This window comes from Callorhinus ursinus, unplaced genomic scaffold, assembly GCF_003265705.2.
Source record: "Callorhinus ursinus isolate GAN/ISIS: 27379988/994484 unplaced genomic scaffold, GSC_fseal_2.0 scaffold25, whole genome shotgun sequence".
Classification (NCBI taxonomy): domain Eukaryota; kingdom Metazoa; phylum Chordata; class Mammalia; order Carnivora; family Otariidae; genus Callorhinus; species Callorhinus ursinus.
In genome coordinates, this window is record NW_027397087.1 from 29,877,289 (window position 1) to 29,999,184 (window position 121,896).

The 121,896-nt window shown below is 48.6% G+C and overlaps 3 protein-coding genes, 2 long non-coding RNA genes and 1 pseudogene across 20 annotated transcripts in view; 4 read left to right on the forward strand and 2 right to left on the reverse strand.

The window, feature by feature from the left end:
* The window catches only part of PLEKHO2 (pleckstrin homology domain containing O2), a 22,639-nt gene extending 2,740 nt beyond the window's left edge, over positions 1-19,899 (forward strand). Inside the window, exons 2-7 of one of the 5 annotated variants that reach the window (XM_073877176.1) lie at positions 2,201-2,447; positions 3,535-3,684; positions 7,983-8,099; positions 12,866-12,947; positions 14,455-14,553; positions 16,904-19,899. In XM_073877176.1, the coding sequence (XP_073733277.1) occupies positions 8,023-8,099; positions 12,866-12,947; positions 14,455-14,553; positions 16,904-17,917 (1,272 nt within the window). In that variant the 5' untranslated portion in view covers positions 2,201-2,447; positions 3,535-3,684; positions 7,983-8,022 and the 3' untranslated portion in view covers positions 17,918-19,899. The other 4 variants (XM_025884094.2, XM_073877177.1, XM_073877175.1 and 1 more) reach the window with 4 other exon arrangements.
* A 21,969-nt stretch (positions 19,900-41,868) lies between these two features.
* Positions 41,869-57,924, forward strand: LOC112833112 (uncharacterized). Of its 2 annotated transcripts, none has more exons than XR_012373664.1 (4): positions 41,869-42,081; positions 47,829-50,688; positions 53,618-53,856; positions 57,636-57,924. It is a non-coding gene; the product is annotated as an uncharacterized lncRNA (long non-coding RNA). The 2 variants fall into 2 exon arrangements; XR_012373663.1 differs by having other exon boundaries at positions 47,832-50,688.
* On the reverse strand, positions 47,153-50,296 carry LOC141370009 (uncharacterized). The gene is made up of 2 exons (XR_012373665.1): positions 50,161-50,296; positions 47,153-48,028 (listed from the first exon to the last, which is right to left on the reverse strand). It is a non-coding gene; the product is annotated as an uncharacterized lncRNA (long non-coding RNA).
* Positions 57,925-61,002: 3,078 nt separating the features above from the next.
* Positions 61,003-97,753, forward strand: ANKDD1A (ankyrin repeat and death domain containing 1A). The gene is made up of 15 exons (XM_073877193.1): positions 61,003-61,140; positions 64,515-64,618; positions 66,072-66,170; positions 69,139-69,237; positions 72,623-72,727; positions 73,446-73,544; positions 78,018-78,116; positions 78,504-78,602; positions 80,696-80,794; positions 87,534-87,632; positions 88,681-88,779; positions 89,782-89,877; positions 92,758-92,962; positions 95,647-95,778; positions 96,723-97,753. Exons 1-15 carry the CDS (start codon positions 61,107-61,109, stop codon positions 96,782-96,784), a joined length of 1,530 nt encoding a protein of 509 aa, XP_073733294.1. The 5' UTR covers positions 61,003-61,106; the 3' UTR covers positions 96,785-97,753.
* Positions 83,000-84,498, forward strand: LOC112832861 (perilipin-2 pseudogene; annotated as a pseudogene).
* Positions 97,754-101,297: 3,544 nt separating the features above from the next.
* On the reverse strand, positions 101,298-120,777 carry SPG21 (SPG21 abhydrolase domain containing, maspardin). Of its 11 annotated transcripts, none has more exons than XR_012373662.1 (10): positions 116,799-116,885; positions 114,514-114,649; positions 114,054-114,215; positions 110,729-110,809; positions 109,256-109,401; positions 106,333-106,441; positions 105,436-105,543; positions 103,054-103,194; positions 101,846-102,019; positions 101,298-101,689 (listed from the first exon to the last, which is right to left on the reverse strand). XR_012373662.1 is itself a non-coding variant. In XM_073877185.1 (10 exons), the coding sequence occupies exons 3-10, from the start codon at positions 116,859-116,861 to the stop codon at positions 101,903-101,905; spliced, it is 927 nt and encodes a 308-aa protein (XP_073733286.1). In that variant the 5' UTR covers positions 116,862-116,885; positions 119,638-119,869; positions 120,521-120,776; the 3' UTR covers positions 101,298-101,902. The 11 variants fall into 11 exon arrangements, 10 of the variants coding, with proteins under 10 accessions (XP_073733286.1, XP_073733287.1, XP_073733285.1 ...); XM_073877185.1 differs by lacking the exon at positions 114,514-114,649 and adding exons at positions 119,638-119,869; positions 120,521-120,776 and having other exon boundaries at positions 101,298-102,019; XM_073877186.1 differs by lacking the exons at positions 114,514-114,649; positions 116,799-116,885 and adding exons at positions 117,154-117,225; positions 119,638-119,869; positions 120,521-120,776 and having other exon boundaries at positions 101,298-102,019.
* Positions 120,778-121,896: the final 1,119 nt, after the last annotated feature.

Genomic DNA, 121,896 nt, shown 5'->3' on the forward strand with positions numbered 1-121,896 from the left:
AGAAGAGTCTGGTCAGCATATCATTGTGTTTAGTCCAAGGGCAAAGGTGATAAGCTCTCTGTGATGTAGGGTGCCATCAAGGTTTCTTCTGCTCGTCTCTGTCTATCATGGCCTGTGTTGTGGCTTTCCACCTGTTCCCTTCTGTGCACAGGGTTAGGATGACCTGGCATCTTTTTTTTTTCTTGAATGACCCAGAGATTCCCCCCACCTCAGGCAAAGGGGAGTCAGGCTGGTGCTCAGGGATGCCTCAGGAGCTGCTCACAGTGGGCAGGGAAGGGTCTGAGTGAGGATGGGTGGGAAGAGAGAGGGCGAAACAGGAAGAACAGTGGTCAGCTGGTCAATAAGAGGAGAGGAGGCCGAGAAACTGGGCTGAGCAAGACAAAACCTCCCCTGTGAGCCCTGCCAAGGGGAGGGGCCACTTACTAAAACTTACTGGGGCATAGCCAGGCCCCTTGGTAGGAGTGTCTGAGGCGCAGGGAATGGGGCAGAATGGAGGGTGGTAGGCAAGCAGGACTCTGGCCTCCAGCCAGGCCTCCCTTTTGGGAGGCTGTTGCTGAGGCTGATTCCTGACAAGAAGACCCTTCCCTGGGCTTTGGTTCATGCCCCCTCCAGCCCCTCCATTGTCACTCCCCCCATCCCCAAAGTAACTTCTCTCCTCAATTCCATCCTGTTGCCACCCATCCCTGAAGGCCCTGGACTTGCTTCTTTAGCTCGCTCAGTCATGGTGTTCACTGGGCACTGTTCTCTCTGCTACACCCCGACAGGACAGCGGTTAAGGCACAAGCTCCCAGTCTTGCCCCTCGGGAGCTTCCAGCTGACAGGAAGTTTTCACATATCAGATAGTGGGTGAGGCAGGCAGGGGAGGTCACAAAGGGAGAGAGGTTAGAAAGGGGTGTGCGATCCCATGGGGTGGTGCGTGGGCCGCTGAAAAGCAGGAGGCAAGCTTGGAGCTCTGCAGTGGGAGACGGGGCAGCAGCTTCACGTTCTGCAGTCCCTACTGCTTTGAGAGAGACCGAGAGTCTGCAGGCCTAGGAGGTGGCCAACAGCACTGTAGTTGCTGATGGAGGGGTGTGAAGTGTGGGATGGGGTTTCCCATCTCTCACTTCTCTTCTGGCCCCGGGCCCAGGCCAGCCTGTAGGGCTCACTGAGGGGGATGAGGCCCCTGCTGGTCATGTGGCTAATGGGGGCTGAACACAGGGTCTCAGGTGCTGGGGGTGGTGCATGATCGGATGTGAAAGGGTTGAAGGGTGCTGAAGTCCCCTCTTTCCCTGGTCAGGGTGGCTCATAACTGGCCCATAGGCAAGTCTCCCACTTCCTCATTCCTCCGTCCAGGAAGACCCTTTGGGACCGTCTCACTCCCCCATTCTTCCTGCCTTCTACAAGTTAGGGAGAGGTGATGAGGGGCACCCCACATTCCTGGAGCTTCTGGGGGTACTGAAGCCCAGCAGCTAAGCCCAGAAAGGCCTTCTCCTAAATTCTGAACCAGGCCGGGGGCAAGGGTCCCTGAGAGCCAGAGGGAATGCCAGTGACAACAACAATGACAATGATAGCTACCAATTCCTAAGTTTAGGGTATTCTAGGCACTGCTTTATATGCCGTATCTTTATTCAACATTTATTGAGCACCTCCTGTATGCCAGATGCTGTCTAGGCCCTGGGGATATTGCAGTAAACAAAGCAAAAATCCTTGCCCCCATGGAGTTAAAATCCTTGCAACCTCTGGTATATCTCCATTTCTTAGATGAAGAAACTAAGGCTTAGAGAGATTAGAGTGGCTTGCCTCCGGTCTGTGTGACTTGGGCTTCAAAGCGGACTCTCAACCACAAGAGTGTGCAGTTCAGAGGGGCGGGGCCGCCAGGCTGGGGCTCCCCTGCCAGGATAGAGAGCAAGGAGGCAGTGCCCTGCCCAGCCCCTGACAGCTCACCACACTTTGCCCAGGCTTGTTCTTCCAAAGGCAGCTGTGGCCACAGGGTATCCCTGGGGAGAGGCGTGCTCCTTTTAACTGGGGCCCCTTTTTTGAACTTTATGTAAATTATAAAGTAGTCAAAATTAGTCGGTGCAATTTCCTTCTAGCATCCTCCAGATTTGACATGCTCTTGACCTCCCCTCTTCTACCCTCCCCTTCACTCTCACTGCTGTGGGCACCAGTCACTGAAGCAAAGTGGTTAGCAAATTGGTGTATTTTTATTTTCCTTTCACAGATATCTCTTGAGCATCCATTATGTGTAAAGGAACAGTGCTAGGTGCTGGGGACCAGAGGTAAATACGACCCCATCTGATAGGCATGTACCGACGACAGCCAGCTACCTAAGCAGATAATCGAGGCCACGAGATGTCAGCGGCTGTCCTAGAGGCTCCAGGGTGGCTGCCCATGTCCGAGAAGAGGACTCAAGTTTACCTCTTGTACCAGCCTGTGGTTGAAGGCAGAATCCTTGGAGCCCTTACCAGGTGGATGGCCACCCCCAAGCCCTGGCCTGTGGCGGTGCTAAGAGCAGAGGACCTCCTGCTTTGGGGCAGGAAACGGGCTGCAGAATGGGTTCTCTTGAAGGGCAGGGGTGGAGAGGCAGATGACCACCACCTGCCTGCTTCCTCCCATCCTTCTGCTCCTGCCTGAATGTCCTCTCCCCTGGGATGCCTTCCTGGGCCACCCAGACCTCAGCCAGGTCCCCCACTGTCCTCTCTCACTCCCCTCTTCTTCCCGCCCCCTTCACTGTTCCCTTCATAGTGTTTCATGCCTATTAATGTATTTGTGTCTGGTGTTTGTTCGGCTCCTCCTTCCCTGCATTGCCGGCTCTGTGAGGACAGAGATGCATTATTTTTATTCTTCCTTGCTTACTCTAGCACCCGTGACATTGTAGGTAGTCAGTGTAGCGTTTGTTGACTGGTTGAATGAATCCATGAGAGGCAGAGTGGTGATGCTGGAAGAACATGGGGTCAGGGACCTGGTTTGAATTCTGGGTTTGTCCCTTCTACTGTGTGACTCTGGCAAGTCATCTCCTCTCTGAGCTTCAGTTTGCCTGTACCCTGTGGATAACGATGCTACCACCTCAGAGAGTAGTAAAATGCGTTAAGTGGGATGATGTGTGTAAAACATAATTTGGTGGCTCAGTATTGAGGGGCCTATTATTATTATTGTTGCTATTATTGTTGTTGCTACTGCTATTCCTGATCTTTTTTTTTTTTAAGATTTTATTTATTTGAGAGAGGGAGCACGCATAAGCAGGGGGAGGGGCAGAGGGAGAGAGAGAAGCAGGCTCCCCACTGAGCAGGGAGCCCGACGCAGGGCTCGATCCCAGGACCCTGAGATCATGACCTGAGCCGAGGGCAGACGCTTAACCAACTGAGCCACCCAGTCACCCCTATTCCTGTTCTTTCTGACATTGGATTAAGGATATCTGCCTTGGGGGTTGTGGGGAAGCTCATGTGGGATGATATGAAGAGGTACCCAATAGAGGGACACATCCCTCATGCAGCCATTGGACAGTGTGGCCCCATGGCAGCAGCCCTCATGGCATGTCCTGGTGCTATCTTACAGGGTGTGAAGGAAGGGGGCGAGAAGCTTCGGGGAGCACGGAGGGCAGACAAGGCTGGCTGGATCAAGAAGAGCAGTGGTGGCCTCCTGGGGCTTTGGAAAGACCGGTATCTGCTTCTCTGCCAGGCCCAGCTGCTGGTCTACGAGAACGAGGTAAAGACGCACCTGGCCCTGTGGTTGGGGGTGCTGGGGGAGGAGGCAAAGGGATGGCAGCCCAGGCCAGCGGGAGGATCCCAGAACTGGCGCAGGAACACCTGCTCCACTCTTGACATGCTGTGTATCTGGATTTGGTTTGAGACCTGACTCCTTGGGCGAGTGCCTGATCTTCTCTGGGTCTTCGTGGTGTGGGGATGATACCTCTAGGTGCAAGTCTAGGACTCCTGGATGAGGGGCTCTTTGAAGTGTATGTGCACAGGGACGTGTGTGTCTCCTCAGTGTATACCTATACTGTAACTCCTTGTCATTAGGCTAGATGCCCTATCAGTGAATGTTCCAGAAAGCTAAAGCTTGTTCCATTCAGCAATGGGAATAGAAATATTTTGTGCTCATGCTTGTTTGGGGTTTTCCATATCTCTTGTATGAGGCTCGTTAGTAGTCCCATGAGAGTGTCATCGTGTCCCAAGAGGAAGATACTGAGGCCCTAGGGAGCCAATGACTGGTCGGCATCTCAGTGAATGGAGGAGTTGGGACCCAGACCAAATCCAGAGCTCTTTCTACCCATAGATTCTGGCAAGTAAACTCTCAAACTTATTTTTGGTGGAAATCCACTAAAATATGTTGAATATTCTCTACCTTCTTCAACAGAAGGCGTTGGGACTAAAAGTGAGTCTTTCCTTGGTGGCTCTGAGTCACCTCTTATCAGACTCTTCTATCCTGCCAGACTGTACTCTTCAGCTTTCCTTTTTGCTTTAACGTCAAGCGCCAGTTGCCACTTCTGCCGCCCGCGTGCCTCTCATAATCCTCGCAGCTGCCCACTTCAGGCTTGCGCCCCTTTTCATTTCAGCAGGCTAGGAACTTGGACAACCGAGGATGTTAAAATTGTGTGTTAAGTAAGAGCTGATAAAGCTCTGGGGGAAGATCTGAGGAGAAAAGGTGGCTTTTACTTGTAGCTGCCGTTTGTGTTCTGGGCTTGAGGCCACCAGAAGGCCCGTCCGTGGAAAATGGGCTCTCACTGCGTGCCTTTGACAGACGGAATACATGGGGCAGAGCTGGCCTGGAGGCAGAAGCAGAGGGATCCTGCCTGTTCCCCACCATCCTTTCTCAGCATCCCTCAGGTTATCTTGGCAAATTCCTAACTGTCCCAGGCCAAGAAAGGTTGGGCAACCAGATCTAACTGTTTAGAGGAACTGCCTTTGTGAAGCACCTTGCCTTTCTTGTCCGAGTCCCCAGGCTCATGGAGTTGGGGTGTCAGAGAAGAAGCTGGAGGGGAAGACAAGGGAATGAAATATGCAGACAGCCCCCCAGATGTTCCTTACTGCTGCTGTCACCAAATTAGGATGTGCTGTAGGGCAGCAGGGGGATATTTTTATAAATAAAGGCAGTTGTCACAGCTTTCTTTGGTCCCAGCTGCCATAGGAGTTGAATGACAAGCCCCCAAGCTGTCAGCCTGTCAGGCACTGCCAGACTTGTCCTGGGCGCTCTCTCCACATCTGGCCACAACTGGGAAGCAGGAAGGATTTCACATCCCATAAACATGAAACATCTAAATCAGGCTTTTAAAAAAAGTCACTATGAAAAACCTCCATGCAGTTTCAAGAACTTCGCACTTGGGGGGTAGGGAAGGTTGGCCCAGGAGCAGGAATTGAGAAATGCTTATGGGTTCAATTCCTCTTTCTGATGTCAGGAACTAGGCGAGTGCAAATGGCTCTTGGCTGTTTCTTTGCTGTCAGTGAGGCTGACATTCAAAAAATGCTGCCCCCACCCAGTGCCTGCTGGTTTATCCATTTTTTCTGAGCTGCAGAAGGGCCAGATGATTCAGCGTTTCGGGTGGAGAGGAGACCCAGGTCAGGCAACCCTGGGGAGAGCAGGGTGGTGGGGATGGACTGACTTTTTATTCCCAGACAGAGGAGAGTGTGTTTGGGCCAGTAGTTGTCCAGTTGAGGGAGGCCTGCGCACATGGGGCAGGTGAGCTGCTCTCTCTGGGACCAGGCATCCTTCCCCAGGCAGCTTCCTTTCTCTGGTTGCAGGTAGGAGGGGACCTTCTGGAGTCTCACCCTGGGTCAGGCATTCAGTCCAGCAAACTAGTCCTACGTGTGTCCCTCTTGAGGGCTGCCTTTTGGTAGGGCGCTGTAGGGGGAACCAGACACGCAGCACAGGGTAGAGAGAGAGGCCCAGCAGGGAGTCAGGACTGTTCTTCCCCGTGGCAGGGTGCCCTTAGCACCTTGTACAGTGCGTGTGCCTGGCAGGTGCTCTGTGGATGGGGGACCTCAGAGGAGCGAGAAAGCACCAAGGCTCAGGCTTGGGGGTGTGGCAGGGGAGCTTTTTGGAGCAGGTGGGCCTTACTAGCCCTTGTGTGGAGTGGAGGAACTTGGAAAGATTGGAGACTAGGGGTTGGAGAGAGATGCTTGGAAGCAAAAATTGGAAAAGACATTTTAACTGAACCTGGATGGGAAAGATCAGGCCACCCTTGCCATCTTTCCCCTGAAGGCCCAAACAGAGCAGGTCAGTGGTTACTGCCCTTCGCTATACAGTCATCTCCTTTGAAAAATACAGACGCCTGGGCTCCATCCCCCGGAGGTCCTGATGAAACTGGTCTGAGATGTTGCCTGGGCATTGGGGTTTTTAAAACTCCCAGGTGCTATCATGGCTGAGAAGCTCTGGTGGTAGAGCAGAGGTTTTCAAACTTTTGCATACATCAGAATCAACTGAAGTGCTTGTTAATCGTCAAACTGTTAGGCCCATTCCCCTACGGTTATGATTCAGTGGGGATGGGATCTGAGAACTTGCATTTCTAACGAGTTCTCAGGTGATGTTGCTGCTGCTGGCCCAGGTACCACACTTGGAGGACCACTGAGACAGAGTGTGACCTGTTGCTAAGGCATTGATCACCAAGCCTCTGACTGTGGCTGAAAGGAGTGTGGTGTGCTAGAAAGAGCTCTGGCCTAGGAGGCAGGAAGTGGCTTTGCATTTGGCCCTGCCCCTTACATTTGTGTCTGTGCCCCTTGGGCAGATCAGTTCGCCTCCAGGCCTCATTCTCTTCCTGTATGCTGTGAGGCAAATACTGGGGCTCTAAGCTTGATTCAGGATGATTTAGAGGCTCAGGAGAATCAGAGAAGCAAAAGTGCTTGCTAAGTGTCAAGGGTTCTTAACATATGCGGATTATCATGGAGGGAAATCAGGGCATTTCCTCTGCAAACATTGAATCACTGCCTCTCAGATATTCCACCAAAAACTGCAGAGCACCTAGGCGGTCCCTGGTGGGGGCTCTTGCTGGCTCTCTGAGTGAGGTCTAAGAGCAAGCATGTCCTTAACTTGTTGGCCAGCCTCTAGGGCAGCTCTCCCCTCCAACACCCACCCCCAGGCCTTGCTTTTTCGACCCTGGATGCTCAAGGGTGAGAATGCAGCACACTGAGAAGTTGTTCCAGCTGGGTCTCCCCTGGAAGAGGAAGGAATTGACCACTCCTGAGTGGGGAGCTTGTCCCAGGCAGCTTGCTGGAAAGGCACCTGGTGGGTAGAGCCCACATGGAGAAAATAATCCAGTGCCAGGGCTGGTGGGCAGGAAGGCAGCCCAGCCAGTGTCCAGGGGTGGCCTAGAAAAGGCTGGCCTCTGTCTTCTTAGTGACGAGGCCTCAGGGTAGCAGGTTGGTGGGGGGATTGCTTTCGAAGGAACTCTTGCCCTCTCCATTGTGCAGGCCATGGAAAGTGGCCTTTCCACCTAGCCAGGGGTCAGCGGAGGAAGATGCCAAGTGGGGAAGTCAGTTCAGGATCATTGTGGTAAAGGTAGGGCATGCAGCCCAAATGTGCCTAGTTCACACTTCCCTCTGTGGCTCTGCCTGGAAAACCTTTTCTTTTCTTTTTCTTTTTTTTCCTCATTTTGTGACATCCTGCTCCCTCTTCTAGACTACCTCTTCCACAAATCTCTGAGCAGGCTCTGGGCCTGCATGGACCCTCAGGTACCCTTTCCTAAGTCTCTCCAGCTTCCACTGTTTCCTCCTTTGGCCTTAGGCATTTGAGTCGGCCCTGCTACCCACCTCTGGGCTGGGTGCCCCATTTCTCATGTGGATGCTGAGCCTTGAAGGCATCCTTCCTTCCAGTCAGCATGGACTGAACACTATCTACTTGCTGGGGTCCGAATACCACATCTTGGTGATTGATTGGCAGCCCAAGGATGCCTTCTGACCGAGTGATGCCCTCAGTGACTGAGATCAGGGTCTGAGGTGGGACCTGGGTGTTTGAGGATCTGGATGTGTCTGGCTCTCACCAATTCATGTCCCCTCTATCTCCCTCCCCAGGACGAGCAGAAGTGTGTAGAGATAGTGGAGCTGGGCAGCTATGAGAAGTGCCAGGACCTTCGTGCCCTCCTCAAGCGGAAACACCGATTTATCCTACAGCGATCCCCAGGGAACAAGGTAGGGCTATGCCCACTGCTGCCTGACCTCCCTCCGGACCTGGGTTGGTTTGGGAACATCACCCCTGGAAGGCTCTCAAAGGCAGGCTGGGCCCCTGGATACAGCCTCTGGAGGGTCTCTGGCGTGTGGCTGAGGCTCAGACCCAGGGGCTGCCACAGGTTGGACCTTTTACTCATTTTGGCCTGGAGTCTCCCCAGCCCCTGGTTGATGCATTTAAGGCTCTGCTGAGAGGTCTGGTCCCCTCCCCGCTTCCAGGCTCCTGGGGCCTCCTTCCCAGGCTGTAGTTAGAGGTGGGGCCCTTGGCCTGCCCCCACACCCTGGACACATGAGGCACAGGGCTGAGACAGAAAAGCTGGGAATGAGGCCTCCCGCTCACCAGGCCTGCAGTACCCTGATGTTGTCTGGGGCGGAGGAGAGGCTGTGACCTCCACTTCATCTCAGGCCTTTGTGGGTGGGCCACCCCTCCTGCCTCCATCCTGGACTCAGTGCTCAGAGACCTGCAGCCCCCTACCTTTCCTCCCTTTGCACTTTCCCTTTCTTGGCTGAAGCTGGAGAAGGCCTCTTGCCCGGGAGGTTCTTCCCCTGGGACACGCTGCGTGTGCAGATGGATGTTTGCTGTTTACACCACATTTCTCTGGTGGGTGTTGATGCATGGTATAGTTTCACAGATGTCAGGAGGGAGTTCAGATTTGAGGCTGGCGTGTACAGCACCTCTCCAGCTCGCGCCCTTCTGCAGCTGGGCCACGCCTCACCCCAACCCCTGCACGTCATGCGGAGCCTCTCAGAGTGAGGCTGAGTCACAGAGGCTGGGGGTTGGGGAGCATCTGGTCTAGGCCTGCTGGAGGCCATTCTGTTCTCCCCCAGCTTTAAGGGCCAGGAGCCTAAATCCTCTGATCCCCAGGGCTCTGGGCTCTGGAGGAGGCTGTGATGTGTAACTCACTGACCCTTTGTCCAACTCTGCAGTGGGTGGGGCACGGAGGCAACTGTGGAACTCCGGGAATTGAGGGATGAGTCCAGGTTTATGGTGCTGTGACAGTTCATGCGGCCGGACCCAGGTTTCACTTGACATCTGCTGCTTAGGGCTCTTAGGAAGAGGAGAGCCATATTTTGGTCTTTCAGTCCCGTCAGCCCCCTCCCTGTTCTGGAGACCTACTTTTCTCTCTGAGCAGTCATTGTCGTGTGTGTGTGAATGAGTGACATGCAGAGCACATTGTGTGTGGAGGTCTGGCACATGTGTGTGTGTACCTCTTTATATGCAGGTGAGTGTTCACTTGACCCATGGGTCTGTCTGGGGCTTTGTGTGTCTCCGAGCGAGCTTATGTGGATGTGGGGGGATAGGGCCATGCTTCTCTGTCCTCTGCCAGTGCTGTTCTGTGGGCCTTTCCCTAGCTCTGACAATCAGCTGATGGTGTGCTTAGGCGGGTCGGGCCCAGCTCAGGGTGGGCCATCACCTTCAGAGAGGCCTGTTTGTGCAGCTGCATTCTTAGCTGCTTTGGCCAACACCCTCTCTTCCATCCCCCAGTCCGGCCAAGAGTTCAGGTTGGCTCTGGGTGACTCTGGGAACAGGATGGTAAGTCGGGGAGATGGGGCTACGGAGCAAGTATTGGGGGCTGCAGGATGGTGGGAGGACAGCACATCCGGTTCCACTCCCCCTGACTCTCACCACCTGAGGAACTCATACAGAGAGCGGGGCTCTCCGGAAGTCAGATAGTGAGCTGCCCGGAGCACCATGTCCCTCTCGTCCTCTCACCCTCCTTTCCTATCGCCCCGGGTGTTCCCCATCCTCAGTGAGGCCGCCAGCCGGCCAGGAGGTCACATGACCCTGGCTGTCTGGTCCCGAGGCCGCCTCCCCCCCCCCCCCCCCCCGCTCTAATCAAATAAACAAAGACTCCAGTGTCTTGCATGTCCCTCTCCCCCTGCCTCCCATCCCCACGCCCTTGCCATGAGGTCACAGGCGGACACTGCCAGGAAGCAGGGTGGCCTAGCTGGGCCTTGCTGCCCTGCTGGTCGCGGCCAGCTTGGCCCGTTCCTCTTTCCTGCTGCCTCTCTCCCCCTCCCACTTTTTTCCTCCCTGCCATTTTGTTCTCCCTGCTTTCCCAGGTCATGTGGGCCTATTCTGTGGCCAGGCCTGGTAGCTGTGAAACTCCTAGCAGTGCCTGTGCCCCTGGGGCTTCTTGGAAGGGCTCGAGAGGGATCTGTGCGGCCTGTGGCTCTTCAGGACACAGGGCCAGGAGTGGGGCAAGAGGAACAACTTCTTGGTATTCCACTTGTCCCCATTCTGGTCCCCCTTGCAGGATGCCTGGCTCATTCAGCCAGGATAACAAGGCTGCTTAGAGTGCGACTGGGTCCCATTTAACCATGTATTTGCTCTCCCAGGGGATCCCTTTGGCTAGTATGTAGGTCTTCCTGAGGCCTTCTCCCTCACAGGGAGCAGAAGAGAACGGAGGTTGACCCCCTTCCAACCCCCGAGCCTGCCTCAGGCGGGCTGGCCTGTGGGGAAGGACTGTAGCTTGGGTTGGGCACAGTGGTTCTGATCTTGTCCCATTGAGGCCCTGAGTAGTGAACAGGCCTGTGCATTGTGGACTGGTGGGACTCGAACTCTTTTAGCTTGACTCCCAGGCCAGTGCTCTTTCTCTGCCCTGCTCTTGCTCATCTGCGGCTGAGTTCAAGTATATGCCTCTGCAGCTCCCCGGCATGCTAAATCCTGCACTAAGCAGGGGCCCCGCCACCTCGGGGACTGCGAGAGGGAGCAGCAGCTGGGTTCCAAGGGGCTGGACCTGGGCCGCCTTTCTGGCAGCCCCTATCACAGGGTTGGGTGGGCCCTTGCAGAGCCTGGATGTAGCGGCTGTCCCTCCCTGAGCCCCCTGCAGCCCTGATGGCTGGGCTAAGAGGCAGTTGCCAAGGTGCCCTGGGGTTTCTGACTTAACTGCAGATCTGCTGCCAGGATTGAATTTACCCTGGTCATGCAAATGAGCATTTGGCTGTGCCTGGCATGGGGAGGTGGGTGGGACCCAGGGCTCTGTATGAGGAGAAGGAGGCGGCAGCCAGGAGGAAGTTATATAACGAGGATGCTGCAGGGGCCAGGCGGACTGTGGTGTTACATAACGTAGAGGGTGGCAGGAGGGAAGGCGCTAACACCAGGGTGGGGGATGGGCAGGCTGGCGACCCGCCCGCCCAAGAACTGGGGCATCTTGAGGTCAGAGTGGGCAGTGGCCCAAAATGGGGCAAGGGAAGGAACTGTGGGCCGGTTCATTCATTTATTGGCTCATTCATTCAGTAACTGTGTACTGAATACCTACTGTGTGCGGGGCCCTGGCTTTAGTCATGTTTAATTCCCTCAGCATTGCTTTGGGGTAGGCATGATCCCTTTATCCAGATGAGGAAACTGGTACTATTTTGTCAGAAGGAAGGCAGTGGTGATAATTCCTGTTACTGAGCACTCACTCTGTGCCCAGCTCCAGATTCAACACTTTAGATACATATTTGATCTACACAGCTCCGTGAGGCAGGCTGTGGCGGTCTTGACCTTTTACAGATGAGGGAACTGAGACTCAAGGTCAGCCAGCTGTAAGAGGTGTTCTGTCCAATTTAGAGGCCCTACTGCTATGATATCCACTGTGCAAAATGGCCCCTCAGTTTGTGTGGCCTTGCTACTTCTACCATTTCCTGTCTGACCTTGGAGCCTGACAGGGAGGGGTGTCTCTAAGCTGCCCTCTAATTCTTTTTTTTTTTTTTCAAGATTTAAATTTTTATTTTTACGTAATCTCTACACCCAACGTGGGGCTCAGACTCACAACCCTGAGGGACACCTGGGTGGCTCAGTAGGATAAGCGTCTGCCTTCGGCTCAGGTCATGATCCCAGTGTCCTGGGATCGAGTCCTGCATCGGGCTCCCTGCTCTGCAGGGAGCCTGCCTCCCCCTCTGCATGCCACTCCCCCTGCTTGTGTGCGCTCACTCTCTGTCTCTCTCTCTGACAAATAAATAAAATCTTAAAAACAAACAAACAAAAAAACACCTCACAGCCCTGAGATCAAGAGTCTTATGCTCCACCCACTGAGCCAGCCAGGGGCCCCTCTCTGATTCTCATGTATGAGCTGGGAGCTCCTGCCTGAGATGAGAGGGACCCCTGGGGTGGGGTGGGCTGTAGAATCAGGAGTCTTGGGATTACTTTAGGTCACCTTGGCCAAGTCCCATCCCATCTGTGAGCCTGTTTCCTCATCTGTACGATGAGGGGGTTGGAATTGACTCCCAGGGCCCTTTCTCATGTATGGTCTATGATTCAGGGCCAGAAAGGGGACCCTAGGACTTTTTCACTTGGCCAGCGCTGAGTGGGGGCCCCTGGGGAGCTGCATGTGGCCCTAGTTCCAGGGGGTCTTCACCGATGGACAGCTGTCACACCTGTCACCTCTGTCACTGTACTCAGCCTGGTGTGGATGTATACTGGGATAACTCCTACTTTATGGAGAAAACAGGCAGCTGGTCTGGGGAAGCCAAATGGAGTAAGACCAGATCTTGGCTCTTACCACAGGGCAAGGTGGATTCTAATCCAGATCTCTGGCCGCATCATGCTGAGAGCCAGCCCCTTCTCTGCTGGATCTTTCTCCTCCCCTCCCCCGAAGCCCTGTGTCAGATCTGTTGTGGGGGTCATTTCAGTTTGCTCCCAGCCAGCTGTGCCAGGGCAGACTTTGGGATTTGGGATGGGAAGCTTCCTTAAGACCCCAAATGTGAATTCTGTTAAACATCCACCCTATCCATGTCCCCTGCAGGTCAGCGACATCAAGTTTCAAGCAACCAGTGGAGAGGAGAAGGAATCCTGGATCAAAGCCCTCAATGAAGGGATCAACCGAGGCAAGAACAAGGCTTTCGATGAGGTGCGATGCAGTCCTGTGAATGGATCTGTGTCCCCTTTCCCACCATGTGTGATCTCAGAGAGGATCCCCTGCCCCACCTCAGACAATCCCTTGATTATGTCACTGCTACAAACACTGGGACATCTACTATTGTTAGTAATATTCACAGCAACCCTCAGAGTAGGTGGTAGTGTATCCATTTTAAGGATGAAGAAACTGAGGTGTCAGTAAATTAATTTGTTTTGAATTAAAAAGTGAGTAAGTGATAGAGTAGAATTTAACTAGTGGCAGCCATGCAGCCTTTCCAACCCAGCCTCAGCTGAAAACAGCCGGTGGGCCCAGGCGAGAGAGGTCTGGGGGTGCCGAGCTAAGAGCTTTCAATCGAGTCCAGGCCAGGCTGGCTCTGGCCTTGGGCCTCCCCATCTGTCGGCAATGACCAGCCGGCCCCCTGTACTATATAGTATGATCTGTGGCAACAATGGCTGTGATCAGGCTTGCAGTAGGCAGGGTATCCCATGGGCCCAGATCTCCTAGGGAGGATTTATCTTTGACATCATGGATTCATAGCTATTTGGGTTAAAATGGACCTGGGGGCCACCTAAACTGACCCCTTGGATTGCAGAAGACTAAGACCTGAGGGAAGGAATCTTCCCAAGTAAGTCCCTCTTAACACCCAGGTCTCTTGACTCACAGCCGTGTCTGCTATGTCATGTTTTATGAGACTTGCGTTATGCTCAGCCCTTTACTAGCTGGAGAAAATATCCCCATTTCATGGGTGAGGGGTGATGGGACATATCAGGGGTGTTGGAGGCCACAGAAATGTGGGCTGCTGTCAGCCCACAGTCTTGGTGGAGCAGTCAGGAACAGGGACTGTTGAACCTCGCCCCTGCCCCCATCGAGGGTGGGTCTGACCTTGAGCCTGACCTGAGGGTTAAAGAGTCTTAGCTACATTCCCCATCAAGGACAGGCTGCACTGTGGTTCAGAGTCTTATTTACTTTGGCTTCCCAGGTACTCCATCTTTCCTTACCATCAGAGAGGATATGCTCTCCTCTAGACACCCTGGCCCAAAGGGGCAGAGGCCCTGCTCTTTTTTCTTTTCCAAGGGATCTAGGAGAGTGACTGGGGCCATCTTCTGGAAGCCAGGCACCAGGGGATCATGGGCTGCCTTCTCCCTGCTCCCCTAGCTAAGCATAACAGCAGCCTCAGGGCTGCTTGTATATATTTGCAGTAGACTGAAGGGTGAGGGCTGATAGCCCATATCCAGGCAGGAAAACTGAGGCAGAGAGGGAGAGCCTCTGACTGCCGAGAGATGACAAAGGCAGTGTAGGGACAGGAAGAAAAGCAGAAGTCCAGACACAGGGAGATGCCTCAAAGAGAGGGCCAGTGGTAGGGCCCTGCCCCTTTACAGGGAAGATGTAGGTATAGACCCTGCCTTTGAGTCGGGTTAATGCCTGGGCGTTTCTTCCTCTCCCTGGTGGGCACTGACCTTGTTCCTTCTTCCCAGGTGAAAGTGGACAAGAGCTGTGCCCTGGAGCATGTGACACGGGACCGGGTGCGTGGGGGCCAGCGGCGCCGGCCACCTACAAGAGTACACCTGAAGGAGGTAAGACTTTGCCCCCGGCTTAGACAGGTAGGAGGTCATTTGAGCCTGGGATCCCAGCTCCTTAGGGTGGCAGCCAAGCTTGGGGCCATCTTTTTCCTGAGGACTCTTGGAGTTGGGGCTTCCTGAGTGGTATGCAGCGTGTCTGTGTGTGGAAGCTTATGTGTTATATGTGCTCGTTGGCGGGGGGGGGTGGTGGTGGTGGTGATATGCCTGCTTTGCTTGTTGAGTCTGCACACTGGCCTTATCCAGAGTTGGTACCTGAGGGAAACTGAGACCCTGGGGCTAGTCCCTGCCTCTCAGAGCTCAGCTTCCACCTAGAGAAAAGACCTGTCCGCAGACTGCTCCAAGCAGAGTTGTGTCTAACTTCTGTACAGAGGAGGGCTCTGAGAGGCCAGGCAGGAGAGACCGTGGAGGGCCCACTGGCATTTGAACCAACCCTTGAAGGATGGGAAGGGTTTCAGTTGGCAGACTTGATGTGAGGGAGGCCCTGGCCGAGGGAATGATTTGAGCTGAGGCAGGAGAGTTTGGAGTGTACCAAGTCCCTTTGATGGGGAGATGAGTCTAGGAAGGTTGGTTGATGGGAGGAAATTGTGGAGGCCTTGATTGTTGGAGCTGGTAACAGTGCGTGGGAGGGTGTGTTCCAGAGGTCAGTTGAGGCCCAGGGTACGGTGGGTTGGGTTAAGGGAGGGAAAGGCAAGGAGCTAAGAAGAGGGAGGAGGTGGGCCCTCCAGGCTCCAGGAGGGGATGAAAAGCGAGAGCCCAACGGGAGAGCCATCTGGGCTTGCCCCTGAATATGGTGCTAGGGGAAGCCTTCCAGCCAGAGGGGAGGGTGGTGCAGAGGTAGACCCAAGCCTGCCAACTGGGTGAATGGAGGCCCTGGGGACAGGGAATTTGGAAGAAGTTACGGGCAGGGTGAGGAGTAAGGGAGGAGCCCTTTTTCAGACCAGTGTTGCTGATGGGGGTGGATGTTGGGGGGGAAAGATTTTGGAGGCTAGGAAAGAATCTTAGCAAATGCTACATTTGGGGTGTGGGGGCCGGGCAGTAGAGAGCCAAGGAAGAGGAAGCCAGAGAGGCAAATGGCACATCTGGAGAGAGAGAAGGGCACAGGATGTGGGGGTTATCAGCCAGGTTGGCAGCCACAAGTCACAAAGGCAGGACTGGGGAAAGGGGCAGGTGGTGACATTTACTGCATAAATTTTCTCAGAGAAGGAGTTGGCTTAGGTTTGTCAAGGGGTACAGAGCTGGGGTCGCCAGAGGGAAGGGGACCATGGTAGGGAAGAGAGAGAAGAGAAGGGGCCAGGGTCATTGGAGAGTTTGTTTTTTGAAATGAGACAGCCTGTTCATGCCTGTCAGCTGAGGGAATAAAGCCTACAGAAGGAAAGACTGACGTAGCCAGAGAGAAAGGGAATGCTTGAGGGGAGGGTTAGGTGTTGGGGGAGGGCTGGCCTTGGAGGGAGAGACCCTCTGAGAAGAATTCAGGGAGGGACTCATGTCCCAGTGACTGAGTGAGCGTATGCGTTGGCCAGATACCTGTGTGCATGGTAAAAGGGAGTGGGGGTCCCAGCCAATACCCCTACCATGAGGGACCTTGGGAGAGGCCTCCTGCCCAGCCCTGCTCCAGGGCCTCTGAGGCTCCCTGGGAGGGTCTCCATCACTATGGGGCTGCTGGGTATTCCTGTGGGTCCCTAGGGCCAGGTGGGGGGGCAGCTGCCTACTTGGTGCAGCTGTCCTCCTCTGGCGGTCAGCTGTGGTCTGGGGCCACATCTGATGGCATGAGGAGAGGAGGCACTGGCTGCTGAGCAGCTGGGCAGGCAAAGGCCACAGAGATCTGGGCTGGAGGGCTGGGTGTGAGGCTGGCACATCAGACAGCAGTCTCCAAGGAGGGGAAGCAGAAGTGAGTGGGCTCGAGACAACTTGGGAGACCATGCTTGAGTCCTGGTCTCATTGCCCCCCTGAGTGGGTGGTTGGCACAGATGGGATCCTCCCAAGGCCAGACAGCCAGAAAGGGGTCGGAAACAGGGCTGGAACCATGTCCTCTGCTGCCCAGGCCAGCATAGGTGCCACTAAAAAGCAGTCTCTTTCACAGGCTGGGGGGCACCAAGAGGACTAGGCTCTGACTTCCTGGCCTGTGATTCCAAAACAGGGAGTTCTGTGGGAGTAAGGGAGAGGAGAGGATTCATCAGAGTATCACTTTAGCTTCTAATCACGTGGCCTTGGAAGCCAGGGCAGAGAGTGGAGGGCTGGGGGCCTGGACAACCTGGATGGGAAGGCTTGAGTACCCTTATGGGTGGGCACATCTGACCCAAATGCCAGTCATCCAAGATGATGCCCATATACTGTCCCCTACCAGGTAGCCAACGCAGCTTCTGATGGGCTTTCGCGCCTCGACCTCGAAGTTCCAGATAGTGGGCCACCGGTGTTTGCCCCCAGCAATGATGTCAGTGCAACCCAGCCCCGGGAGACACTCAAGCCCCCTATGCCTCCTACCAAGCCTTCCCCAGCGCCTGAGACGACCAGCCTTGGTGACAGCGTGGAGACCTCTGCCGGGGAGGGAGCCCCAGCACCTATCTCAGCAAGGTCTGAGTCCCACCCTGGGAGCCAAGAGGACTCAGAGACTCCAGTACAGGAGGACAGTGGCTCTGAGCAGCCCTCCAACAGGGTCCTGCCTGACAAACTGAAAGTGAGCTGGGAGAACGCCAACCCCAAGGATCCCCCTGACTTTGAGAGTACAGAACTCCAGGTGCCCCGCTCTGAGACTCCTGAGGCTCTGCCCAAGGAGGGTGGGAAGCCCCCTACACCCCCACCCAAGATCTTATCAGAGAAACTGAGAGCCTCCATGAGTGGGATGGGGGCTTCTGGGCCAGCCCAGAGTCATGAGACCTCTGAGATCTCTGCCCCAGATCCAGCAGAGATCTCAGTGAATGGCATGGATGACAGTCCCGAGCCCATCCAGCCACCCCAGGCCTCGGGCATCTCAGAAACTCCCCCAGAGGATGCAACAACATCCACAGCACTGCCCCCCTGGGACCTGCCATCTCATTTCCATCCCCGCTGCTCCTCCCTGGGGGACCTGCTTGGGGAAGGCCCCCGGCGTCCACGGCAGCCTGGAGAACGGCTGTATCGGGCCCAGCTGGAGGTGAAGGTGGCCTCAGAACAGACGGAGAAACTGTTGAACAAGGTGCTGGACAGTGAGCCGGCCCCCGTAAGTGCTGAGACACTGCTCAGTCAGGCTGTGGAGCAGCTGAGGCAGGCCACCCAAGTCCTACAGGAAATCAGAGGTCTGGAAGAGCTGAGCCAGGAATCACCTGGGCTACAGGAGAAGCGGAAGGAGCTGGTGACCCTCTACAGGAGAAGTGCACCCTAGGGCCTGCCGGGCCAGGGCACTGTCCCTCCTAGCCCGCCCAGTCCATCATTGCCCAATCCTGCCAAGAAACATGCTTCTGCTCAGGCTGCAGAAGGGCCATCAGGCATGTTGAGGGTATGGCCAGGACCTGCAGAGATTCCTGGCATCCTTTCTGCCCTGCCCTGGCCAGTGGGGCCAGGTGCCATCCAGGGCCACTATTTGGCTATCTGGCCCAGGCTCTGGGTTCTGGACTTGGGCTGGGAGCACACACTTGGTTGCTTGCATGGTTATTCCGAACTGCCCCAGGGCTTTAGCACGGCACTTGGGGTTTCTGGGGGTGACATCATCTCTGCTTCCCACCCCCAGTAGTTTACATTCCTGACTTCTGAATAGAGCACAGCTGAGCCCCCTGCCCCTGCAGCTCCCACGTCCAGATGTTCCCGGGCAGAGAGCCTTATGGCAGAGGCAGCTCCGAGCCATAACCAACCCTCCCCACCCACCTACTGCAAGTAGCTGCCAAGGCCTTGGGTCTAAGCTCTAGATTGTTCCCTTAGCTGAGTGAGACCTGGAATCCAGCTAGGGCCTGTGCAGGCAGGTGGGAGGCAGCTGTGTGAGAAAGCCATTGGACGTGTGGCTCCTCTCTGGGCCTGTTTCCTATTCGGCAGGCCTTCCCCTCTGGTGAGCTGTGATTGGAGGACTCCAGGTTGGAGGAGGAACGCAAAGGGTCTCCTAGTCTAGTCTCTACCCCTGGACCAGCCTGTGTCCAGCCTTGCACATTTCCTGTAGGGGTGAGCCCGAGAATGGCTCTGATATCAACATCAGAAAATCCTGTATATACTTCATTATAAATCAACCTTCAGAAGAGAAGCCACCTCAACTTCTGTGCCTCCCCAGATGGGATTTATATCTGGGTCTCTGGTTCCTCCTCAACCCAAACAAATCCAATATCCCAATCATTTGTTTGAATGCCAGTGGGGGTATGTTGGGCCTGAAATAACTTCCCTTTTCCTTGTTCCCCCCCACCCCCCCACCCCACTGGCTCAGGCCCCAGAGGGAATGCTCCTCTGAACTTCCTCGTGGAAGGGGCATTTTCTTCTGTCCCTTTCCTGGTCCATGCTTGCAGCCTGGGCCTCTCCCTCTCCGTCCCCTCCCCCTCCCCCAATCCCCCCACAGTTGTCCCTGGCTCTGGGAACACATCCAGTCTCCGTCTAGGTGCAGAGCCCCCTGAGGGCCACAGCCACTCTCCCTGGGGTCTGCAGGAGTGGGAGCAGCTTCTGGCAGGTCTGCTCGGGGTTTCTGCATGTGCACTTTTATTTACTGAACGAGGAGAAAGGGTCACAGCTGCGTGCCCTGGCCTTTCTGTCCACTGCCCCATCACCAGTCGTGCCCACTCAGGTCAATGTCTTCTTTACTTCTACTTTATTCTTGAGGGTAGTGGCCAGGGATCAAGAGGGGCAGATGTCTACTCTGCAGCCTGTCCCGGGCAGGGTGGAGGTGAACAGCAATGTCCTGACTCATGAGCCCCCACTGGCCTCCTCAAACTACACTCCGTGGACAAAACTCAGTTCCCGTGCCACAGTCTGCCTGTCCGTCTGCCTTCAGTGTGAGAGCAAGGTCGTCATCGGGTGCCCACGTCATATGGCCGCCTGCAGTTCTCTCTTGGGGAACAGCTTTCCCCCACCAGCAGCCTGGGCTGGCTGGGGCTTTAGCCAAGTCACCTGTTTCCAGGGACTAGAGCCTCAGTTTCCTCCTCTGATAAATGACCAGATTGAGCAAGTAGCTCTGGGGCCATCTCAGTGACCTAATGCCATTGGTCCCTCTGGGGTCCCCATGCCATGGTGGCCTGGGCCCCAAGGGAGAAAAGCTAGCTTCAACGGGAGGGGTAGAAGGATGGGGAATATGCAGGGGATGCCTTGCCTGCCTCCTTGAGGAGGATGGCATTCCATGTCTTCTGTCATGAAGCGCCTTTCTTGAAGTTTGGCAATAAATCCCTTTTTATGGAACTTGTCTGCCGCAAGCCTGTTTGTTGGTGTGGGGACGAGCCACAGGGCTGGCCTCAAGGAAGCAGAGGGTAGGCCGTCGTTGGTCAGTGGCATCACTGGTCCTTCAAGCTTCATTCTAGGGCTCCCCTCCCATAGGCTGGGCCCCATCTTTGCTAAACTCAGCTAGGTCCTCCAGTTTTACCCCCTCCCCACCCCCGCCTACATTGTTTCTACAGGCTGGGAGCTAAGTGTCATAAGGAACAACACTTTTCAATTTTTAGAGACGATTTGGAAATGATTTCAAACAAAATTTGCAAGAATAAGAACAGTACAAAGAATACCCATGTGTTCTTTATCAGATTGACCCATTGGTTTATCTTCTGAGTGCTGTCTTTAACAAATGTAATTTTTTTCTGAATCATTGAGGAATTCGTTTTCATGGTCCCTTATCCCTAAATACTTCACTGAGCATTTCCTAAGAGTAAGTATATTCTTTCATATAACCATAATACAGTTGTCAACTTCAGAAAATTTAACACTGGTATACTTATTATTGCTCTTACTCCAGTTTTGTTATTTGACCCAATAATCTCATATTTTTCCTTCAGTGTAGGCTTAAATATTACATGTCTCTCTAGTCTCCTTTAATCTGAAATGTTTCCACAGCTTTTATCTGTCATGATGTGGATACATTTGAAGAATACAGCCCTTCCTCCCCCTGCCCCCTTTTAAAAAGATTTATTTTAGAGAAAGAAGGAGAGAGAGAGAATCTCAAGCAGACTCCCCACTGAGCACAGAGCCCAACGTGGGGCTCGATCCCACTACCCCAAGATCATGACCCGAGCCAAAAATAAGAGTCGGGCACTCAACCAACTGATCCACCCAGGCACCCCCACCCTTTTTAATAGAACATTCCTCACTTGGGGTTTGTCACTGTGAGGTTTCCTCATAATTAGATTGAGGTTATGGATTCTCAGCCAGAAAACTGCATAGGTGATAGTAGGTCCTCAGGGCATCACATCCGGAGACATATGACCTTCATTCATCCCTCATTGGTGATGTCAGTTTTGACCTCCTGGTCAAGGTGTCTGATTTTTCTATTGTATAGTTATGATTTTTTTCTCTTGCAACTATAAACTGGGAGATATTTTAAGACTGCACAAATATGTTGCACCTCATCAAAATTTCCCTGTAGATTTAGTATTTATTGATGATTCTGGCCTGAACAGATGTTTCCTATGATGGCTCAAAATTATTCCAGCTGTTACTTTAACCTCAGAGCCTGTCCTGGTTGAGGGTGAGCCTGGGCCCTGCCCACCGCACCCCTAATATATCTCAGCAGGATCTCAGGGCTTCGCTGAGTGCCCTTTGGAAGCCCCTGGGCCAGTGTACAGAGATCCAATTCAAACTGCCTAGGTTCAAGTCTCATTGAGAGACCTTGGTGAGTCTTAGCCTCTAATTTACTCACCAGTGAAAAGGAGATTACAATGCCCCTACCCCTGATGTGAAAAAGTACTGCTGGGCTCCCCAACGGCTGATTCCCTTCCTCCTGTGAGGGCTGCTGGACAGGGCTGGTGGCCAACATAACAGGAAGCACCTGACCAGGGCCTTTTGCCTGGCAATGACCTGCCTGAATTCCCCTGCCACTGGCCTCTGTGTCACAGCCATACCGAGTGAGTGGCCTATAGAGCTGGGGGATCCTAGGTAAATCACTTCACCTTCACAGGTCCCTTATCTCTGAGAAGGAACCAAGGTGGGGGAGAGGAACTCCTTTATTGGTAAGGGTGTCCCCCGACCCTGGCCCAAGAATTAGGTCCCCTCTGGAAGGCCACCTTGGAGAGGGCAGCTGCAGGGAAGGTCTTAGTAGCCAGCCACAGGGCTGAGGAAGGATATGGTGAGAATCTTCCCTCTGGTCTTGGGGGCTCGGGGCCTGTGTGGAGAAGAGGAAGCTTTTTTTTTTTTTTTTTTTTTTTTTTTTACTACTGGCCGCAGTATCTCAAAGGCCTGAAGTGCTGTGGGTAGTTACGATTCACAGTTTTACAAGCCACAAGGTGGCCACATTCTGACAAGACCCAGGATGGAGGAGGAGGGATTGTTGGGGGGATGGGTAGCATCTGGATTGCCTCTCCCTCTGCCCCCACCTGAGCCTAGACCCTGGACCCTGGAAACTCTCTGTGTCTTTCTGGAGCTATTGTGTTTTGTCTGAACTCCAAGTCCTGTCTTCCTGTCTTCCAACCTTTACTCTCATATCCCTGACACAAGACATGTCAGAAATAGGAGACTTGGCTGTCAGTAAAGGCCACATACACTCACTTAAGTGGAGGTTATGAGGAGGGTCTGCAGGGGAGGTGGGAGGAGATGGTAGAGAGATGATGGTGAACATTCCTCCCTGTTGTCATAATTTTATTAAAGGCACAAAAGTCCTGGAGGAAGTAGCAGGGTATAAGTAGAAAAAACCATGACTTTAGATTTGGGGGCAGACACATCCAGATTCAAGCCCCAGCCATGAATAAGTACCTTAGGCAAACTGCCTCAGTTTTTCCTGTCTATAAAATAGGCTAATTCTTCCTTCTTCACAGGGTTGCTGTGGAACATTTAGCCCATGGCCTGCCTCATAGACAATGATTAATAAACCCCAATGGCCTGGCCTCACAGGACACATCCTATTTGGTAGGTCTACATTGACCTCCCATTCTCACCACAGTGGCCTCATGAGGAAGATGTATTTATGTTCACTCCATTTACAGGTTAGTAAACTGAAGTTTAAAACAACTTGCCCAGGAGACCACAAGTTAGTGCCAGGACCTGGGATTTGATCCCCTGGGGTCCTGGCCTGGGGCCACCATGGGCTTCCTGCTTTTTCTCTGGAGAGTCTGACTTCAGATGGATGCTGAGCCCAGGGAACCTCTGGCCGACCTGAGGCTTGGGGCATCCCCACCTTTGCTGGTGCCTGGAGGATACCCCAGGCTGGCCAGGCTCTCCACCAGCCAGCCATGGCCCAAGTGAGAGGCTCAGGAGGCCCTTCCCTTATAAGGACAACAACTCAGCTGTGATGAAACTTTTCTGCCTCCCAGCTGGGTGGGTGGAGGAAGGGAAATGACAGGCTCCAACAGCTACAGCTGAGCTTGAGCCTCCGCAGGAACTCGCCCACAGCCTCCCCTCTCCCCTTCCTGTGTTGCGCTGTGAGGGGCTTTCCAGAGGGTCCCACTGGCTGGAGGGGGGAGGCCACAGCCAGTGGCCCAGGGAAGCAAAGACGTGCAAACTGAGGCCAAGGGAGGGGACAGCACCCTTGAAAGCCCAACAGGACCAGTCTTCAGACTGGTCAATGCTATCTTAGGTCCTGGGAAAGGGGGCTGGAGGAGGCTCTTGGGCAAGTCTCTCTCTCCCCTTGGCCCCCTCAGATCAAGTCATAAAGGGGAGGGGGCTGGTCTGCTTGCAGCACAGCATAACCCTATTCCCTTCTTCTCATCGTTGTGTCCTTAGGGTACTGTCCTCCCCAACAAAAATCACCAGCCAACTATCCACCTGAGACGCTAACCATGGAATCACAGGATATCAGGACTGACAAGGATCTTGAGACCATCTAGTCTGTCCCACTGATTTTAGAGAGGAGGAAGTAACAGCTCAGTGGGAGGACCTGAACTTGCCTGTCGGTTGTGTTAAAATATGTGTGTGTGTGTACACATATATATGTATATGTGTGTATATCACATATTTAAATTGGGAGGAGGGGCTTTCCCTTGGCTTCCTATTAAAAGTTTCTTTTTTAAGAAATCCCAACATGTTAGCTGAATAAAAGGACAGAGGACTTGTTCTACACCCAGGTGTGGTTAGCTGTGGGGATTGGTGCTTCCCTAGAGACCACATCTGGGGTTGGCAGGGGGTGAAGCCCTAGGCCAATGGAGAACCAAGTAGGGCAGCTGGCGAATCGGTCTCTGACACTGCTGTGCACGATTAGTGTGACCTGAAGCAGCTGCTCAGTCTCTCTGAATCTCAGTCTCATCTCTCCCAGCAGGGTGATTTTGAGGATAAAACTAGACAATTTATATAAAGCATCCAGCTCAGGGCCTGGCACATAGTAGGGGCTTAGTAAATGGGTAAGAGTATTGTGTGTTGGGCACCTAGTTTAGATTAGGTGCTATGGATTCCAAGAAAATGGGATCCTTCCCCAGGTTGCTCGCTGCCAGTCAGGGGAGACAGACAGACGGACAGCCCCCCTCGGTGAGCATAGTGGGATAACCTTTGTTAGATGGGCACGTTCTGCGGCAGCACAGAACAGAGCTCAACTGGCTTCTCTTGCTGAGGGAATCAGACAAGGCCTCATGGAGGAGGTGACTTTTGTCTGCACCTTGAAGGAAGAGTAATACCAAACAGAGGAATTGGGGAGGGCATTTGAGACAGGTGGACAGAAGGAAGACAGACTTTGCTAAAGCAAATTCTTTGTGTAGTATCCTGTAGGAGGAGGTGCTGAGGGAGGCGGGGAGGCCTGGGAGGTGGGCGGGGGGCAGAAGGCAGAAGGTTGTGATGTTCACTCAGAAAGCTTGGACTTTGTCCTAGAGACCAAGGGGATCATGGGTGGGTTTTAAAGAGGGCAGACATAGGCTGTGGGGTGGAGACTGGAGGCAGGGAGACCAGTTAGGAGGTGGCAATGGACAAGGTGTAGAGGGGTGAGGGCTTGAGCTGGGACCGTGCCACGGAAAGTAGAGTAGAGGAGTAGAATCTTTCTAGGAGGTAGAATGGGGGGTTTGGGGTCTCGTGGATGTGGGAAGCCTGGAGTGGGAGGGAGGGAAATCGATGACTTACAGGGTGTTGGGCTATGGAGGCACCCTTTCCTGAGATGGGGAGCCCTGGGGGGGAAAGACAGATTGGGGAGAGGATGGCAACTGTGTGAGAGGTCCAGTGAACGACCAGAACTGAGCTGGAGCAAATCTGAAGATCATGGGCATCTAGACAGTGGGTGACCGGAGCCGCAAGTATGGCAGAGTTATATCTTAGATGTTGTAGGATTAGATTTGAGTGTGACTGACAAGAGGCCATGGTGTCAGGAGAGTTCATCAGAGGCCAAAATCTGGGTCCCGGGGGAGTTAGGCCAAGATAACAGCGACACTAGTTTTCTCTCATGTGAGTCAAATCCAGCAGTAGAGTCCATCCCTATTACAGCAGCTCCAAGGTCACTTAGGACCGCCTCCTCTCTTACTGTTCTGCCATCTTATCACTTGGCTCCTACTTCATGATTTCCAAGCAGCTCAGCTCCTGTCGCATCACTTGTACTCTAACTGCTGGGAAAGGGAGATGGGGTCATAAGGACACACACCTTCCTTTCAGAGACACTTCCTGGAAGTTGCATTTCTGCCGACCTCTCATTGGCCAGATTCTAGTCAAATGGCCACACTAGCTGCAAGGATGATCTTTCAGTTTCTTGGTCATTCTTCCTGGTGACTGTGTGCCAACTGGAAATCAGAAGTCCTATTACCAAAGAAAAAGGAAAGAATGGATCTCTAGGGCAGCGTTTCTCAATGGGGGGTCATGTTGCCCTCCAGGGGACATTTGGCAACATCTGGAGGTATTTTTGTCACAGTTAGGAGGGTGGAGGCCAGGGATGCTGCTAAACGTTCCATAATGCATAGGACAACCTCCACAACATTTGGCCCAAGATGTCAGTGGTGCTGAGTTTGAGAAGCCCTAGCCTACAGAGACAATTTCTAGTCTCATTGCTGTAACCAGGACAGTATGAAGAGTGAGGGGACAAGTCACTTGTGGCCACGCAAGACACCTGTCCTGGGCAGGCCACAATATTAGGGGAGTTCAGCAGCTCAGACCTAGGCTCCGGGGGTTTGTTTGGTTTTTTTGGAGGGGGCGGGTTTGTTATATTTGCCCCAGCTTGGAGGGGCTCCTGCCCTCACAGAAAAGCAAAGAAGCTTTGTTTGTTTTGTTTGTGCCTCTTTGTTTCATTCATTTCTTTATATTGGGCTCAGAAGTGCAGAGGGAACTCTGAGGGGAGCGGCTTATTTAACATATGGGCATTTCTTTGCCCACCAGCCACCGACTTCGCTGCTAGTGGGGGAAAAAGCTCCATAGTCTGGCCCCCCCGTGGCCAGACTCTAGTTCAGTCCCTTATTTGTAGTGTGATACAGTTAGACCCTTCTCCCAGCCTCCTGGCCACAAGCCAGGGCTGGGTGGTCAAGGAGAGGCCCCTGGTCCTGAATCTGCAGAGATGCCAGGGCGGCTTTTCTGGCTTTGCCCATAGCGCTGGGCTGGGCATTTCTGTGCTTCTTCCCTCCCAGGCTGCCTTCCAACCAAGTCAGCGTTTCTGGGCCCCTCCCACCTTTATTTCCTTCCCGGCCTGTGGCCTTGGTTCTGAAGGGAAGCAGACCTGCCCCAGCTGGGGCCAATGCCAGGCCATGCTGAGCCTGAGGCCTGCGGGTCCCCAAGGTCCCTGGGACATGGTACGGCCAAGAGAATACCTATCAGTGGGATGGTGGTGGGGGGAGAGTGTGAGCAGCTCTGTCTCTGGGGAGGGCTAGGGGAAAGAATAGCCCCCAAGCCAGTCTGAACTGTTGGGGTCCTTACTGCGGGCGAGCAAAGGTCTCCCCCAGGCCAAATAACACCCTACTCTTATCTGGCTATAAAAGCCTCCCTGAAAGGAACTGGTCTGAGAATGGCCCACTGGACCTGGGCTAGGGTCAATCCCTACAGTGGGTCTGGGAGGCAGGGTCTCCACGAGCTCAGGAAGGGTTAAGCTCCCACCTTCCAACCTGCTTCTGGAGGCCCAGAGGGACTCTGGAGGTTTTCAGCATTTTCAAATATCTGAGTTCTTCAACGGGACTGGTGATGGATTCTATTGGTGGCACAGACCTTCTGCCCCGTGACCTCTGACAAGTTGCCTGACCCCTCAGCTCCTCAGTTTCCTCATTTGTTCAGTGGGGAGAATAATGCCCAGCTGAGAGTTGTGAGGATTCATCCAGATAGTGCCTGGCCCACGGGGGGCACTCAGGAAATAGTAGCTGCTCCCCTCATCATTGTGTCATCACACTGTCTCTCAGGAGAGCCTCGCTTCTCCTCATCAGAAAGTCCTTCCCGGAGCTGCCACTCTAATTCTCAGCATGCAGAGTCTGCAGTGGGAGCCACCTCAGGAACCTGCATTTTACAGATGAAGGGACCAGGGAAGAGACTTGCCCAAGGTCACACAGGAGGGTCAACCAGCTGGAATCCATGAGCAACCTTCTTCTCCCGCTCTCCCAGGGCTCTCCCGCCGCTCAGGAAATGGGCCCAGTCTTTTCATGTTCACCCTTGTTGGCAAGAGCCCCAAAAGGCTGTTTTCCTTCTGTCCAGTTCAGCGTTGATGGCTGCAATCAGGAAATGGGGTGATGGGATGTCCTTCCCTACGTCCTCCCGGTGGGGGGCGGCGACCTCACAGGGCTGGGCTTCCTGAGATACAGCTGTGGCAGCAGCTGAAGGAGCTAGCATCATCTTTAGCAATCAGTTTTACAAAGTCAAATACTGAGAATGGGGTGAGAACGGAGGAGAGATGGGGCAGATGTAAGGAAGCGAACTTTTTTTTTCCCCCGGCAGACAATGAATAGAGTTGTTCTAAGCTGGATACATCAAGAAACAGAGACATTAAACATACTATCTGCAGTCAGGGAGAGAAGTCACAAAAAGTAAAAATCACTACTACAGTGGTACCTCTGGACAGTAGTTCTGGAGGTGGGAGAATTTAACTTTTGATACTTTTCACACCATTTGAATTGTTATCGTTCAGTATTATTATTTGCCATATGTGTATGTACACCAATTAATAAAATAGTTCATGCCGAGCTCAGGCAGGGGCTACTTCGGCAAAGATGCAGTGTGACTTTTTTTGTCTCTAGACTCCTTGGATGTGAGTCCCTCGGGAAGTCCTTGGTCGGGCTAAGATGGAATTCTGTGTCAGTCAGACTTCAGCTGGGTCCTCCCTCCTGGCCCCCTGAAAATCAGTTAAGATTGGCTCCAGGAAAAGAAAAAGAAAAAGAAAAAGACTGGCTCTAAGCCTGTTCCACCTAGAAAATTCAGTTATCCTTAGAAAAAGAAAAAGCTCCTAACTCACACCACATACTCTAGATTGGAGTGATGGATCAAGAACTGCAAAGGTAAACATGAAAACCTTTAGAAAAAATAATGGTATCTTTCTGATATTTTGCTTTGTTACAGTGAAGAACTTCTCATCAAAAGACATCTTGAATAAAGTGAAAAGACAAACTGGGAGAAGAGAAATTATTTTATATAACCAAAGGATTAGTATTAAGAATATATAGGAAGAGGGGCACCTGGGTGGCTCAGTCGTTAAGCATCTGCCTTTGGCTCAGGTCATGATCTCAGGGTCCTGAGATCGAGCCCCGCATCAGGCTCCCTGCTCCACAGGAAGCCTGCTTCGCCCTCTCCCACTCCCCCTGCTTGTGTTCCCTCTCTCGCTGTCTCTGTCTCTGTCGAATAAATAAATAAAATCTTTAAATATATATATATATACGTATATATATATATAGGAAGGGACACCTGGGGGCTCAGTCAGTTAAACCTCTGGCTCTTGATTTAGGCTCAGGTCATGATCTCAAGGTTGTGGGATCGAGTCCTGTGTCGGAATCCCTGCTCAGCTGGGAGTCTGCTTGGGATTCTCTCTCTCTCCCTCTCCCTCTACCCCTCCTCCTGCTTGCACACACTCTCTCTCTAAATAAATCAATAAATCTTAAAAAAAAAGAATATATAGGGAAAAATAGAGAACTCCTAAAAATCAGGTAAACAAAAAGATAAACAATACAAGAGAAAAATGAACAGAAGATATGAATAGGCATTTGACTGAAGGGAAAATATATATGGCTAATAAACATATGAAGGCATACCCAACCCCATTAGCATTCAGAGAAATGCAAACAAGCACCATAATGAATACCATTTTACATCCACTGGGCTGGCAAAAGTTTCAAAGTTTGACAGTAGAGAGGTAGAAGGGGATGTGGACCATAACATCTCTTAGGCAGTTATTGGGGATATAAATTGGTACAACCCCCTCAGAAAACAAATTTGACATTTCTTATCAAGCTGAATAGACATCTACCCAGCAGTAGATTGAATTATTATTCCCATTTTACAGAAGAGAAAACTCAAGCACAGAATGGTTAAGTGAGCTGCCCAAGGGTATAGCTAGCCAGCAGCAGAGCTGGGGTTTGAATCAGACTGGCCCCAAAGGAGGAGAAAGGGCACTGATGGAACAGTCCCAGACACTGGGGCAACTGCTGGCTAGGCCTAAGGTTTTCTGTGACTCCAGAGGGAGAACGCTAAATGAAATCTCTGAAAACAACACCAATGTAGACATGCGATCCTGGCCTCACAGGGAGGAAGGGGCCTTCCTGGGCATCTGGCCCTGTTGCAGTGTGAGTTCTGGAATAGTCATCACAGGTGCACTGCCCTCCCTGCCTCCATGAGGCCTGTGTGCACAGTGAATGCAAGTATAGGATGAAAAAGCACTGCTCTCTCGCTCATAGGAATCAGCCCACAGGGAGACAGACACGTTGGAGGCCCAGACAAGAGCTGTGCTGCAGGGGGCTGGGGGGGGGGTACATTGAGGCTGTGAACACTGGGAGCCTGGGCAGGTGGGCACATTCCCTTGTAACCCAACTGTCTTGTGAACCCATGAATGCTCAGATAATTCTGCTGACTTGGGGATTATCACAGGCCTTGTACAGACAGGAAATGTAGGCCCAGAGATGACCAAAGGCACACAGTTTGGGTGTGGTTTAGCAGGGTCTGGGATCCAGGCCTTCTGAGGGCTAAACCCCTGCAAGATTCCCTAGCAGGTCACACTCCAGGCCCCCAAGCCAACAAACGGTTTGAAAACGCCTTCCTGTGAGCCACACGGGCTCTGCACCTCCTCAGCTTTCCTCCTCAGAAACAGATGTTTTATCCTTCCATCGCCTCTCCCCTCAACAATGGTTGAGACAAACTGGGTGAATCACATCTAAAGCAGAAGCAAGTCTGTATCAACCCAACACCTACTTAGTCCATTTCCTGTCTTGGGTTGGGGGGTAGTGGTCGTTCCATGGGAGTTTTCAAACTCCTACCCATATTCCAGACCAGACTCTGCCTACAAGGGCCTGTGTTGAGATATGATTTCAGGGCAAGGTAGCAACGTGGGGCAGGGCCCTCTGATTAGGTGGATCTCTCCACGAAACACCACCACTAAGCCATTCCTTTGTGTCATTTCTCCAGAAAGACCCTGCTGATGGAACTTGTCAGCCATGAGTCCTGTATTATAGCTGTGAAAGTGCTTTACAGTTTATAAAGTGATTTCACATCTAAAAATGTTTTTGATTCTCATTAACAGCTATGAATTTACACATGGGCAACCATTTAAACTTGTCCATGGAGGAGATGAGGACACTGGATGAGACTCAGAGAGGCAGGGGGCTTTGTAGCTAATCAGTACCAATACTTCAATACGGATCTTTGATTTCAAATTCCATGTACCTCACATAACTGGGAGTTGTCCCGGAGAGCAGAGGCTGACACAAAACAACTGTTTTTTTGTTTTTTTTGTTTTTTTTTTTTTGGTCATTTGAACAGGTGGGTTTTGACTAGAAAGCAGAAAGGAAAGGATGAGGGGGAAATATTCTGGAGCAGGGGGAAGACGGTGGCAGACCTGGGCCACACACGGGCACAAGTTCCCCAGGGCACTGACAATTTGGGCAGGGGGAAGGGTGGCCTGGCAGGGGGTAGGAGGAGTGGGGGATGAGCTCTGGGGAGTCAGAGCCTGTGTCCTGGCTGGGCCACTTCCTGAGGCCCGAGGGGCTGGAGTGGGCATTTCCTCTAGGCTTCTGTTTGTTTCCCGGGCCCTGCAGGCCTCGCAGCTCACCGCCGATGTCTGTGGCCTGATTCCCAGCCAAGTGTCTTGTGAGCCTGTCAGTGCTGACCTAGTCACGCTGGCTCGTGACTGTGCCCCTCCTGCACACGAATGAGTCAAGAGGGGAAACAGGCGCCTAAGGGCTTCCGGGGGATTCCCATGATGCAGGCGGCTCTGGGCCCTGGCTGCAGAAGGCCTTGAGGGGCCTCAGAGTGCGTGGGAGGCCGGAGCTTCCCCAGGGTTGAAAGCCGGTCAAAATAACCCCAGACCTAACTTGGTTCCTCTCCTGCTGAGTGGCATCAGCGTGAGCAGGGGCACAAAAGTCATTCAGGTGGGGGAAGGCCTGGCTCAGGGCTGAGCCGTCTGCAGGCATGTGGGGCACAGTGCCTCCATGTAGTCCTGGGAGCTCCACCTTCTGGGTGAGCAGAGGCTCTACTTTCTCCGGAAGAATGCTGAACAGAGTAACCACAGCAGAAGCCCCAGGAGACCCTCCTTTACTGAGACCTACTACTTGCCAGGCACTTTATTTGTAAATTCAATCAGGTTTTAAAAACTACGTTAGATACAATTACATATACATGCTATAAAATACAAGACAGAAAAAATAAAATAAAAGATAGAACTAGACCAGGAATTCTTAATCTGAGGTCTGTGGGATCCCCAAAGATCTAAGAATAGAATTCAGGGAATCTAAATATTTGGAAGAGAAAAAAAATACATCTTTATTTTCACTGACCTCTACCTGAATTTTTTCTCTATGGTGATGTGGCAACAAACCACAGCCATGTAGGCAGGACCTGTGATGGTGTCACTGATAGAATTACAGATATCTCAAAATATGGTTTACGTTCATCACTATTTCAAAATTACTGTAGTTATTAGACCTATTGCTAGATCTTGATATTTCATGCCTCAATTAGGAAACACTATTTCTACATCAAAAATATTTTATTTTTTATAAACACATTTTAATTTAGTTGGTTTCCTTTATAAGCCTATGTTATTTTATTGTGTACATTTAACATTATTCTGAGATGGGGTCTATAGGCTTCACCAGATGACAAAGGGGGCTCTGGCACATACACAAAGGTTAGGAGCCCCTGACCTAGGCTGACCCTGCAATATTTGGGAGACACTTCCATTTAAAAAATGGATCCTGGGGGCGCCTGGGTGGCTCAGTCGGTTAAGCATCTGCCTTCGGCTGGGGTCATGATCCCGGGGTCCTTGGATGGAGCCCCGAGTCAGGCTCTCTTCTCAGCGGGGAGCCTGCTTCTCCCTCTTCCTCTGTCCCTCCCCCCCAGCTTGTGCTCTCTCACTCTCTCAAATAAGTAAATAAATAAAATATTAAAAAAAAATAAAAAGTGGATCCTGATTTTTTTTAAAGACTATTTTCCAGTTACATTAGAAAGTTGAATGCCGATCTGGTTATTTTACTTAATCAAGTGAAATTCAACTCCCCACCATCACTGGACAGTGAGCAATCCATGGCTCTCCAGTTGAACGCTTCTAACAGTCCATTAGCAGAAACATCTTCCCTCCCAAAACAGGCTCTTACGCTGTTTAACTTAACTGAAACAGCCCTGAGGCTTCTACACGTTCTTCTCCCTCTCCATGTACACGCACCATAATTAGACAACGTCCTGAGAGGAATGGTTAAGGAACTGGAGGTCTGTTGGCTAGAGGATACGCTACGAGTGAGAGAGCTGTGCGGGAGAGGACATAAGATGGCTGTCTTGCTCTCACAAAGGGTGCCCCTTACATGCCTGCAGGCAGCTCTGGAAGCCTAGCAAAGGCGCGAGGTCTGCAATCGGGATGGCCCAAATGCCCGGATAGTCTCTGCTCTCTCCTTACAACCCATTTATCCCCTCCATCACCCCCCCTCTCCGGGCCCTGGTTCCTCCTGCTGACTCCTCTCCCTCCTATTCAAAACGTGCTCTGGGAGACAGGTCCTGAGAGAGAGGGGCTGGTGGTGTGGATGGAATGGCAGACCCAAAAGAGGGGAGGGTCGTAGTGTTGTCCAGGGACTGTAGGACCCATTGTCCCCCTTCCCTGGGTCTCGGTTTCCTCAGCTGTAAAATGGGCATCCTATCTGCCCTTGTTGACATGGACTAAATGAGATGTTGAGGGAGAAAACGTTTATGGTGCTAAGGCCACAATGGTCATCAACTCACACTAAGGCAGAGGACAGAGATAAAGCTTCAAGGATGGCTTTTCCCAGTGGGTGGGCTTTGGATTTAAGTTGGAGATCAAGTCTAAGTTGAAAAACTGACTTCTTTTCCAGTGGTGAGCTCTCCCTTCACAGGGATGAGGGAATCAGCACAGGTTCAGAATCAGATTGAATCCTGGCTCTTCCTTGCCCTTTGTTTGGCCTTGGGCAAGACAGCTCCCTTGTCTGAGACTCAGTTTATCATCTGGGGATAATAACAGGATCTACCCTCACTGTTGTTGTGAAGATTCAGTAAAATCCCATGTGAAGAACACTCAGCCCAGAGCTTTGTGGGGGAAACACCCTAGAAATGTTTATTGACGAATATGATCATCCAGTATTCCAATCCTGAGTGAATAGGCTACGAGTGATGAAGGCAGGCTGGGCAGACCCAAGAGTGAGAATGGCAAGGGGCTGAAGGAAAATGGAGCTCTTCCCCAGGCCCCCCTAACAGGGCTTCCTCCTGACCGGGAAGATGCTGCCCTGCTGCCCCGGAGGTTCTTGTGTGTCAGCCTTGGAGTGAGCATATTTGACCTCCTTGATGACCTGCCCCTGTGGGACTGACCCCAGACTTCAGGGTCAGCCAGGCAGGCCGTCTCTGGGTTTGGCATCCTCCCTCAGTCCCCTGAGCCCCGGAGGCTGGCCAGCTGTCAGGCCTGATGTTCAGCTGTATGGAAGTGACTCCCTTGGCCAGGCCCAGGAGGGAGCGCCCAGGGAGGGAGTTACCTCTTGAGAGAGGCCCAGGGTTTCCCTCTTGCCTGGATGGCTCCTCAGACAGTAAGCAAGGCTGAAACTGATACAGACAAGGGAGAGTAGGAACCGGGACCCAAAATGAGGACCTAAAACTGAGGGAGGAAGGGGCACCCACACAGGGCAGGCCACGTGGAGACCTTCAGTCTCTCTTCAGAGCTGACTCCAGGTATCCCGTGGCTGCATCTCATACTTCTTCCTGTCTGCCTCCTTCCCCAGAAGTTTGGACCATCCCCACCCCCATCTCACATCTCCCTGGGACTGGCGCTACTCAGGATGAACTGGGCCGTCCACACACACCTGAGCCCAGGGCTGCATGGCCCCAAGGACTGGACAGGGTGCCACACTTAGGGGTCACTCAGGTATTTGCCAATGAGGGTGGCCAGGCAGAGACCCATATTCACTGCCTCTGACCAGGGGCTTTCAAGCACTGTTTCTAAAGCTCCAGCCATTCATGCATCATTTACCAGATTTTTGTTACCTAAACTATTTTCCATTTAATATTTTTCTTTCTTTTTTTTTTTTTAAAGATTTTATTTGTTTATTTGACAGAGAGACACAGCGAGAGAGGGAACACAAGCAGGTGGAGTGGGAGAGGGAGAAGCAGGCTTCCTGAGGAGCAGGGAGCCCGACGCAGGGCTCGATCCCAGGACCCCGAGATCATGAACTGAGCTGAAGGCAGATGCTTAACGACTGAGCCACCCAGGCACCCCTCCATTTAATATTTTTCTTTAAATCTTTAATTCCTTTCAAAATTTAGTGTAGAGAAAGAAGAACAAAGCTGCAGGCATCTCACGCCCTGATTTTAAACTCTATTACAAAACTATAATAATTCAAACAGTATGGTTTGGCATAAAAACAGACACATGGGGCGCCTGGGTGGCTCAGTCGTTAAGCGTCTGCCTTCGGCTCAGGTCATGATCCCAGAGTCCTGGGATGGAGCCCCGCATTGGGCTCCCTGCTCAGCGGAGAGCCTGCTTCTCCCTCTCCCACTTCCCCTGCTTGTGTTCCCTCTCTCGCTGTCTCTCTCTCTGTCAAATAAATAAATAAATAAAATCTTTAAAAAACAAAACAAAAGACATATAGATCAATGGAACAGAATAGAGAGCCTCGAAATAAACCTATACATATATGGCAAAGGAGGCAAGAATGTACAATGGGGAAAGGACAATCTCTTCAATAAATGTGTCAGGAAAGCTGGATGACAGAATACAAAAGAATGAAACTGGACCACCATCTTAACGTATATACATAAATTAGCTCAAAATAGATTAGAGACTTGAATATACGACCTGGAACCATAAAATTCTTACAAGAAAACACAGGCCACAAGCCCCTTGACATAGGTCTTGGTGTGGTTTTTTGAATCTGACAGCAAAAGTAACAAAAGAAAAAATAAACAAGTGGGACTATATCAAATAAAAAGCTTCTGCACAGCAAAGAAAACTATCAACAAAATAAAAAGGCTATGTACCGAATAGGAGAAAATATTTGCCCCCAACCATTTACCTGATAAGGGATTAATGTCTAAAATACATAAAGAAAAAAAGGGGGGGGCGCCTGGGTGGCTCAGTCATTGGGCATCTGCCTTGGGCTTGGGTAATGGTCCCAGGGTCCTAGGATGGAGCCCCACACCTGGCTCCCTGCTCGGCGGGGAGTCTGCCTCTCCCTCTCCCACTCCCCCTACTTGTGTTCCCTCTCTTGCTGTGTCTCTCTCTCTCAGTCAAATAAATAAATAAAATCTTAAAAAAAAAAGAAAATCTGAATATATATTTCTCCAAAGAATATATTCAGATGACGAACAGGTACATGGAGAAGAGGCTCAGCATCACTAACCATCAGGGAAATGCAAATCAGAACCACAAGGGAATACTACCTCACACTTGTTAGAATGGCTAGTGTCAAAAAGACAAGAAATAAGTGTTGATGAGGGTGTGGAGAAAAGAGAATCTTTGTGGTACTGTTGGGGGGAATGTAAATTGGTACAGCCACTATGGAAAACAGTAGGCAGTTCCTCAAAAAATTGAAAACAGAATTACCATATGATCCAGCAGTTCCACTTCTGGGTATTTATCTGAAGAAAATGAAAACACTAATTTGAGGGCGCCTGGGTGGCTCAGTTGTTTAAGCGTCTGCCTTCGGCTCAGGTCATGATCCCAGGGTCCAGGGATCAAGTCCCGCTTCGGGCTCCCTGCTCAGCAGAGAGTGTGCTTCTCCCTCTACCCTTTTCCCCACTTGTGCTCTCTCTCTCTCAAATAAATAAATAAAATCTTAAAAAAAAAAAAAAGAAAACACTAATCTGAAAGGATATCTGTACTCCCATGTTCACTGCAGCGTTATTTACAATAGCCAAGGTGAAAACAACCTAAGTGTCCATTGATGGATGAATGGATAAAGAAATTGTAGTATATGTATACAATAGGATATTATTCAGGCACAAAAAGGAATGAAATCAGCAAAGATGTACTCATCTTGCTGCCACCTAAGACTTCTCTCTGTAAGTCTCCTTAATAAACCATTGCTTGCCAAGCTGGGAAAAAAAAAAAAAAGGAATGAAATCTTGCCATTTGCAACAACATGGATGGACCTCAAGGGCATTATGCTAAGTGAAGTAAGTCAGAGAGAGAAAGATGAAATCATAGGACCTCTTTACATGTGGAATCTAAAAAACAAAAACAAAAATAAAAAACCCCCAAGCTCATAGAAACAAAGAAGAGATTGGTGGTTGCCAGAAGTTGGGGGGATGGAGAGAAATGGGTGAAGGGCATCAAAAGGTAAACAAAAACAATTTTTCAGCCTATTTCCAAGCAATAATACCTGTGAAATCTTGAGTTTGATGAGCTGATTTATTTTTCCTGATTTACATTTGGATTAATACATTATTAAAAGAAGAACAACAGTTCACATACGTATCACCTAAATGCACCTAACGGACTATATTTTTAAATACATCTTGTGGTCCATGTTTTGGGAAATCATTTAGTGGAAAGAACAAAGATTTTGAGGCCATACCATACATAGGTCCTATGAACCCTTGAACAACATGGGTTTGAACTGTGCAGGTCCATTTACATTCAGATTTTTTTTTTTTTTACACAGTACAGTACTGTAAATCCATTTTCTCTTCCCTAGATTTTCTTAAAAACATTTTCTTTAGCTCACTTTATTGTAAGAAAACAGTGTATACTACATATAACGTACAAAATACGTGTTAATCAACTGTTTATGGTATCAGTAAGGATTCATTCAGATCAACAGTACACTGTCAGTAGTTAAATTTTAGGGGAATCGAAAGTTACACTTAAGATTTTCAACTGAGCCAGGGTGGTTCACACCCCTAACCCCTGCGTTGTTCAAGGATCAACTGTACTTTCTAACTGTATGACTTTGGGAAAGTCACTTAACTTCTCTGAGCTTCAGTTTCCTGATCTATAAAGTGAAGATCCTCTCTCCTACAGCTGTCATGGGCGTAGGTGTGAGCACTGAACATGGGACCTGGCCAAAGTAACTTTCTTCCTCCTTCTGCAATCTTGCCCCCCTTCCTTGCAAAGATAATTTAAGCAGGAAACCTGGTCTCTCGAGCCATCTCCCTAACCACAAGGACCTACTGCATTCCAGAGTAGCCTTCTCTGAAGGCATGTCTGGGAGGTGTTACTTTGGCACCTGTCCAGGTCTACCAATTCTAGGTAGAGAAGTGCTTCCTGGCATCTACTCCAAGTACCTATGCTGCCGCGTAAGCTCCTGTTCTTGCGCTCTACCCTCAGTGGAAGTGAGAACTAGTTAGGGAGCCTCATTCATGGAGGGGCGCCCTGATGGTATGGAAAGGCCTGTGGGAAGTTGTGTTCAATCCTGGCACTGCCACCATCTCACTTGTATGCCTTGAGCAAGTCACTGACCCTCTCTGTCTATGGGTTTTCTTATCTGTAAAACGAGGGGGCCAGCTTTGACTGTGAAACCAGATTCTTTCCCATGTATTCTCACCCAGTGTAGATGGGATGGGTGGAAAGGGCAGGGACTCCTGCCTTTTCCTATTGAGGAACTAATTTGTTTCTCTTCTGGTTGAGGATGTGGGAACTGGGAGGGAGTAGGGTCGGGTGGGGATGGGGGCCAACAGGAAGTTACTGATGAGGGTGGGCGACTGGCTGCCACTAAGCCCTTCCCACTGGAAACCTCCTTCCTGTCCCCTCCCTGATAGAACCACAAGGAAGAGTCTCGGTGTTTCCGAGGCTGGCCTGGGAAGGGTTAGATCAACAGCGTGAGGGAGATGCTCGGTGGGATATCTGGATTGTGAGTGGTGTCTCCCTCTGAAGAGTGTACTCTGGATGCTAATCTGGGTCCCCAAAAATGAGGGAGTAGGAGGGTTCAGAGATTACCTAGTTTAATCCCCCATCCTTTTACAGAAAGGGAAACTGAGGCCCAGAGAAGTACAGTGACTTGTTTAGGGTCATGCAATGACTTGGCAGCAGAATGAGACAAGAATCTAGGAGTCCTGCCCTCTGCTCCCAACCTCCTGCCCTGCCTTCCCGCCTCTCTTCCCCTAACTCTGATGACCCTTCTGGGGAGACGTGGGGCTTCTATAAAGATGCTCTAATCGATTCTTAACAGGAAGTGTGGGCTTTTTTCCTCTGAATTGACAACCACGGCAGCTATACACATACAGAGACAAGGACATGTGTCCCCACATACACACACACCCCCAAATTTGTACACAGCTGTGCTTGTCAGCATCTAGGCACACAGATGGGGCACACTTATGCACTTCTCCCTGGGTGCCACGATATGCCCAACTGGAGGCTCCCACTTTGTCCCCCTCTGACCTGTTTCATGCTTCCATAGTGGAAAATGGATTTGAAAGTGGGGGAGCTGAGACATAGAGACCAGAGAGGGCTTCACTGGGTAGCAAAGGCCCCCATGCCCCAGACAAACTTGGGTCTGGAGGGGCTGCTCATGGTTCACAGGGCAGACTGACACTGAAACCACTAATTTGTCATGGGGGCCCAATGAAGCTGAAGAAAAGGGGCTTGGAGAGGTGAACTGACTTGCCCACAATGGCCCAGCATGTAAATGGCAAAGTCTAGATTTGAACCTGGGTCTGTCTGACCAAGAGCCCAGGTTCTTGGTCCCACAGGCACAGCTTTCTTCATTCACATCAAAATACCTGATCCAGGCAGTAGCAATTTGTGTACCTCTAAAATACCACAGAACTTCTCCTCGACAAAATAAAGGAATCAATACTCGTACTAGGAGTCAAGGTTGGGTTGAGGGAAGCTTCATGGATGAGTTGGCATTTGAAGCTGCCTTAAGAATGAATGAGATTTTATTAGAAGAATAGAGGGGATGGGGAAGGGCCTTCCTAGTGGAGGAACAGCACCAGCAAAAGCAGTGCAAGGGGCAGGGCAGGGCACAGTGGCGATGGAGTAGGGATGACTGGACAGAGAGGTGTGGGGCCAGAGCTCTGGGATGTGGCCGGAGGACTGATGTGCATAGTCAGGGGGCTTAAGGGCCTTGAGTGCCAGGCATGGCATTTGTGGGTGAGAATATCCTGGCAGGCGCTGAAGGAAAGGTGTGACTCCATGAGTCCTGTGTCCCAGAGGCTCACCCTGACTCCAGGATGAAGGATGGTATGGTATGAGTGGACACAAGGACACAAAGCTGAGGCAGGCGGACCAAGGAGGAGCTGTTACAGGTGTCCAGGAAGAGGTCAAAGGTCTAGAACCAGGCCTGGATCAGTGGGATGGTAAGGAGGGTGAGTGGGAGAAAAGAGCAGCCTGAGAACAGACAGGGGCTCTCCAGGGACTCAGGCAGGGATGATTATGCAGCCACAAGGTGGAGGCTTCTGAGACCACCCAGTGCCCCCTTCCACCCCAGCCCACCCCACTGGACTCAGGCTGGAAGGCCTCAGAGCAAGTCTCATCCCCACTCCAGACTCCCTGCCATTTCTAGGTTCTACCCCACCCACTTGCTCTGTGGGGAAGCAGCAGTAATCCCCAACTACGGGCAGGGCAGGATTTTCTCCTTTTTCCACTAGCTCCAATGTTCAATCTCTCCGCACAGCTGGAGGGACAGCACTACCTGCTACCACTGGGTATAGACACTGGCTCCACCAGCAGTGAATGGGGGACTCTGCCCCCATGAATGGCTGTTGGTGCCTCCGGAAACCAGACGAGGCTCCTGTTGTCCTTAACTGACTGCCAGGATGGATCTGTACAGTTACTGCCTCAACACGGAGTCTGGGGTGGTTGTGCTAATTGGCCAAGGTTGGTCACACGCCCAGCCTCAAGCTGCACGGGAGGCTGGGAAAGGGGGCATCTGGCATATTTAGTCTCAGTGGTGGAAGCTGGGCTCTTCCTCACGAGTGAAGAATACCCCACACATATAGGAAGGGATTGCAGATGCTGAGTGGCCAACACAAATGACAAACGTCCAATATGCTACCTTATGGGTATGCTAGTGAGAATTAAATTATATATCCCATGTAAAAGTGCTTTGTAAAGCATCTGGTACAAAGAACATGCCCAGTAAATGTTAACTCTCATTCCATCAAACTGTGGAGCTCCATGGGGGCAGGAAGTAGACTCTCTGCTCCCTGCTATATCACTAGTGCCCAGTGTGGTGCCTGGCACATAGTAGGAGCTTGACAAATGTTTGTCGCAAGAATGTCTTGCTCCTCAAATCTTGCTCCGTCCAACCTTTCTCTCCTTTCTCTTTTTGCCTTGGTTGTGACCACAGCATTTTCCGAGGAGGAGACATATGCTGGGGCAGAAAGAATACTGTAGGAGGAGTCAGGTGCCCATACCTCAGCTCCACAACCAGCTCACTGTGTGATCGTGGGCAAGTCACCTCCCCTCCCTTGGTCTGGTTTTCTGCATCTGCAAAATGGGTACAATAACCTCTGCTGCTCTGCCCCATCTCTCTGATGTAAAGGACCAATGAGAGCATGTGAGAAGCTGATTGCAAAGCAGCAAAAAGCCTTCAGCACCAAAGCGGGGGAGGAAGCAGCTGCTGAAGCCATCCATGAAGTGTTAGGACTCCACCCCAGAGGTTCTGTTTTCGAAGAGGGGCTGAGGGGAGAATGCACTGGAGAACTGGCCTTCCTCTTCCCTGACTGGAAAGGCCTGGTGTTCATGTAGTATCTGCGAACTGAAGCTATTTTTAGGTAGCACAACTGCGATTATGACAGGGCCTCTTCCTGAAGGGGAAGGGTGGGGAGTAGACCTGAGTCATCAGTGGGGTGGGCAGGCTGCACAGGCCGACTGAAGGCTACCCATGGAAATCAGACCTATCTGCGCGCCTTCCCCCCCCCCCCATTACTCCTGGCCTCTGCCTTCCTTAGACAGGGGCTCCAAAGAGGGCAGTAGGGCGGGCCACCTGCTCCAGGAAGGACTAGGTCAATCATCGGGTTTGGAGCCTGTCAATCATTGTTGGTCTCCAATGAGCGGCGGGTTGGCAGCGTCCCTGGGCGGGAACCTGAGGACCCATTGAAAAGAGCTGGAATAAATGGATGGAAAGAATGCCTGACCCACCCTTCCTGCTCTCTGGCAGGGTTGGGGGGCTGGAATTGAAGGGTCAGCTAGGGTTTATTGGGCATGGACTGCATGCCCACACTATGCTTAGGGGCTTCATGTGTCCCCTTTTATTGAAGTCCTCCAACACCGTCCCCCTTGGGAATAGGTGATTTGCCTCCATTTCATAGATGAGGGCACTGCGGCTCTGTAGGGACACGACTGACTCAGCCCTACAGCACTCCTAACGGAGTCCTGAGCTGATGGAGCCGACAGGAAGGGTCATTATTTTCTTTACTGGAAGGACAGGGAAAGGCTTCCCAGAGAAGGTGACATTTGAGCAGGCCTCTAAACAATGAGTGGGATTTAGCTCTCTTGTGAGGCAGGGAGAGGGGAGGAGGCACACATGTGACATGGAAGGGACAGAGCATGGGGAAAGACTTGGGGATGTGACAATGCATGGCTTGTTTGGGGGTGTCAGGTAACTCAAGGTTGCTGGTGAGCAGCAGGAGTGGTAGGGCAGAGGGTGGGGCCTGCAGGCCAGGCTAAGGGGTTTGGGCTTTTTGGGGTTCCTGCAGAGCTGTGCCGTCCCTAAGCTTACAGCCGGAAGTGGGGTCATGCAAGGGGGCGGGGTGGGGTAGCCCACAGTAGAGGAAGGATAGGGGTGGCCTATAGGGCCCAGAGGAAACCAGGTAGGTTTCCTGCCCTGGAGCATGAGCTCAGGCAGTGGCGGAGCCTGGTGGTCCTGCTGTCCTCCGCAGGCCTAACCTCAGTCAGGGCTCCAGGGCCTTCCCGTCTACCCTCTGAGCACCTTCTCTGTGCCAGCACCGCTGCACACAGTGTTCCCTTTATTCTTCACAGCCACTTGCAAGGTGAGTATTATCACCCCCGTTTCACTGGGGGAGGAAACTGAGGCTTAGAGAGGTTCGGGGACACAGCCTCTCTGCGTGACATCATGGGGCTCCCACCATCATTCCACAACGGAAGAATCCTCCAGCGCCCTGCTCGCAGTCAGGGGAACAATTACCTCCTTCTCCCTGGGTAAAGGGGACCCTGAGGCTGAATTCAACTGTAACTTATCTGCTTCCCAGGCACAAACTCAAGATGTTAAATCTGGAGGACCCCTTAGTGATCATTTTGTCCACTACACATATTACAGGTGGGGAAACTGAGGCCTAGAAAGGAAGAGTTTTGTTTGGGGCCCACGAATTGCCCTAGAGGTGACTGGCCTCCTATTTTGAACCAGTCTCTCACTAGAGCTCTTAGCCCAGCTGAGAAACTGAGCAGTGAGGGACAAGTGGGTTAGAGTGCAAGGACTTGGGGGGGGCTTGTGGGACAGGCGATAGCTTGGGGCTTCTGGGGGAATCCGAGTCAAAATGCATTCAGCCCTTTCAATTCCACTTGAAGCATTTCTGACAATTCAGGGGAAAAAATGCCTCTTCCCAGGACACTTTACTGTGATCTTCCTGAAAGGTGCGCTAATTATGCAAACTTTGGTGGCATCAAGGTGACTGCGTCCCCTAGAATTGTACAGTGCAGAGTTTGCACAACTGTGAGCAGCCCTGAAAATGGAGCGGGTTCTCTGGTAATTCTCTTCACTTCTCTATCCGCCTCCCCTCCCCTCTTTTCCTTATCCTTTCTCACAGAGCTGGGGACGAGGGGGCCATTTCTCACCAGGGAGGGAAAGGGAAGGAAGGGCAGAGACAGAGGAGGAGGAGGAGGGAGAGTGTGAAGAACAGCAGAGGGAAAAGGGCAGGACTTGCTCAGAAACTGTCTCAGAAACTGAAACCAAAAGTCCTGGCAGGAGTCAACCTGAAAAGCAAAACACTAAGGTTGCAAAACTGTGCTGAGGGAGCAAAGCCACTGTGTCTGGGCAGCAGCCCTGGTCAGAGACACTTGAGCCAAAATCTTGTGTTGCCTCTACGAGGCCTTGCCCCTGATCCTGACAAGAGGTATACACGGCAAGAGTCTGTTTTCTCTGAGGATTCACACAGCCCCTCCAGACATTACAGTGCCCAGCACTGGGGTTTGGGTCATTGCTGGAGCAGGGAGTGGGTGCCTACTCAAGCCAGTGAGTCACTTGATGACCCGAGAGTGGGTGGCCTTTAGCTTTGGCTGGTGTTAGTGTCTTTGTGGACATACACACACCCATGAAGCTGGGGAAGGTGGCATCTGTGTACCTGGCCCTATTTCCCCAAGTTAAGCTTAGTACATGTGAAGTAATATGGATTTTTGTGACCTACCTGGTTGTGAGAGGTCAATTTGGTGCTACCACATTGGATTCTTTGGGGTGTTTGATGCTTTACCCAAAAATGGGACAGAATGGTTAAAACGTGGACTGTCTTTAAAGATTCAGATTGTGTGGTCACCATTTCTTGTGACATGTATGATTCAACGAGCCAGTTGTGTCCCTGAAACTCAGGTATCACCCCTCCATGGAGGTTTCCTGGATCCTCTATGTAGGGAAGGATGCTGCTTCTGGAGCACTGTGGCTCCCAGCTCCAGACTGGGCAGCCCCTTGTGAGCTGAGATTGTGTTTAATTCATCTTTGTATCGCCCATGAAGACAGGTGCCTCCCCTCCTCTAGGGATTCTCAGAGTATAAGCTCCTGGCTTCTCCATTTGTTTCCTCGTGGGCTGACACGTACCCTGTGCTGGCCTCACAGCAGCAGGGAAGAAGGGGACAAGTGCAGGGGTGAGGGTAGATGGATGGGTCAGGACACAGGGGAAACTGGCTCCACCATTTCCCACTCTTGTGGCCCTGGACAAGGTCCATTCCTCTCCGAGCCTCAGTTTCTTCATCTGGAGATGGGGATGATTTAAATAGCTGACTTTTACTGAGTACATACTGTGGGTCATGCACTGTGTTAAGCACATTGCATTCAGTAACTTGTTCAGAAAGTACTTATGAGGATCTCCAATGTGGAAGGGACACCAGGAGGTCAGCTGAGGGAATGGAGGCTTGGAGAGTTAGGTGACTGCCCAAGGTCCAAATGTAGATGAGTGGGAGAGTGTATACCCCAGAACCCACTCTCACAACCAGCCGTCTGTGCTAGATGGACCCCAGCTGACTTGGGTGGATAGGCTGGAGGAGAGCTCAGCATGGAGCCGGCTCAGGGGAAGTCTATGTGGTGGTGCTGTTATCAATGGAGGCCAGGCCTGGCTGGTCCAGAAGGCATTCAGCTGGTATCCAGTGGCTGGGGCAGTGAGAGCTTCGCCAAGTGACCCCACAGGATGCTGTGGGAGGAGGCCCTCCAAACCGGAATTTTGAAAGACCATGTCCAGCAGGAGGGGCCAAGGCTGACAAAGTCCCTGAGGAAGGGTTGGGCTACCCCTCGGCAGGCTCTTCACTTGAGGACTCAAATGGCCCCACAGAGGCCCGGAGCTTGAGATGAAGCCAGCTGAGAGAGTGATGGAAGAAGAAGGAGGACATTCTCAGGTCCGGTTGACCCACAGGGCCCAGGCTGAAGAGTGGATCTGGGAGTACCCCAGAAAGCATGTCACTAGAGGGGCAACAGTCAACTCACTGGGGCTGCCTCTTGGGATCTGGTTTTGCCTCTGTTCCCAGTGCCCCAGGGGCAGAATCCACTCCCAACCTTGGACCAAGGACCAGCAGAGAGATGGTCCCAAGTAGAGGGGGCTGAGACCTGCTAAAGGACCCCTCCTGGAAGTGGCTAGCAGACCAGCAGGCGTGCCCTAGAAGAGATGGGTCTGCAGCCCCCAGAGGGATAGCATGTGAAGGCTAGGCTGGATGGATGCAGGGAAGCCACAAGAAACCTAGCAGCCCTGCTAAATCCAACAGGCCAGAAACCTTGAAGCATCCTTGCCTCCTTGTTCTCATACCCCACATCTAACCCGTTAGCAAATCCTATGGGCTCATTTCTTCCCTAGTGCCATCTCAGCCACCCGGGATACTGCAGTAGCCCTGTCACTGGCCTCCCTGTTTCCACCCCTGACCCCCCCCATAGCTGGTTCTCCACACAGCAGCCAGAACAATAGTGTTTAAGAACAGTCTCTCCTCAGTCGGGGCCTCCAGAGGCCCTGCCTCCCAATACACACCTCTTTGATACCATGTGCTACTCCACTGCCCTTCCCTCTGCTCCAGCCACTCTGGCTTCTTGCTTTTCTTCAAAATGTTCAGACATACCAGGGCGCCTGGGTGGCTCAGGTGGCTGAGCATCCGACTCTTGATTTCAGCTCAGGTCACGATCTCAGGGTGACGAGATCGAGACCCATGTCAGACTCCCTGGAGTCTGCTTGAAGATTTTCCCTCTGCCCCTCCCTCTGCTCATTCTCTCTCTAGTAAATAAATAAATCTTAAAAAAAAAAAAAAAAAGTTCAGACATACCTTCCCCTCTCCAGGCCTCTGCCCTGGTAATCCCCTCTGCCCAGAACACTCTTCCCTTAGGTATCTACATGGCAAACCGCCTTCCTGTCTTCCAGCCTGCTCAAATGCCACTGTATTTCTCAGTGTTCCAGCAGCATGCAGCACTCCAATTGGGATTATCCGAGGACTATTCACAAAGGTGTGAATGGGATGTAAGGACACCCCAAGGGAGGGTGCAATGCCCAGGTGTGGGGGCATGGGGCACCTTTACTACTCCCAGGCTTGAGGGGGAGGGAAGGAAGTGGCTGCTGAAAACAGGAAAGAGAGTATTGTGGGAGAAGGTCCCCAGACAGGAGCTGTGACCCTTCAGAGAAGGAGCCAGGGGAATGAGCACCTTGCTTTCCTTCCCAGCTTTCCTGTACAGGGTCCCCACTGTTGAGCCAGCCTGGAGGGCAAATGGATGTTCCCCAGAAACACTGACTGCCTTCTCCGCTGCTCCCACCCCCAGCCCCCAAGTCCTTTTACCTCGTTCTCTTATCTTCCGTGGCACTTATCTCCTGACATTTTACATTTTCACCAGTTATTTTATGTCTATCAGCTCCAGAAGGGCAGGAATTTTGGTCTAATGCATCCCAAGGACACAGACTTGCACATAGCAGGCACTCAACAAATGATCCCGTAATACATGAGTGCCCACTCAGTCTCCCTGGGTGCCTCTGGGGAAGCCTCTGGGCCCCCGCCTGGGTAAGGAGGGGCTGGATGCTGCTGTCTGAGGCTACAGGATTAGAGAGAAGCCAGTGGAGACCAGCAGGGTTGGGAAGGCAAGCCTGAAGGCCTGTGCTCAGAGCCACCACCCGTACCTGTGGTTCCCAGAGCAGATCCCTGCCTCTCCCCAAGGCTGTGATGTTGAGACCAGTAGGACTGTCCTTGGCAAAGGCCTTACTACTTGGTTTCTTGAACAAGGCGCTGCCTGTGAAATCTCCTACTTCATGAATCGGCTCTTTGAGGAAACATCTGGCCCCTCTCCTGGGCCTCCAAGGAATGTTTCCTTTAGGGAGGCCTGAACTCACCCTGCATGTAGGTCCAGAGTTGTAGCTTTGGGTTATGTTCTAGGCCTCCCTTGGCCAAGCCTTGGGTTCCCAGGGACAGGCCTATGCAGGGCCTACCTGACCTCAGGGTGGCCCTTGCTGGGCTCTTGGGCTCCCTCCCTTGTAGGTGCCTGGGGTACTGGGGCTTCCCTGAGATGGAACTGCCACCCCTCAATAAGCCTCAATGTCCTATAGAAGAGAAGACTCAAAACAAGGTGATGACCACCCCTGCCCTCCAATTGTAAAGTTGTGCATTTTCTCTAAGGGGTTTATCAAGTGAAAGCTATTTCAATCCAAATACCAACAAGATTGGGGAGGGAGCCTCAGAAAATGATATTAATCTTCCTCTGGAAAAATAAACATTTGAAACTAGCAGGAAAATTCTGAAAAAAGGAAGGAACACACCACACAAAACCTAGAAGTCTTAAAGTAAAAGACTGATTATTTGAACACATAAAAAAAAATTTTTAAAACCCGAATGGAGAAAATTATTAAAAAACAAAGTCAAAAGGCCACATACTGGGAAAACTATTTTTTTTTAAAGATTTTATTTATTTGACAGAGAGAGACAGCGAGAGAGGAACACAAGCAGGGGGAGTGGGAGAGGGAGAAGCAGGCTTCCCGCTGAGCAGGGACCCCGATGTGGGGCTCTATCCCAGGACCCTGGGATCATGACCTGAGCCCAAGGCAGACGCGAAATGACTGAGCCACCCAGGCGCCCCTGGGAAAACTATTTGTAACAGAATGTCAGACAAAGAGCTAATTTCCTTAAAATACACATTTTAGAAGTCAATGGGCAATTCACAAGGAAAGAAAAATTCCAGCTGAACAGTAAATACATGAAAAGATGCTCACCTTCACTCATAATGAAAGAAACATATAACAAAATAACAATGAAATGCCATTTTCAACTGCTAGATTGGCACCAATGAAATGTTCTACAATGTATAGTGTTGGTGAGGGTGTGGGGAGACAGCCCCAAACACTGCGGGAATGTAAACTGACCAGCATTTTGGAAGGCAATTTTGAAACAGCTACTGTGGTGGAGTAAAGGTGGTCACAAATTCTTTGACACTTCTCCCCTAGAGAGAGGAGGTTGGTGATCCCTTCCTTTGAATTTGGGCTGGTCTTTAAGTTCTCTGGTCAATAAAATCTAGCAAAAGTGATATTGTTTTAGTTCCAAGCATATCCCTTAACTTGCCCAGCAGATTCAACGTTCTGCCTCTTACCTGAACTGCAATGACCTGTTGTGAGAAGCCCAAACCATGTGGGGGAGCCCTGGAGGATATGACATCATTTGCAGAGAGGTCAAGAAGTGCTAAGGCCTTGTCATGTGAGTGATGAAGTTGGCTTGGCAGAGAAGCAAAGATAAACCATCCAGCTGAGCCCTTCCTGAATTCTTCACCTGTAAAATTGTGAATAAGATAAAATGGTGGTTTTAAACATTGCATTTGGGGGTGGTTTGCCATATAGCAATAGGTATCTAGAACAGCTATCCAAATTTAAATGTATCCTTTGACCCAGCAATTTGACCTCTATGAATCTAACCGACCAAAATGTTTGCACAGTGCACAAAAACACCTGACTAAAGAAGTTCATTGCAGCAATGTTTGTGATAGATAGCACAACACTGGAAACAATCCATCTGTCCCTCATCAGGGGAAAGTCTAGTATATCTAATTAATGATATATACTGTACCTAGTGAAAGCCTGAACCAACAAAAGGTACCATCTGTAGTCCTATGAGCCTAGAGTGACACACAGAGTGGTTAAAAGCATGGATTCTGACACTGGTTCTGCCATCTGTGATCTGTGTGACTTTGGGAAAACTGTTTAACCTCTCTGTCCTATAATTTCCTTAACTGTAAATTGAGGATGATAATCATAGTGTCTCTTTCAGAGGGGCGTAGTGGGAAATAAATGTGTTAAAATGATAAGCCTGGTATGGATCTGTGCTATATGTACTTTGGAGATGCAAAGAATTTGAATTTAAATTGGGTTGGAGCAGACTTTTAATATCCTTAAGGGGCTGCAAAACAAAGGATCTTCCAGATTGCCATACTGAGACAGACAAGGGAGATTTGACAAAGACTGGAAGGCAGCTGTGGGAGAATGTTTTCAGAGAAATGGACTCACACTATACTTCCTGTTCTGTTTCTTGCTATCTCTTAGACATTCTTCCTACCTCAGCACTTACAGACCCATTCATTTTTTTTAACAACTGCTCAGTATTGCCTTGTATGGCTGCACTTCAATTTATTTCATCATCCTCTAATTTTTTCCAAATTTATTGAGAAATAACTGACATACATCATTGTATACGTTTAAGGCATACAGGGAGGCCTGGGTGGCTCAGTCAGTTGAGCGTCTGCCTTTGGCTCGGGTCATGATCCTGGGGTCCTGGGATCGAGTCCCGAGTTGGGCTCCTTGCTCAGCAGGGAACCTGCTTCTCCCTCTGCCTGCCGCTCCCCCTGCCTGAGCTCTCTCCCTCTCTCTGACACATAAATAAAATCTTAAAAAAAAAAAGTTTAAGGCCTTAAACTTTGATTTACATATATTGTAAAATGATCACCAACCCCTACTGGTGGACTCCTGAGTTGTTTCCAGTTCTTTCCTACAGTTGCAAACAACACTGCAGCCAATGTCCTTGCACATTTATCTTTGCCCTAGCACTGCTATTATTTCTGTGGTGTAGATTCTTAAAAATGGAGTTGAGGATAAAGTATATATACACTTAAAAAAATTCTGATAGCTCTGGTCAAATTGTTTCAATATCTGGTCCCATCCCCCACCCCCACTGCATTTGTTTTCACAACTCTGTCTCTTTGTACTTATTATTTTTTTAGATGACCTTTAGATGAACTTTAGATGAACAAAAGTATTATCTGGCCTTGTTTTTGAATATAGCGATGAATCAAGCACCACGACTGCCTTGAAAAATTCGGTCTGGTAGGGATGGGGGGGCAAAGTGGTATCCTGTGTGTGGGGGGGGTAGCTGCCAAATAAACTGCAAAATAAACAGTCACCCCATCAAGGCTATAGGGCTGGCACAGAAGGCTGGACCATGGGCTCTGGGAGCCCCCAGGAGACAGCAGCATTGGGATCTGAGACAATCAGGGAGGCCTCCGTGGAGGAGGTTTCCTGCCTAGCCTTTGCATTGGTTCCAGAGCAGTTTCTAGAACACTGGCTCATTGAAAGCTCACGGTAGCCCTTAGCATTAAGTGGTATTATTATCTCCACTTTCCAGATGAGGAAACTGAGGCCTGGAGAATGAAAGTCTTGCCCAGCTCCACCTCTGAGCTCTTCGCTTCCCTTTTCCTCTCTCTTCGTTGTGCTTCCCCTATCCTCCCCCCAGCCCCTCCTGCCCCGACCCTGAGCCACGCCGCCTGGGCGGGCAGAGCCCTGCAGAGCCCTGGGCCCGGGGCACTGCTTCTGGATACTGCCCGTGGCTTCTTACAGCGGCCGGGACGCAGACCCCACGGGTCTAGGGGGCACCCGGACCCGCTCTGCGGCCTAGTCCACACCGCACTGCCTCACCTCCCGGCCCACAGCTCCGGGTCATCCCCGCCCTCCTGCCGGCAGACTGCTCTGGGCAATCAGGCCTTTGGAAGTTCTTCTGGGTGAAGCATGTGCTCCGTCCGAGCTGCAGAGTTGCAAATGCACATTACCCTGACAGGAACCCATCGTCGGTCGCCACACTTTCGGTGTGAAGAGCGTTACTGTCTCTTGGGCGCTCAGGTTGACGAAGGCCTGAGGCTCTTCCGGAGGTCCTTCGTGAAGAGGGAAGTCAGGGGAGTGGGAATTAAACCGGCAGTTCACCCCCCCCCCCCCCCCCCCGGTCCTGCCATCCCTGCAACTCCGGCCGCTTTTCACCCCGCCCCCCAGGGGCCAAGTCGTTGCCTGGCGGTCAACGACCTGCGCCGCGCTTCCGGGGAAAACCCCAGAAAACAGAGCAGCAGGAAGTCGGCGTGGAGGAAGAGCTCCGAGAGACTCGGAGCCCGCGGGTGGGACCCCGCTTCTCCGCGCGGAGCCTCCTCCGTGGCGGCCGGACCCAGCCAACCTCAGGTCAGACTACGGTCGGTAATCCCCGGCGGCTCGCTCCTCACGCTCCTCCGGCTTCCGTCACGCGGCTCCGTGGCGGCGGACGACTGTGCGCACACCTGAGGCAATTACGGTATTTCCCGCCGGCAGCTCTTAGCCGGCTCTGGCTCCCCCGTGTGTCGACCGCGGGAACTGCAGTTGGGCCGAACGGAGAAGCTGCGCCGCGCAGCTGGAGAAGCGGCGTGAGCGGCCGCTGCATGCCTCTCTCTGGTCCGGCTCCTACGTCCCCCCACCCCACCCCCCCGTGCCTGCTTGCGCTGTTTTTTGAGGTTTCCCCGCCAAACGCTTTTCTTCTCGGCGAGCGAGCGTACCCTAGAGTCGGGGTACCCCAGGGGACTCAGACTGCAGCGCCATGTGGACCACCGAGTTCGCCTTCTGAGAGAGGCATGCCCGGATTCCACTCTCAACTCTCCTATTTGCCGTGTGTCCCTGGGCGAGTCATTAACCTTTCTGCACTTCACTTGCCTCCTCTGTAAAGTGGAGCTTAGATTTACTAGTTCTTGCCTCACAGGGTTGTCAAGATGATTCAGCCGGGATAGGTGGCAGGTAATAATTACCACCATAATGAGTCACTCGCTGGGTCGGGGGACTGCTTTAGGCATTTTGAAATGACCCTGTAACAAAGTATCATCCATAGATGAAGAAACTGAGATTTAGTGATTTGCCCAGCGTCACACAGCTAGAGAGTGGCAGAACTGGGACTAGACTCAGGAAGACATGAGTACACAAGTGTTGGGCAGTGTGGGTGGGGTCCAAGTTTGTAAGTTTAGGGGGGTGCCTAGAGGCCTGAAAAATAAAACAGCCCTGCCTTCCTTTGGGTCGTCAATCAATGCTTTCTTTCTCTAATGAATTATTCATCCTGTCTTAGTATAATGCTTGTGTGGGCAGGGAACTAAAAGACCATCCATGAAGTGCAGAGATGGGGAGAGACTTCTCCAGGGTCACATGGCTGGGCACTGCAGAACAGGGCTGGAGCTCAGGACAGGGCTGTTTGCCCTACCCTTCCCCTCTGGGTAAGCAACACTCAAGCTACCCACTTGGTACTGGCACCTCTCCAGGGGCTGCACACTGGCCTCCCCTGACCCTACTTGGTCAGAACCTTCTGCCATTCCCCTCCATCCCTTCACCAGGCATTCCAGGCCTCTCTCCCCTAAAGAGCTGATGCTCTAAGCAGAGAGACCTGTGCAGCCTCTGGCTTCCAAGTGCTGGCACATGACCAGTAAATATTTTGCCATTGTGTGTGTGTGTGTATCTTTTTTCCTTTTTTTAGAATGGGGCTAGCTGGGGCACCTGGGTGGATCAGTCTATTAAGCATCTGCCTTGGGCTCAGGTCATGATCCCCGCTGAGCAGGGAGGCTGCTTCTCCCTCTTCCTCTACCTCTCCCCACTGCTTGTGCATGCGCTTTCTCTCTCTCTCTCTTTCTCAAATAAATAAATAAAATCTTAAAAAAAAAAAAAGAATGGGGGGTGCCTGGGTGGCTCAGGCGGTTAAGGGACTGCCTTGGGCTCAGGTCATGATCCCGGGGTCCTGGGATCAAACCCCGCACCAGGCTCCCTGCTCAGCAGGGAGCCTGCTTCTCCCTCTCCCTCTGCCGTTCCCCCTGCTTGTGCTCTCTCACTCTCATTTTCTCTCAAATAAATAAATAAATAAAATCTTTCTTAAAAAAAAAAAAAGGAATGGGGTTAGCTATGGTAGCTACACTTGTGGTGAGCATAGCATAATTTTATAAGCTGTCCAAACTTGTCCAATGGTGATGTTGTTCATCTGAAACTAATGTAACATTGTGTGTCAGCTGTACTCAACTATATGAAAGAAAGAAAGAAAGAAAGAAAGAAAGAAAGAAAGAAAGAAAGAAGAAAGAAAGAAAGGGGCTAACATAATATATAGCAAGTGATTCCCAGTGTCATCTTAGGGTATATGAATCATGGGTATGTTTTTTCTTGTCTGTATTTTAAATTTTCTTTGGTAATGAACAAACATTACTTCATGAGTAAGACAAGAAATAAAAGTTGTTTCAAAATTCTTTTAAGGGGGCGCGTGGGTGGCTCAGTCAGTCAAGGGTCTGCCTTCGGCTCAGGTCATGATCCCAGGGTCCTGGGATCGAGCCCCACATCAGGCTCCCTGCTCAGCGGGAAGCCTGCTTCTCCCTCTCCCATCCCCCTGCCGGGGTTCCCTCTCTTGCTGTGTCTCTCTCTGTCAAATAAATAAATAAAATCTTAAAAAAATTATTTTAACCATTAGAGACGATGGACTCTGAAAAACAAACTGAGGGTTCTAGAGGGGAGGGGGGTGGGGGGATGGGTTAGCCTGGTGATGGGTATTAAAGAGGGCACGTTCTGCCTGGAGCACTGGGTGTTATGCACAAACAATGAATCATGGAACACATCAAAAACTAATGATGTAATGTATGGTGATTAACATAACAATAAAAATTATTTAAAAAATTATTTTAAGAAGAAGGCCAACAATCATAAAGAAAATGAGCTAGAAATAAGAACAGATTGTTCTCAGAAAAACAATGAAAATGGTTTTTAAACATAGACAAGATCACCAACTTTGCTCCTAATGACAGAAATGCAAATTAAAATTACACGGAGCCCCACATTGGGCTCTCTGCTCTGCTTCTTCCTCTCCCTCTGCCCCGCCCCCTGCTCATGCTCTCTCTCCGTGTCACATAAATAAATAAAATCTTTTTTAAAAATCACATTTAGTTACCATTTTTTACCTATCAGATTGGCAAAAATCCGAGTTTGACAGCATGTTCTATTGGGAAAGCTGTGAGGAAACAGGCACTCTCATACATTGCTGATGAAGTGCAAAATAGTACAGATTCTGTGGAGGGGATTTGGCAATCGCTAGCAAAATCACATGTGCATTTATCCTTTAACACAGCAACCCCGCTTCTAAGAATAGACCCCATGGATGCACTGGTAAAAAAAAAAAAAAAAGCCAAATGATACATGCACGAGGCTATTCATCGTAACTCTATTGTAATAGCCAAAGATTGGAAATAGGCACGTGTCCATCAGAAGGGACTGGTTGGCTAAGCCACACAATGGAGGACCCTGAGGCCGCAAAGGAACAAGATCACAACATACCATCGCAGAGAGATCACCCGGGTGGCTTCTTCTGTGAGTAAAGCAATGTGGGTGTCCACAGTAGGCAAATCTGTAGAGACAGAAGGTAGATTAGCGGTTGCCTAACCACTGGGGCTGTGGTGGCAGAGCTGGGGTAGTGAGAGCTAAAAAGGTATGGAGTTTCTTTTTTTGGGTGATGAAGATGTTCTAAAATTTAATGGTGATGATAATACAACTCTGAACAATACCAAAAACCATTGAATTGTATGTACACTTACATGCGTGAATTGTATGGTGTCTTATATCTCAACAAAACTGTTATCAAAAAAAGACAAGGTGAGGGGCGCCTGGGTGGCTCAGTCGTTAAGCGTCTGCCTTCGGCTCAGGTCATGATCCCAGGGTCCTGGGGTCGAGCCCCGTGTCGGGCTCCCTGCTCGGCGGGGAGCCTGCTTCTCCCTCTCCCTCTGCCTGCTGCTCTGCCTACTTGTGCTCTCTCTCTGTCAAATAAATTTAAAAAAAAAAATCTAATAACAAAAAAAAAGGCAAGGTGAGCAATTGTATGTAATATGCTATTATAGGAAAGGGAAAATACATATCTATGTCATGTTACATATACATATATAATTGAATTAAACAATATAAGGGTAAGCAACAACAACAGAAAAGGTATTATGTCAGTCAGGATTCAGCTGGAGAGCAGAATCGCTCTGAGATTACAAGATGGGGGCTTTATCTTAGTAATTTGCTTTGCACAATTGTGGAAGGAGCTGGTGAAGACAGTGACTGCAAGAGGAGTTGTGGGAGCAGAGGATTCACTAGCCAGTCAATCTGAGAAACCAAGTATGTCCAGCCGCCCAAATGGAACCACAGGGGAAGCTGCAGGGAGGTCTCTAGGAAGCTGTCTCCTCTATATACAGGATGCCTCTGGGCCTGCCTCTGAACATCTATGGTAGCCTGGGGCTGCTGTTAGTCAGTCGGGTCATCAGAGGGGAAGAAAAGCTAGATATGAATGAAGGAGAGCAAGAACCAGCGGGAAGCTGCTGGGCTATGACAACTGACTGTGACAACCTTCAGAAAATTGACTTTGAAACTATAAATATTTTACATAATTATTGAACAAAATTAACCTTTAAAAAAGCAAAAATGAAACAAACCTCTGATTTTTTTCCCAAACCTATGCATGTTGAGTTGGTGGCATAACTACACAGAGAGGAACTATTCCAAGTGACTTCAAAACAGTAATGTGATTATATGCCCCTAGAGGGATATATCCCAATGACAAGAAAACCTTTTTTTTTTTTTTTTTGCTTCACTCCTTGTCTAGGTGCCAGATGTGGGACTCGATCCAGGGACCCCAGGATCATGACCTGAGCCGAAGGCAGTCGCTTAACCGACTGAGCCACCCAGGCGCCCAAAAACCTTTTTTTTTTAAGTAGGCTTCACACCTAGCACAGAGCCCAACACGAGGCTTGAACTCAAGACCCTGAGATCAAGATTTGAGCTGAGATCAAGAGTTGGACCGACTGAGCCACCCAGCCCCCCCACCCCCTTTTAAGTAAACTCTTTACTCACCATGGGGCTCAAACTCATAATCGTGAGATCATGAGTCGCTCACTCTATGGACTGAGCCAGCCAGGTGCACTACAAGACAAACTTTTTAAAAATACTTAAACCTGTTCAGGAATCATGTCGTTGGTTTTTATGCTGGAATTGTTATTCTGAGACTGTTGTGAGTATATTATGGTTAAAGTGAATGAGGAATTATCTTGGAGTCACTGAGAAGTGGGACTTCCACCATGGGATAAAGAAAATACAGATGTAATTTTGATAACATTAGGTAAAACCCTGTTGTCTTGAATTCGAGCTTATATTCATTGTCTTGAGTGTGAACTCATGATACATTTTATCAGGAAACAAACAGATGAATCATTTCCTAGCTCTATCCACTGGAAGGTCCTAGAAATAAGAGTAACCCAGTAGCAATGATCATCCCTAGAGCCCAGACTGTGTTCTCTCAGTATCTTTCCCACTAAAAGGACCCAAGACTCCTTGGATCTAGAAATGGTTGATTCTAGGTCTGGTGCTGGGAATGTGCTGGATCAGTCTGGAGTATCTTGTCACACCAGAAGCAGGGAAGCTATTAAAGACTACTGTGGTTGAGGTAAAAGGGTTTAGGTTCCAGTTTGGCCAAAGACGACATAATTTGAGCATCAGTAAGGAAAATAACTTCAGTGGATTAAACACACTGAATATGGGTAAATATGAATTTACTTCAAAATAATGCAGGGGAGAGAAGGAAGTTAACTAGGATTAACAGCTGAATCTGGATGATAGGTATATGGGGTTTATCATCTTATTTGCTCTAGTTTTATTTATATTTGAAATTTTCTATAACTTTTTTTACAAAATTCCTATCTCTTAGATAAGGCAAACATGGGAAAATATTATTATGTGATACTATTCTTTCAACTCTTCTGTAGGTTTGAAATTTTTCTAAGTAAAACATTAAAGAGAAAAAAAAATCATCTCTTTGTCTTTTCCTTTTGCTTCAGGCAAGAGGGCTCACAGCTCAGACCTAGGGTCCAACGCCTTGAAAAATAATGCAAGTCTTTATTTTTAAAGTGACAGGGAATTCAGGGAAGTTCAGATTGTTAAAAAAGAAAACCACAGGCCCAAGATGGTGTCACTTATGCTAGGCCAAGTCACCAAACAGGAGCTGAATACCTAACCTAAGTTTAGTTTGAACCTCCCCCAGAAACATAATCTCAGTTAAAGTTAGGGATTTTCTGGTCAGCACCAGTGAAGTAATCTGTCACATGGGTCCTCTCCTTGCCTGGAACAATCCTTTCTTTTCTTTCGCTAATAACTTCCTTGTCCCACCCTCCTTCCTGTAAAAATGACAAACAGGGCACATGACTCCCTTAGTTGATGGAAGCCCTGAACATGTAGGTTTGAAGTTCCAAGTACCCCAAACAACACTTGCAAGGAGTCCAGATAACTCTTAGGTTTTACTCCTAGCTCTGACCTTGCTGGGTTTGGGGACTGCTCCATTTGGTGGTCTGGGACCATAACATTTTTTAAAGATATTATTTATCTATTAGAGAGAGAGAAAGAGTGAGAGAGAGAGAGACCATGAGCAGGGGAGGGAAGGGTAGAGGGAGAAGCAGACTCTCCCTGAACAGGGAGTCAGATGTGGGACTCGATCCCCCTGGGATCATGACCGGAGCCGAAGGCAGACGCTTAACCGACTGAGCCATGCAGGCGCCCAGATTCTTTTTTTCCTCTTAATTTTTACTTAGAAAAATTTCAAACCTACAGAAAAGTTGGAAGAATAGTACCACATATTAATATTTTACCATAGTTGCCTTATCTAAGAGATAGGAATTTTGTAAAAAAAATTACTATAGAAAATTTCAAATATACATAAACGTAGAGCGAATAATAAACTAGTCTGGTGTACCATTTGAGTATGAAATGACAGAGCAATGAGCTCTGAATAGGAATAGGTAGACCCAGTGTTACTTGTGTGTCCCAGAATTACAGATTGTGACTGCTCCGGAGGCAAAGGCTGCTGTGATAGGGGCAGTGTGGGTAGGGATGGACACTTAAGCCAGTCCAAAAATGACAAAGAGCTAATTGTGGACAAGGAAACGGCAAGTGCAAAGGCCCTGAGGCAGGCCAGGGGAAATTTCATTCTACTGAAAGAAATTTAGCAAGTTTATTTTATTGTTTTTCCCTCCCCAGTGAAAGAGGGCTTCAGCTACCTCCAATTGACTCTATCTGTTCTTGATTGGTTGATTTGTTGATTAGGTTCTTCTCATCTCTTAACTCAGGCAAAAGACCCTGCGGGCAAAGCATCCTGTGATGGGAACCAAAACTACCAACCCCTGAAGCAATAAGGACTGCCCTGATGCCTGCAAGCCTCCCGTGACTGACGCCAAGACAATGATTGACCTGACCTTTACTGCCCACCTGCACGTACCCACTGACGTTTGCCCCACATTTTCCTTATATAAACCTACAGATATTCTCAGCACTTTGGAGATGGTCTTTGAGATGCTAGTCCGTGGTCTTCAAGGTGTTGGCTGCACTGAAATAAATTCCTTTCTGGTTTCACCACCACTCATTTCTCTGCCTCTGGATTTTGTCAGTAGCCAGGGGCCGAACCCGGTCGGCTTGGGACCTCTGGAGCCAAGTGCTCTCGTACCCTTGGGCCCCAGCTACATGAGGATTGAAAAAAAAAAAAAAAAAGACATTTGAAATGATGTGCATAATTACTAAGCTACAAAATTAATAGGCTAAAACGATATGTAGAGCTCATAAGTGAGTATAATTGACATTATTTTTCCACAGTCAAACCAAGTTTTCCATCACTTTGATATTTCCTCATTGTTTCTACTGGGTGTTAAGGTCAATCACATCCCTCTGTCACACACACTCATACGGGTCCTGGAGCCGCCCCACATGCCCTACCCCAAGCCCCAGCACTGTGCTCTCAGGCTCTCTCTTCATCCCTGTCAACTGTGATGGTCTCTGATTTACCTCTTCTGTCCTCCTACCCCACAGTCCCTAATGCTAAAGGGATGGAGGCAGCACGTGTGTGTGGAACTGAGTACTGTCTTTGAGAATGACCTGGGATCCTCAGAGTGAGCGAGCAAGTGAGTGAGTTAGGGGGTGGGGGGGAGGTTGAGGTTGAGGCCTAGAGAAGCAGGGTGAAAATGGGCTCTGCATACCATCAGGGACAGGAAAAAGGCAGAGCCAGGGTTTGGTCCCCTCAAATATCTCCCTCCAAATATCCCCCAAGATAAAGCAGTGTGCACACCCAAGCCTCTGGGGCCTTGTCCAAAGTGGCCCACTGGATTTTGCATCTTACTCCCTTGTTCATTGAACCATGGTTGTTTTAATAAAAATGCAATTTTTCTACAGCCTCCCAGTCATCGTGTAAAAACTGAAGTCCTGACTATGGTTTCCTGTGCCCCTTCATTCCTCACTGTGTATCCCAAGATGTGAGCATTCTGAGAGGCGAAAGTAGCAGCCACTTCGTTCTGCTGGCTCAGGGCTATGGCTATCTTGGGTGGCAGGTGGGCATTTATGCCAGCCAGCTGCTCCGCGGCACCTCTGCATCCATCCAGATGCAGGGCTTAGGCAGAGACACTGCCTGCTGTCTGTGGCTTTGACTCCAGCAGAGTCCCCTCCACCTGCCAAATGCTTATGCTCTGGCTCTTGAATCAGACAACCTGGGTTAGAACCCTGGCTCCACCACTTACCCATGTGAGGAAGGGAGAGTTATTTACCCTCTCGTGCTTCAATTCGTCCTTCATAAAATGGTCATGCCCATTTCATGTAGGGTGATTTGGGGGACAAAATGAGATAATCCACACAAAGTGCTTAGATTGAGGCTCATTAAGTGTTAGCTATTATCATTATGTTATTTTTTTCAAAGGCCATCCCAAATACTTCCTCTTCCAGGGAAGGAAGCCTTCTTGAATTTACGCTAGTGACTGAAAAATATTCTTCCTTCTCTGATCCCAGAGAACTAGTAATAAGCTCCTTGTCTTGGGGGTAGAGATGCCTGGGACTCCCCTAACCTTAAATCTAAAGGGGCTGTAAATGCCTTAAAGCCAAAAAGGCAAAGAAGAGAAGACATGGACAGCCCCGAGGGGTCTGAAGTGCAACCCATTCTGATACGGTTTTTTAATCTTTTTTATTATTATTAATTTTTTTTTATGTATCTATTTGACAGAGAGAGACACAGCGAGAGAAGGAACACAAGCAGGGGGAGTGGGAGAGGGAGAAGCAGGCTCCCCGCTAAGCAGGGAGCCCGACGCGGGGCTCCATCCCAGAATCCTGGGATCATGAGCTGAGCTAAAGACAGACGCTTAATGACTAAACCATCCAGGCGCCCCTGATATGTTTAATGGGTATCTTTTTGTTTGTGTCTTTGCAATCTCTGTTGTCTTGTGTGCATGCATTTATTGATGTTGTGTTATAGATCTCACTGGGTGGTTGTACTTTTTCAGCTCAGCACTGGGCGTTTGAATCCTTGTTGTGAATACACCTGGTTGTAGAGGTTGCTTTTAGGAAACAGGCTTGGGCAATGGAAACCTGAGCAAGGCAAAAGGGCCCTCAGTGACCACCAAGCTGAATACAAACAGGCTCATTAAGTGACCCACCTCCAAATAGCCCTAATGCACCAATGAGCTACTTTAAACCAGGCAGAGTTACCAAAAAAGGGAAAATTCCATATGTTCCCAAACTTCCTCACTCCACCCTATAACTCTAGTCCCTTGCCACCATCTTGTGGTAGTCTCCCCTTTGTTGTCCTTGCAGTGTATCCAATAAAGTGCTCTCTCTTTTGTTCTGCCTTGGGTGAATTCTTTCAGGGCCTGCTCCCCTAGCCCCCACCCAATCCCCAAGCCGCATCCTGGCTCCTCCTTTCTCTAGTTGCATAGTCCCACATTTTACCCCTCCACTCCCCCCATGCTCAAGTCACCTCCAACTCCCAGCAACCATGAAACAACAAGGCAGCAAGGAACACCCTTTTACATGTCCTTTTCTGAGACTGGAGGGGAAAGAGCTGCACTCTAAGTTCTAAGTTCGCTGTGTTCAGTTTCCCTCATTACTACCAGACTGTTCTCCAGAATGGCTGCCCCAAACTACTCCCACCAGCAATCCACCTGGCTGTGACAGCTCCGCATTCGCCGCCAAGATTTGGCATTGTCTAGCTTTATAATTTTGCCAGTCCAATTGGTGTGATATCTCATCGTCATTTTAACTTGTATTTTTCTGATCATGAATAAATCTCACCATCTCTTCATATGCTTACAGGCTTGCTGGGGTGTCTGTTCCTTAAATGCCTGCCCAAGGCCTTGGAGTCTGACTTTAGGCGTCTGGGGGCAGCTGAGCAGGCTCCGGGGTCCCGAGGGTGGAGCCTGCAGGAGACCTTACACGAAGGTCCAGGGCCTAGGAGGCTGGGACAGCTCCTGGGGGAGACACGCCCACGGGGACCTGCAGAGCCCGGAGTGGCCCCGACCCGACCCGCCGGCCTCGGGGGTGAAAGGCGCGGAGCCGTGGGCAGGCACCTGCAGCCTGGTCCAGGACTGGGGGGAGGCTGCCGCAGCTGCGCCCACATCGTGCTCCAGGGCCCAGGCGCGACCGAAGGGTCTGGAGCAGCGGCTGCCGCGCGCACCCCGGCGCTCCCGGTAGCCCCCGCGCCCAGACCCCGGCTCAGCGCCCCCTCCCCTCGGTTCGCGGCGCCGCGCCCAGGCGGACAGAAGCGCGCCCCCGGGCTGCGGAGCGGCAGCATGGAGGAGCCCCTGGTGTGGGAGACCGACGGCCGTGAGTCTGCCGCGCCGCGGGGCCTGGGGGCGGGCGTGGGCAGAGCCCGGAGGATTCCCGCACTCCTGCCGGGGCGACCAAACCTGCGACTGGTGCTGTCCGCGCGGCCACCTCGGTCGTGGGCTTCTGTGTGGCGTCCAGAGGAACGCGCGCCGGGCCAGTGGGGGGACTTTGGCCGCGCGTCGGGGACTCGGCGGCGCCACGGGTCCGGGAAGCAGGGAGCTGCCGCCGCGGAGACACTGGCTAGATGTGATGCGAATAAGAGGGTTATGCGATCCTGTATTGAGTACATAATTTGTGTGCCAGGCCGAGCCAGGATAGGAATGTTAGTTGATCTTCACAGACGCCCTGCGGGTAGATCTATTGTTACCGCCATTTTGCAGAAGAGAAAGCTGAGGCACAGGATGGTTAAATAAGTTACCCAAGGTCACACGCCTTTAAGTGGTAGAAATGCTGAAGGCCCCCGCTCTCCCAGAATGTTGAGGTTGGGTGGGGAATGAAGACTATACCGGATGGGGAAACTGAAACCCAGAGGAGAGGAACTGTGGTGTGCCGCAGGTGGGATGAGCGCACGGCCGAGCTTTCCTCATGGAGTGTGCTCAGTGCCAGGGCCTCTAGGTGGGGCAGCAGCATCCGTGTGGGCATCAGCCAGCCTGATAGGCTTTTGCTGCACTCCCTGGGAGAGGAGAGAGAAGGATTGTGCCAGTGCCCTCACTGGGATGAGTGGGGGGCGGTGAGGAGCTTTATTAAGGTACTGTTTCAAAGGGTGCAGGGTTCTGCCTGGGTCAGAGGATCTCTTGAGCTGGCCCTTAAAGAATGTGCAGCAATGGAGCATTGGGGTGTGTGGGAGGGAATTCTGGGCAGAGGAGGCAGCATGGGGAAGGTCTCCAAGGCTAGGGTTCAGTGTGTATTTGTGGACAGAAAGAGGATGCATGGGGTTGAGGTGGATGCAGGAGATGAGACTGGGCTTGATTTCACTGGTGCCTTGCAGGGTCTGCTTGCTCCCACTCCCACTGGTGCCTGTTTGCCCACACAAACCAGGCCACTTCTAGGCTTCAGCTAAGAGAAAGGGAGTCAGAGCTGGAAGGGATCGCTACAGATAACTTTCTTCACCCTCCTGCAGTTTTACAACCGAAGAAACTGAGGCTTCCAAGGGGTACGTGGCTAGCCTGGGATCCTGCTGCTAGAAAGTAGCAGAGTGGGTACCAGAACCCCAGCTTCTCTAAGCTCACCTGAAGTGCCAGCTCTTTTTCCTGAGCCTGGATCTTGGTGTTGTTCAGCCAAGAGGCTAAGGAAACAAAAGCTGGGGACTCAGTGCTTCCTGGAGATGTTTGAGATCTGAGAGGGGTTCTTCCAGAAGAGCCCTCTCCTCACCTATAGGAAAGGCACCCCCTTTGGAGATTGGAAAGGGTGGAACTAGCAGTGGAGACCACACTTGGAAGGTGGTGTTTTCCCCCTCCCCTGCTGCAATATTGACCTGAAGCTGCCTCCTCCTCAGCGCCTCTTTCCTGCCATTTGCCTGAGCTTGTGGTTTGATTTTCCAGGGGACTAATGAGTCTTAACTGGGACAGCATCTTATAGTTCAAAGGCCCCTGAAGAGATTTAATGATTTGCATATCACTCATTCATTCAACAAATGTGTGCCAGGGCCTGAATTTGGGGATATAGCAGTTAACAAATCAGACAAAAATCTCCCCTGTCATGGACTTCTAATGCGGGAAGCAGACAATGAACCTAATAAATATATAAGTATAGCAGACATATGTCTGTGGTGAGGGGTGCTATGGAGAATAATAATGCAGGGAGGTGGATAGGGAGGGTGCTGACCTTGTTTGGGATTTCATGGGCTTAGAGGGCCCTGAGTGAGGGAGGCCCCACCCAGAGGGGCACCAGAATTTATTACCCTTTGCCTTATAGGAATAATAGTGATGATGATGCTGGCACTATTTGCTAGATACCATGCTAGGGGCTTTTCATATCTTATATCTAATCATAACTATAACCCTACAGGGCGGCTCACGTTCCCCATTTTGCAGATGAGGAAACTGAAGCACAGGATAATTAAGTCACATGGCCTGGAGTCCTGGAAGTGACTCGCCAGAGTTGAACCTAGGGCCATGTGATTGCCTGGGGCAGCAGCTCCGAGGTCCCTAGGTTTTACCTATAAGGCCCTGGAAAGCCCCGGACCCTCTTCTATATCTGGAAAGCAAACGGATGGCAGGCCTGTCTGTCACCTGAGCTCATCCTAGCCTTCCCTGCCCAAACACTGGCCACCTGTCCCTGGATATACAAAGGGGCTGGATCTGGACATTCACATTGGACCAAACACGCAGGATGTGGGTTTGGCAGCAATCAGACCACAGATTATCTGCCCTGTAATGACCACGCAAAGGGCCAGCAAATACTCGTGTCTTGTACTAGTGTGTCTAAACCTTTCTGTGGGAGGGACGGGTATCTATTAGTCTGATATGTATCACTCATGGAAGCAGAGTTTTATGGCCCAAAGCTCCAGCTTTGGGCCTGCTGTGAGCTGTGGGTGGATCAACAAAGGTCAGGTGTAGCCAGGGCCCCCAGGGAGCTTGCGGTTCAGCCAAGGACACCAGCATCCTCACAAGCCAAGAGCAGTCAGGATGACAGCAGCGTGGGGGTCTGGTGAGATGAGCCCTGGACCACGTCACCAGGCCTGGGTCCTCGTGGCTTGGCCACCACCCTCTGAGCCCACCGCTGCCCATGGCAGGCCTCAGAGCTCCCTCTAGTCTGAGATAATGATGCAGTGTTGAGGCAAGAGGAGCCTTGAGAGAAGGCAGATCAGGGTGGGCCCCACAGCTGGGAGGTGACAGCTGGTTAGGATTGGGGATGAAGGGAGAAGAGATGGAGGGACAAAGACAAGGAAGCCAGGTGAACGTGCCTCTGGCCTTGGACGAGCCTCATGAAGTAGGTGGCTCAGTAACTCCTGGCTGCCTTCTTCACCGGACAAAGCCATGGGAAAGGTAGTTATCAGCTCCAGTGGGAATGAATTCCATCCCTTCCTCAAGAGCTGCTCTTGGGGTCATGAAAAACTGGATGATGGGGGACCTCTGAGGGCCGAGATGGGCACACACCTGGCTCCCGTGGACAGTCTTGCCCATGCTGTCCCATCTTTAGGGTTTTGCTAAGGCCTGGTCGTGTGGACTTGTGGTGAGTTAGTGAAGAAAAGCAGCTTGTCTGGGGAAGTCCCCAACCTCCAAAGGGAGGAGAGGCATCCCCACCACCAGTCCAAGCTGGAAGAGCCCCTGTCTGGGAGACATTCAGGGGAGGGAGGAGCTGTTCACCTCTCCTCCTCATGCAGTGTGAGGGCCCTCCCCCTCATCCCGCATCCCCTTTTCTGCCCTTAGTGCTTCCTCTGGAGAGGCAGCTCCATGAGGCCGCCCGACGGAACAACATCGGGAGGATGAAGGAACTGATCGAGAGGAGAGTCAACGTCAGGGCCAGAAACCACGTTCGTAAAGGGGCTCTTCCAAATGGGGAGGCTTGCAGGCTTGGATAGGGATGGTGCCTGCCACGGTGACACCTACACATGGGACGGACAGTTCATGGAGCCCAGGGCAGGAGCATTTGCATGTGTTAACTTGGGGGAGGCTCAGATTGTCCACGTTGTCTCAAGGTCTCTGCGGTCTTGTCCGAGGTCAGGGTTGGGATTCCCAGCCAGGCTTGGGCAATTTGAGAGCTCATTCTCTTCACTCCTGTCACCCATCTGAAAGGCACACCCAAGGAACAAAGGTTAGAGTCAGGAGGGCAGGAGGTCGAAGGCCAAAAGTCAGAGGCTGACAGATGGAGAGAAAGGAACAGAAGCCTGGAGGGACAAAGACAGAATGGCGCCTGTGGTCAGAAGTCCAGGGGTTGAAGACCATGAGAGGCCAGAGCAAGAGAGGCTGAGCATGCGTGAGGAAGCAATTTAGCTTAGTTTTCTGATGACCCACTGAGTGTGTAAAACTGTTGTGGGCCTAGGCAAGTCCCCGGGGACTCAAAGACCAGGCAGGGAGGCAGACCTAGCTCATCGATCAGGCCTCAAAAAAGGCCACAGATGGGGTGGTCCATAGCCCTGCTGGAGGAGACAGAGAGAAAAGCCATTCTCTCTGATGGGGAACAGTGGCAATAGGCCTGGGTACCATGCAGGGTAGCTTCTCTCTACCTTGGGGCTTCTGGCTGCCAGGCTTTTCTTAGAGGAGATGCCAGCCTGGGTGGGAGGTCAGTGGAGGCTGAAGGGGTTGGATGTAGGATTCCTGACTGTTGCAGAGGCTGTTCTGTCTGGGGTGACATGACAGGTCTGTGACTTGTGTCTTCCGAGCCTGTCTGGGCTCAGTGATAGTAACAGGAATTCTCAGGTGTGTCTGGTGCAGCTTGGTTTTCAGAGCACTCCTCCACCTGTTTCCTGGTGGTCCTCACTCACCCCTGGAGAGGTGAGGGAGGCAGGAAGTGTCAATCCTATTTATAGATCAAGACAGGCACAGATGGGGATAGCAAGTCACCTTAGGTCACACAGCATTTTATTCATAACTGAAGCCTCAGTCTCCACTGGACAAACACTTACAAGGAAGCAGGGACTTATAGGATGTAGTAGGATACTAATGCCAGATTCTGTCGTTTACTCATCCCATTCATTCGTTCATTCAGTATTTCCAAGGGGCTTCCCCTGTGCCAGCACTGTGCTAGGTGTTGGGGACAGAGCAGAGCCCATGGCAGATGTGGTCCCTACGCTCTTGGAGCTGATTGTCTGGTTGGGGAGAAGACAGACAGAGTGTCTCACAAACAGTTCATTCCCACTGTGATAAGCCGAGAGCATGTGGAGGTCGGAGGGTGCCCGTCCTGCGGCTGGGGAGACAGGGAGGGGGTGTGGGGAGGTGGGCCAGGTGGGCAGCTGGCGCCCCAAGCCCTTCTCTCCCTCCCGGCAGGTGGGCAGGGTGGCCCTGCACTGGGCTGCGGGCGCCGGGCACGAGCCAGCCGTACGACTGCTCCTGGAGCACAAGGTTGCTGTGGACGATGCGGATGCGGTATGGGGCCGCTCATACAGGCGCCCTGTGCCTGTGTGCATGTCTGTGTCTGTCTGTCTGTCCCAGGGCGGGGGAGGAGCCCCAGAGCTCTCTCTGGGTCTGAGTCCACTATCATTGTGGAGGTGGCACTGACATGCAAACACAGGGTGCAGGGTGGACAGGGAATCCGTCTTCAGGGGCCAGTGCCACTGCACTGATCCCAATTTTCCCTTGTGCAGCTGTAAAGATCTCTCCATTTTCAAGAGTTTTTTAGTTCTCAGAGGGCCTTTTCAGTCCCTCAGGATACCATGTGAACAGGGAGAGATATGGGCTGTAGAACAGATAATTGGATGGATTGATAAAGGACTTATTAATAAAATCATCAGGAGGTAGGTCTCTCATGATACGACACAAGGCTCTGCCCTCGCTAACACTTTAACCGGAGACATGAGTGAAGGCTCACAGTCTGGGGCTCCTGGGTGGCGCGGTAAGTTAAGCAGCCAGCTCTTGGTTTCCGCGCAGGTCTGAACTCAGGGTGGTGAGATGGCCCCAAGTCGGGCCCTGCGGCGGGCTGTGCTCAGCACGGAGTCAGCTTAGGACTCTTTCTCCCTCTGTCTTTTCTGCCTGCGTGCGTGCTCTTTCTCCCTCTCTCTCAAATAAATAGATAAATATTTAAAAAAAAAAAAAAAAAGACTGACAGTCTTACTTAACAAATTGGCAGGCAACACGTTGCTGAGAGAGAGAGAGCACTGAAGCATAACAGGGTCTACAAAATCATCTCTATAGGTTTGGGCAAAGGACCGGGTCTACCAATGACATTTGACAGGGATACATTTAAGAGTCTAAATTAAAAAAAAATTTAAAGAATTACGAACTTCCCTGCAGAGATATACCTTTCACGGAAATACCGTTCTTTGCCCTGGCCTCTCTCTGCTCCCAGGCCCCACATGAAGGGGAGCTTGATGACAAGCTGTGGCTGGGCATGGGGCAGCAACACCTACCGCCCCACTGCCGCCCCATCTCTCTGCATTCGCTTAGGCCTCCTTTAGAGGTGACCTGGAAGGAGAATGTCTGGGATCCTTAGCCTGAGTTTCCTGATAAAATACTGGAACCTCATGCAACAGGCCTTTGCCCACAAAGACCCCCCTCTATCACCACTGTGCTCTGTTATTTCTTCCTTGAGGGAATCGGTGAGAAAAGAAGATATGAGGGAGGATAGTAAGAGACAGTGCTTTTATAAATCTTTTGTTTCCTTTGCAAATAGTAATATATTTTGAAAAATAAGAAAGCTGATGGGCATGCCTACTTTACTTAACAGAAGGGTGGGGGGAGACCAGAGAGGGAGATCCTGCTGTTGGGGGGAAGGTCTCGAGAGATATGCCATAGGGCTCTGTCCTGGACAGTTCTTGGAACTAGGATATAGAAACACCCCTGGGGTTCCCACTGGCAGGAGGCTCTGAGCCTTGACCCTTTTCATTCCCAGTCTCCTGTGGGCTTCTCCCCATGGACTCTGCCCTTTGTGTGTTCATTCTCTCCCTCAGCCAGCCAGCCCACAGTCACTGAGATTCTACCCAGTGCGGGGTCATAGGCAGAACCCCATGAGGGCAGAGGTCGGTGAAGGGGCTCTCATGATCCCGGAGTACTTCACAGATGTTGAGGAAGAGCATCCTACATACAGGTGCTGGGCCACCATCGGAAAAGGGCCCAGACATATTCTCAGTTGCTGCAAAGTGCCGGTGGGGTGGAAGGTACAGGGACGCAGATTTCAGTGCAGAGGAAGGAGGGACTTTCCAACAGTGAGCAGTGGTTGTTAGTGCAGTGCATGTCTTGTGAGGGGTGAGGTGTCTGCAGGCTTAAGCCGTCTGCCTGGAGGCCGTCCTGTAGGAGAGTCAAACAGTGGGCTCCCAAACACCAGTCCAGCTTGAGATCTTCACCAACCATAGCAAATCAGAAAATAAGAACAATGTAGTGTGTTTTTCATGAAGCTGTATTTGGAAAGAGCATATTCTGAGATTAGTTTCTCCCAAATTTTTTATGTTAAAATGTTCCTTCTTTATTAAATGATGGGGAGGATAGATGGTAGCTGTTTTATTTTTATTTATTTATTTATTTATTTATTTATTTATTTATTTATTTATAGACAGCCCCAGCGCGGGGAGGGGCAGAGGGAGAGGGAGAGAGAGAAGCCTGAGCAGGCTCCACGCCCAGCGCGGAGCCTGATGTGGGGCCAGTCTCACGACCCATGAGATCATGACCTGAGCAGAAATCAAGACTTGGACACTCAACTGGCTGAGCCACCCAGGCACCCCTATTTTTAAATTTTATTTAGCAAAAACAAAAGTTTGCAATAGTTTCTCAGCCTCTATTTCAAAAAAAAAAAAAAAAAATGCCCTGGAGGGGTGCTTGGGTGGCTCAGTCGGTGAAGCGTCTGCCTTCGGCTCACGTCATGATCCCAGGGTCCTGGGTTTGAGCCCTGTGTCCAGCTCCCTGCTCAGTGGGGAGTCTGCTTCTTCCTCTGCCCCTGCCCCTCGCCCCCCACTCGTGCTCTCTCTCTCTCTCTCAAATAAATAAAAATGTCTTTTTTTTTTTTTAAGATTCTGTTTATTTATTTGTCAGAGAGAGAGAGTGCACAAGCAGGGGTGGGGGGTGGGGGAGGGGGCAGAGGGAGAAGCAGGCTCTGCACTGAGCAAAGAGCCGGATGTGGGACTTGATCCCAGGACCCTAGGATCATGACCTGAGCTGAAGGCAGACGCTTAACTGACTGAGCCACCCAGGCATCCCAATAAATAAAATCTTTTTTAAAAAATTAAAAAAATAAAAAATAAAAAAATGCCATGGTTTTGACATTCCTGAAGCTTGGTCCTCCCTGGCCTGGGTGGCACTTATGGTCCCTTATGGTTGTATGATTTTCAGTGCAGACATGGGCCCAGGTGGCACAGCCCTACCTGCTCACATTCACCTCCCCTCCTTCCCGTGTCCTCTCCCCCAGTTTGGGATGAACGCGCTTCTCCTGTCTGCCTGGTTCGGCCACTTACGGATCCTCCAGATCCTGGTCAACTCTGGGGCCAAGATCCACTGTGAGAACAAGGTAAGGCCTCAGCTGGCAGCCCCCTTGCTCCCCAAGCCCCTGCCCTCTCTGTTTCCCTGGCCCTGCTGCACTGATGTGCCCCACCTCTGCCATCTACCCCCATCTCTGCCCCGTCCTGCTCCCCACGTGGCTCTGCCGTCCCAACTTGCCCTGCCTTCTGAGAACCCTCCAGAAGCCCCAGCTGAACTCAGCCCTGTGAAGCTGGGATGCTAGCTGTTTCCACTGGGGCCAGGAGAAGTGCTGAGGTGCCTCTCCCATCAGCATTAAAAGCCTCCTTCTTCTAGTGCCCCTGACCCTTTACCACTCTGTCATGTTGGGACAGTCGCTAGCCCTCTGGGCAGCCTCCTTATTCACATAAGAGGAATCAAAGTAACACCCTTCAGAGTAGTTGAGCTGTCTTCTGGAGGGATTTGGGGCAAGAGCGAATTTTGTAGAGCCCCCCAAAGCAACAACAGAAATGGCAGGATTGGCTTCTAGGGGGATTTCCTCGTAAGGCTAGCGGGTCCTGTTTTCTAGGGTTGGGGGGGTTAGTACAACTGAGTGTGTGTTAGGTTTCCTGTAAGTGCAGGCTGATACATATATATATACATACATATATATATATATATATATATATATATATATATATATATATATATTTGAATATATGAGAGAACATGAGCAGGGGAGAGGAGCAGAGGGAGAGGGAGAAGTTGAGCAGAGCAGGGAGCACGAAGCAGGGCTTGATCCCAGGACCCTGAGTTCATGACCTGAGCTGAAGGCAGACGCGTAACTGACTGAGCCACCCAGGTGCCTCAGAGGTAGGATTAGATTTGTGACCTGGGTCAGGTCACTGGGGCAGCCTCTATTTTGTAGGTCTCAATATAAGAATTAACTTTATCAATACCAATATGGCCTGTCACTGGTGATGTTACCTTGATCCAGTTCTGACACCAATTCTAATGTGTGTGTTTTTTCCATATCACAAGCAATTAGTTCAATTCTCCGTGGACACTGACTGGGTATCCCACAAATTTAACCCAATTCCAACACTATCTGCCTGGAGATAGCATCAGATTCCACTGGTTAAGGGCTCAGTCCCCCAAGACCACCCCCATTTCAGAAGCCAATCCCAAGTCCAGGCTATCACCTGGGCTTCTGACTGACTGGCTATAAGTCAGAGGTTCCCACGACCTCCTCCTTAAGGTTGGTTAATTTGCTAGAGGGGCCCACAGAACTCAGGAGACCAGTTTACTCACTAGATCACAAATTTATTCCAAAGGATATTAAAGGACACAAATCAATAGCCAGATGAAGAGACACATAGGGTGAGGTCCCCAACAAAGGAACTTTTGTCCTTGTGGAGCGTGGGACCTGGCACGTGGATGCATTCTTGTTCACCAACCTGCAAGGTCTCCCAATGCTGTCCTTTTGCATTTTTATGGAGGCTTCATTTCATAGACTTGATAGATTAAATCCTTGGTCATTGGTGATTGACTCAACCTCCAGCCTCTCTCCCCTCCTTGGAGGTCAGGGAGTGGGACTGAAAGTTCTAACCCTCTAATCGAGTTGGTTTCCCAGGCAACCAGCCCGCATCTTCAGGTTACCGTGGCTTCCCTTGTCACCAAATTAACATAACAATAGACACCTTAATCACTCTGTACACTTAGAAAATACCAAGGGTTTTAGGAGCTCTGTGCCAGAAACAGGATGAAGACCAAATACATATTTCTTATTATAAACCATAATTTCACACTTAATCACGTGGGTAAAGTGGTGTCAGCCAGGTTTCTCTACTGGAATGTTAGCATTTTTCCCCTTTCCATACTCTATTGTTAGAAACTCTTTGTAGTTTTAATTTGCATTTCAATAATGACTAATGGTGTTAGGTATCTTTTTATGTGCTTATTTGCCATCCATATATCTTCCTTGTGTCCAAATGATTTTTAATTGGGTTGTTTAATATCTCATTAATGAGCTTTTAGAGTTCTTTATAAATTTTGGAAGCATTTCAAAATAAATTAGACATCACTATACTTCCCTCTAAATACTTCAGCATTTATAATATTAACTAGAATTCAATTTCTTTACCTAAAATGAAATACACAAATCTTAAGTTTATATTCACTGAGATTTGACAAATTTTACTCCAGTGTAATCCAAACTACTGTCAAGATGTACAACATCATTCAATATATTGATTTTTATGACCCATCGATGGTTGCAATCTATTTGAAAAACAGGACTCCAAATACTCAAGCTATAATGCAAGGTCTTGGTAGAAACTCTGGGCTATAAACATAGGATTTGCAAACGTCCTTCACTTAAATATTGCTTCTGGGGCCAAGAGACCTTCTTCCAGCCTGCGCCTCTTCCCACCCTGGCCACTTCCCCTCTGTTAAAGAACAAAATTCAAGTGAGTAAATTTAAAGATCTAATTGGCTTTATTCAATGATTCATGAATTGGGCAGCATCCCATCTAGCAAATAGAAAGGAGCTCTGGGGAGCTGTACAAAATGAAAGACTTTTATAGGTAAAAGAGAGTGGGGCAAGGAAGTTATTCTAGCAAAGAATGGATTGTTTTAGGCAAGATCACCTTCCTTTGGGGGCCAGTGGGGGTGTCTGTCAGGTGGATTTCCTCCCTAGTGTTGACCAGGAAATTCCAGACTGACTGGTTAAGATTACTTATCTGGGAGAGGCTGAAGTTGCAGTTAGGTTAGGTATTAAGTCTCGGTTTGGTGATGTGGGTGGGCCTTAGCACAAGTGATTCCATTGTGAGTCTACTTTCTCCTTTTTTAACACCTCCTCATTTTTGTAGATTCCATCAGCTCTCAGCCCTCCCTGGAAAGTTAGGAAGTGACCTCCTAGAGACAGATCCTGGGCACTTAGTCACCTCGTTTCTCATTTGGGGCCTTATCAAGGCAAGCAGATGTTGTAACCTTGTAATAATGTCCTGTGAGGGGTATTCTGGGGACTGTTAGTGCTATACAACCTCACCTTACATCCTGAGTTATTTTTCAACATATAAAAAGACTTCCTGTAGGTGATGCTGTCCAACCCCCTCAGCCACCAAATGAGGTAGTCAGGGGTTATCCTGTTTTGACCTAGGAGAAAATGGAGGCTCATGAAGGTACACATAACTTGGTCAAGACCACACTGCATTGCTGATCAATGCTGGAGCTGGGATTTGAACTCTGGCATCCTGACTCCCACCAGCCCCTGTGAGGCTGAGTGGGGCACCCATGGGTGGCTCAGGGGTCCATCCCCATTTACATACTGTGTTGTTTCTGTGGGAAAGCTGTGTTCTGGATTGCAAACACTCACCGTTTGGGAGACAGCCAGGGTGTGAGAAGGGCCCCCCTTCATAGACTGTAGGGACCACCCTGGTCTACCATGTTGTTTCCAGGACGGCCTGACCTTACTACACTGTGCAGCCCAAAAAGGTCACGTGCCGGTGCTGGCGTTCATAATGGAGGACCTGGAGGATGTGCCGCTGGACCATGCTGACAAGGTGAGAGTGGCCTTGAGGCTACTTGTCTTTCCCATTGGGTTTGGGGCTCCTGGGGCCACTCTTGCCCATTCCTTGAGTGCATCCTTTGAGTTGTGAGTAGTGCAGACTGGACCCCACCTTAGGGAACTGCTGGTCTAGAAAGGGTGTTAGAGCACAAATGAGAGGGACATAGGAGGAAAATGGTCAGTTCCCTCAGAGAGGTTCTGATGAGGACTAACTAGATAGGTTAGAGATGGGCGCTATTGCTTTCTGCTTCCTGGAGGAGGTGGCATTTAGTGAATGACTTGGATTTTGTTGGTAAGATTGGAAAGCAGGGAGATTTTGTAAACAGAGAGAAGAGCATTTTCAGAGCTTTAGAGGTGGAAAAGGGCCCTTTGTATGTGAGTTCAGATGGACTAGAATTTTGGGAGTGAGAGCCAGGGCCATGTTGGGAGCCCCTCATGGAAATCTCCACCAACCTCAAGCCTCAGGAATCTGTCCTTTATTCAGTAGACAGCAGGGAGCCACAGAAGGATTTCAGTGGGGGAGGGACCCCACCCAGTGGGTCTTGTTGGAAAGTTGGGTCTAGGCTTTCCAGGTAAGGTGTGTAGGACAAGGCGAAGGGAGAGTTGCTGGGGCAGGAGAGGCCCCTGCAAGCCCTGAGTGGTGGCTAGGTGGGCAGTGTGGGCATGCCTCCTACAGGGTACAGAAGGGTCACTTTCTTCCCCTCCCCGGTCAGCTGGGAAGGACGGCGTTCCATCGGGCTGCTGAGCACGGGCAGCTGGATGCTCTGGACTTCCTTGTGGGCTCTGGCTGTGACCACAGTGTGAAAGACAAGGTACTGTAACTGGGTCCCAGGGGAGGTCCAAGCTCTGGGCTCCTGACCAGGGTGGGCGCTCTCTGGCAGCTGACCTGTGCCTACTTCTGACTCCAGCATGTTGGAAGGGCAGGCGGCTCAAGGACAGAGAGGGTCGGATATTCATCCTGCAGGCCTTTTTCAAGCACATGCTATGGGCCCGTCCCGTGCTGCGCGTGAGGAGCCCAAAGATATCCGAGAGACAGTTTTTCACCCAAGGAACCCGAGCTGCCACCCTAGTAGAAAGCTGTGATCAGGTGTGGGGAGCTGGGATGGCAAATCTGTTGGCTGGTGGTGCTGCCTGGAATGGGTTTGAGCAGGATTGTGATGCCCTTGGGGCTGTCTGTTGTTTCGGATGAGGGGAAGAGTTGGGGGGCGGTGGTAGCCACGCACCCGCTGGTTATTTACTTTCTTTGTCATTTAGTCATCTACTATGCTCATGGCAAAAATAGGATAAGAGGCCAGAGGAGGGAGCAGTTGGTTCAGGGTGGAGAGCTTCAAGCAGGATTTCATCAATCTGAGGAGAGGTGAGGGCTGGGCCTGAGGGGACTACCCTGAAAATGACTCATTTTAGTGGGCCATTGTGAATCATTAGGCAAGTATGTTGCAGCAAATTCTAAACAACACTTCCAATAAAGGGACAAACTCCATTATTAATCTTCTGATTAATGTGCTTGGCCAGCATAGAGGAGTTCTGTCTATAAGCTAGTGACAGGCAAATGCACACAGGGTCTTAGAACTGGAAGTTCCTTTATTGAGGACCAATTCAACCTTCTCATTTTATAGATCGGAGGTCCAGAGAGGGGGATGCTTTAGCCAGGGTCACACAGCAAGACAGAGGTTGGGCTGGGTTTGGAACCAGCAACCTGATGCCCAGCCCTGGGCAGCTCCCTCTCATCAAGCTGCCTCCTGGGGCACTAAGCCCTTGGGGTTTGCACCGACTCTACCTGTCTACACTCATCCTTTTGGTCTTGAGACTCAGATCAGGCTGGTTTCGGTCATTCTGGAAATGGGCTGAGCAGGTCATGCTCTGGACTAGACTGTGTAGGATGTGGGCCAAGAACTGGGAGTACAGAGAGGAGTAAAGGACACCCCCTGCCAGGGTGCTTCTACCTCGGAGGTAAAAACATGATTGTATTCAGGGTGCCAGGAGGGCAGGAACAGCAAAACTGGAAAACAAGCAAAGCACAGCTTTAATGAGCTTACCCAGAATCTCGCAGTCAGAAATTCTAGAAAGATTAGCTTTTAAAATTGCATGACCCTATTGGCGCCTGGGTTGCTCAGTCAGTTAAGCGTCTGCCTTTGCCTCGGGTTGAGATCGCAGGGTCCTGGGATCTAGCCCTGTTTTGGGCTCCCTGCTCAGCCGGAAGTCTGCTTCTCCCTTTCCCTCTGCCCCTCCCCCATGCTTGTGCTCTCACTCACTCACTCTCAGATGAATAAATAAAAAATTCTTTTAAAAAAAATTGCATGCCCCTGTTAAGTTTTGTATTTTCAGGTGAAAGATGTTTTCGTTTTGAATTTCATTTGGGCAGGAGGCTTAATAATATGCTTTTCAAGACCCAGTGCCGTTAAAGGTCTGATTCCTGCTAGGACCCCACAGCCTGCTAAGATGGTCCTGTGACTACACAGGGCATGCCACCGGTGTTGTGATGTTAAGCAGGCTTAGAAAGCCCAGAGGTAGTGATTAAATCCCCTGGGAATATCAAGGGGCTGTGTCCCAGAGATAGAGAGGCTGGGCATCCTCACAGGAGGAGGGGAGAGGACACTGAACCCAATGCCATGGCCTCCTTCTGCCCAGGTCTCCTGCCTCTGAGCCCCCTACCTGCCCAGATAGAGTGAGAGTGCTCTGTTAGGGGGGCTGTGCCACCTGCACCTTCAAAGAGCAAGATGTGTGTGGGACGCCTGGGTGGCTCAGTTGGTTAAGCGTCTGCCTTCAGCTCAGGTCACGATCTCGGGGTCCTGGGATCGAGCCTTGCATCAGGCTCCCTGCTCAGTGGGGAGCCTGCTTCTCCCGCTCCCTCTGCCTGCCACTCCCCCTGCTTGTGCGTGTGCTTTCTCTCTTTCTGTCAAATAAATAAATAAAATCTTGAAGAAAAAGAAAAGGGCAATATGTGGATATTTATAACCCAGAGGGAAAACAAAACCCTGCCCCTGTCTTCACAGCCCTGCTACTTGGGGGCACATATTGGCCCCCAGTGGTTCACCACTTCCTTTGTGTCTCCTCGAACACAGACTTCACACCATGGCCACCCCCTCCCCCAGCCCGGTCAGTGCCTGCAGCAGCTAGGCAGCTGTTTGCACATTTGCGGAGAGAGTGGGCAAGAAGCAAACAAGGCTGTTCAGGGGACATTTTGTTGTTGTCATTGAGGGGATTTTTTTAAACTTAACTTTTATTTATTAATGCAACGTGGTAATGATCATAGAAGAAATTTAAATGTTTCATCTTCGATCCCATAGGATATAGCTGTTTTATGTATGTGTGGAGTTCTCATGAGGGGAGGTATGTTTATAGCTGCTTTAAGTACCACTTTGGCATTGGTATATGTTCACCCCCTCACTGGGCCCTTAAGAGTTCTGGTCCAATGTGCATGTCTTGATTTCTTCCTCGGGAAGGTGCTGAGACAGGCCGGGGCGGAGGAAAAGACCTTGAGCTAGAAGCCCCCATGACTGGTGTAGCTAGATCTGTCCCAGAGCCCTTCTGGGCTTGATGAATGGCTGAAGCTGGCTTGTCCCTTCTGATGCCTTTGCGGGTTCCCTCAGGGGCCCCTGCTCTGGTTCTCTACGTGTGGTTCTTCCTGAGAGACATACTTCTTCTCTGGCTGGCCCCTTCCAGCTCTCCTCTTTGCTGGGGCCCCTTCACCATACACTTGTCCTCTGCAGAAAGATTCCCTTAAAAAAAAAAAAAAAGATTTATTTATTTTTAGAGTAGCAGAGGGAGAGGGAGAAGCAGACTCCCCGCCGAGCATGGAGCCTGATATGGGTCTTGATCTCATGACCCTGAGATCATGCCCTGAGCTGAAATCAAGAGTCGGATGCTTAACTGACTGAGCCACCCAGATGCCCCTGCAGAAAGATCCCTTTAAGGACAACCCCATCAGGCTGCCCTTGGCAAGAGCCGCTTCTGATACAAAGAACAGTGTGCCCTTTGCCACACCCAGGGTAGCCACCTCTCTTGGTTGTGTCACTGTCACCTTTAGACTTCTTAAGTGTGGACAACTACCAGCCCTGTGGTTCTCAAGTTCCAGGAGACACATGTCAATCTCTCCATCACAGTATTTACTCATTGAACAAATATTTTATTGAATGTCTGCCATGTGCCCCAGGCCCTATTCTAGGCACTTGGGAAACATTGGAGAACAAAAATAGAAATCCCTGCCCTTGAGGTGTTTATGTTCTATCAGGAAGAGTCAGACAATAAATAATAAGCATAGTATATAAGCAAATGATAGTGTTAAGTTATCAGTGCTATGGGGGAAAAGAGAAAGAAAAGTCCAGCAAGATCAGGGATTAGGAGGACAGAGGGTGGGAACTGCAGTTTTGTTTTAAGATTTTATTATTAGAGAGAGGCGCCTGGGTGGCTCAGTCGTTAAGCGTCTGCCTTCAGCTCAGGTCATGATCCCAGGGTCCTGGGATCAAGCCTCGCATCGGGCTCCCTGCCCAGCGGGAAGCCTGCTTCTCCCACTCCCCCACTCCCTGTGCTTGTGTTCCCTTTCTTGCTATCTCTCTCTCTCTGTCAAATAAATAAAATCTTAAAAAAAAAAAAAGATTTTATTATTAGAGAGAGCACGTGCAAGAGTGAGAGCACAAGCGGGGGGAGGGGCAGAGGGAGAGGGAGAAGCAGGCTCCCCACTGAGCAGGGAGCCCAACACAGAGCTCGATCCCAGGACCCCGAGATCATGACCTGAGCCAAAGACAGACGCTTAACCCACTGAGCCACCCAGGCGTCCCCAGAGTTGTGGTTTTAAGTAGTATGGTCAGCGCGACCACACTATTCAATGAGAAGCTACCATCTTGAATTGGGCCATGCAGCTGGCTGCCCCGGGCACAACCTGAGCACCAAGGAGAGTCCTTGGAGCTGTGGCCTTGAGCAGGGGAAGGGGATGGTTCGAGGATGGCTCAAAGAGGGACTGGCTTTAGACAGGGGCATGGTAAGTAGGGATTCTTTTTCCCCCCAAGTATTGTGTCTGCCTTCAAGTGTGAGGAAAGACCAGGACTTGGCCCTTGTAAGTGCCCCTGGTTGTAGTTTGGGGCACACTTCTCACAGGCAGGGAGACATTGGCCCAGGGTTCGGGGCTGCAGTTTTTCATCGACTCGCTCTGTGACCCCCGATGTGTCACTTCCCCTCTCTGGACCTCAGCTTCCATGTCTATACAATGAGGGGCATTTCCAGCAGGTCCCCAGGGCCTTGAAGGGTCTATGATTCTACCGGTCCCTCGGGAGCCCTTCTGCCTGCAGGAGGGGAATACGGCCCTTCACCTGGCTGCCAGCCGGGGCCACCTGGCTGTGCTGCGGCGGCTCGTGGACATCAGGCTGGACCTGGAGGAGCAGAACGCAGTGAGTCATCGCCCAGAGGGTGCAGAGATGCTCACTCACTCCCTGCTTTCGAGGAATGGACGGCCTGAGGTGCAGCCTGATTTTCCCCTGCTAGAGGCTTCCTGGAGTAAGAAGGAATAGACAGAGAGCAGGGGGTGAGGCAGCTTGGAGGGGGAGAACGTGAGCAGGGATGTGGAGGTGGGAATCAATGTACCACATGCTCCTCAACGTGAGAAAATCAGGTACTGGGCTCAGGGAACCACAAATAATGACGCAGGTTATTGTCCTCAGTAGCATGGCCGTGGAGAGCTCCCAGAGCCCTGGAGCCCTAGTGGGAGGGGTCCCTCTCCTCTCAGGGTCTGGCTTCAGCCTCCCTGCCGTCCTCATACCTCTCCCTGTGTGTTTCAGAAAGGTCTGACTGCCCTGCACGTGGCGGCTGAAGGCGTCCACCCCGACTGTGTACAGCTGCTCCTTGAGGCCGGGAGCTGTGTGAATGCCCTCACCCAGGTAGTCAGTCCTCCCCTGGGACGGATGTCTGCCCTTGGCTTCTGAAGCCTAACTCTAACCGTGCCCACAGTAGCAGCCACGGTGATTCCTGAACGTGCGTGAATAGGGGCCCTCAGGCAGCAGGCCTGGGGTCTGGTCTTGGCTTCTCCACTGCGGGGCTCTGTGACCGAGGCCAAGTCACTTAAATTCTCTGAGCTTCATTTTCCAACTATAATAGGAGGATGATATGTAGTCACATTTTTATAATGCTGTGAGGAGTAAATACTCCTCCCAGTGCCTGGGAGGTGCTAGGAGCTCAGCACCTGTTGGTGTCTTCTTATTGCGGGGTCCTTGGTAGTTCATGAGTCCCCTTTATAACAATCCCTTCAGAAAAATTACCCCTGTTATACCGATGAAGAAACGGAAGCTTAGAGAGATTCAATGACTTTCGCGGGTCACAAGCTGGCAAGAAGCAAAGCTGAGTCTGAAAAGCCTACTCCCCGGACTGCAGAGCTCATGGCCTGGAAGGTTTGCCCTGCCTGTGCAGGAGCCACATCAGTCCCCAGAGCTGGAGCCTGGGTCAGGCCTCTTCTCTCTCTCACTGCTGACTCCTTAAGTCAGCCACTGGAAATTCTCTCCGTGTCCTGGAAAAAGGGGCGTTGTGGCTTTAGGTAGGGAGTTGGCGTTTTTGTTTTGTTTAGCTTTTTACTTTTAGATCAATGACAAATAATCTGTCTTGGCTGATTGCATGGCTTCAGGGTCTGGAATTCTCTATTTGTTCTAAATTTCAATAATAAAGCAATAATAATAAATAAAATATGCTAGCAAAAATAGTGAAAAAGCCCAGGAATTAAAATATGCTAGAAATATTTAACACAAAAGCAACCAAGGAGAAACAGAAGAACAAAAAAGACAGGAGACATACAGAAAATCAGTAGCAAAATGACAAACGTAAATTCAATAATAATATCAATGTTAACCCCCCTTCAATGTGAATAATACTTTATAAGTCACAAAACACTTAATTTGCAGAACTCCTCTAGCAGGTACACCTTGCTGCCCCAGGGTGTCGGGATGACACCAAGGTCCACCCAGAGGGTGGAAGCAGCTGCCCCAGGGCACCCAGCTAGGTCCTTCCATTGGCACGGTGTTGCTCTTTGGGCAGCAACCCTGTCTCAGTGCCCAGCACAGTGCTTAGGACTGGGAGGGGGCACAAGAAGTGAAATGTCAAGGCCATCTCCCCAGCAGCAGCAGCATAGGAGTTTAGGGACTGGGGAGGTCGTGTCCAGCTGGTGGTCATTGGCAGGGCTGGAGCTGCCCACTGCACTGGGCCTTGTGCTCTCGCCTTGGCTTGAGGTTTCTGGTAGTGGGCACATTCTACCTGGACACCCCCACCCCTCGCAGGGTCTCTGGAGTGGGGGCTAACCCAAAGGGAGTACATTTGCCATTGGGAGGTGGACTGTTTCCCACTCACCCTGTGCACTCAGTTCAGATAGGACTTTGGGGGGGTGACCAGCTCGTCCCAGTTTGCCCCATACCATCCTGGTTTTCAAAACTGAAAGTCCTGGGGTAACAGTCTGGGCAGCCTGGGACCCCTGATTGCTTAGAGGGGTCTGCCTGGCAGAGTTAGGGGGAGGGGGTATCTCATGTGAGATCGTTGTTTGACTGGGGGTGCGCTTGGATTGAAGGAGGGCACTTAGAAGGCCCATCGGGATGAAGCCTTGCCCTGGCGCTGCCTGGCTCCTGCCCAGACATGCTGAGACCAGCTCTAGCGGGGCAGTGTGTGCCAGGTGGGGTTTGATCTGTGCTAGCAAATCTTATTTATTCCTCTCTTTGAAAACCTCAGAGTATACTCTGTGTGTCTTTACCGGCCTAGGAATTGTGCAGGCTTTGATGTATGTTCTGGAGTTTGTGACAGGAGGCAAGGAAAAGCCAGGACCACAGTGAGCTCCTTTTACTCATCACCAGGACTTGGCAAGGCAATTGATTTCTCCAGCCTCAGGGTTCAAGGGGTAATTGTCCCGGGGGTTGTGAGACACAAATGGAATAATGGATCCCAAAGTCCCCGTGTGAGGGGCTTTCAGGATATGGCACTGATGCCTGTTTCCCTCTAGAAAAAACAGAGCTGCCTCCACTACGCAGTCCTCTGTGGCTCTGAGGACGTGGCCAGGGCCCTCATCCACGCAGGAGGCCACACCAACGTGGCTGATCATGTAAGTGTGGGGGCCTGGGTTGAAGGGGGTCTCCACTGCAAAGTCTCCATGACCTCGCTGATGAAGCACAGCAGGGAGAGACGGGTGCTTTGGGCCCCTGGGGTTGGCATGAGGGCCAGGACTGCGGGACCCGGTAGCTAGCGTGAGGGAGGGTCAGATAAGCTTCTAGCTAGAATAGGGTTAACAAACAAGCTGCGTTTCCTCCCAAGCGAATTATTCGCTCATGTTCTCCACCCATTTCTCCATTGGGACTTAGTGATGGTCTTTTATGTTACAGTTCTAGCCTCTTGGTTGTTCATTTTTTCTTGTTATGTCGTGATGCACTCACAGGCGACAGTATATCCTTGTGGTTAAGACATGTCCTTTGTCAGACAACCTGGCTTTGAGGCCTGGCACTGCCGTTCACATACTGAATGACCTTGGGCAAGTTGCTTTGACCTCCTTGGGACTTTGTTTCTTTATCTTTAGGTGCTATTATTATTCTCATTATATAAATGAGGAACTATCTATTGTTTAAATTAGAAAGAGGTCATTTCTTTTGTTTTTGTTTGTTTTTTAAGAGGTCATTTCTTAAATAAGCACTATATTTTAAATTATTCTAAGAACAATATAGCACAGTTCATTGGAATATGGAGAAAAAAGGCATCCCTCATCCCAGCACCCTAGTAAAGCAATGACTTTTCTTCATTCCCTTCCAGTTTCCTTCGGTATGTGTAGTAGCACCTCTAGCTAGAAAGGATCCAAGCTAAGGTGGAATTCTGGAAAAGGGGATGCTTAGTTGTTTTTAACCATCAAGACATCAGAATTTTGATTCATGTCCAGTGGAGACTGGTTTTTTGTTTTATCTATTTTTCTTTTTTAAAGTGAGCTCTACACCCAACATGGGGCTCAAACTCGTGACTCTAAGATCAAGAGTTGCATGCTCTACCAACTGAGCCAGCCGGGTGCCCCATTTATCTTTTTTTTTTTTTTCTTAAACAATTGAAGTTCAAAATAGCTAAGAACACTCTGAAAGAGAAAAGTGGGGTACGGGAGTTGTCCTAAATCCACATACCATAAAAGATTGCTAAACTTGATTATATAAAAAAATAAAAACATTTTGCCTGGCAAAAGAGACTATAAGCCAAGTCAAAAGGTAAATGACAAACCAGATTCAAAGATAAAGGACTGAGTCTTTCTAATATATAAGAGTTTGTGCAAATTATTACAACATAAAAAACAACCCACGAGAAAAATAGCCAAACGATATGAACAGACATTTTATAGAAAAGAAATACAGATGACCCTTAAGAGAAATGTGAATTGATACTACCTGGACATACATCCACTCATCAGACTGGTACAAATCCCAAAGTTTTGCCAAATGTGTTGACAAAGCTGTGAGGAAGTAGGCACCATCATATATTACTGGAGCCAGCATAAATTGGTACAACCATACAACACAGCAATTTTCACAATATGTATAACAAAGTGCAAATGCATGGGCCCTCTGATGAAGCAAATCTACTTCTAGGAATCATGATATTTGTCTTTCTCTGACAGACTTATTTTGCTTAACTTAATACTCTCTAACTCCATCCATGTCATTGCTCAGGCAAGATTTCATTCTTTCTTATGGCTGAGTAGTATTCCATTTTATATATATATCTCACATCTTCTTTATCTATTCATCAATCAATGGACATGGGCTACTTCCATCATTTGGCTATTGTAGATAATGCTGCTATAAATATCAGGGTGCATGTATCCCTTTGAATTAGTATTCTTGTATTCTTTGGGTAAATACCTAGTAGTACAATTGCTGGGTTGTAGGGTAGTTCCATTTTTAATTTTTTAAGGAACCTCTGTACTGTTTCCCACCGTGGCTGCACCAGTTTGCATTCCCACCAACAGTGCAAGAGAGCTCCAAATTGGGGAAGTTTTTAAACAAATATATGAATAGATGTTAATGCTGAGGATGTGAAAAAAACAAGATGAACATTCTCCATCAAAAATACCAGGGCTCTTGGAGAAACTTCTAGGACTGGGGCAGGAAATATATAGGAGGAATCTGGAGTGTCTTGCAATGACACAAAGTAAAGAAGTGTTCCATAAGAACACCGTGATGTACACACCTACTAGAATGGCCAAAAGCCAAAACACTGACAGCACCAAATACTGATGAGGATGCCGAGCAGCAGGAACTCTCATTCATTGCTGCTGGGAATGCAAAATGGTACAGCCACTTTGGAAGACAGTCTCACAGTTTCTTACAAACTAAATCTACTCTTGAAGTCTGTGTGCAAGATGGCAGAGAAGGGTGTGAAGACCATCACTTTTGTGGCTGTGACCAGTGCTCTGCCCATCATCCAGAAGCTAGAGCCACAATTGCGGTTGCCAATACCTATGCTTGTAAGGGGCTAGACAGGGTTGAGGAGAAACTACCTATTCTGAATCAGGCAACAACCAGGTTGTTGCCAATGCCAGAGGTGTTATGACTGGGGCAAAAGATACTGTGACACAGCTGTTACCAGGGCCAAGGATTCCATGGCCAGCACCATCACTGGGGTGATGGACAAGACCAAAGGAGTGGTGACAGGCAGTGTGGAGAAGACTAAGTCTATGGTCAATGGCAGCATTAACACAATCTTGGGAGGTCGGATGGTGCAGATGGTGAGCAGTGGAGTAGAAAATGCGCTCACCAAATCAGAGTTGTTGGTGGACCAGTACCTCCCTCTCACTGAGAAAGAACTAGAAAAAGAAGCAAAAAAAGTTGAAGGATTTGATACAGTTCAGAAGTCAAGTTATTATGTTAGACTGGGATCCCTGTCTACCAAGCTCTGCTCATGTGTCTACCAGCAGGCTCTCAGCAAGGTTAAAGAAGCCAAGCAAAAAAGCCAAGAGACCATTTCTCAGCTCCATCCCACTGCTAATCCGATCGAATTTGCCAGGAAGAATGTGCATAGTGCCAACCAGAAAATTCAAGGTGCTCAGGATAAATTCTCTCTCTCCTGGGTGGAGTGGAAGAGCATTGGCTCTGATGATACAGATGAGTCCCACTGTGCTGAGCACTTTGAGTCACGTCCTCTTGCCCACCACCTGACTCAGCAGCTCCAGACCACATGCCACACTCTGCGGTGTCCAAAGGTTACTGCAGAACATCCAAGATCAGGCCAGTCCCTTGGGGGTGATGGCCGGTGACATCTACTCAGGGTTCTGCAACACTGCCTCCTTTAAGGAAGTGTTTGATGACCTCCTCACTTCCCGCAAAGGGCAGGCTGCAGAAAATGGAGTATTTAGATGATGTGATGGATTATCTTGTTAACAATACGCCTCTGAATGGGCTGGTAGGTCCCTTTTATCCGCAGCTGACCAAGTCTCAGAATGCTCAGGACCAAGGTGCACAGAAGGACACAAGCTGTCCGGAGGCCCAGCAGCCTGAGCACAGAACACGTTAAAGCTCTCTTTGTCACCAGTATGTGGTACAGCCAGCCGGAGGAGACTTTCTGTGATGCTGAAATTGACCTGCTAACAGTTCTGAATTGGGGAAGCCAGCTAGCCAGAGGAAAGGTCCTCAGTTGTAGTCATTTCTAACTGGATTAAGAGCTTTGAAATTTTTGGCATTAGCAGATGAGCTCGGTTGTTTACCTGGCTGGTAAGAAAAGAATGATAGATTGGTCAGAGTGTAGCCAGGAGTCCCAGAAAGTTTCCGTGCATTTATGGTCTCATCCTATTATCATTGTTGCTGTTTGTTTGTATTGAATAAAAGCACCATCATGTGGGCTGAGGTGTCTGCTCTGGTCCGGTCTGAGCAGGCTTCATCTCACTGGTTTGTCTCACAAAGCATGCCTGTACAATTTTTTTTAAATTATTTTTCATGAAGGAATGCACCCTATGAATTCAATAAAATTCACTGCAGAATAGATAAAAAAAAAAAACCCTCACTCAAAGCTCTACAGTAAAAAAAAAAAAAAAAAATTAGAAAATGGACAAAACACCTGAATAGACATTTCACTGATGAGAATATACAGATGACAAATAAGGGTATGAAAAGACATTCAACATCATTAGCCATTAGGAAAGTGCAAGTTAAAACCACAAAGAGATATCACTACACGCCTATCAGAATGATTAAAATAAAAAATAGTGATGACACCAAATGTTGGCAAGGTTGTGGAGAAACTGGATCACTCTTACTTTGCTGGTGCGAATGTAAAATGGTACAACCATTCTGGAAAACAGCTTTGGAGTTGTTCAAAAAACTAAACATGCAGTTACCCTGTGACCTAGCAATTGTGCTCTTGGCCTTTTCCCCCAGAGAAGTAAAAACATCTGTTTGCACAAAAACCTGTACCTGAATTTTCATAGCACCTTTATTCATAATAGGCCAAACCTGGAAACAACCCAGATGTCCTTTGAAACGTGAATGGTAAGGGAAACTGTGGTACACCCAACTCATACAACTCAGCAATGAGAAGAAACTACTGGTGCATGCAACAGCTTGGATGAATCTCAAGGGAATAATGTTGAGTGACAAAAGCCAGTCTGTGAAGTTACATATGGTATGGTTCTGCTTATAGAACATTCTCAAAATGACACAATAGAGATGGAGAGCAGATTAGTGTTTGCTGAGGGTTAGTGATGGGAACGTGGGACAGAGGAGAGAATTATAAAAGAACAACACAAGGGATCCTCGTGAGGGAATGGTTCTGTATCTCGGCTGCGCAGTGGGTACACGAACACGCACCTGTGATAAAATGGCATAGAACTAAACACACACGTGTACAAATGACGACGAGTGAAGCTGAGGGGATCGGAATAAGATAGTGGATGTTATCAGAGTCATTATCCTGCTTGGGATATTGTACCAGGGTTGTTGTGGTTTTTAAGATTATTTTATTTTAGAGAGAGAGGGCGAGCCTGCAGGGGAGAGGGACAGAGGGGAGAGAGAGAAGCAGACTCTGCACTGAGCATGGAGCCCAACCCTGGGCTCGGTCCCAGGATCCTGAGATCATGACCTGAGCAGAAATCAAGAGTGGGACGCTTCACCGACTGCACCACCCAGGAGCCCCTGTGCCAGGGTTTTGTAAGATGTTACCCCTGGGGGGAAGTGGGTAAAGGATACACCAGAGCTCTCTGCATTATTTTTTAACTGCATGTGAGTCTATAATTACCTCAAAATAAAACTTTAAGGTTCTTCTTTTAAAAAAAATTTAAGCATCTCTGGAAGCATACACATAATAGCAACAGTCAAGATTACCAGTGTCAGTTGTGGGGCGGGTGGGGGACAGCGCCTGGGTGGCTCAGTTGGTTAAGCCTCTGCCTTTGGGGGCGCCTGGGTGGCTCAGTCGGTAAGTGGCTGCCTTCGGCTCAGGTCATGATCCTGGGGTCCTCAGATCGAGCCCCACATCAGGCTCCCTGCTCAGCAGAGAGCCTGCTTCTCCCTCTCCCTCTCCCTGCCACTCTGCCTACTTGTGCTCTCTCTCTCTCTGTGTCAAATAAATAAATAAAATCTTAAAAAAAAAAAAAAAAGCCTCTGCCTTTGGCTCAGGTCCTGATCCCAGGGTCCTGGGATTGAGTCCCACATCGGGGCCCCCCTGCTCAGCGGGGAGCCTGCTTCTCCCTCTGCCTGCCACTCCCCCTGCTTATTCTCTCTCTCTCTCTGACAAATAAATAATAAATAAAATCTTAAAAAAAAAAGATTACCAGTGGGGTTTAGGAGTGGGGAATATGAGCAGATGGGTGATGGGGGTGGAAGAAGCCTTTTCACTAGGTACCTTGTGTACTTTTTGGTTCTTTTGGTTTTTATAAATAAAATGTAAAACAACTAAAAGCCATACTTGCTCTCTTTCCACTCCCTTTTCTGACCACATTCCCCCAGACGTGTTTCCAGGATGACCGAGGCTAGATCTAGAGTATTCGCTTATTTTATCTCCATAGCCTGCTGCTTTCTTTCTGGAAAGACGGTCCTTGTAGTTCTGACAAGTTTCCAGGCTCACCTGAGTCATGCGTTTGAGCCAATTTCAGTCTCTCCCCATTCACTGGCACAGCACACCTTTTCCTGGCCAGATTTTGATTTCACAGTCATCCAGCAATGATCTGAAGGCTCTGTTGAAATTCTTGGGGTAGTTTTCCCCGGGTTTAAAAATTTTTTTCTAGATGTGTTTCAGAATCCTTTTTGGCATTTATAGAAATTTGGATTTGGGATTACACTAAACTTGTAAATAATATAAGAGAAAATGGTCATCTTTATACTAATTTTTCACTAGGAGCATGAAGTCTTACTATTTCTTTTCTTTTCCATCCTCAGTCATGTTATATGGCTTTTATTTTGCCTTTGATATGTCCATTAACAATTATACTCTTCATAGATACTTTATAATTTTGACTGTCATAAAAAGGATATCTTTTAAAAAATATGTCATTTCGGGGCACCTGGGTGGCTCAGTTGTTAAGCGTCTGCCTTCAGCTCAGGTCATGATCTCGGGGTCCTGGGATCGAGCCCCGCATCGTGCTCCCTGCTCAGCGGGGAGCCTGTTTCTCCCTCTCCCTCTGCCTCTGCCTGCCGCTCCCCCTGCTTGTGCTCTCTCTCTCTCAAATAAATAAATAAAATCTTAAAAAAAGAAAAGGGTCAAACCTAGAAGCACTATATCTCCATACACCTCCCTACGTCCATCCCCCAGCACCAACCTACCAACCTGTTCTGGGCAGTCCTGGGAGGGACCCCGTGAATGATCCATGTGTCTGTCTCCTCCCCCAGCAGGGCACCTCTCCTCTGCACCTGGCTGTGAAGCACCACTTCCCTGCCTTGGTCCAGCTCCTCATCGACGCCGGCAGTGACCTGGATGCCACCGACAATGTAAGTGGTTACGGAAACCGTCTGGGCCCCAGGGAACCTCTGGGCACCCTCCCAGGCTGGCAGGGCTTGGCTGCCATCTCCTAGCATGGCTTGGAGTTGAGAAATTACTTTTTTAGTTTATAAAAAAGCTGTGTGAATATTTGTTGAAGGTAACATCATTTTATCAACCATTCCTCTATTTTGAACATTTTGGTGGTTTCCAGGTTGTTACCATGGTCTGGATAACACTGCAGTAAACATCTTCCTACGTACCACCATTTCCTTTCATTGATTTTTCTTTTCCTTTAGGAAAATTCCCAGGACAGGGGTAAGTGGGGCAGTCTTGTGTCACAAGAGGCCTCTGAGTCCTGAAGTTGTGCTCAGTCAGGAGCCCTTTGAATTCCCCATCTCTACAGTCCTCCCCCTGACCACAGAGCCCTCAGTACCCGTACCTACAACCACGAGTGGTGGAAAGCAACTTGGCAGGATACAGCATATACCTTCAAAATGATCAGTCTTTGCACTTTAATGAATTGAGCCTCAAGAGATACATTAAAAGCTCATGCACAAAGATATTTATTGCAGCGTTGTTTACCAGTCTTCAATTTGCAAATGGCCCAAATATTTAATAATAAAGAAGTGATCAGGTAGATTATGGGCTAGGTGTAGATTACTATGGAGCTGTTAAAAATGGTGTTTGTCATAATATGTGGACATGTTAGTAGAAAAAATGGATGCAAAATGTATATATGGGATGATCTCATGTAAAACCAACAAATCAAAAGCATTCTACATTAAAGACTAGAAGAAATATAGTAGGATTGTTACAGAGGTTGACTTAGCTAGCAAGTGGTATTTTTTCCTTTATTCTTTCTGCTTTTTTGTTTTTACCAAGTTTTCTCTGGTATTGTGTTTATGACTAAACCCAGCTTACTTTCTCCCATAACTTTTGGATAAACTTGTTAAGGCCCAGTTAGGAGTGGATCCACCTTGGACCTGTCCTGGCTTTGAGCCTTGGGACACTTGTACATGCTTTTCTACTCCCCTGACCCCTTGGCTTCTTCCCCAGAGGCAGCAGACGCCCCTCCACCTTGCTGCTGAGCACGCCAGGCAGGACATAGCGGAGATGCTCCTCGTCACGGGGGTTAACTTAAACCTGAGAGACAAGGTACCTCCCAACCAGCCTCCCTTTCAAGTTTTCATGGCTCCCTCTTTGCCAGAGACCCTACTACAAATGTCTCCTGCTCTCAGACTGTTCAAGGCTTCCCATCCTTTGTATACTAGCTCAGATGCACCCTCCACCAGGAAGCCTTCCTGCCCCTCCATCACCTTCCCCTTCCTCCTCTGAGGTCCCTTAGGACTTGGCCTGCCCTTCTGCTGGTCTAGAACTGTGAGGTGGTTGTCTTCTGTTTCATGGTCCCTCAGACTTTGAGCTCCTTGAGTTGCCAGGTGGCCAGGGGGAGGAGTAGAGGAGCGGTACCTCACTGCCCCACAGCCCCCTACTTGTGGGTCAGGGGTGGGGAAGCTTCCTGGCTTTTTGTGCCTCTGGGGTGGCTACTCCCTCAGGTGGCTGGAGAGTCCAGATGACCTGAGGACTTGGTATAAGGCTAAGGAGGTCAAAGGCTCATGAGGGGAAGGGGCTTGGATACGTGGCCCAGTCCTTGGGATGGTGTGCGGAAGAGTTGAGGGCAGGAATAGACCCTGAGACTAGACCTGGGAGGGGGCTCCCTGCCTTGACCTGGGCCCCAGGGCAGCCGGCCAGGTGCGAAGAGGAACTTCCCAACGCCCTGCACGTGCGTGGGGATTAAGGCCAGCCCTGTGCGGGAGGCCTGGAGCAAAGGGCCTGGGTGGGGTGGGCAGACGTGACCTGATGAACCCAGTCCCCTTCTCTGGGCTCTGGTTTCATCTAAAAAGCAGGCCAGGTCTTGCTATTTCACAGGTGTTGTTGAGGAGTTATGCAGGCTGGGCTTCATATGCTCTAAGACTTCCTAAATTATAAATAAGAGGCGGTTGCTGGGATTATTGCCTCATTCGACCTTTGCCTCCCACGCCCCTCGTCATGCCCAGAAAACCTTTCGCTCTCCAGTGTAGACTGCTGGAAACCGCTTTCTTGGGGGCAGGAGCGTTTGCAGCCAATGCTAGAGGCCCCCTTCTTACTTCTTTCTTGCAGCAAGGGAAAACTGCCCTGGCGGTGGCCACTCGCAGCAACCACATCAGCCTGGTGGACATGATCATAAAGGCTGATCGCCTCTACACGTGGGAGAAGGTACTGACACCCTGCACGGGGTCTGTCCATGTTGCAGAGGCAGCGGCCTTGGCTCGGGGTGGTGCTGGCTTTGAACCCCAGCCCTGACCAATTCAGCCCCGCCCAGTTTCCGAGGAGGTGATAATCTGTGCCTTACCTACCGCGAGGCTTGTCTGTGAGCATCTAGAGATGAGTGAGCACCCAACCACACTGCAACAAGGCAGACCGGGGTCTGTACCATTGTGGAGATAGTACCGGATGCTGTTAGAGCTCCTGGTTGCTGGATGCATGGGCGCATGCCTGCGTGCATGAAGGAAGAGATGGCAAGTTGGTTTCAGCTTACTGCCGTCTCCAGGTGACTGGAATTGCTGCTGGGGGTGTTGTAGTCAGGCAACTTTCTGAGCCCAGAAGGAAAGTGTGCTGGGATTGATTAGTGATGCTTGCTGAGGAATTGGGGAGGAAGAGCAGCAGATGTAAGGCCATGCTATTCCAATTGTCAGCAAATGGGGGTCGGGTGGGGAGTTTTTTGATGTCTTTGAGGTTGTTTTTATACATAGAAAATAATTTTTGCATTTACTTCAGTTTTAAAAATAATTTATTACAAATTTTAAAACCTAGTTTTCCTTGGGGTGCCTGGGTGGCTCAGTTGGTTAAGTGTCTGCTTTCTGCTGGGGTCACAATCTATGATCCTAGGGTCCTGGGATGGAGCCCTGCATCAGGCTCCCTGCTCAGCAGGGAGTCTGCCTCTCCCTCTCCCTCTGCCGCTGCTCATGCATGTGCTCTCTCTTTCTCTCTCTTGCTCACTCTCTTAAATAAATAAAATCTTTAAAAAAAAAGAACCACCTAGTTTTCCTTAAACTTATAAATTCATTTTATAAATCTTATTCCATTTATACAACTGGTATTTTTTTAGGAATTTCCACTTTCAGGGAAGCCTTTTAATTAATGTTTGGACCCATGTTTAAACTATCTTAAACATTTTAAACATTAAATTAAATTTGATAGACATTTTTTAAGCACTTTACTTCCTAAATTCTTTTCCTTCTTTTCTTTTTAAAGAGGGAGGTGGGGGCAGAGGGAAAGGAAGAGAGAAAATCCCAAGCAGGCCACGGGGCTTGATCCCACAACCCTAAGATCATGACTTGAGCCCAGATCAACAGTTGGACGCTTGACTGACTGAGCCACCCAGGTGCCCCCTAAATTCTTAAATTATCCTAGTAAAATCCGGTAAATTAAACCTATAAAGTGAATCTCAAATATCTTAAACATTCCAATATTGTTTGCAAACTTAGTAAGCTTCTCTTGTACCGCTCAAAAAAATCGCTATTTCAAAATCAATTGATTAATAACAAATTTCAATAGGAATCATAAGATATTCTCTTTCACAGACATGCTAGATTCTCAGAAACATTACAGCTCCTTTGCATACAACAGGTTACTCCTAAATGTAACCCCAAAATATTAATACCAAGAGTTTGATGAACTGATTCATCTCTGTGCTTAATTCTAACACCTCAGACTTTAAAAGTTCTCAACGCTAAGGCAGCAGCTCAGCTAGATTCACAACCCCACCCCCACCCCCCGGGCCAATTCAATCTGAGTCTCTGAAGTACGGGTCCAAGCATCGGTAGTTTTGTTTTTTATTTATTTTTTTAAAAATATATTTTTTAATTTATTTATTTGACAGAGAGAGAGCGAGAGAGGGAACACAAGCAGGAGGAGTGGGAGAGGGGGAAGCAGGCTTTCCACCAAGCAGGGAGCCCGATGCAGGGCTCGATCCTAGGACCCTGGGATCATGACCTGAGCCGAAGGCAGACGCTTAACGACTGAGCCACCCAGGCGCCCCTTGTTTTTTATTTTTACTTATTTTTTAAAAATTTATTTATTTGACGGAGAGAGAGAGAGAGAAAGCACAGGCAGAGGGAGAGGGAGAAGCAGGCTCCCCGCAGAGCAGGGAGCCCCATATGGGGCTCGATCCCAGGACCCTGGGATCATGACCTGAGCTAAAGCCAGAGTTTTAACCAACTGAGCCACCTAGGCGCCTTAAAGATTCTATTTTTAAAGATTTTTTTTTGAAGATTTTATTTTTTAAATTAATCTCTACACCCAACGAGGGGCTCAAACTCACACCCCCAGGATCGAGTCTCACGCTCTACCAGCTGAACCAGCCAGGTGCTCCAAGCATCAGTGGTTCTTAAAGCTCCCAGATGATCCCAATATACAGATGCAGCTGGGAACACTGCTGGGGAACCTCCCCACGTGAAAGCCAGTCTCCCTGGTCATCACGTCACAGGTGATTGGCCAGACACTGTTGACCAGGATGTAAGATTTGCAGCTGCGGATGCCAGAACTCACCTGAGCTTTTTTAAGAACCAGAACTCTGTATCCACATCCTTCAGAGGGGCTTACTTAGGCTTTTGTGGGTTTAACTTATGGTATCACATAGTTCTTTTGTAATTTCTCATTTTATCACCTGCTTTGCATAGAAATTCTGTAATCCTGCCCTTCACTACTTGTTGGGATTCAACAGATCTAGTTAGTGCATGATCCTTGGCTTGACTGGTGTTAAGAGCTGCTGAGTCCTTCTGCTGACACTTGCGTTGTAAGAACACAGAGAAAAGAGAGGAATTGGGAAGACTTCCTGGAAGAGGTGGCCTGTGGGTGATCTTTGGATTGTGGCAGTGGGGTTGAGGGACAGGCAGGTGAGAAAAGGAATTCTGGATGGAGTGTGAGCGGCTGGGGTTCCACTAGTCCAAGCAAGGCACAGAGTGAGAAACCAGAGTCGCAGACATGAAGCCCCAGGCCTGGATGCCTGCCAGAGCCCTATCCAAACTCCCAAGGGAGAGCCTGGCAGGGATTTCCCCCCAGGTGGCAGCTGCACTTTGGGGATCTGCTCCACAGGATCACCTCTTGCGCAGGGACCCCAGGGATCCCTGTGGGAAGAACTTGACCTTTAAGCAGGACCATCGGCAGGAAGGGCGGCAATTCTCCCGAGTGCTGTGGCGACTGGCCTCCAGGGACCTGCGGCCTCATGAGTGGAAGAAGCTCGCATATTGTTGGGAATTCACTGAGGCCCACGTCCACGCCATCGAGCAGCAGTGGACAGGTACCGCCCTGCCTCTCCCCACCCCAGAGTGACCAGTGTGTGGAGAGGTGGGGGCACTATGTATTAGGCTTTCTATGTTTCTGGGGGGAAAGCCCTGCAACCCACAGCCTGATCACAGCAAGCCACATGCCATCGCCAACATCCCAAATGCCTCTTCATCCCTCCAAGCCTTTGCTCAGGCCATGCCCTCTGCCTCTCCCTCCCCATTGACCTGTAAACTCACATTCTTCATGAATTAGCCCAAGCTGATACCAATCATTCACACACCAAACTAAAGTCACTCCCTATAAAAAGGAGAGGACCAGCTATTGCCACCATTATTTAGTGTCTGCCTCGAAATGTTGGCCCCGTCAGTTAAGCATCTGCCTTCAGCTCAGGTCATGGGCCCAGGGTCCTGGGATCTGGGATCGAGCCTCGCATCAGGCTCCCTGCTCGCTGGGAATCTGCTTCTCTCTCTCCCTCTGCCCCCCACCCCCCCATGCTTATGCTCTCTCTCTCTCCTCTCAAATAAATAAAATTAAAAAAAAAATGTTGTCCCTGGTACTAAGGCAGAAAACAGAAACAGAAAGAAGGACTGTAAATATTAGAAAGGAAGAAAGAGATTTATTAACTTCAGATGCTATAATCCTATACACAGGAAGTCCAGAAGAATCAACTGAAAAACTCAATAATTCAGTGAAATGGCTAAATATGATAAAATATACAGATACCATGGTATTCTTGTGTACCATCAATAAGTGGGGAAAATATATAGAGGTATTTTTGAAAAGCTATTCCATTTGCAATAGTTTCTAAAAAATATGAATGGCATATGAGTAAAATAAAAATTCAACTATAAAAAAAGACTTGTTAGGTGGAATGACATTCTATATTCCTGGCTAGAAAAAGTGTCAGGTAGACATTGATTTTTCCCAAACTAGTTTAAAAATTTGATTTTTTTAAAGATGTATTTATTTTAGAGGGGCTCCTGGGTGGCTCAGTAGTTAAGCGTCTGCCTTCGGCTCAGGTCATGATCCCAGGGTCCTGGGATTGAGCCCCTCATCGGGCTCTCTGCTCAGCGGGAAGCCTGCTTCTCCCTTTCCCACTACCCCCTGCTTGTGTTCTCTCTCTGCTGTCTCTCTCTCAAATAAATAAATCTTTAAAAGAAAAAAAAGATTTATTTATTTTAGAGAGAGAGATCAAGCGGCAGTCCGGGGGAGAGGGAGAGAGAATCCCAAGCAGACTCCTCACTGAGTTCGGAGCCCAACGTTGGGCTCGATCCCACAACCCCAAGATCATGACCCTGAGATCATGACCTGAGCCGAAACCAAGAGTTGGACGCTTAACTGACTGAGCCACCCAGGTGCCCCTGTTTCAGTTTTAATCAAATCAAAACAGGTTTTTGAAACTTGACTAAAGGATTCTAGAGTTCACTTGAAAGAATAAAGAGGGAATGTTTAAAGATTTTATTTACTTGAGAGAGAGCACATATGAGAGAGCACAAGAGAGACAGCGTGAGCTGGGGTTGAGGGGCAGAGGGAGAGGAAGAAGCGGACTCCCCGCTGAGCAGGGAGCCTGACGCTGGACTCCATTCCAGGATCCTGGACCATGACCTGAGCTGAAGGCAGCCGCTTAACCAACTGAGCCACCCAGGCACCCCCAAAGAGGGGCTATTTAAATGAATATTCTGCGGGGGAAGGTGAAGAGGATCTAATCCAACCAGACTCAACCTTTTATAAAGCTCAAATAATTAGCATAGAGAGATACCTGGCAGAAAAATATGCACACCAGTTAGTGGAATAGAGCAGGGAGTCCAAACGTAACCTTTGTGTCAGATAAGAACTTTCAGAGAGGACAAAGGAGCACGGGTAAATTATGGGGCTGGGGGCAAGGGACAGTGAATAAATGGGCCAAATGAAACCGCTCTGCCAAAGGCAGCCCCATGAGGAAGTGCCTGCTGAGGGCCCAGAGGGGGCCAGAAAGTCAGAGGATGCAGTGCATGGACTGACCTGGCCCCAGTGGCTGGGAGAGGAGACCTACCTAGTCACAGAGTGTAGTAACAAGCTCACCCCTCCTCCCACACTGAAGATCATGGCCGTACGTTGGAATCATCTGGGAAGCCTTAACACCGCTCAGTGCCCAGGCTGCGCCCAGACCCAAGTAGGTTGGAATTTCTAGGGAGGGAATGGGACCCAGATGTCAGTGTTTTTTGGAAGGCTTCCCGGGGGTTTCCAGTGAGCACTTACAGCTGAGAACCACCGGCACAGGGGAAAGAACATGGCCACCTCTGTCATGCACTAAGCCGGTTTTCTCATCTGTAAAATAGGACCACTAGCGGGCAAGGCACAGATTATTGTGAGTAGCCAGAGATGCAGGGAATAGTCCTGTGCGACATGGGATCACAACAATGAGTGCCAATTCTGTCTTCAGAGCAACACCAACAGGATGCGTGGTGGATGCTCAGGAGAAAGCCTGGGGCTGGGGAAGTTCTAGAGTCCCCAACACAAAACCTCTGCCCCAACCCCATCTGAGCCTGTCCCTTCCCTCCTGTCCCTATCTCTGGGCTGAGCTCCACAGCACCTTGGAGAAGGGCCTGGCTCTTTCCCACCTGGGCATGTGCAGGAGGTGGTGCAGGGCAGCTTAGAGCTGGCTCTGCCAAGGTGGGCTCGGTTGGCTCCTTCTCTTTCTCCCCTCGTGGCCCTCAGGCACCAAGAGCTACCAGGAGCACGGCCACCGGATGCTGCTCATCTGGCTGCATGGTGTGGCCACAGCCGGCGAGAACCCCAGCAAAGCACTGTTTGAGGGCCTCGTGGCAATTGACAGGAGGGACCTAGCTGGTAAGTGTCCCCTGCTCAGGGCAGCACTGGCCCCCCCTGGAATGTGACAGAGCCCCCGAAGGTCTGCTCAGACCACAATGTTGTGGTTCTGGCTTTGAACCTTCCAGATTCCTGGTCCTAGCCTTGTCTACAGGAATTCAGGCAGACCCCTGGGCAAACCAGTGCCTCCTGGGCCCGGTTTCCCCACCTGTGCCCTGAGGGTGCTAGCTCAGGTGATGCCTGCAACCTTCACAGCCGCAAAGCCACTGATGCTGTCGTCTCCTCCTCACTGGCCCTCTGTACTTTTTTTTTTCCCCCTAGCTTGGAGTAAGGCTGGAACAGCCTGCAGACTTCTTTTCCACTTCTTTTCCAGACTTCTTTTCCAACAGTAGGACATACGGGCCAGAACTGGCTTAATAGGAGTTGAACCAGTTCGATCTGGCAAATAAATCAAATTTCTTAAGGCCATCACAACCTTTTGAGTCTGTCCATTCCAAAAGCCTGGTTTGAGATTCTGAGCATCCTGTGGAACTATCAGGCAAGCGAGATAAAACGTTCAGTACGAATCCCTCGTTAAAAACAAAATCAGCTTATGCTGAAAAAGCCTTAAATACCGTGACGTCCCCTGGCGTGGTGCATTATGGGGCACGGGACGGGGTCTCAGGCGGTCAGCAGTAGTAACGAAGGCTCTGTCAGTCAGGCACTAACCGTGAAAACATGGCTAGCATGTCCTAGAGAGGAGAAAGGAGAGCCCCCTGTGTGGTGGGGAACTCACAGCTGCTGCAGGCAAGGTGGGAAAAAACTCATTGCAGAGGGGAGGCATCAGGGACTTTTTTTTTTCCAAAATGGTCTTAAATATCATTCTGTCTTCTAGCACAAACACTGGCAGGCAATTACAACAAAAAACCAGCCCGGTGAGGCAGAGCCGAGGCAACATGAAGCAATAGGATTCTTCTCTCTTGCAGAAAGCATCAGGAAGAAAGCAAATGCCGACCTGAGGGCCCCCAGCAGGTGCACGGCCATGTAACCAGAGGGGCCAGACCTTCAGGGGCATGGAGCCTCAGAGTGGGGGCCACTGAACAGAAGAGGACCACCACTTGAGGGCTTAAAAAAAAAAAAATCGCCGTAACAGACCTCTGGCCGCTTGTACTGAGCCACTGGCGCCGCTTGCGGTCTCTTCCACAAGCGCTGGTCCAGGGGCCGGTCCGGGTTTTGCAGGTAATCCCTTCCCACAGGTATGGTCCTTTATGGCTCGGAGCCTCACAGCAGCCCCCTGAGATGCAAGGGGCATCTCTTCAAAGAGGACACTGAGGCCCAGGATGGATGAAGCAGCTAATCAGCTGTTGCAGTCTCTCCAGCCAGCACTTACGAAACCGCCCGCCCGTCACCCACTCACTGGCTTTTAATGAATGCTGCGCTTACTCCACATCTCTCTTTCTGTCCCCAAGCTTATTTGTACACCGTGACAGTTCCAGGAGGCACACACTCTTTTTCTCTCGTTTTAGGATTTTTTTTTTAATTTTAAAAATTTTATTCTGAAATCCTTTCAGACTTAAACATTGCAGAACCAGTACAAAGAATTTCTGAATACATTTCACAATACAGCTTCCCCAAATATTAACATCTTACACAATCACAGCCTAATTTTCAAAACCAGGAAGTTAACAGATACCGTACTCTTAACTGCTCTTCACACCTGATTCCGATTTTGTCAGTTGAGCCGTTCATGTCCTTTTTCTGGACCAGGATCCAGTCCAGGATCACACACCTTACATTTAGTTGTCATTCTTAGTTTTACTAGCCCCTTACAGAGGGTCACCTCTCCAGAGCAGCACCATCTGACAGAACTTTCTGTGGTGACAGGAATGTTCCAGATCTATGCTATCCAATACATTTACCCCTAGCCACCTGTGGCTGCTGGGTACTTGAAGTGTAGCTAGTGGGACCGAGAAACCGAATGTGTAGTTTAATTTGAATGATTAGAAATTTAAATAAGTTGGGGCGCCTGGGTGGCTCAGTCGTTAAGCATCTGCCTTCGGCTTGGGTCATGATCCCGGGGTCCTGGGATCGAGCCCCGCATCGGGCTCCCTGCTCCGCGCAGGAAGCCTGCTTCTTCCTCTCCCATTCCCCCTGCTTGTGGTCCCTCTCTCGCTGTGTCTCTGTCAAATAAGTAAATAAAATCTCAAAAAAAAAAAAAAAAAGAAAAAGAAAAAAATTTAAAGAGGCATCTGTGGCAAGGGGCAAGCATACTGGGCGGCTCAGCTGGTGTGGAGCTTTGCTTTCAGGTGCCAGGCCAGCATGGGCTGCTCCGGGGCTCGGCTGCACTGGCGAGAGCGTGGCTCCAGGAAGCTGCGACTCTGGAAGCCTCCCCGTGGTTGCATAGATGTGGAGGCTATCTGTGCAGGATAATAGCCTGGAAGTTCTGCCCCCAAGCTCTTTCTAATTTGAGCTCTCCCGCATGTGGCACAGTTCTCTGTGGCCAGTTTAGGAGCCCAAGTCTTAGAAAAACTCCCCACAGGGTTACCCGCTGGGCCTGAGTCCTGGGAGGCGGACAGAATAAAGCTGTTAGAGCTGAAAGGGGCTTCAGCCGTCACACAGGGCTGGAGGGAGCTGACAGTGGTGCAGTCCTCTGAAAAGCAGCTGCCATTCCGTCTGCCCTAATGACAAATGCATTTGCCCTCTGACCCAGCAATCCCACCAGGAGGAATTTATCCTGCGGATAAACCTGCAAACGCCATACTAATATGAATGCAAATAAATGTATACTAATACGAATGCAAATAAATGTAGCAGAAACCGTGTCGTGCACAGGGGTGCATGAGAACTCTGTGCTGTCTGCTCAGAGGTTTTTTTTAACTGTCCCTATTAATAATTTTTAGAAACCACCTAGAACTTATGAAAAGAAAAGGAGGCTTTGAAACGAACCTGTTTTACAGGCAATAACTTGTAGGCCTGAGGCCTTACCGTTCACAGCCAGATTCAGACCCCCCAGTGCAGCACGCGGACCTCTGTGCCCTTTCTCTGCATATGATGTGGTTTTGTGTTTTTTGTTTTTCATTTTCTTAAGTAGGCTCCATGCCCAGAGTGGGGCTTCAAGTCATGACCCTGAGATCAAGACCTGGGCTGAGATCAAGAGTCGGACGCTCAACTGAGCCACCCAGGCGCCCCTGCATGTGCTTTGTGGAGGGGGGGGAGAAACTTCTCTTCCATTTATTCCATTTAGGAAATGTATTTTGTACCACATGAAACTTAGACCATTTGGATGAATTCTGCAAAATAAATTTTGTATTTTTTTTGAGACAAAAAAGCAAATTCTTAAATAAAATTGAAATGTTGAAATTCATCTTTCGCATTCGGTATTTGTTTTGTTTGGGAGACGTATGGCAAAATCTCAAGTCAGACAAGCTGCTGTGGATTGGTTCTGTGTAACCGTACCACTCAACTCACCATGGCCAGTCTGTATTTCCTGAGTGTCTTCTGTGCCAAGCAGTCTGCTGGGAGCCGGGGTACAGAGCTGAGTAGCCACAGTTCCTGCCCTCTGGGAGCTTGTGATGTTGGGGGGTGGAGGAACTGGGACACCAATAAGGTACTGTCATGTGGTTGGTGCTAGGTTGGGTGTGTACAGAGAATTGTGGGATTTGTTCTTCCTTGGGTAAGGGAAGGAGGAAGGGAAAGAGGAAGGGGAGGAAGGTCTGAGAAGCTCACAGAGAAGACAGAAGTGGGGAAAGCACATTCCAAGCAAAAACCACAGTCTGTGCAATGCACAGTGGTGTGTAGATGGATCTGTTTGGGGAATGGTGTGATTGGAACACAGGAAGCATGCAAGGAGGAGAGATGAGCTGGAGGGGCAGGAGGGCCTCGCTCTTTCAGCCTCCAATGAGACTATTCCAACGGGCACTCCTAGCTCCAGAGCCCGCTACGTGGTCCGCTGGTGCTTGGTCAGGCCTGTCATAGCTCAGCTTCTCCCATGACCAATCGGCTTCCTTCCACAACCTCTTTCCTTTGATCCTAAATAACCACTTTGCTCTCAAAGTTTCATCTCGGTACCTGCTTCAGCCTGAGATGTGGGGATGGGGGTGGGGTTCAAGATGGCTGAGTTTCTAGCTGAGGAATCTGGGGAACAGTGATCCTGGAAACAGAGATGACAGTTTAGGAGAGAAGGGGCAGGTTTGGGCAGTGGGGACATAGGTGTGCCTGTAGAAGGCTGGCCTGATAGGCCTGTTAGGCATTCAAGGCCAGCTGAAAAATCAGTCGGGGCTGGAAATGGCAGTCATCGGGGCATGGAGCCAGGGAGTAGTTCAAGCTGTCAGGGGGAAGTGGCTCACATAGGGAGAATGTGAAGAGAAAGTAGAGGGCAGTCCCACAGTCCATTGCTGTGCCAGGTGAAGAAGGGGCTGCTGACCATGTGCAGCCTGGCCCAGCCCACAGAAGCTCCCCATTGGTTGGGAAGTAGCCTCAGATGCTAACAGTTAAAAACATTAAGCTCTACCTTCATGGCTTCCAGGTGTTTCCATAACTCCCAACTGTCCTTGAGGCACAAGGCAGTCAGAGCAGACACTGGCCTATGTGGAAAGACCACCGCTGCTTTTAGGAATGGTCAGACTCAAGTTGGTGTCCCAGCTCTGCACTTCCTCTCTTGGCCGCTCCCAGCCTCCATGACCTCCCCTGTAAAATCAGCTTAACCAGGGTTGTGGTGGGGGTGAAATCGGAAAGAGCATGGCTAATTCAGTGTTCTGAAAACTTAAAGGGAAAGAAGCACTGATGCTGATTTTTTGGTCTAAATTATACCTCAGAGAAACCAAATAGTTGGTGAGGGGAAGACTTAAAAAAAAAAATCAGAGAACTCTAGTTAATAAATGGAATGATAAAAATTAGAATTATTGTCACTGCTCTGCCCCCTCTAAGGACACAGAGCATCTCTGCAGAGATTAGCACTGGCTGGATCTGGCTGACAGTGCCTGACCCCTCCCAGCCATCTTCACGATTCAGGGACAACGAGATGTTACGTGCCTCCCGAGCTGACACAGTGGGAAGCACACAGCTCTGCCTATGAAGTGTTCCCACCCAAAACACTGAATTTGAACCTGACTGACCTCCAGATGTAACTATCAGTTTATGGGGAATACCAGGGACATAGAAACAAGTTAAAGGACACTGTGAGGCTGTAATCAGCCAAATCCAGACTGTGGGGAATTCTGTAGAGCAAATGAGCCTGTTTCTTCAACAAATTAATGGCAAGAAAAAACAAAAACAAAAACAAATTAATGGCAAGAAAAAAATAGGAATTTACAGTTTAAAAGAGATTTAAGCGACATTCCCACTGAGGGGGAGACAAGAAGGTATGAAAAGTGCCTGGCACATACTAACAGCTCAATAAAGAAGAGCTACTGTTACTTCACAAGGAGCAAACTGCACTTTAGTGAGATTAAGTAACTTATCTAATGTCACAAAGAACTGTCCAACAACACCACGGGCTGCTTCTCAGAAAGTTCGATGTCTATGTAGCCCAGTTGGGCAACTACAATAATCACCAAAGCCACTCACTGAAATTGAATTTTTATTCCAAATGACTGTAATGGCTAGAAAGACAGCAGATAAAACAGAAAATGATCTGCTTACCCGGAAATTAGAAGTAGTTGATTTTGGATGGAGAGCAAACGGTGGGGTGACAGACAGCCTTGGCCCTTGGCACCAAGAAAGCATAAACATAACCAATGTCCTTCTGATACACAATCTGGATGTGCAGCATTTACAGCAAATAACGTAACAAGAAAGAAAGGAGGAAAGAAAAGGAAAAAAAAAACCCCACAAAATCCCAAACCTCAGAAATCAACATTCACTTAAGAACACAGTGGTGAGAAGACTTTTGGTAGCAAAATTTTCACAATTCTTAAAATGGGAATCTTCAAAAGTACTTCCTCAAATTTGAAAGCTAAAAAAAAAAAAAAAAAAACCAAAGGGGGAACAGTTACACTGGTTCAGAAGAGCTGCCACCTGTCACAGAGATGACAATCAGTCCTACTTCCAAACACAGTGATAACCGGTGAACCCAACAACGGAGCAGAGGGGCCGCCAGGTGGGCACTCACTCTGCTGACTGGATAAGAACTCTCTGGCCCGCTCGTCATCAACAGGCAACGCCTCAGCTACTGCTCCTCCTGACCGATGCTGAGGCTGCCTTTCTGCACCTCCAGTTCCTCAGCGCTGACCATCGACGGGTCAATGGCCGCGTATTTGGTTCCATGGAATTGTAGCAAATGGATCTGCAGAAACACAGGGTCATTATTTTAAATGCCACGACAGCATATAAATGCTTTATACTTCTAAAATTACAGAGTCACACAGACGAATTAGAGAAAAATTGGAAAACACAGGAAAGTCAAAGAAGTATTTTGAAAAACCACAATTTGGGATTTTTGCTCCCTGTTTACTATGTGACAGGTCTCTCCAAGTTCGTACAAACTCTTCATGAACATCTTAAATGGTGGCACGCTGCTCTATGAGTAGGTGTTTACCCTCCTGCTTTGCTGCTGCGACTCAGGTCCTTCCCATCCTCTGCTGTTCTGAGTAAGACCATGATGACTGTCTCCCTGCATCAAGTTTTTTTGAATTTAGGGTCCTCTCCTTAGGATCACTGCCACAAGTGGATGGCAGGACCAAAGGACGTGACTGGTTTTTGAAGCTCTTGATACTTCTTGCCAAACTGCCAAAGCAATAATTTCTCACTGCTATTTTAATATCCATTTGGGTAGAGGATGAAGTGGCAGTTTTTGTTAGTTTTTGCCTCTGTGTGTGTTTGTGTTCTGTGTTTGTTTTTCTAAGTTTTATTTATTTAAGTAATCTCTATAGCCGACATGAGCTCGAACTCACAACCCCGAGATCGGGAGTTGCATGCTCTTCTGACCGAGCCAGCCAGGTGCCCGCCCCTGCGTGCGTTTTTTAATGCATTAAAAATGGATCAGGAAGTTGCTTCATGAAGGTGTCCTGCTTTGACTGAATTCACTGTATCCAGGAGGCAAGGTCACATCACAGGATGTGGCTACTTCAGTATGTTTGGATGTGGGCCTGCTGTTCTTAGAAAAGAGATGGTAGGCAGAGTCATGTGACTGTCTCTAATATACCCACTTGAATTCTGCTATAAATTATTAATGTAAACCATCTTTTTCAAGTGAATGCCTCATTCCTACAGAGAATTCTGTAGTTCTCTTATTCCACCATCAAAAAAAAAAAAGAAGCTTTATGTTTCAAACTGTACACTTTGGGTTCAAAGAGCTCTGGCTTCCAAGCTGGGACTTACCTGTACATAAAGATTCACCTCTGCACTTCTGCATAGGTATGGGAAATTGCCTCCTGTTTTAAGGTGAGCCCTCCGGGCATTAGGATACAGTTTGTACATTTCTTCTTTAGCTTCAGTTGAAAGTGCACTCTGGTCAAACACCTTTAAAAAAAACACAAAGCTGAAGCCTACCAGTATTTTAATCTGTTCTTTGCACATTGTGGAAAGTGCCTCCCAAAGCATTTCTTGCTTGTGAAGAGACACCGCTGAGTCCCTGGCCAGCCTGGGCCATCTCCTGCTCATCCTGGTGACTCTAACTCCAACATAAGCTATGGATTTTGTTGTCAAATGTCTCTTGCATTCACTGGAGGAAAAAGTCTATCATGAATTTTTTCTCCTCAAACATAGCTAACTAAATTAAAAGAATATTAATAATGAATGCCAATTAATTAAAAAAAATCACTGAAATCCCAAAAGAACTTTTACATTTTATTATTACTTAAAAACAGTTATATAAGTAGTATATGCTCAGTGAAAAAAAAAAAAATCCAAAAAAAATTTTCAAGAGTATAAGAAAAAGTCCAGATCCTTTCCCGGGGGGAGCCACTGTTAGCAGTTTGGAGTATATAATTCTAGACTTTTTTGTTTTTTAAAGATTTTATTTATTTATTTATTTGACAGAGAGAGACACAGCGAGAAAGGGAACACAAGCAGGGGGAGTGGGAGAGGGAGAAGCAGGTTTCCTGCTAAGCAGGGAGCCCGATGTGGGGCTTGATCCCAGGACTCTGGGATCATGACCTGAGCCGAAGGCAGCCGCTTAACGACTGAGCCACCCAGGTGCCCCATATAATTCTAGACATCTTTTAATGCCCACATAAACTTATGTTTGCACACATACAAACAAGTTTACAGAAAGTAATTTTTAAAATGAAGCACACACACACAAAAAGCATCTCCAACGTGCTAAAGCTTATACACAGTTTTCAGTGACCATGTACCCAAGTGGTGAGCTCAGCTTTGAAAGATGGGCAAGCAGTGCAAATGCACCATGAGGACCAAATATTTTACCAGGAGCACTGAAAAGCTCGTTCTGTGTCATGGTAAGTGTCGAAATGTAGAGATTACGGTGAAGAATGAGAAGTTATTATTTACGTGCCTGTAATGGATAATTTCCTGACAAAAATCAATTCTTAAAAATATGCTGATTTTAGCAATACATCCGTTTATGAGGCAAAATAATTATATGATTTAAAAAAATAAGCCAAAACCACAATGAAATACCACTGGGCATCCATTAGAATGGCCACTGTCAACAAACAGGAAATAACAGTGTTGGGGAGGATACGGAATAACTGGAACCCTCGGGCACTGGTGCTGGTGGGAATGTAAAATGGTACAGCCGCTGTGGAAGATGCTATCTGGTTCCGCAAAAAGTCAAACACAGAATCACCATATGGCTCGGCAATTTCACTTCTAGGTATAGACCCAAAAGAAGTGAAAGTACGTACTCAAACAGGTATTTGTACACCAATACTCAGAGCAGAATGATTCATAACAGCCAAAAGGTGGAATAACCCAAATGCCCATCAACAGCTGACTGGATAAATAAAATGTGGTATGCACTATAACAGAGTATCAGTCAGCCTTTAATACATGCTACAACATGAATAAACTTTGAAGACATTCTGCTAAGTGAAATAAGCCAGAGACAGAAGTACAAATATTATGGGATTCCACTGACATGAGGTGCATAGAATAGTCAAATACATGGAGACAGAAAGTATAATGTTGGTCACCACGGTCTGGGAGGAAGAGGGACTGGCGAGCTAGTGTTTAATGGGTACAGAGTTTCAGGTTGGGATGATGGAAAGTTCTGGAAATGGATGGTGGTGACAGTTTCACAACATTGTAAATGTACTTCATGCCACTGAACTGTACAGTGAAAAATGGTTAAAATGGTAAATTTCATTATGTATATTTTACCACAACTCAAAAGTATAAGCAGCAAGCTTCTGTGCTAATTAGACTTTATGGAATTCTTGATTCTCTGCCCCCCGTGAGGCAACTTTTCTTTGCTGCACAGATGTGTAATAGCTAAAGTACAATCTCGGGTGATGACAATGGCAAAAATACATCAAAATGGATAAGGACTACCATGTTTGTTTATGTTTATTCTGATTTCAATGGTGTTATTCCTACCAGGGAAAATATGGGACAAGCAATAAACTGATTGTTTTAGAACTGAAAAAGCTGGGGGCGGGAGCAGTTGTCAAAAAAAAAAAAAAACACCCCAAGGCAGCATTTGAAGAGGCGCACTGAAAAATTATATAATAATTATGAGGAAGCTCTTGAAATATACATTTAAAAAGGTAAAGCATCTATTTTACTTAAAAGGAAGCTTACATCCATAATGGTCACAGGGATGTCCCGAATCTTATGAGGTTCCACGTAAGAATTTTGACAATTCAGGGTAAGTCTTGAAGCCAGTTCACTCTGACCCAAACTTTCCAGCTGCAGGAAGAAACACAAGCAAAGTTTATGAATTCATTTTGTGCCTCACATTTATATGAAATCCACAGATAAGATCTGCACTTATAAAGGTGGCATGTGCGGTGGGCCAGATCACCAGTGAGGAAATACAATGTATCTGAGAGCCCAGCACTGGGCCTCCCAGCTGGTGGCGTTGTTCTATTCTAGGGCATTCAATAGCCCTCACCCTGAACTGCCTCTTCAACCAGGTGCCTGTGGGCAGCAAGCCACTTCCCAAAGCCCCACAGGGACAGATCAACATTTTAAGAGATTTTGGAGCTGAAAGAGACCTCAAAAAAAATCACCTAGTCCCATAGCCCCTAAATGTAAGTCTGCATACCTGCTACTTCAGACTCCCCTTGGGGAGAAGGATGGGGAAGTCTGTAGAGTAAAAATACAAATTCCCATACCCAATGCCCGGGGATTCCAGTTCAATGAGCTGGTGAGGCCTTGGAATTCTGTATTTTTTTAAAGTAGGCTCTGCTCCCAACATGGGGCTTGAACTCATGACCCCGAGATTAAGAGTCATACGTTCTACCAGCTGAGCCAGCCAGGTGTTCCTGGAATCTGTATTTTTAAAAGCTCCCCTCAAGTAATTCTGATGAATTACTTACCAGCAGTAACATCTGTTGGGCATATTAAAGTAAATATGGAAACATCTTAACAAACATCTCTAATACATACTCAATGAGACAGATATATCATCAGGAACCAAGGAGACATGAAAATTCCTACTACAAGGTGTCCCCATTCCAATGCCATGATCCTTACCCTGTCCACCATAAAATCAATAGCATCAGCCATCATAGGGTCCACTGGGCCAGATGAAAAGTTTCCGAGAACAATTTTTTTGAGCATAAATGACGGCATCAGCCAAAAGCTGTAAAACGAAGACCTGATCATTTAAATCTGTTAAGACTACACAAAAATAGCCAATATTCATTCACTACTTAAGCTTTGTATTAGCTGGTACTTAGGATCTAAAGATAAAAAGACCTAGTCTCTTCTTTCAAAAAGCTGTTCTTGAAGCATCTTGTTTTTATATATATTTTCCCGAGCTCCCAAAGAGTTATGGTTTTATATGATTAAAGTTTTGAGAATTTAGAATAATTATAAAGCAGTATTTCAAATATCTTTACCAAGGTAGACATTTTGATAATTCTAAGATTTTTTTTTTTACCTAATTGGCCTTATTTCCAATGGCTAAACTATTTCCTTTAGAAAACTGAAAACTTGGGGCACCTGTGTGGCTCAGTCAGCTAAGTGGCCGGCTCTTGATTTTGGCTCAGGCCACGATCTCAGGGTTGTGGGATCCAGCCCCCGCCTTGGGCTCTGTGCTCAGCAGGGAGCCTGCTGGAGATTCTCCCTCTCCCCACCCTCTAAAATAAGTAAATAAATCTTTAAAAAAAAAAAAGAAAGAAAGAAAACTGAAAACTTAAAATTGTTGTCAACCTTCAGGTTTATATCACCTTTGAATGACTGATATTTCAAAATAGCAAAATGAAAGAATTATTGTACCTCCCAAAGTCTGCTACTAGTAGATTCAACTGGGCTAATTCAAAGCAATTCAATCTATGAATTTCTATACGTGATTTTTAGTTGGTATTTATTCCATTAATTACAAATATCGAGAGCCATTATGTAGGGTAAAAACTACTTTTTCTAAACCTATGCTGAAAATGACTTATAAAAGGAGCAGACGACCTTCTGTGATGCGTGTTCCCCACGGAATGCTTGTTGGGAGTTGAGCTAACCTCACAAGGACAGCTGGTCACATTTCATTACTTTTCTCCATCCCGCCCCATACAGCTTCCCTATCTTCTCAAGGCGATGCTGCCTAGGTACCCTCTGTAGCCAACAGGCAGACCCTGTTGGCTTTGCCGGCCCCGGTTAGCCTCAATGTGTGGCATGTAGCAAGTACTCAGATACCTGAGAAAGTGTAGCTCACATGCAGGAGCACAAAGTAGGGGCAGTCTTGGCTTCTGACAATTAAAACAACATTAAAATCATCAAAAATAATCAATGAGCTTTAGTGCCTTGTCTGGACATGAACTATTTGTAGCTAATGTATTGTCGCACAACTGCTCAGCAAACTACTGAGGTAACATCAGGAGAAGCGTTTAAAAAGAACAGAGTACAATTTTTTTTTAAGTAAGCTATACACCCAATGCAGGGCTCAAAACTCATGACCCAGAAATCAAGAGTCGCACGGTTTACCAAATGAGCCAGCCAAGTGCCCCTACAATTTTAAAGAGATGTGAAAACCATGAAAACAATGCTCACTTATAGCATTCCGTGAAAATCTAACATAAGGTATGTTTACTCACTGGGCTTTTTTTTTAGGGTAGAGCCCAGCCTTGCTAGCAATGAAAGAAACCACATTAAGTCAGCTTTAAGGTACTATTAGATACTGATCGAACTACTTAAAATGGTATCTTCAATGACAGGATGGCTCAAAGGAAACAAGCACCCCACTGGCTGCCCCACAGAGCGTTCCGCCATTTCCATCATTCTGAAAGCTGACTACTGTTAACGTGTCATGATGTGCAAAACGTCTGCTGACAGACTAAATGTTCTATTCCCTCTATTTTTGGAGACACATCTCAAGGAAATAACCCAGAAAGGGAAGGAAAAAAAGTAATTTGTACAAAGATTTATAGTAGAACCTGATGAAAAATTGGGGGAAGCCAAATGCCCAAAGAAACTGTGACAATCAATAGCACTGTTTACACAATAAGTGGAACAAGCAGAACTCTACATTAGTTACACAGGCACTGAAGAGAAACTATAAGAGCACATGACTGTACCTTAAACAAAGCTAAACAATATAGAGTAATAGAAATAGCTGAATTCAGAGTTCTTTCCATTCTTTTCTTTTGCAAAGGTGACTGTTTCTAATTTTATTTATAAAGATTTATCTATTTATTTGAGAGAGAGAGAGAGAGAGAGAGAGAGAACGAGTGAGAGAGGCAGGGGGAGAAAGAATCTCAAGCAGACACCATGCTGAGCACAGAGCCGGAAGCAGGGCTTGATCTCACAATCCTGGGATCATGACCTGAGCCAAAATCAGCAGTTGGGGGACAGCTGGGTGGCTCAGTCATTAAGCGTCTGCCTTCAGCTCAGGTCATGATCCCAGGGTCCTGGGATCGAGCCCCGCATCGGGCTCCCTGCTTGACGGGAGGCCTACTTCTCCCTCCCCCACTCCCCCTGCTTGTGTTCCCTCTCTCGCTGTGTCTCTCTGTCAAATAAATAAATTAAATTAAATTAAATAAAAAACCAAACAAACCAAGAGTTGGAAGCTCAACTGACTGCACCACCCACACCATCCAGGTGCCTCTGATTGTTTCTTTTTTTTTTTTTTTAAAGATTTTACTTATTTATTCATGAGAGACAGAGAAAAGAGGCAGAGGCAGAGGGAGAAGCAGGCTTCCCGCTGAGCAGGGAGCCCAATGAGGGACTCGATCCCAGGACCTCGGGATCATGACCTGAGCCGAAGGCAGACGCTTAACCACCTGAGCCACCCAGGCACCCTGATTGTTTCTAATTTTAAAAGCCAGGGAAGTTTCAGAAGTTAGAAGCAGATATAACCCCTACGCCCTGCTCCTTAGTGCAACAAAAAAAGCCCCGAGGGTCAACTTTTTAAAAATTCCACGGAGCAAAAATCATAATTTTGGCCAAACGTTTACATTCTTACCTGTTTGCAGTCCAAGTTTGGTTGAAGATAGAGGTGTCACTGAAGGAATTGCAGAGGATGAGAGAATGGACTCTGGGAGATTTGTGTGTATACTCAGCAAATTTCTGAGCCAAAAAGCCTCCCAAAGAAGCCCCAAAAAGATGAACCTAATTGCAAACAAGCACAAGAAGGATACTAAAATAATCAATCCTGAACATAAATACCCCCAAAAAAAGTTGTTTTAGTAATCACCAACCACAGAATATAATGTCATCACTAGTCATTAGGTGAAATATCTACAGCAGTTCAACATATAGGAAATATTGTAATTAAATACTATTTATATACATCCCGTCAAGAAAACAATTTGTATACAAATACAAGTTTAAAAAAAAAAATTATCAGGGCACCTGGATGGCTCAGTCATTAAGCGTCTGCCTTCGACTCAGGTCATGATCCCAGGGTCCTGGGATCGAGCCCTACATCGGGCTCCCTGCTCAGCGCGGAGTCTGCCTCTCCCTCTCCCCCTGCTTGTGTTCCCTCTCTCTCGCCCTGTCAAATAAATAAATAAAATCTTTAAAAAAAAAAATTTTAACTACAGATTGCACTAGAAAATGAAACCACTTAATAATTTGTTTTTTTTAAAGAATCTTTTTTTTTAAGATTTTATTTATTTATTTGACAGAGAGAGAGTGAGCACAAACAGGGGGAATGGCAGGCTGAGGGACAGGGAGAAGCAGGCTCCCTGCTGAACAGGGAGCCGATATGGGACTCGATCCCAGGACCCCGGGATCATGACCTGAGCCGAAGGTAGATGCTTAACCGACTGAGCCACCCAGGTGCCCCCTAATTTATGTTTAAGAAAACTATGATTTGGTAATTCTACTCCTAGGTACATACTCAAGAGAACCAAAAACATATGTCCACACAAAAACTTGTACAGGAACGTTCAGAGCAGTGTTATTTCTAATAGCCAAACAATGGCAACAATCCAAATGTGCATCAACTGACAAATGGCTAAATAAAATGTGGTACACCTATACAATGGGGATATTATCCGACCATAAAGAGGAATATGAAGAACTGATACAGGCTACTACTTGGATGATCCATGCAAACATTACACTAAATTAGTCAGTTAAAAAGATGAATATTGCATGACTCCATTTATATAAAATACCCAGAAAGGGTACATTTACACAGGCAGAAAGTAGAGCCAGTGGGAGGAAGGGTGAGGAGTGACTGCTAACGAATAAGGGGCTTCTTTTTGGGGTGAAAAAAAATGTCCTGAAGTTGACTGTGGTGATGGTTGCACCTATCTGTGAATATATTAAAAACCATACTCACACTCATACTTTAAAAGGGTAAATTGTATGGTATGTGAATTATATCTCAAAAGAACTATCTTTTAAAAAAACAAAAGACAACACCAGCCTTTACAATGTAAATGTTGCCTTAAAATCACATTTAAATAATTAGTTTTAGGAGACTCACTTTATCCAGTTGTAAATGGTCTAAAAGTTTCCTGAATCCGTCACAGAATTCAAGATGGTCCCAATAAACTGGATACTGCAACTGAAGCAATAACAATCATTAATTAATAACAATATATATATGAAAAATTTAGGACTCCCATAATAGCAATTCTCATTTGCTCAAGCTCTGCTCCTTATTCAAACTATGTGAAAATAAGCTCTCACCTTCTTCTAAACTTTAAAATTCACATTTTGCCTAACAGACCAATTTAAAAAAAGAATAGCACACTAGTGATATTATGTGAATAACAATTTCAATTCACATCTATTTCCTTTCCAAATAGCTAAGAAACTCTGAGGTTCATGGATGAATAGGGCCGAACCCTTCCAAGTAAAGAAATACTGTTTGCCCTTAATTCCAACTTAATTATAAATTATAGCTCTAAATAAAATTCTGTCTAGGGAGAATTCCCTCTCTTTTTGGCAGCATGACTTGAAGGGAGTGTTCAATAAAATTGTTCCTCTTTTTAAATTGACTTAGTAGTCATTCTATCTGATTTCTTGTACTTTTATTTGTGACCAAAAAAGTATGGTGCTTGACCCTAAGTAGCCTATGAATGCTGATGAGGAGGAAAAGAAATGCAAGTCACTAACTCCTTTTGAGGGGATTCTAGCTTGTCAACTAAGAATTCCCCTCTCTTTAATAATAAGTAAAAGCTGCCTGACAGGCTGGTTGTTTTAAGCACTTAGATTCATTCTGTCATTAACAAATCGCTGGACTAGATACTGCCATGTATATAATAGGGTAATTTTAGATTTGATGTAATTATGTTACTTTTAATATTAAAAATTTCATTTGTAGATAAGATTCCACTATTCTGACAGGATGGAGAACAGCCTCTCCCTAGCAGAAAATTTGAGAATTTGAGTCAGATGATAGAAAAGAAAGAAGATGCTATATTTTTAAATTTTATTTTAAATTTATTTTTTATTTAAGATTTTTTTTAAATTTATTTATTTGACAGAGAGAGAGCACAAGCAGGGGGCGAAGCATGCAGAGGGAGAGGGAGAAGCAGACTCCCCAGTCAATGAGGAGCACAGAGGCCCATATGGGGCTCGATCCCAGGACTCAGAGATCATGACCTGAGCCAAAGTCAGGTGCTTAACGACTGAGCCACCCAGGTGCCCCAAGAAGATATTTTTATGAAGCCTTTAATTTAAAGATATCTATGCCCTAGATAGGTGATAAACTTGTATACCACTTAACACACAGACACACACACATACATATACAACTGAGTACAAGTAAAACTGGAAATCTGAGTAAGATCAGTGGATTGTATTAATATGAATACCCTGGTTATGATATCCTACTATAGTTTTGTAAAATGTTACCATTGGGAGAAACTGGGCAAAGAATAAAAGGGATATCTCTGTATTATTTTTTGACAACTGCATGTGAATCTAGTTATCTCAATAAAAACTTAAATGAGAAAAGGGTCTATGCCTTTTAACTGTGAGATACTAACAAGTATCTAAAAAGTTTTAAAATTTCATGGAGTTAGGCGCATAAGGACAAAATAACTTTGAAGACGCTACTGGCCTTTTCTATTTTATTTTTTTTAATTTTTTTTAAGATTATTTATTTATTTATTTGAGAGAAAGAGAGCACAAGTAGGAGAAGAGGGAGAGGGGGAGGGAGAAGCAGACTCCCCGCTGAGCGGGGAGGCCAACACGGGGCTTGATCCTGGGACTAAAACCTGAGCTGAAGGCAGATGCTTAACCATCTGAGCCACCCAGGCACCCTTCATTTTTAAAAGATTTTATTTTTAAGTAATCTCTATATCCAACATGGGGCTCAACCCACAACCCCGAGATCAAGAGTCACATGCTCCACCAACTGAGCCAGCCAGGCACACCTGGCCTTTTCTTTATTCATTATCTAGCTAATGAAATAAGGAAATCCCACGTCAAGAAGCCTGCGGGCAAGAAGAATTTTCCATCCAGAAGGCAAAGCCATCATGACCTGCCAGTTTGGAACAATAAACACAGTCAACTTTAGATAGTGCTCTAAAGTGGGAGAGACGCCTGTAGCCACTCAGTCTCCCTGTCCCCGGCTGATTAATAGTGGCCACCAGGAAAGGTACTCTCATGTCCTAGGCTGCAGAGGACTGGGGTGAGTGTGGTTGCCATCATGCTCTCCTGAAATGCTGTCCATCAAGAGGAATTTATAAAAACCCAGAACAAGGCAGGATTATGTTGCAGAGATTCAAAACACACCATATGAGGAATGATTAAAGAATGTGGAGAATTTTGCCAGAGAAGAAAAGACCTCGGGGGAAGGCAGCAGGCGGTGGTGATCATAACTAGTTTTCTCCAAAGGGCTGTCAGGAGGAAGAACTGGGATTTGTTTTGTGTGGCCCTAGTTGATGGTAAACCCAGTAGAATTCTCAGTTACCTTCCAAGAGAAGAGATCTGGTCCGACTTTTCTCCCCTTCAGACAGTAAATAAATAGTAACAGTAATACTCCCACAGGGAGACCTGTTTAGGTGTTACTATTCCAGCTTCCAGAAACAACTGCCAGCTCAAAGCCAAAGAGTCTCTCCTTCCTGGGAAGTTAGGATACCAGCCTCCACTGTTACACAGTCGGAGTATGCCACAAAACTAGTCACAACAGCGCCTTCCTCGCCTACACTGTTCTCCCAGAAGAGACTTGAGAATGATCAACAGGAAACTAGATGTAGTCCAAACTCAGTAATAAAATAACAATTAGAAACAAAAACTTCTTAACCAAATGCTGAGGGTATGGGCATTATAATTAATAAACCTCATCTCAACTGTTGAAGACTTACATTAAAGCAAGCTTTCAGTCACCTGAGTGTTAGCAGACCCCTTTGCTGTGTAAGAGTGCACGTTCAGCTCCCCTGGTGGCATCGGAGTTATGAACTAGGAAGGGAAATGGAGTCAGAAGACTCAGGCCTGTTCTCCGCCCACCACCTAATGGCCATGACCCGCCACGATCCCCCAAATGACCTGGACCTCCATTTCCTTATCTATAAACAAGGCCAATGCTTCCTACTGTTCAGACTTAAATAGAATGTACATAAAAGCGGGGCACAGAGGTTTCCACAGAGGTCTGTCCCCTCTGCTTCTCTGTATGTCTGTGTACTGTGCCGCCCTCCTTTAAAAGGTTTTATTTCACATTTAAAAAAAGGAAAACAGTATCTTCCTTCAATTAAAAAAAAATGCCCATTACTACACTTAATTAGAAACAGAAGCACGCACATACAAAAACCCCCACGAAATGTGGACTCGAACTGTAATACTGAATCAATAATACTTACAGCTATAACCCGGTAACCCCATCCAGTCAAAGCCAAAATCTGCCGGAAAAATACATCTGCAGTTCCACTGACAGGGGGAAGAAATATCAGAGGACACCTGATATTTCTGGGTCCTGCATCATACAGCGACCATATTTTACTATCATCATCATCCACGATAATCTGGAGGGAAAGTTGTAAGAAAAAAAATGGAAAACCTTATGGATTTGTTTTATATTGTTACTTTACACTATAATTTCTCTGACAATTTTAATGCCACTGCCTTGGTTGTGTTACAAGGTACCCTGGGGATCACACCAGACTAGCATGTATAATAAACTGCTCTGGTCTCTTTTTCCCTCTTCAGTGCTAACATATTACACAGAATTGCTTCATACTCTTCCAAAGAGCTGTTTTTTTTTTTAAATCAGGTTTTAATTTTCTTTTCTATCCATGATTCTATGAAGCCTATTTTGTTTACCATTAAAAGAATAAACTCTGTATATGGCATCTTATTTCTTCCCCATACTTCTGGCTGTGTGTGTGTGGAGGAGGCCATCTGCAGAGTCATTCTCCAGCGCTGTCCAGAGGGGAAAGACTCCAGGCTCTCGGACAAACTAGGGAGAGACGGTACCACTTAGGAGATGCTTCTGGAAACTGATCCAGACCACGCCTCTAAGGGGGAGACTTTTGCTAGAGAGGAAGGACGCTGCAGCCGTAGGTGTCCCTGTCCTGAAAGGATGTTTCAAACCAGTCTTTAACAGCCACTGTTAAGAACCAGTGGTTCTTAACCCAACAGGGAAAAAAAAAAAGAGCATTAAATGAGCTGAGACAAGTCAAGTGCTCAGCGCTGAGTTTGGCAGATATTTTGTGTTCAGTGAGTGTTGGATATTAGTATTATTCATTGCATGATCGTTTACTTTTTGTTTTCTTTGGCTGACTTTTTGGTGGGATTTGAAAAAGTACATTAACTTTCTGAACTTTTGCCAATGCAAATCAATATTTATCCTACTTTTACGTTACAAAATTCCAAGGCCTCCGGGTTCTATTTTCTGAGAGCTCTAGCTGGCAGTGCTGTGGGCCCATGGTGTCACTGCGGATGGCAACACACTGGGATCATGGGCATCACTGCGAGCAGACAAATGGGGCAAGGTAAAGTCCAGAGGACCCTAACAATTCCCTTTTGGACTTCCCAAGGTAATGGATGATGACAATAATATCTCATGCTCACGTTCTTGCCCTTTGTATTTTGCCACTCACAATTTTGCTTTTCATTGTTTTTTGGGTTTTTTTGTTTGTTTTTGATATGATTGTGGTAAAAATCTCTTAATGGCTTTTGACGGTACATACAGTAAATCCCAATCTTGTAGTAATAACACTCATATGAGATGAGATATTCAGATCTCTCAAATTTTCTAGGAAATTATTTCAATAAGCCATTTGGAATAAGTTTATCACTTCAATGTTCTCAGAGTCCTCTGAATGGCAAATGTCAAAATTCTATTTGATAATTTTGAAGACACAGTATCTCTTTGATAATTTAAAATCTAGCACCACAAAATTTCAAGCAAACTTATCATGACTCGGGCACCAGACCTGACAGCTGGAGAAAGTTACATCAATGAAACTATTTGCTGTAACTACTTCTAAGAATATTTCAATAAGTTTGGGTTGTTTTGGGTCTGGTGATCAGCTTGCTGAGAAAGTGAGTCTGTCAAGAAGAGCTCACATGAGTTACTTGAGGGGATGGGACAAGGTAGAGGGACCTCAGGAGCCAATTATCTTGTAGCATGGGCAGTGTTTCCCAGGAAACAAGAAGGAAGGGAGGCTCCTTTTGGTAAGCAGTCAAGTACTTCTGGTTTTGAAGCCAGATTAATTTGATTATAATCCAGATCCTACCAGGCTGTGTGACCTTTAACATGTTAACCTCTCTGGACCTCGGTTTCCTCATTTGTGAAATGGGCATCACTACCCACTTTATTAATCCGTTGGAAGAATTAAATAAGGTATCTGGGGACGTCCTACAACACTGCCAGTTACATAGCAGATATTCTGTTTATACTTGGAGAACTGTATCTCAAATTCTATATGGAGAGTAGTTCTGTTATTAATTCGAACCTGCATGGTACCTCCACCGATGTCTACCCTGACAAAATGGTAATAACAGAGATGCAGAAGATTTTCAGATCATAGTACTCTCATACTTCTGCAAAGGGATCAGCAAAGATTTTGCTCTGTGGCTTAACTAGCTTTTGTCTAGTGTGATCCCCAAACATTTGTGATTAATTAGGGACCCAGAGTCAACAGTCAAACTTCAATATAAGTGCTTAGGGTTTTGGACATTCCAGGCAAATAAGGTTTCCTGAAGATGACTACCATTGCAAACAGGGGACCTATAATGTGACCCAATGTAAATCTTAAATTCGAGGAACAGGAAAAGGCTTTATAACAGAATCTGACTGCACTTTACTATGTAGTTGCCTTACTGCAAGCTTTCCACTAAACAGAGTACACATATTCCCGCTTGCTTGCATACAGAAAAGCAATTATAAAATAATGAGTATAGTTATACCCACTTTTACTCTTGAATGAGTCTCAAAAGTTGACTGTACTTGACAAAGAGGTGAACTTTATGCTCTGCAACCCACAGTCACGATACTTGGCAATAACCTTTACTCTCAAACACTACTAAGGCATAACATCTCAGTCACAGACAAAAACAACACAAGATTTTGCAAATAAGAGGTGTAGTAAAACCATACATACCTTTTTAAGGGGAACTGTACTTCTAAACCAGTTATAATCAGGAGAGACTTTAATCTCTCCCATGATTAGCTGAAATGGAGGTTAACCCTGAAATAAAAGCATGTGATGTTTCATGTCAAGAATTCATGTTTACATCAGAACTAAATGTAGGGTCTGGTCTAGCTATACCAACAATACTTTAAACGGTAAAATCAAGGAAATGGACTATTTTACCTCTCAGTATTTACTTAAGCTACACAAAACTGTTGCTAAATCCTATAGTCCTAGAGCAGGAAGGGGCCCTGAGAGATGACGACTCCAACTCCCTTAGCTCCTCCAGATGAAGAATCCAGTCTAGAAAATTTAAATGACTTACCAGAGATCTCATGGCTATTACAGAGCTAGGACCAGAGGCAGGGGAGTCTCTTCTGGTGTCAGACCGCCTGTCCTAGTTAAATGATTGCAAACTCTGTTGACAGTATCTTAGGAATACCTAAGTGTTGACAATATCTTAGGAATCTATTTTAACAAAGATACAGAATTACAGGGAACAGTCCACACTCGAGGAAGGAGGTAATGTAAGCCTGCCTCCTGATCACTTCACAAAATGCCATAAATCTAACTCTAGTGGAACATAACTTCAGAACTTCACATTTGTTTTTAATGCAAAAGACAGGAAAATTTGCTGTTCACCTTGGTGTGATTAAGTCATATAACCTCCTCTGAAAGATCTATGATAAAATACCAGAATAGGCTTGAAGGCACTATATCTAGCAACAAAACATGTGTCTTTAGAAAAAATATGTGGTCTTTTGTTGTGAGGTTAGTGACTTCTAGCTTTCATAGCTCTGTGACCTTGGAAAAGTCACTGACCCTCTTTAGGCTTGTTTGCTCATCTATGACTGTTTCACCACCGTATCTCCAAAGCCTAGAACAGTGCTGGGCACAGAGCAGGCATTATCCATTGACAAAATGGATGACTATGTCCTAAGAAGACCGGATCAGGCAATCCTAGAGTCCCTTCTGACCCAGCCCTCTAAGAGCTTTGGACTGGCTGGGCATCTCCGATTGAAAGGCTGCCCTTCTTTGCTCAGGCATCTGTGTTATGTCATAATAGGAACCTGAAATTATAGCTCCCTGTTGCAGATTCTTATTGCCAAATGAGGAACTTCCACCCACTGGTTTGGAAGGATTCAAATACTTGCTGTTCATCCTGTCCTCTACCCGCAGGGCAAGTCTGGATTTCCTAACTTGGTGTGGGATGTGTTCAAGACCACAAGACTTAACTCCTGGGCTGACTCTGAATTGTCATTTTGCGGGGGGCAGGTGGGGGGGAGGGCTTCTCTGGACTGGCCAGGAGCTGGGGACTCTAAACCCAAGGAAACTCTTCCCTTTTGGCTCCCCACATCTGCTGTCTTAGAAGTACAGGGAACTCAACAGTCTTAACAGTTACCTCTAACCTTGGGGGGGTTACTAAACTAAACCCCAAGGAGATGGTAAATGTAGACATCCATTATTAAACTTGATTTACAACCTTGACATTATAATAATGGTCTGTTCTCAAGGCTAGGATGGTTTTAGAAAATTTTAGAAAAGTTTGTTAAAAGCATAAGTTGTTCTAAAGAGTACCAAGAATATCATTAGCCAGTCTTATGCTGAAATCAGTGTGCACAGACGTAGTTATAATTCATACTGGAATAAAGAAAATCATTCTCTGCATATCCATTTTCTCTTAACAAATATTAACATGTTAAAAAAAATCTAAGCCATTCGAATCTACTCAGTAGGTTTATAAAACACTTAAGCTCCTTAAAGCCAGACAGTTATCTTCTAGATTTGCCAAACTTGGGATAAATCATTCAGTTTTGGAATCGGCTGCAATGTACAAACCAAACTACCATACAGATCATACAGATCCAGATCATACACAGGCACACACATTCACTGTCATCCTTCTTCCCACAGCAATAAGTAGAAAGATGTTCCTTACCACAGTCCTCGGTATTATTCACAACCAACGCAGTATTATAACATTTTATAACTAATCTCACTGGATGGAAAGATTCCACCCAACTGTGACTAAATTTTTGTAGGGGCAAGTGATTTTAACACTTGTGCTAGTCTGGCAGCACATGAAAGGTTAAGATAGATACCAAATGTTGCATCTGACCAATTGACGTCTAAGTAAAAAAAAAAAAAAAAAAGGCTCACTGCTGCAAAAGGAAAGCAGCTGTGAGTGGTATGAAAAGGAATTTTGTTCTCCTAGCTCTCTTTCATTCACTAAAGGGGTATACTTTTCCAAGTCACAAGAGGAACATTCTGTAGGGGGCAAAAAAAAAAAAAAGGTTAACCGAGATTGTGACCAAACTGGTCAGTATTAAATAAGAAAGAATGCGAATCATGAGCTCGACACTGATTTGATCTCTCACAATTCAATTCTTCACAAAAACAGAAGCACCTGTTCACCGTGAGCTGGTGGGAAAAGGGCTGCAGAGATCAGCCTTAATCTTGCTTAAAGAAACCCCTCCTCAGTGAGTGCTTTCGACATCCAGTCCTCTCTGGCCCTTGAGGTGCTAGACAATAAAATTGCCAATTGTGAGCGTGCACCAAGAATTACATGCACTTTTCCTTCGGGGTTTCGACAGAACCTGCCAGTTTACAATCAACGAAATCGTCTTTAAAAATGTTTAAGTCACATAATGAGCTTAACTAGTCAGAGGTTTTGGATCCTTTACCTCAATCTGTAGTTGATCCACATATGGACAATCTGGGATTATTAATACCAGCAATAAGTAACTATTAGAATCTGAGTTTCTGGGCAATGCAAATGGCTTTTTAAATGCAAGTCTCCATAACTCACCACACCAGTAGACAGCTATCCTTTTTTCAGATCTCTTCAGGGAGAGATTTATTCCTCTTTTCTTCAGGAACTTATTCCATTATTGTCTAAACCTCATGGGAGGAAAAGCTGCCTACTTGACATTTCTTCTGTGACACCTCATCTTGTGCTGTCTTGGGATAAAAGCTCTTGGAAATTTGCACACAGCTATTAAGTTACTCCTTAGTCTCTTGAGTCTTTCTGCTAACAGGAGCTGGAACATTGTACGAGGAGACAAAGCGGCAACATAAATGCAGAATTTGTAACTCCCCAGGAAAGCCAGAAGGGGAAAAGCAAAACCCTGTAGTCCTGCTACTTTCCTCATCCCTCATTCACAAGGCTCACACCTGGCAATGACAAAGACATTTGTCACTTTCAGGCTGAGGTGCAATCTCCAAAATAACTAGCTTCTTTCTGCTCAGAAACTCTTAAAAGTTGAAAAACATATTCCTGGGCTGCAGCAGTGTATCCCCAGGACCAGATTACAGCAGTACGCTCTGGTCCAGCGCCCCCGCCCCCACCCCAGATGATCCAAACACAGACCCCACCCTCTCCCAGTCCCACCGTGAAAGCCTCAAAAAGTCAGGGTCACAGGTACACCGACCACCCCATGAACTCAAACTCGACCTCAGACAGACAGACACGCACGCACATATGCGCGCGCGCACACGCACACACACACACACACACACACACACAGGGACGTGCGATCACGTGCATGGTCACATGAACCAGCCCACTAAGGGCCACACTAATCAAGTCACACCGCCGGAGGCAGCTGCGCACACTACATACACACCCACCTGCAAGCCTGTACACATCACAAACCCACACCCCGCTTCCCAGGGCCTCGCCCACCTCTCACCTGCCGTGGCCTCCCCCACGTCCCTTTCCCTCCTCCCCAAGGCGGCTCTTCCCTCCAGTAGGGGCGCGGGCCGTGGAGGCGGCTGGGCCCGGGTCACCGCCGGCAGCGGGAGCTCTCAGTACCCGCAGGCGCAGCGGGCTGTGGGGGCGAGCTAGAGGGCGGGCCTCCGAGGGGCGGGGCGCGCGGCCGGGCGAGCCTGGGCCGCCGCGCTCCCCCTTCCCGAACGGTCCGCGGAGTGGGAGCGAGCCTCACGCTTCCGGGTTCGGAGGAGGCGGGGCCACGTTATGAGGAAGGGGCGGGGCTGCGTGCCTCAGGCGGTCACCATGACAACAGGACGAGATGGAGACCAAGGTGAGAGACTGCCCGCGCTCTCAGCACATCCTGCGGGTTGGGAATCGGCGCCAGCCTTGGAGGTGGCGGCGGGCGCAGGGAAGAGGTCCGAGTTGCCTCTGGGTCAGCTCTAGGTCACCTATTCGATCGGGCATCGAGGGAGAGATTATGCGAGTCAGGGGCGCCTGACTCCTTGGGACTTGCCTCTGCCTTCAGTTTGCGCCCTCCTGGAGGAAGCAGGTGCGGACCGTTTTCTCTCCGCCACGTAAAGCTTTGGGGGACCCCTTTGGGGCTTTGGTGAACAGCGCTTTGTATACTGTCTTTGCTTCGCAAGATTTTTTTTCCTATTGGCACAATCAGAGACGCCCTCTGTAGTCCTCCCCTGTAACACCCCTCACAGCACTTTCCAGACTTGTGCTAACATTCTGAGGGATTTCTGAGAACAGCTCCCACCAAGCCTCCAGCTCCTGCATCACTTTCCCTTAAAGGAATAGAGAATATTAATATATTTATAAACATTCTTCTTAAGCAAAATGTGGCAGAGTTTACTCAGTTTGCTGAAATGCAGTTTGTTGAAAGAATGTATAAGGTTGGATAACATGTAAATCTTGTTTGAAGTCTTTTTGTGATCCTGCAACAAGGTCCTGTTGAAAGTGTCTCTCCCTGATGTGTTTTAGGGAAAGCTTATACCCTGTGTAAAGCCTTTGGTTTATGCCCTTACCCCGGCAACTATTTATGGGATTAAGATCAGGGGAGAATCTGCGTAAATTGCATCCTTAGTCATGACCTCTGCCTTCCTGCTCACCAACGTTGGGTCCCAGTCTAGAACTTCAGCAAATCCCAGACACATTCCCCGAGAGCACAATCACAGTTTAGCCGCCTGCTCCCCACCCCATCACTTCTTTGAGAATTTTCAATCAGTCAGAGGAAGTGGTCTTTTATTATAAGCACCAGGTCGGTGGATAGGGCATGCTTCTACAGAAGATTTTTAACCTGCGGCTCTTTCCTCAAAACTTTGGAGTAGTTCAATGAATGGAGTAACTGTC

Excerpts from the sequence above, each read along its gene's own strand:
- ANKDD1A (XM_073877193.1), top strand. The coding sequence starts at position 61,107 with ATGGAGGAGCCCCTGGTGTGGGAGACCGACGGCC. Across the intron at positions 80,795-87,533 it reads ACACCAACGTGGCTGATCAT|CAGGGCACCTCTCCTCTGCA; the intron begins GTAAGTGTGGGG and ends CTCCTCCCCCAG. Across the intron at positions 92,963-95,646 it reads CATCGAGCAGCAGTGGACAG|GCACCAAGAGCTACCAGGAG; the intron begins GTACCGCCCTGC and ends CGTGGCCCTCAG.
- SPG21 (XM_073877183.1), bottom strand. The coding sequence starts at position 114,603 with ATGACTCTGCAGATGGCCTCCTCCACACACACACAGCCAGAAGTATGG. Across the intron at positions 110,810-114,053 it reads GGGGTTACCGGGTTATAGCT|TTGCAGTATCCAGTTTATTG; the intron begins GTAAGTATTATT and ends TTATTGCTTCAG. Across the intron at positions 106,442-109,255 it reads CAAACTTGGACTGCAAACAG|CTTTTGGCTGATGCCGTCAT; the intron begins GTAAGAATGTAA and ends TTCGTTTTACAG.